Source organism: Protomyctophum bolini (assembly GCF_963924005.1).
Source record: "Protomyctophum bolini genome assembly, chromosome: 1".
In the NCBI taxonomy this organism is placed as follows: domain Eukaryota; kingdom Metazoa; phylum Chordata; class Actinopteri; order Myctophiformes; family Myctophidae; genus Protomyctophum; species Protomyctophum bolini.
Genome location: NC_137862.1, coordinates 42675546 through 42814615, shown reverse-complemented (window position 1 = coordinate 42814615; position 139070 = coordinate 42675546). Strand labels below are relative to the sequence as shown.

At 44.2% G+C, this 139070-nt stretch overlaps 2 protein-coding genes, 1 long non-coding RNA gene and 1 pseudogene across 6 annotated transcripts; 3 read left to right on the top strand and 1 right to left on the bottom strand.

Annotated features, from left to right (window-relative positions):
• Positions 1–19913: 19913 nt before the first annotated feature.
• On the top strand, positions 19914–52155 carry bnc1 (basonuclin zinc finger protein 1). Of its 2 annotated transcripts, XM_080768581.1 has the most exons (12): positions 19914–20356; positions 37110–37212; positions 39254–39489; positions 41692–42114; positions 42852–43075; positions 43344–43590; positions 44609–44904; positions 45480–45502; positions 45555–45929; positions 46880–47195; positions 48309–48662; positions 49462–52155. In XM_080768581.1, the coding sequence occupies exons 1-12, from the start codon at positions 20342–20344 to the stop codon at positions 50357–50359; spliced, it is 3510 nt and encodes a 1169-aa protein (XP_080624707.1). In that variant the 5' UTR covers positions 19914–20341; the 3' UTR covers positions 50360–52155. The 2 variants fall into 2 exon arrangements, with proteins under 2 accessions (XP_080624707.1, XP_080624708.1); XM_080768582.1 differs by lacking the exon at positions 45480–45502 and having other exon boundaries at positions 45535–45929.
• Positions 52156–59352: 7197 nt separating this feature from the next.
• On the top strand, positions 59353–92350 carry sh3gl3a (SH3-domain GRB2-like 3a). 2 transcript variants are annotated; one of them, XM_080763848.1, is made up of 11 exons: positions 59353–59505; positions 80239–80307; positions 81152–81224; positions 82293–82436; positions 84163–84296; positions 85093–85251; positions 85937–86040; positions 87317–87435; positions 88102–88134; positions 89139–89207; positions 90911–92350. In XM_080763848.1, exons 1-11 carry the CDS (start codon positions 59461–59463, stop codon positions 91114–91116), a joined length of 1155 nt encoding a protein of 384 aa, XP_080619974.1. In that variant the 5' UTR covers positions 59353–59460; the 3' UTR covers positions 91117–92350. The 2 variants fall into 2 exon arrangements, with proteins under 2 accessions (XP_080619974.1, XP_080619975.1); XM_080763849.1 differs by lacking the exon at positions 89139–89207.
• A 7827-nt stretch (positions 92351–100177) lies between these two features.
• Positions 100178–108015, bottom strand: LOC308320393 (CBY1-interacting BAR domain-containing protein 2-like; annotated as a pseudogene). Its single transcript, XR_013966260.1, has 9 exons — positions 107800–108015; positions 107216–107288; positions 106215–106312; positions 105419–105523; positions 105189–105302; positions 103978–104102; positions 103742–103823; positions 103126–103238; positions 100178–100196 (listed from the first exon to the last, which is right to left on the bottom strand). The product of XR_013966260.1 is annotated as a CBY1-interacting BAR domain-containing protein 2-like (transcript).
• A 26514-nt stretch (positions 108016–134529) lies between these two features.
• Positions 134530–136953, top strand: LOC308315740. Its single transcript, XR_013964073.1, has 3 exons — positions 134530–135328; positions 135585–135940; positions 136132–136953. It is a non-coding gene; the product is annotated as an uncharacterized lncRNA (long non-coding RNA).
• The last annotated feature ends 2117 nt before the right edge of the window (positions 136954–139070 follow it).

Genomic DNA, 139070 nt, shown 5'->3' with positions numbered 1-139070 from the left:
TCAGTTAAATCCATTAAAGATTGTCCATCTACTTCTGTTAGTTTCAATTAAGATGCATTTGTGATATATTAATAAAATGCTTTTTATATTTTACTATGCCACATACACTATATGTCTGGGACAAACAAAAGCAGGCATGGCCAATTTTATGGCCAGAAGTCATTTTTACTGAAAATGAATGGTTGGAACGGATTCAGCACCCCAAATAAAACCCTATTTACACACCTCACAAGCTGATATTGGCCAATTTTAAAATGTCCTGCTGTTAGCCTAGGCCCTCCGTGTACCCCAACTTTGATTGGCTCCCATAAAGTTTCCCAAAGGAGTTGGCTTGGAACATTGTTTTCTGTTATAGTAGACACCTTTATGAACACAAAGCTAGTGGTAAGGTAAGCATTTTTTTTTCCAGATTTTCCATAATTTAAGCTAATTTTCCCTTATTAATAGAGGAGGTAAAAAGGGGAAGAAAACATATACAGTGAGGGGGGAAAAGGGCGGGTGGGTGATTCAGATTTGAGTTCCGAATTGCAGCTGTCCGTAGGTGCCCTTAGTTTGCGAGCGGTTTTGAAGGAGTCAAGGGATTCACATGTTTTAATGACCGTTGGTAGGGCGTTCCACATTTTGGTGTTGATAAGAACATTGTAAGTGGGTGGATACAGAGTGGTCGTGCTGTTGTTTGGGTCTGAGTGAGGTATAGACCTTAGACTTAGGCACACGGAGGAAACCCTGAGGCGAAATGGACATAGTGGCCGAATTAGGTATTGCAGCTTGGGGCCAAGCCTGGTCCGTTGACTATCATTGCGCACGTTCATGATGACACGTGTATAGTCAATGATAGTCAACGGCCAGCACGTTCACCATTTGGCCCAATCCATCCCAGAATGAATCCATTAAGACCTGAGACCAGATTCTACAAAATGTCTCCTAAATCAGTTTTTTTCTGAAAAACGTATCAGTGGTGCTCAAACATTTTCATATCAAGGACCGACAGAATTTGGCCACGGACCCCCATCTGAAAACATGTTGTTCCTGCAGGGACCCCACCAGAACGCAAATATTTGAGTTCAAAAAGTTCACTGTGAAAGAATATATATTTTACATTCAAAGATTTGCACCACATTTTCACATCACCGAGTGCTCAATGAGCTCGCTAATGAGCTTGCAGATCTGCTATTTTCCAACAGTTAAAGTTTAAAATAATTAAAGTGGTTCAAAGCTATAAGGTGACACAGATGCGTGCGTCCTCAGGTCTACATGGACTAATGGGTTGTGTTTGGGTCTGGGGGGGTGAAGGGGGGGGGTCAGACAGACAGAAGGGGCGATCCACAGGAACAGAGCCCACACTCAACCCCTGAGAGGCAGAGAGGCGATGGTGTTCGTCTAATCACAGCTAAACACACTGAAGACACGATCCACACCTCCGCGCAATCTACCACACTCTCCTCTGCTGTTAACTGCACCCTCTGTTCCTATCTTGTGTCCCCCCCCCACTCCCCCCCGCTCACACCGTGTGCCCAAAAACCAACCCAAAGCCCAGGGGAGGGCATGATGTGTCACACTGTGGCAAAGCCCTGTGGCAAAGCCCCCCTCCTCCCTCCTCCCTCCTCCTCCCCACACACACACACACACACACACACACAAACACACACACACACACACACACAGTCACGCACAAGCCCCAACAGTCACTGCTCTCGCCTGAGGGCCTTTGCGCGCGCGTGTGTGTGTGTGTGTGTGTGTGTGTGTGTGACGGCTAGGGGTGTCCAGAGATCAAGCCGGGGCTTGGGCTGATGAAACGAAACGAGGTAGTTTTTTTTACACAAGCACTTTATTGAAGACTTTGAGTCCCTCTCATGATTCTCTGAATCTGTACTGATAAGCCCCCCCCCCACACCACACACACACAAATGACACACACACAAATGACACACACACTGACAAACACACAAAATGACACACACACACACACCAGCTCATTTGGCCACAGCTGGTCAGTTTGTCTCCAGCTTGAACCGTAGGTCTGCCGACCTCGAGTGACTCACACTCTTCCCACCGGTGTTGATGTTGACAGCATACATTTTAATTTAGTTTTAGTTCATATTTCAATCGTCTGAAGTCTTAGTTTTAGTCGACCAAATACCATGAGATTGTAGTCGACTAACTCTACCGCTGAATTAGACGATTTAAATGTAGGCTACTTTTCGTCGGCCGCGATGGCGTTCAATCCCGATTCATACTCACTCGGCTGTGTGCTGAAAACGGCAGATCTACAAGATCTACAACGGCTATTTTAGAAGCGTGACACCTGCACAGAACCAAACGGAATTATTATATTATTCCCTTTGTGGCTATGTGACAGGCTATCTAAGCAGTGTGCCTGGCCCGATGCTCTGCGTGCGTGTGTGTGTGTGTGTGTGTGTGTGTGTGTGTGTGTGTGTGTGTGTGTGTGTGTGTGTGTGTGTGCATGTGTGCGTGCGTGCGTCCGTAGGCTGATTTAGTTTTCACTGAGAAGATCACACATGCCTGTCAGATCTGGGACAGAGTGGCACATCGCTGCTCCTCTTATCAAAAGCCCCCCGACCACCTCTTTGAAGGCCCAACGTGTCTGTTCTTCTCCCTCTCTGATGGTTACAGCTACATCGGCCCTGCGTTGACCTATACAGCCACTCACAGCCCAGTAGACTCGCGGTTATAGACTGTCCACCCCCCCCGAAAACTGGGAGGTCGGGGTTCAATCCCCGGCCGCGTTATACCAAAGACTGTTAAAAATGAGACCCAATGCCTCCCTGCTTGAAACTCAGCATCAATGGGTTGTATTGAGGGGGAGTTAGATCAACTACAAATGATTAGCGAGTGCATCCCGGCTGCGGCTCCCCACTCCGAGAGAAGGGGTCAAATGTTGAGAACTAACTTTGCATACAGCAATGTGAGGGATAATATATGACGCGCCGGTAGTTGTTACGGACGACAGGATGATTAAACACGGAGACAGAGTTGAGGTTGTTTAATCCAACTGGCGCGGAAGCTTGCTTGCTTTGCATGTGTGCTTCCATACACGTGTGTCCGTTTTCGAGGCGTATTAACGATACAGTAACTGCATTGATTTTAATTTTCTACGATCCAAGTATATCGATATGCAAACAGCATAACATGGTTTGACTTTGTATCGTATCGCATCGTTTTACAATTAATTGTAGTGATACCAACTACTTGAATGAACCAATATTATGTCCATATATCATGATCGTCGACCATGCATCGTGATGCGTATCATATCACTGTTAACCCATTCTGACCGGGCACCCATTTTGGTGTTAGCATCATGTTATGCTTTACCTATTGAAAAATAGCAGATCTACAAGCTCATATCGCGCCACCGAGTGGCGCGATACGAGCTTGTAGGTCTGCTATTTTTGAAAAATTCGAAGAACGACTGACATTTTTAGAATCTGATCTCAGGTCAGAATGGGTTAATCAGACCAGTGTGTGTCCCAGTGGAAACCTCGTACGAATCTGATCTCAGGTCAGAATGGGTTAAAATGTGTTGTTACACCCTATAGTCCATATCGTGACATCGTTGTATCTATTGGCTACAAGACGTAATGCTGTTGGCAACTGTGGAATGCATGGTCTTATGTCTGTTGCCCCTGTCCCAATGCTAGACATCTTAAAGCAGGGGTGGGCAACTTTGATGATGGAGAGGACCACTATATTTCCAGACTCACTCCAGAGGGCCACACTACTGTCGTAGCAAAAACATTGCAGATCTACAAGCTCAAAACGCTATTTTTGCTGTATTTGAATTGAAATCCAGATTTATTTCTTTATATTTTAAGTAAAACATTTATTTCATTTCAAATGCATTTACTTATACTTATACAAATAAACATATGTTAGACATAAAATTGTAATACTAGCCTACTCATTAAGCTACTATATTGTAGACTGAAGTAATTAAAGCGGGTTATGTTTGCATGTTTGGAATTTTAACCGCGGATCGTGCCATAGCGCTGAACATATCAGTATTCCAATATTTACCTGCAGTGAAGGTGGGGCCACATGTGGCCCCCGGGCCGCCAGTTGCCCATGTATGTCTTAACCCATTTTGACCTGAGGACGATTCTACAAATGTCTTCTAAATCCTGGCAGTTTTCTGAAAAACCTCATGTTTCTATGTCAGTTCAAACATGTTCATGTCAAGGACCTCCAAAGAGTCCAAAATGATATGTACTTTACAATGACAGGTACATTAGACACAGGTACATCAGTACAATGACAGGTACATTAGACACAGGTACATCAGTACAATGACAGGTACATTAGACACAGGTACATCAGTACAATGACAGGTACATTAGACACAGGTACATCAGTACAATGACAGGTACATTAGACACAGGTACATCAGTACAATGACAGGTACATTAGACACAGGTACATCAGTACAATGACAGGTACATTAGACACAGGTACATCAGTACAATGACAGGTACATTAGACACAGGTACATCAGTACAATGACAGGTACATTAGACACAGGTACATCAGTACAATGACAGGTACATTAGACACAGGTACATCAGTACAATGACAGGTACATTAGACACAGGTACATCAGTACAATGACAGGTACATTAGACACAGGTACATCAGTACAATGACAGGTACATTAAACAGTAGACAGAGCTACATCAGTACAATGACAGGTACATTAAACAGTAGACACAGAGGTACATCAGTACAATGACAGGTACATTAGACACAGGTACATCAGTACAATGACAGGTATATTAAACAGTAGACAGAGCTACATCAGTACAATGACAGGTACATTAAACAGTAGACACAGAGGTACATCAGTACAATGACAGGTACATTATAGACACAGAGGTATATACATCAATACAATGAGGACGAGGTAGAGACGGGGAGGAAAGCAGCAGATGTCCCTGTTCCTGTGTGAGTCACTGTCCGTGAGTGAGGGTTGAGTGTCTCTGTGAAGTATGTATTTGCTTAAGTGTGTGTGTGTGTGTGTGTGTGTGTGTGTGTGTGTGTGTGTGTGTGTGTGCGTGTGTGTGTGCGTGTGCGCATGTGCGTGTGTGTGCGGGTTCATAGTTCAGGCAGGGTTGAAGGCTTCTAGTCACAGCACTGTATGACTCATATTTCCACTGTATCCTCTATTCATCTTCTCGTGAAGCCAGCCTGACTTAATGTATTGTTAACTACAGTGTATTTAAAAAAAGAAACGTTAAGCCTGTCTTAATTAATTTAGAACAGTTTTCTGAAAAACCTATATGTTTCTATGTCAGTGGTTCTCAAACTATTTCATGTCAAGGACCCCCAGAATTATCTGTATTTGGCCGCAAATCTGGAAATATGTAGTACCATGCAGGGACCCCCAAATTTTTTTAGTTAAAAATGTTCTCTCTGTAAGAATATATTCAAATATTTTTTCTGTGTAATATGTAGTTTTAGATATTTTAGATTTTAGCAGTGAGCAGTGTCTCTGATGTCATCGACATTGGGCTCACTTCCTTCCTGTTTAGGTGAAAAAGAACAGACAAAAATATAATTAATTAATAAAAATATAAATGTTGACCAAAAGTTACGCTGGGGCTTGCAGGGTTATAAAGATGCATGCAATGCATGGGGGTTAAAGGGTTAAATTCATATGAGAGACAGTGGAAAAAACCCAATAACAATGTGAAATATTAAACAGGTGTGTGTGTGTGCCAGGGTTAATGGGTTTACTGGGCAAAGAGTTAACAAGACAGTTAAGGTTTCCATTCTGATTGGTGTATGGATCAAGTGATGTGTTCTGATTGGGGATTTCTCAACGGGGAGAGTGGGGAGGATCAATGAACAGTACCCAGAGTGTGTGACCTGACACAGGTTGACAGGGAAAGAAGGACAGTGGAAGTCTGCTGATAGTTTGACGCACAGTGCCTATAATTCTTGTATTTTGTATGGTTTGAGTGAGTTATAAAAAGTCTTAAGTGAGTGGTAAAGTTAAAGTGTGTTTGGACTTGGAGCTGAGTGAGAAAAGCGTGTACTTTCTCAACAGGAGACCTTTTTGTTTGGAGATGTGTTCCTGACGAGGATTCGACGTTCCTGCAGTCTGCTTGGCTTCGTCACACCTCACTCACCATCTCACCAACTGTTCAACAGATCTGACAAAGAACTGTGAGTAGGACATTTTGCAGTTGCTCATTATCCCATCACCACGATCAGGCCTGCACCTTTATTTGTGCGCGTGCATGAGTGTGGGCCCACTGTGTGTTTAAGGTATTAGGTTTTGGATTTTGTATCTGCTATTTTTGATTTTTGATTTTTGTAAGGTAACAGGTATCCACTGTATTTTTTTAAGGGACTCTATAGAGCGTCGCAGTCCCTCCCCCTTTCAGAACGACGAGTGGCCCAGGAAATGAAATGCAATGCATTTCTCCCATAGGATTTTCTTTAAGTATTTATTTAAAGATGGTTACGCTGCGGACAAAGCCAACTCGGATCGTGGCAAATCATGACAATGAACACAATGTTTTGGGCCATTTCCTGGGCCACTCGTCGTTCTGAAAGGGGGAGGGACTGCGACGCTCTATAGGTAGAGTTAAATTAGATTTAACCGGTTCAAAGGCGTGAGCCTATTGTGATTTCATAAAAGGCATTCAGGACTATTGGTTTGATGGTTCTATTATTATATATTATTATATTGTCTACTGTAATGTCTATTTCATGTTTTTAGATTTTTCTTTAACATAAAAAAAAGGGTTCAAATACATTTGTAAAAACAAATAACCTTACAACCCTATCAGTAAATCTAATTTACATTGAAAGTGTGGTCTGATATATTACCAATTATCCAAAAGACGAAGGTTATTGATATCAAAAACCGATCGCATCGCTCCACAGCCTGGAAGCGCCATCAACTTTTGGTGTTAGCATTATGCTTTAGCTATTGAAAAATAGCAGATCTACAAGCTCATACGAGCTTGTAGGTCTGCTATTTGTTTTAAATCGAAGAACCACTGACATAGAAACATAGCTTTTTCAGAAAGCTGTCAGGATGTAGAAGACATTTTTTTAATCTGATCTCAGATCAGAATGAGTTATATTAGCCTGGGATCCTTTTAAAGTCGACCAACTCAACACTCACTATAGTGACTGACTTAAGGCCAGTAATGGTCGCTGAATGGCCAAACGCTCACGTTCAAATCGATTCAGGGAAAGCGTAGCTTGTCGGGTGTTGGCTTACAGCGAGTGGACGGATCACACCTGGTGGACAGAACCCTGTCCCACTGCCAGTTGGGTCTTATCACCAGCACCCCCACACACACACACACGCACACGCACACGCACACGCACACGCACACGCACACGCACACGCACACACACACACACACACACCCACCACATACCCACCATTCCTTTCTCATGAAATATGGTCAGTACAACAACCGACTTCCTAGTGGCGTTGCAGTGGAAACTTAGTAACATTATAGTAAGTACATTTACTGTTGGCCTACTTAAGTACATTGTTGAGGTATTTGTACTTTATTTCAAAAGTTTTTTTAATTCATTTTGAAAACTTGAAAATCTTGCATAATGAGTGCTTTCTACTTTTGGTACTTTAAGTACATTTTGATGCCAATACTTTTGTACTTTTACTCGAATTCCGGACTTGTGACTTCACCACTGGTTTAGCTGTACAAGTGTGTCTGGCTAAAATACCCTCTTCCTCTCTCTCTCTCTCTCTCCTATACCTCTCATCTGCAGGGTAATTTAGCCTCTCTCTCTCTCTCTCTCTCTCTCTCTCTCTCTCTCTCTCTCTCTCTCTCTCTCTCTCTCTCTCTCTCTCTCTCTCTCTCTCTCTCTCTCTCTCTCGCTTTCTCTCCAAGAAGAGCATTCTTCTTTTGACACTTTTAACACTTTTAAGCCTCCTTGATGGATATTATTGTCGTTTGGTGTGGAGTGGTAAAAATGTCCGTGCTGGGTGGGGGGAAACTGTGTGTGTGGGTTAGGGTTAGGGGGGGGGTGCAGGGTTGTCGCAGAATGCTTTGATAATATTTGGAATTCATCAACGTTACTTCAGTTGAACCACTTAGACCTCTCTAGACTTAGTAAAACAGACCCGAGCTGCTCTGTACTCGACACGTTATTTTTCCACACTACACCAACTTATAATAATAATAATAAATTGATAATTGATTTTAGTCAATTTATTGATAATAATTTACATTTGGGCGATATCTTTCACAATAATAAATAAAATGTTCTAGACATTCTAATGATCACAAAAACATATATATTACAGGCATTTTACTTACTTTTTTCAGGGTCAAAGGTTAAAAATTGTCCACAGATTTTGAAGACTAAACAATGAACATCAATGATGATGTTTAGGTGAAAAAAGAACAGAAAAAAAATATTTGTTTTTGATCAAATCTAAAATATGTTGTAAATGTTGACCATTTATATTTTGGCCTGAAGTATAAAGTTATGTTCAGTCTGTTCCCATGGAAACTGAGATATTGTTTTCCCTCTGTGGCATGGACTGTATCTTAGGGCAGTGGTTTTCAGTTCAATGATGGATATTTTCTAACCAAATGGACCCTTATAGATCTTTAACTCAGTTAGTAAGTTAAATTATTGTTACATCTGCATTAGTTAATTTACAAGTCTACAGTACAATTAGAGGATGTAGAATTATTGTATCCAACGACAAAACAGTCTTATCAAAATATTCAAGTCTTGGGCCTGAGAGGGTAAATGTCATCAAATGTTGGTCTGTGGCTCAAATGGCAAATATATAATGGTCCTTGATATGAAACGGGTTGAAAGCTACTGTCTTGGGGGGAAAGTTTTGCATATTTTACCCAACGTAATATGACATAAGAATGATAAGATTACAAGAAAATAATTCAGGAGTGACCTGAGTCACACAAGTTTGAGAACAACTGCTGTATATGTACATGTACAGTGGTGTAAACTAAGTACATTTACTAGTAAGTACTGTATTTAAGTACCATTTTGAGGTATTTATATACTTTATATACTTATATACTATTTATATACTACATCTCAGAGGCAATTATTTTACTTTTACTGACTTCATCACCGTACATGTCGGCCATTTGACAATAGCCGATCTACAAGCTCACAATGCGTTGCGATGCGACACATTGTGAGCTTGCAGATCTGCTATTTTCAAAGGATTTGTATACATTTTGTACATTTGAAAACTTGGAAATGGGACATTCAGAATAATTTCTACTTTTGGTACTTCAAGTACTAAACTTTCCGGACAAGTAAAACATTTGAGTATACTTTTTTCCACCACTGGTTTGTGTGCGTGCATGTTTTCATTGCAAGTGTATACAAACGTACACCTACCGTATACAGACCAAAGTTCCACCTATCAGGCCTCTGTGTCATCAAAAGCCAGTTAGCAGTGGTGGAAAGTTGGTGATGTTCTTCTAAAGACAGCCACAGGCTATATCTTGAAAGCTATGGCCCCTAAGCCCCTTTAGTGGCCAGCATGGCCCTCAGAGAGTGCTTCCTGGGCCAGTGAATGCGGTCCTGTGTCCCCCAGGCTCCCCCCTTCGTCCCCCACCCTGCGTCCCCCACCCTGTGTCCCCCCTGCGTCCCCCACCCTGTGTCCCCCCTGCGTCCCCCACCCTGTGTCCCCCCTGCGTCCCCCCGCTGAGAGATTCCAGAGGCTCCTCTCTCGGCCTCTCAGGGCTCCTGGGTCACTCGTTTGTCATCATGACCTTTGACCCCTGCAGGCCAGCGTGCCGGGTGGAATGTCGGAGATGTTTACCTTGGCTGAGACTGATGGTGTCCAGGTGTCTCTCTTTCTCTCTCTCTTTCTCTTTCTCTCTCTTCTCTCTTTTTTTCAGTTGTTTTTCCGCAGCCAGCCAGGCATCCCTGGACACCTCCTATAGTCAGCCAGCCAAGTTAACCAACCAGCCAGCTAGCCAGCCAGCCAGTCAGCCAGGCAAGTTAACCAGCCAGCCAGTCAGCCAGGCAAGTTAACCAGTCAGTCAGCCAGTCAGTCAGTCAGTCAGTCAGTCAGTCAGTCAGTCAGTGGTTGCAGAGTTTTTGTGAGACTAGCGTCTTAATACCATGCATGTTCCTGGCTGCCCTCTTTTTTTCCTTTTTTTTAAACTTTCGTCACAGATTCCTCCCTCATTCCTACTTGGGTTCTTCTGTACGTTTTCGTCGTCTTACTTTACAAAGCGTGCTGGAACAAAGGCAGACAGACATGGCATGAGGCTCATATAATCGGAAAGTATTTGGACTCTCTCTCGTGATGACTGGAAAGTATGAGGAACGGTGAGAGAGAGAGACATATAGGGAGGCAGAGAGAGAGAGAGATATTGATTGGTCATCTGGCTGGGTCCGGTCAGAAAAACCTCTCCCCTTCCCAGAGCTGGTTCGACCCGCGTGGGCCCCCCACCCTCCGCCTCCCACTGCCACCTAAACACGGTGCCTCTCGCACCGCGGACCCTCCCAGGCGCTCCCTCCTCCTCCTCGCTTAGATCTTCTTCCTCTACTGGAAACTCCTGGAAACTTTCCTGCTGGACTCACCCCATCCCACCCCCACCCCCCCACCACCCCCCTTCATGCCCCCTCCTGCGGCCCCACCCCAGCCCCTCTCTCTAAAGAGCCCATTAAACGGTGTCGTAATGCAAACGGGAGAGCCGTCCGAAGAGAGCAGCAGACAGAGCACATGGGGCCAGGTGTCGGGTTGGTGCGGAGGGGATGAGCGTCTAATGCAAGCCATTACCAGAGAGAAAGAGGGGAGGGGGGGCTGTGAGATTATCATAAAAGCACCCCCCCCCCCCTTCTCTCTCTCTCTAATGTGGACATGTGTGATCAATACCAGACTGGTGGGATGGATGGACCGCTAGATAGATAGATAGATGGATAGATAGATGGATGGATGGACCGGTACATAGATAGATAGATGGATGGATGGATGGATGGATGGGTAGATGAAGGATGAGAGGAATGGTGGATGGATGGAGCCATAGCTAGATGGATGGAGGATGAGTAGTTTTATTAATCTATCCCTCCTCTCTCCTGTGAGCTGATGATCAACACACTTTCCGGTCTGCTTTGTTTGCTGTTACCTGCCTTGTCTCACCTCCCTGTATTAGTGTTTCCCTATAGTCACCCATGTGTTCCTCATGTTAGCCTATCCTGGGTTTGATTGTATTTTGAGTTCACCTGTGTCTAGTTAGTCTTTGTCTATTTATATGGCCCATGTTTGTTCAGTTTCAGTGTGCTGCCGTTTGGTCGTACTGCTTTTATGGGTCCTCTGAACGCACCCTGACAATAGCCTGTTTATATTTTAGGAGTTTTTTAAATGTCTATAATAGACCAGGGGTGGGCAACTTTGACGATGAAGAGGGCGATTATATTTCCATACTCACTGCAAAGAGCATGCATGTCGTAGCAAAAATAGTTCATTGCGACGAGTTTTGAACTTGAGCTATTTTTATTTGGGATCCTGAAAAGTAATTTTAACTAAATACAACTAGTATATTGGACATAAAAAAGACAATACAATTATTTGTAATACTACTCAGCAAGCTACTAATTTAGACTGTAAGTAATTAAAGCGGGTCATGTTTGGAATTGTAACAGCTGAAATCAATAACAGTATCAGTAATCCGAAATTAACCTGAAGGCCACATTAAGTGAAGGTGGGGGGCGCATAGGGCCCACGAGCCGCCAGTTGCCCATGTATGATATACATTGAAACAATCTAAGCCTATACTGCTGAAAAAAACCTATTTTCTTTTACCATTTATAACCCATTTATAGACGGCCATTTAGACGCATTTTAGATGTCTAATAGCGTGAGAAACGCTCAGTGTGATATTTGTAGTGATATTAAACGGCTCTCCGTGTGAGTTGTCATACATTCTTCTCAGACAGCCGGCCACAGTCACCTTTAACGGACGCTGTGTGTCCGACTCCTCGCAGTGCTCCAGTGCTGACTGGCGTTTCACTTTTACTCTGTGTAGAGTTCTCAAATTGTGCCCAAACCCTAACCCGACCCGGCCCAACCCAACGTTTTATGGCCGGGCCAGAACTAAGATCTATAATGCTAATTAGTCGGCCGGGCCGGGCATGATCAGTTAGGGCCCGGTTAAGGCCGGGTCTTCATTTTCACGCCCGTTGAGAACTCTAAGACACAGAGAGACACACAGAAAGAGGTATTTTAGTGCACTGCTAATGCCTTCACCTGCAGGTGTGTTCCACGTGTTCTGGGGGAGAGAGGGGGGGGGGGGCAAGACATCTTCACACCATAGAACGAGTTGCCAAACAGCTGGCTTCCATCAGTCATCCTCGAAACGAGCCAGACGGGGGGGTGTCCAGAACCCTCTGATGTACCCATCACTCTGGGCCAGAACCAAGGGGGGGAGAGGTGGGAAAACTGGGAACCAACCGAGTCCTCCCAATAGTTGGCCAGAGTCCTCTTGACATTCCCCCCTCTGTGCCAGAACATTTTTGTTCTGGAGAACCCATGGTTCTTCTCACAGGGGTAAAGAACTAGAGCTCTGCACACCACGGGCCCCCAGAGTCCAGCCCTTCCTTTACTATACCATCCTTCCCTGGCCCCGTGATGTTTAAACGTCCAGCCCTGAGCCCTGGCCTTCCCTGGCCCTGTGATGTTTAAACCCGACCCGACCGACATGGGTCTGCAGTTTATCTAGTTCTGCAGTCTTTCCAATCCAGTTTCAGGCTTTTTATTTGCCTATAAAGGTCCAGGAAGTTGCCTTCCACGCAGCATAGTTATGTGATGCGTTTTTTTGTCTCATAGGAATCTCAAACAAGGTTGTTTCTTACACTAAATACACTTATTTTGTGTGTGAAATTACATATTTATTTATTTATATATACGTGTGATTTCTCTCTTCTTCTTTTTGGGCTGCGTGTGCGATAGTTTTCTTACAAATAACTTTGAGCCACCGGTAGGATAATTCAACATTTCCCATCTGGCAGCACTGCCTCCGTTAATATGCTTTGCTCCTCCTATTAACATGTGAAGTGCACTCAGTCAGTGGCAGTGAGCTACTATATATGCTTTCACTAATGCTGTTGTTTTTAATCTAAAACAGATCTCTGTTGAAGCACTGTGTCCTCACACACACACACACACACACACACACACACACACACACACACACACACACACACACAGACGGCTCTAACCCATTGTGTTGTTCTCTTTTGTATTACATAATTTATCACATTTTTGTAACCATTTTTTCTTTCACCCAGTGTCAATTGTCCAGTGTAATCCTGGGCGCTACACTCAACCTAGGTAGAGAAACGGACTGACCTCATGCTTGCTCCAATGCATGAGGAGCCGACAAGAGCTTGTAGATCGGCTATTTTTGGCTAATTAATTTGTGTAGAGTGAAATAATACCGTACCAAATACTCTACAGGGTATATAGAGGGTTTAAAATATTCACAATACGATTTTTGTGAGTGTTTCTTTTATCACGATAAACGATACTAACAATTATCCTATCCCTACTCACAGACACATAATACCTTAGGCAAACCTTGTGTGTACAGGGTTTTATGAGGGCCCAGGTAGGGCCTTAATTTCCGGGCCTGTTGAGAACTCTGAGAACCATATCTAACAACAGGTGCAGCTAAACTCTTCATGCATGCTATGCTTTTTTCACACATAACGTACTGTTTCACAACCTGGTCACAGACAAATCAGACAACTTTAAAAGCCATAGAATCACTTTACAAACACAGACATTAAAAACACTTGACCAAAAGCCCAACCGTTATCACCATTGCCATATAGTTCAAAAGTTATTTAATTTTGACAGCTTTAAACATTTTGCTTGTCTCATTCTCATTTTTAAGATCTTAAATGGACTTGCACCTGCACTGAAACAGTTCATAGATCGAAGGGACAGTGGTGATAGAACAACAAGGGCAAGTACCAGAGGAGACTGCAAAGTGCCAACCAGACATAGTGTGTTTGGTAAAACAGTCTTCTCTGTTAGAGCCTCCCATCACTGGAACAGTCTCCCTACAGAAGTGATAAAGACCTCCAACAATCTGCCCTTCAGATTCAACCTGAAGAGGTGGTTAAAAACAAATCAAATCTGTAATCATGAGAAAAATAGCTCTATTTTATCACTGGTGTCATTTCTCACTTCACTCTGCGGTTGTTCTGTTTAAATTGTTCCTGTATTGTATTGTATTGTATTTTATTGTATGTGTTTTTGTATGGATAGTTTTATCATCATTTTTAAGAGCCTGCTCAGGGACTACAGATGTAAATTAGCGTCTGGCCCATTTACATGGATGTGAACTACTGACATGTTGATTATGATTAATGAGCATTGTCCCTGTCAAATAAATACATAAATATAACGTTTCTGCCGGCTGCGGCTTTGGGACGGGCCATAGATTTGAATGGACAGGTGTCAGTCAAAAGGGAGACATCGAAGAGGAAGGACGGGTGGGGTATGATCAACATAATGGAATGTCAGAACAGGTCAGCTCCATATATGGAGATCTAAGGGTTTGAGGTTTGTGGTCAGATGTAGAGTTGCTGGCCAACTCCATATATGCAGATCTAGGTGATGATCCAGTCTTCTCCATGTATGGCTATCCGAGGTTTGATGAGGTCAGTGTCGTGATCTTCATATGGAGACGGCCATATATGGAGTGTGTTACGAGGCGTAGCGGTCTGACAGCCATATATGGGGGCGTGACGGACTGACGGCCATATACGGTGGCATGATGGATGGACTGACTGACTAACAGTTTTCATAGTCTGTTTTCATAGTAATCTGTGACCTTAATAATATTCACTACTGTACCATCGTAACACCACTTTGCAGCATTGTTATTCAACACTGCGTTTAATACTGCGATCACACAGGCAGATGCAAAGATACAGTCAACTATTCATTGTCAATGGAAGCCAGCGACATGAAGATGCAAAGATACAGTCTACTATTCATTGTCAATGGAAGCCAGTGACAGGAAGATGCAAAGATACAGTCTACTATTCATTGTCAATGGAAGCCAGTGACATGAAGATGCAAAGATACAGTCTACTATTCATTGTCAATGGAAGCCAGCGACATGAAGATGCAAAGATACAGTCTACTATTCATTGTCAATGGAAGCCAGTGACATGAAGATGCAAAGATACAGTCTACTATTCATTGTCAATGGAAGCCAGCGACATGAAGATGCAAAGATACAGTCTACTATTCATTGTCAATGGAAGCCAGTGACAGGAAGATGCAAAGATGCATTTGATGGTTGTATAGCTGCTGCAAAAGCTACAAAGCTACAAAAACATTGAGCTGGTTTCAACTTCTAATACAAAGATACAAACTAAGCTACAAATATGCTGTGTCGCTTTGCATCTTTGTATCTTTTACATCTGCCCGTGTGAACGCAGCATTAGCAGTTTCTCAGGTCTGAGAATCTTTCATCAGCTTTTCTACACACACACACACACACGCACGCGCACACACACACACACACACACACACACACACACACACACACACACACACACACACACACACACACACACACACACACACACACACACACACACACACACACACACACACACACACAGCCCCCAGATTTTCTTCTTCTGTCACCGAAATTACTCCTTAATTTCCAGGTGGGAGAACTGTGTACTGTAGCTATCTCAGCCTTTCTCCACAGTAATGTGATTTACGCCAACAACCCAGAGAGAGAGAGAGCATGCGTGTGTGTGTGTGTGTGTGTGTGTGTGTGTGTGTGTGTGTGTGTGTGTGTGTGTGCGTGTGTGTGCGTGTGTGTGCGTGCGAGAGTTGAATAATGGTCTAGAATGACAGGTATAGAACTCAGGCCATTTGGCACGGTGACGGGGAGTGTGTGTGTGCGTGTGTGTGCGTGTGTGTGTGTGTGTGTGTGTGTGTGTGTGTGTGTGTTGCATGGTGACGGGCCCTGGTACGGAGCGGGACGGCCCGGTGGGGAGGACAGGGAGGTAATGGCTCCCTGGCCTGCATGCCTTCTTTTTTTCTTATTTTTTTTTTGTACTGTCAGTTAAAGTGAAGCAAGGCAGGCGGACACATGGAGCACACACAAGATGGCAGGCATGCTCGGAGGCGCACATGCATGCACACGCACACACACACACACACACACACACACACACACACACACACACACACACACACACACACACACATGGACGCATGCACACACACACACACACGCTGATCTCTATCAGTGTCTAAATTTCAGTTTTTCGGTTTCTCTCTCGTTATCTTTCTTTGTGAATGTGTGCTTGTGCATCTCTCTTGTTCCCTCTAACTCTGGCGTTAGCACGCACAGCTCTTGATCTGTGCAGCTGTGTGAGGGTCATGGTGAAATGGGGGCCACCAAGACCAGATAACCGTATTATCTCCAACCAGTGACAATAACTTCAGTTTCACTACACAACTTGTATTTATTAAGAAACGGCTAATGATTACGGCGATGAGTGATACGAGTGTTTACGGAAAACACAATTTTAAAACATTTGTCAGTGTATTAAAAAAACGTAACTGAATCGGTGGAATAGTTTTATTGCAAATAATTGTCCCTGGGTCCCTGGCTGGGTCCCTGGGTCCCTGGCTGTGTCCCTGGCTGTGTCCCTGGCTGTGTACCTGGGTCCCTGGCTGTGTCCCTGGCTGTGTCCCTGGCTGTGTACCTGGCTGTGTACCTGGCTGTGTCCCTGGGTCCCTGGCTGTGTCCCTGGCTGTGTACCTGGGTCCCTGGCTGTGTCCCTGGGTCCCTGGCTGGGTCCCTGGGTCTGTCCCAGCACGAAAATAGTGTTTGGTTGGTTTTCACCACCAAGTGTCACTGTTTCGCAACACACACACATATTAACTGTACATATGATGATTTCAGGTTCGACAGTACATTACAGTAGAGGGACCCCCTGGGGACCCCACACCGTCATTTCTCAACCATTACGGAACGCGGGGTGGCTCGCCGGAACCCGGGCCGGCCCCCTGGGCACGTTCCTGATGTTCTGGGGACCCCCCGGGGACCCCCACACAGAGTTGCACCACTCACTTCACACGGGTGTGATTTTTTTATTTTTGGAACTGCACGTAAACACCAACGCCAACAACAAGACGACGTTTCTTCACATTCGTTTTTTTAAATATAGAAGTGTATATTTGTGGCCTGGTCCGTGGCTCAGCGGTCCAGGCACCTGACTGGTAGTCCAGCGCCACAGTGTGTCAATTGATTGATTGATTGATTGATTTATTAAGTGTAAAATAACGACGATGCAAGTACGTGCTCATGCATCTTTTCCTTCTTTCGCCAGACAAAGAATTACGACACAAGCGTAAACTACTACACTTCACTGTAAACTACTACACTTCACTGTAAACTACTACACTTCACTGCTGAAATCCACTCATCTGCTCAACTACTCACCCCCCCTCCCCCCCCCCCCCCCACTCGCCCCACCCCCCACAGACCCCTGCATCCCCTTAAACCCCCCCCCCCCCACCCCTCAAGGAAAAAGGGGTAATGACAGACGTGTAAGTAGGCAGCGTGACCTGCTTCTCCTGCACATGGACTTTATTTGCTGTGGTTTTAGCAGAGCAGAAGCCTCCATGACTGCATGGAGATCGGCCCCGGGGCAGCAGTGTATACACACACACACACACACACACACACACACACACACACCGCGGCTACTAGCAGAACAACCCCGCGTCGGCTAGCCCATGAGGGAGCGGCAATCTTTGACAAGCAAAGCTTCGCCCCAGACCTAATCCAGGCCAGGTCTGTGGGGCTGTGTTTGGTATGCATCCCTTAGGTATATGGAATAAATACAAGGCCGGTAAGCAGAGCGCGCCCCGTTACCACCGGAGGGAGGGAGGGGGGCGGGGGCACACAGAGAGAGAGAGAGAGAGCTCTTTCCATCCCCGTGTTAGTGTATGTCTCTTATCCGTTATGGAACCTCAACATGTTGGGTTTTTTCCCCCACTATAAGCATTAAGGGCTTTGATCTCCTGGTGAAAAGTAATGTCGTTTTAATGTCCAACTTCAAGGGCTTTTAGACGCATCAGTTAGTGAAGCTGCTCGCGCTCCACCAAACTTCTGCACATCCGTCAGTTTTTTTTTAAAGAAGTGCTGTTTTTTGTGCTCTGTTACGCGTTAACGTTGACTGACACTGCAGGCCCATGTTTCACTATAGTGTGTTCTCTACATACACGTGTGCGCGCACGCGCATACACACACACACACACACACACACACACACACACACACACCACCCCCACATGCCTCCCCGGAGCAGCCACAGGTATATACGGAGGAGGCCAGGTGCGCCTGTTTAAACTTGCTGTGTAATTTGTGGATTAGCAGACGCCCCTAATGGCTAAAATCATCAGAGGGCTTTCTCTCTCTCTCTCTCTCTCTCTCTGGCAGGAAGCAGATGAAAAAGACAACACAATGACTGGATAAAGACAGAGAAAACGGATAAGATTCATATTAACAAATTGTCAGTCAAATAAACCAATGAAGCCCCTGTATACTTAAAGTGTCCTAGACCATGAACAGTGAAGATAGCCAATGTGTGGCGTCATGCCCATTGGGAGCTTGTAGATCTGCTGTAGATCTGCTATTTCGGCAGGAACGCCAGGTTCCAGCGGAAGGAGGAAAGTTTTAAATTTAGATTTTGTTTTCAAATGACTTTTTTTTAAATGATTTGATACTTGAGTGCTGTTATAAATGTTGTTGGAGACACTCACACCACGCTGATTTGCGTGTGAAGGTGTTTGATCGTTACCGAAATGCTGTTTCAGGTGTGTACTCGCCGTTAAGTCAACTTTTTGTCATATGCGATACAAAGTCCAAAGCCCCCTCCACCCTTTTCTTTCTCTTTTTTTCTTGGGGGGACGGGGGACGGGACACTTAGTTATCACAGACAAGACAGCGAGCGGCACATTCCTGACGGCACAAGGCATAACTTGTTATGGAGGCTGTTCACATGGCTATGTTAAGGTGCATACACCTAGACACACACACACACACACACTCACACACACACACACACACACCGGGCTGAGCTGTGTGCACTGAGAGGGGCAGCATTGATTTAGGGCATTACTCAGGCTCAGAGAGAGAGAGAGAGAGAGAGAGAGTCTCTCCTGTGACTGCATTAGGAGAGCCTCCAGCCTTTGTGATTCCTTTTGATCAAATCTCTGTGAAAGATGAGTGTCATGCCCTCTTCCAGCCAGCTGTGAGGGGACTGCCCTGTGACTCTGTGGGGGATGTGTGTGTGTGTGTGTGTGTGTGTGTGTGTGTGTGTGTGTGTGTGTGTGTGTGTGTGTGTGTGTGTGTGTGTGTGTGTGTGTGTGTGTGTGTGTGTGTGCGTGTGCGTGAATAGGTGGCTATGCGTACATGCCTTTGGGTCTCTATAGTCTACATTAGTGTGTGTGTGTGTGTGTGTGTGTGTGTGTGTGTGTGTGTGTGTGTGTGTGTGTGTGTGTGTGTGTGTGTGTGTGTGTGTGTGTGTGTGTGCGTGTGTGTCGGGGGTGAGCACACACGTGTGCACATTGTGCACAGGCTTGGGGAGGGAGCAGTGCAGCTCCTGAGGTGAGAATGCCGAGTGGGAGGATCTCATTCCAATCCCCTGTGCCCAGTTTCAACACACACACACACACACACACACACACACACACACACACACACTGAACATCTTGAGTAGTTTAGAGCCAGTCCACTGCAACATTAGAGGAGAGAGAGGGAGAGAGAGAGAGAGAGAGAGGAGGCGTGTGTGTGTAGACTGTAGAGAGAGAGTAAAAGCAGTGTGACTTTTTTTGTACACGGAGTGAGCATTGCGTTTGTTGGCTCTGAGTGAGTGTGTGAGTGTGTGTGTGTGTGTGCGCGCGCACGGGTGTGTGTGTGTGTGTGTGTGTGTGTGTGTGTGTGTGTGTATGCGTGTGTGCGTGTGTGTCAGAGACACTGTACGTGTGTGTGTGTGTGTGTGTGTGTGTCAGAGACACTGTACAGTACGTGTGTGTGCATGTGTGTGCTGGTGTTCCTGAAGGAGACAGACACAAGAGTGCTGTGCGGTGTGTGTGTGTGTGTGTGTGTGTGTGTGTGTGTGTGTGTGTGTGTGTGTGTGTGTGTGTGTGTGTGTGTGATGATGGCTCTTTTGCGTTAGTACTTGTGCAGACAGGAGAGTTGGAGGACTCAGTTGTTTTGTGGGACTCTGTTCACAGTCACAGGGAATGGACAACTACATGGTCTCCTTGGAAACACACGACTAAATGACAATGGCCGAGGTAAGAAGAGAGACAGCTTATTTTCACCATCTTCTTTTTGTCTGTCTGTCTGTCTGTCCTCTTATTACTTACTTTTTTTAAAATAAACTCTGTGATTACATTAAAAGAAAACTGCGAATCTAGATTTAGAACAAGCTGTCACACGTTGATGGAATCTTGGTACTAAACGACAAAAGCGTATAGCCTTCCAGTTGTTTCACAGCCAGAGCTAATGATTATTAACGACGTATAACAGTTTACATAAGGGAGAGAGAGATTTGCTCCGTTGCTCCGCATGTTCACGAGTAACAAGTGGTGAAAGGTTGATGTGTATACGAGCTCAACTTTGAGGAGAGGTGTGTGACTTCACACACATACGTAGCAGAGTGGGACCGTGGGTACAAGAAGTTTGATATTGAGATTTTACTGCACTTCTGCCAAAAGGTGGTCTTCTTTCAGACGGATTGAAGAACTCGAGCAGTGGGTTTGTGTGTTTTCTTGCACACACACACACAGGGAGAGGTTGTCCTTACATGCCATAAGAATACACTGACAACTCCCTGTAAACAATAGCAGCAACTTCACCACAGACACGACCGCTCCATGCACTTTCACACAGGCCGCCTTTCTCCGCTTTAGTTCACATCCCTACATGTCGGTTGGACCCTTTCTATTCCATTCCATTCTGTCACTTTCTGTTCAAAAAATAGTCGGTACAATTATCCATAGTTGAATATAGATCCGTTTGAAAAGGGTGAAATTCCCCCAAAATATTATGGGGTATAGAATAGAACGAACATCCTTCACGGGATGTTTTCAGAAGTGATGTGATGGCTGGTTTATTTTGTCTGTCCAGTCATGGTTAGTCATGTAACTGCTGTGTCAGTATCTCTGTCTGTCATTTAACTTCATGCTGTGTGTCAGTATATCTCTGTCTGACCACCATGTCTGTGTGTCTGTCTGAGTCTGACCATGTCTGTTGCTGAGCCGTACTTTATGAGAGTCCTCTCTCTACGGCATGCTGGCTGCTGGCTGCTGGCCACTGCAGCCTATTGGAATGTAATTTAAGAGCAGAGCTAATGTTTTGTTGCAGCCATAATGTAACAATTAGCCGAGCTGTCTGTGTGTGGCGGCGCGTTGGTAGCAGGAAATTCTCCTCAACTCACTGTGTGTGTGTGTGTGTGTGTGTGTGTGTGTGTGTGTGTGTGTGTGTGTGTGTGTGTGTGTGTGTGTGTGTGTGTGTGTGTGTGTGTGTGTGTGTGAGAGAGAGAGAAAGTGTGAAAGAAGAGAGTGTATAACAAGGTTGAACACACCACAAACATCTCATTCATTGTTTGTGTGTGCGTGCGCGCGCATGTGTGTGTGTGTGTGTGTGTGTGTGTGTGTGTGTGTGTGTGTGTGTGTGTGTGTGTGTGTGTGTGCGTGCCGTAGCTCACTTGTTTGTAAACAAGTCCTAAACTGTCTGATTGGTCTGTGGTTATCCTCTGTAACTATACAGCATAAATAATCATACATAAATAAATACTACAACAGTATTGATACAAACCACAACAGGTTCTGTTTGCTTACTGAATTTAGGCTATACATTCTTTGTATCTGTGATATAGAACAGTGGTTTTCAACCCTTGTCACATCATTATGTATTCACCATTTCAGCCACGGAACCACCTTTTGATGACATTTAGCCTCTCAGACCCAAAATGTGGAATATTTTGGTGATTTTGTCCACAATTCCATGCTGTGTAGGTGGGAGATAACAGGCAAACCATCAAAATGGCAATTCTTCTACATTCTCTAATGGTGCAGTAGACTTCTTCTTTTTGTACGATCTGTTTATTCGATTTTAAAGTTTTGGTGCAGTAGACTTCTTCTTTTTGTACGATCTGTTTATTAGATTTTAAAGTTTTGGTGCAGTAGACTTTTTCTTTTTGTACGATCTGTTTATTCGATTTTAAAGTTTTGGTGCAGTAGACTTCTTCTTTTTGTACGATCTTTTTATTAGATTTTAAAGTTTTGGTGCAGTAGACTTCTTCTTTTTGTACGTTCTGTTTATTAGATTTTAAAGTTTTGGTGCAGTAGACTTCTTCTTTTTGTACGATCTGTTTATTAGATTTTAAAGTTTTGGTGCAGTAGAGTAGACTTCTTCTTTTTGTACGATCTGTTTATTAGATTTTAAAGTTTTGGTGCAGTAGACTTCTTCTTTTTGTACGATCTGTTTATTAGATTTTAAAGTTTTGGTGCAGTAGACTTCTTGTACATTAAGTAATGCAGATGTTTAACTCCTGAGAGCGTAAAAAGAGAGAGAGAGAGAGAGAGAGAGAGAGAGAGAGAGAGAGAGAGAGAGAGAGAGAGAGTTATATATATATATATATATGGGTTCAAGGTATATAAGGGTCCATTTGGTTACCAACTCATCATTTAGCTGGGTCTGGGGACCACCTGGAACCCCCTCAAGGACCACTGGTTGAAATCCACTGAACAAGAACCATTTATTTTACTTTTAACTTAAAAGCAAAGACTAGACCTGCAATTTAGAAACAGTTGCTGATTCTACTATTTGGCACAAAATAAAGAAACAAAGACATTCATGACATTGTGTTTATTTGTAATTATTTAATTCATTATATTTAATTACTAAATAATTAAATCTAGGATTTCGGCATTAAGCATAGTTTCAATGTACAAAGCGAAGTACAATTATTGTGTTTTTGAATTATAAGTAGTTTTGAAGTGATGTATTTAAAATACAAAATAATCATTGAACCATTTTGATGTCATAAAAGGTTAAATGGACACTTTTGGGACATTATTTAATGGTTACATTTGCTAGACTAGTGGAATGGTAAGACCACAATGTGTGTTTATTATATCAAATTAATTCATGGTTAATTAATTCAAGTATTGTACTTTAGTTTGTATTAATAGGACTTACTTTAGTGTTTTTTTTTAATTCAAATCAAACATTAAGTGGAAAAGAACGTGTGTGTTGGTCTCCCACACACACTGCACGAACGCACACAAACGGACATGCACATTTGCATGTCTGTGTGTGAATATGCGTGTGCATGCACGCATACAGGGCGCGAGTATGCGTGTGCACACACATGTATACAGGGCACGAGTATGCGTGTGCACGCACGCGTGCAGGGCTTGTGTAATTGAACCGTTGTGGCGTGGGCTGAAGAGGCTCCTCTATCACTCTCACTATTAAATATAATGTTGGTTTCTCTCTATATTTATACTGTCTACATCTCCCTCTTTCCAAATCTCTGTTCCTCTGTCTTTACCTCCATCCATCCCAGGCCCCTCCATGCCTCCTCTCTCCTTACCTCCATCCATCCCAGGCCCCTCCATGCCTCCTTACCTCCATCCATCCCAGGCCCCTCCATGCCTCCTCTCTCCTTACCTCCATCCATCCCAGGCCCCTCCATGCCTCCTCTTTTTACCTCCATCCATCCCAGGCCCCTCCATGCCTCCTCTCTCCTTACCTCCATCCATCCCAGGCCCCTCCATGCCTCCTCTCTCCTTACCTCCATCCATCCCAGACCCCTCCATGCCTCCTTACCTCCATCCATCCCAGGCCCCTCCATGCCTCCTCTCTCCTTACCTCCATCCATCCCAGGCCCCTCCATGCCTCCTCTCTCCTTACCTCCATCCATCCCAGGCCCCTCCATGCCTCCTCTCTCCTTACCTCCATCCATCCCAGGCCCCTCCATGCCTCCTCTTTTTACCTCCATCCATCCCAGGCCCCTCCATGCCTCCTCTCTCCTTACCTCCATCCATCCCAGGCCCCTCCATGCATCCTCTGTCCTTACCTCCATCCATCCCAGGCCCCTCCATGCATCCTCTGTCCTTACCTCCATCCATCCCAGGCCCCTCCATGCATCCTCTGTCCTTACCTCCATCCATCCCAGGCCCCTCCATGCATCCTCTGTCCTTACCTCCATCCATCCCAGGCCCCTCCATGCCTCCTCTGTCCTTACCTCCATCCATCCCAGCCCCCTCCATGCCTCCTCTCTGGGTGTGAGTATCTCAGTGTTTTTTTTAGGACTGCAGCATGCAGGGCCTCAGGGCACAACACAACACAGCAGTGCTATAGGGCCAGGCTCCGTTTGAGCTTCGTTGTGTGTGTGTGTGTGTGTGTGTGTGTGTGTGTGTGTGTGTGTGTGTGTGTGTGTGTGTGTGTGCGTGCGAGCGTGTGTGCATGCGTGCGTGCGTGCGCGAGGCAGGCCGCAGCAGCCTGCCAACCCAACAACCAGTCAGCTTCATTAGGTTCACGATACTCCCTCCGTTCCGTCCGTGAGGGGCTCGCGCTCCAGCCGAAGCCCCTCCAGCGACTCCCAGAGCGCGATTCAACCCCCTCGTAGCCCCCGCCCAACCCCCAGCCCCCCCCCCACCCCAAAGCCACAGCCCCCCCCCCCTCCGCGCTCCGCGGCGCTGGCTGCCACCGAAAGGCTTGTGAGGATTTGTCAGCCAGATGTGACAAGATTGTCAAGAGGCTGAGAGAGGCTGAGAGGGGGAGATCTGATATTAATCAGAGCGTAGCTGGGAGCCAAACTCTCTCAGACGCAGTGTACTAACATGTTCGTCTCATTTACTGCCTCTCTCTCTCTCTCTCTCTCTCTCTCTCTCTCTCTCTCTCTCTCTCTCTCTCTCTCTCTCTCTCCCACAGCACAGCTGCCCCCAGACTCGGGGCTCTGCTCTTGTTTGGGAGGACACACACACACACACACACACACACACACACACACACACACACACACACACACACACACACACACACACACACACACACACCAGAAAGCCAACTTAAAGTTTGGCATGTCCCCATCGCACCCCACCCCCAAACCTCAAGCTTATCTCTTTTTGACTTTCTATGATATTTCATGTTTTTTTTTAAGAGGCTATATTATCTTCTCACGGATGTTCAGGTAATGATTTCCTTGTTTTGGGGGGTAGGAGGTTGTGCTTAAACATCGTGCGTGCGTGCGTGCGTGTGTGCGTGCGCGCGTGCGTACGTGTGTGCGTGCGTGCGTGCGCGAGTGCGTGTGTGTGTGTGTGCACGCATGCGTGCCCGTGCCGTGCATGCATGTGCTTGCGCACACTTTGACTGACTAGCTGTATGGTTCTAAATAATGAGTTTTTCATGGTGTCTTTGGGGTGTATAGCCTCTTAATAGGCTCACACACACACACACACACACACACACACACACACACACACACACACAGTCACACACACACACACACACACACAGCCTGTTACTACATGCACAGCACTAGACTGCTCTCGTCCTTTCACCTCCTTTGTCGTGTTTAAGGCTCTCCATTTTCCACTGATGCACACAGAGGACTTGACACGCTGTTTTTACTGAAATCCCATGGCTTTATTAGCCATGGGATCCTTTTTATTATTATTATTTACTCTAGATATTACAGAGTTCAGTATTCTAAATACAACAACATAATTCATAGTCATTTTCTAAATGTTTCTTTTTAAATAGACCTGAGGACGATTCTACAAATGCCTTCTAAATCCTGACAGTTTTCTGAAAAACCTCATGTTTCTACAGTATGTCAGTGGTACTCAACCTTTTTCATGTCAAGGACCCCCAGAATTATCTGTATTTGGCTGCGGACCCCCATCTGAAAATATGTAGTTCCAGGGACCTCCCAGAAGCAAAACTTTGAGTTAAAAACTTTTACTCTGAAAGAATATTTATTCAAAGATTTGCAAGTGGTATGTGTCTTCCCTAGTCCGCGGGGGGACTTCCTTTTCGTTGTAAATCATGTCGTTACTTACTGTACGGCATGCAGATCAGCTCAACAACTTTGCTCCAACTTAAACTTGTCTTCAATTAGCATTTTTACTAGCTCCCTGTCAACACGCTGCACGTCTCCACTTTGAAAGCATAATTAATTTATGTATTTATAAGTTCTGTACTTCTCTTCTCTACATAAAGCAGTACATACATCGTGGGGCTCTTTATTAAATGTTTGTCTTTAGTTTTTATGTTATTAAATAGGCTTTATGTTTTATTTATTGAGAAACGGTATTTCATGTTCTTTATGTATGTGAGTACCAGTGTTGTTTTTGGCAGCAAATTTCTGTTTTTGTTTTAGTCATTAGTCTCTTTTATAGTTGTATTATCTTAATTTAGTTTTAGTCACATTTTACTCATCCGGAATATTTTAGTGTTAGTCTAGTTTTAGTCAAGAGTTTACATTTCGTCCCAGCGCGACCTGTTGTGAGCTTGTAGAGCTGCTATTTACAGTAAAATGGCTTGTGTAGTGTGTACAATGGCAAAGGTCTTTTCCTTATACTGTATCTCTTGTCCACTAGTCCCTACCTAACACTTTAGTCTAGTTTTCATTTGTTGACAAAATTGACAGTATATTTAGCCATATTTTAGTCATCATAGCTTAGTTTATATTTAGTGTTCAAGTGATTTACATGGGGAAAAATGACAAATACAGTGATTCTGATTCTGATTGGGAAATATGCACAGGCACAAAAACAGGCCTGCAGCAGCGGGTGATTGTTAGTGCTGCTGCTGTTGTTCTAACGATCTTCATCCATACTGAAAAATCCTGCATTTTCATTTGTATAGTGTTAAATTCCCATTCAGGAGGGGAACCCCTTTTGGTGTTTTAAGCATTGTTATACTTTAGCAAGTATAGTAGCAGATCTACATTTTCAAGAAAAATCTTGAAAATGTGGCGCAAATCTTTGAATATATATTCTTTCAGAGCGAATGTTTTTAACTCAAATCTCTGATTCTGTGGGGTCCCAGGAACAACATATTTTCCGCAGCCAAATACAGATAATTATAATTCTGGGGGTCCTTGACATGAAAAAGGTTGAGCACCACGTTTTTCAGAAAACGTTTTTCAGTTTGTTGTTTTTTTGTTTGTTTTTTTAGAATCGGCCTCAGGTCTAAAATGGTTAAAGTGTGTTAAATGAGCACTTTTACTGTATGGTGCTTTTTTTTTCTCTCTTTTTTTAATGAGTCATGAATCATGATTATGATTGTACAGTATCTTAACACATTTAGACCTGAGGCCCAACTGTCTTCAAAATCAGTTTTTATGGAAAAACCTATGATCCTGAATATCAGTGGTGCTCAAACGTTTTCATGTCAAGGACCACCAGAATTGTTATGTATTTGGCCACAGACTTTGAGTATACAGTAACATAATGGTTGAAGTGGTTAAAATCCAAAAGTGACCCAGATGCTTTCCCGATCTATACGGGTTAAGAAGGGAGGACTTTAGTTGTCGGGCCAGGCTGTTCCTGGTACCATGCTGTCTGTCTGTCTGTCTGTCTGTATGTCTGTCTGTCTGTCTGTCTGTCTGCCTGTCTGTCTGTATGTCTGTCTCTCTGTCTGTCTGTCTGTCTGTCTGTCTGTCTGTGTCTCTGGCTCTGGTCAGAGACAGACAACCGCCACAACAGCAGATAATAATAACGGTGCCTTTAAAAAATTAAAAAAGTTATCCGATGCATTTAAATTCAGGTTGCAGTCTCTACTTTCAAAGTATGATAAATGATTTATATATCTGTCCTAAAGTAGCCTATATGATGAATGATTTATATAATATCTGTCTTACTAAACTCTGAAATGGAGTAATGGAGCTCAGTGCAAAATCCATTAGCTGATTGCATTGTTATTTCATCCAAAAACAGAACTACTTACACGTCATAATTTGTCATGCATAATGACATTGTCCATATTCATTGTTCCTTTTCAATATTCCATTAATATGAATTAATAAGGGGAAGACTGGTCCAATTTGGGGCTCAGTTTTAGAATTATTCTGATATCTTTGTTTAAAGATTAAATTTAAAAGCCATGAAACAGAAAAGTGTGTCGAGACGTTTGACTTAATTCCACTTTTCATGGTTGAATGTCCTGTTAATTATTTGTGAAGCGATCAACCTGCAGTAAATAACAAGAGGACCTGTGTGTGTGCGTGCGTGCGCGCATGCGTGCGTGCTAGATTCTACACACTGTAATAATTGTGTTAATATACCATATAGAACATTATTATTGTCACTGAAAATAAGTCCTGTCCACCAATCTGAGCCCCTCGTTTATCCTTCCTGTCAGAGACACGCTCACTTCTTCTTTTCCCAGAACACTAATTAGCTCGTTAACTGAATAATGGACAACCGTTAAAATCTGATCCTCTCTTTCAGTGCTGTGGATGATACTGCATGTGATTGTTCAGTTATTCTCTCTCTCTCTCTCTCTCTCTCTCTCTCTCTCTCTCTCTCTCTCTCTCTCTCTCTCTCTCTCTCTCTTGGCAGCAGCGCAGCTTGTTTCTCATTGGGTGTCAGACAGTACCAGTCAGGCATGTTGCTAATTGATTAGCTTTCCACTGCATTAGGCCAACGCGTCCCGTCCATCCCCACTCTCTCCCTCTCGTCCGGGGCAGCTGTTGCATCCCGTTCCCGTCTCACTCTGTTGTTGAGTCTGTATAAAGCCAAGCATGTGTGGCTGTTTTGGACATATGGCGGGATTTATTTTAAGAGCCAGAGAGGACTATTTTAATTTTTTTTGTCAAGGGTGTTATGGCTGTGGCCATGCTATGCAGCGGTGGCCTGCAGTTCAACAGCCATGACGATACTACATAACTGGCATTCTGAACAATTTAACTCCATCTGTGTGCGTTCCGAATAGCTCCCCATGTGCACAATGGGAGTTTTTATGTTGAAGGCTATACAGTATACAGCCATTTCTCTTTTGTTGGCTGTTATCTGTTATACAGCGGCACTGTTGATTTCATTGACAACTCAACGACTAAATATATTTATAATTTCGTCAACAAATAATATAACTATAGACTAAAATGTTAGGTAGGGAATGGTGGAGAAGAGATCCAGTAGAAGTGCTTTTATGTTTGGTTGCATCAGCCATTATGACGCCATCAAGGCCTGCCAAAATCAACTGTAGATTTAGTCGACTAAGATCTTATATTTAGTCTATTAAACTATATAGACCAACACTAAAACCAGATTACTAAAATATGACTAAAACTAAAACTTTGTTGGCCTTTAGTGAACATGCAGTAGGCTGACAGGACATCGGGGGAGAGAGAGAGATGGGGAATGACAAGCATGCAGCAAATGAAGGTCGTCGGGATCGGGAGTCGAACCCACGACACACTGTCACGGCATCAGCAGGTGCCCCGGACCGCTAGACTTACTAGCCGCCCAGGCTAGTGAACACATTTTTAACCCATTTTGGACTGAGGTCCATAAAACAAAAAGGCTTCTAAATCCTAAAAAAATCTGGAAAATTCCAAAAAATAGCAGATCTACAAAGCTCCTAATGAGCTTGTAGATCTGCTATTTTACATAATGCTTAAAACACCAAGAGGGGTTCCCGCCCATTTAACCGTTGGATGAAGCTGCATATAGCGTTGAGGATCGTAGATGTGTTTGTTAATCTACGTCAGTCAGATCAGATAACAACAACACAAAGCCAGTGGAATACTACAGTTTACAGAGATCCACATTGGGGGGGGGGATGTTGTTTTGTTCACGCTCTTGTACAAAGGTATGATGTCTGTCCTGCCTTGGGTGTGCACGGGCACGCACGCACGCACGCACCTCCAGGCGATGTTATCGCTCAGTCGCGGGGCGTCATGGTACGCTGCATTGCATTCTTATCCTCCCTGTGCCTCCTTCTCTCCTCTCCTCTCCTCACCCCCCCTCACCTTTCTCCTCCCCTGACTCCTCTCCTCTCCTCTCCTCTCTCTCCTCTCCTCTCCTCTCCTCTCCTCTCCTCTCCTCTCCTCTCCTCTCCTCTCCTCTCTCCTCTCCTCTCCTCTCCTCTCCTGCACCCTTCTCCAGCTGTTGTCCACTCTGCCTCCCTTGGACTAGCCATGCATATCTCCTCCTCAGTGTTGGCAAGTAACTATAAGTAACTTACCTAAAGTAATGTTATTACCTTTTTTCACAGTAACTATTAATGTAATGTAACTAATTCCTTGGTGTGCGTGCTGTTGGCCTGTTGCGCGTCCCCTCACTGTAGAGCGTGCATGTGCACATCTTGTTACCCGGGGCAGACCGGGGGGTTTTCCACATCACCCTCATCACTGAAGGCTCCTTTAAAGGTGTAGGGAAACGGAAAATGGTGGACATTTTATTTTGCAGTTTCACCCTGAAACGCTGGTTCTGAAGTTTCTGAACCAATCAGAGCGTCGCATCCCTCCAGGCTATGGGGTCTCAAAGTCTGTGACTTCCTGCACGTGAATTTCGTTTGTAAACAAAGTGACAGGGAGACAAGCCAGCGGATTATTTTAACCTATACACAATATATACATATTTTAGTGTGATGATTAACTTTAAAACAAGTATAATATACACTGTCTGGATGTCATCTTGAATTTAATTATAGTATATTTATATATATATATAATATTATATATATAAGTATAGTTATTTAATCAAAACCAGCTGTGGAGGAGGAATCAAGAAGCCTGGGAATATATATAACTGGTGAGCTTAATTTTTATTGGCTTTTATCGATGTGTATCTCTACACGTCATCATGCAGCACGTTTTCGTTTTCAGGAAGTAATTAAAAAAACATTTGTATGGACCACGGATATGGTCTAAAAGTGTGAAAAACTTATTTTTCATTTCACTACGCCTTTAAATGAGATCAAACAGAGTGTGAGGAAGAAGGATGTGAGTGGAAAGAACCATGCAGGGACCGGACAAAGCAACTAACTGTAGTTGAACTGTAAGATTACAATGTAAAAATGGACCTGTAAGTGTTGTTTAGTTTTCATTATATTTTTCTTCACAGCATTGTGGTTTATCAGGAAATAAAGACACTGTTTAAAGTCCAGGAAGTAGAATGAGACTGCTCTGTCACAGCCTGGGGTTCTGGCGCAGGCCCAAGGTCGTGGGCCTGTTCTCTCCTCGTCATCAGTGCCCATACCCGTGTGTGTGTGTGTGTGTGTGTGTGTGTGTGTGTGTGTGTGTGTGTGCGTGTGTGTGTGTGTGTGTGTGTGTGTGTGTGTGTGTGTGTGTGTGTGTGTGTGGGGGCGGGCCTTGTTGGTGTCGTGACTCGTATAAATGCCAGTTGTTACACTTGATTGCATGCGGAAAATGGCAGATAATCTCCCACTGGGACGCGTTGTGAGTGTCGTAGACCAGCCTTGTTGTTAAGAGTGTCCGCCTTGAAACTGGGAGGTCGGGGGTTCGATCCCCGGCCGGGTCATACCAAAGACAAAGAGATGGGTCAAATGCGGAGAATGCGGAGAACATATTTCACTGCGGTAACGTGTGACTAATCGTACGACTTTGACTTTGAGCTTGTAGATCTGCTATTTTCAGTGTGCAACACCTGAGTGAGCGCAACCACACATAACATGACTTGTCTTTTAGTTCTACCGGATCCCTTCTCCACTTTGGATTGGTGCGTGTGCGTGCGTGTGTGTGTGTGTGTGTGTGTGTGTGTGTGTGTGATTGTGGGGGGGGGGGGTATACTTCCTTCGTTCATATAAATGAGTGGGAAGGGCTAAATGAATCATTATGTTCACTAATATGGATGGAGCTCGTTAACTTTGATTGATAAGGAGCACCTTATCGATCAGGCTTATGGAGCCGGGTTCTTTGGGTATGTCGGGTTTGGAGTTCCATCCCTAGTCAGTAGTCACTAGTGGAGTTGGAGGGGCTAAATGCAGACTAGTTGGCCTGCTCAGATCAAGCTCCTCTTCACATGTGTGACGGCCCCCTGTACTGGGCCTTTAGACTACTATGGGGTTCTCTGTGTGTATGTGTGGCTGTGCCTTTAGACTACTATGGGGTTCTCTGTGTGTATGTGTGGCTGTGCCTTTAACCTAATGCAGTGCTGGATTAGAGGGCGGAGCCAGAGATGATGAGTGGAAGGGGAGACACCTGGCCAGTGTCCTCCCCAAACACTATTTAAGAGACCTTCTCTCACAGAACTTCAGATCTGTATTTCCCCACAGGCTGCAGGGGCGGCTGCAGGAGAGCACCCTTGTTCTGTTGTTTGTTCAACTTTGTTGTTTTGGTCCTAGGTTTTGGGCAGCATGTTTCCCAATGGACTTTATTTTTTATTTGTTTCTTCACTGGGCACACTCACATGTCTTAGGAATGGGTGGACCAAAGGAGAAGTTCCCAACTTAATTAAACAATGATGAAATATTAAAGAAGTTACTTTAGCTATTGAAAAATAGCAGATCTACAAGCTCATAGCGTGGCACACAAAATGTGGCGCAAATCTTTGAATATATATTTCAGAGCGAACATCTTTAACTAAAATATTTGCTTCTGGGGGGGGGGGGGGGGGGGGGGGTGTCCCTGGAACTACATATTTTGAGATGGGGACTGGGAGTAGCTCAAGTTGCCATAGATTGATGATATGCACATGGCTGCCATCTTGCCAGCAAGGTGCTACCTAGGTGCAACTTCCCATAGACAGCCCATTCATCCAAACAGAATAGTCAGTTAATTGTATTAAATAACGTCAGACTCACCAACATTGCAGCTGTACGGAAAGCTTGAATTATCCTCTTTCTATCTGCAATGTGTTCCATGGTAGACATATTATGAGCTACTTCCTGTCAAGACATTCCTTGCAGATGATTTTTTTTCTAAGTGCTGGAGTTTGTAAGTGTTCGTTGACCATCACTCAACAGCCCATGTGAACCACCTGTTTAGAATTTGCACATAATGCAGGGGGCAGCATGAGAGCTTCCAAACTCTGACACTTAGAAAAATAATCATCTGCAAGGAATTTCTTGACAGGAAGTAGCTCATAACCAGGGACGACTCCTCCCTCTGGTGGAAGCTTAGCCCCCCCCTACGCCCCCCCTCCAAACAAGCCAAATTGACTGACTTCTATGTAAACCAAGATTATTTAGCACCCCCCCCCCCCCCCCCCCCCCCCCCTCTAAATAGCCAGCCCCTCCATAGCACCCCCAGTCACAATTTTCTGGAGCTGCTCATAACATGTCTACGGTGGATATTTATTAAACAACTTTGCACGTATAGTAAGACGATAATTCAAGCTTTTCGTACAGCTGCAATGTTGGAGAGTTTGATGTCATTTAATACAATTAAATAGGACTTTTCTGTTTGGATGAATGGGCTGTCTATGGGAAGTTGCTCCTAGGTAGCACCTTGCTGGCAAGATGGCAGCCGTGTGCATATCATCAATTGCTGTACTTCTCCTGTTCTCTATGGCTGTGAATGCTGGACACCAACACAAGCTCTACAGAAATCCCTGGGCAGGTGCTACACCAGAATGTTAACGTATGGTACTGAACATCAACCAGGACGAGCACATCACCAACAAGCGTCTGTACGGGGCATTACCAAGTGGATCAGAGAAGATACGTAGCAGTGAGGAGGATGAGACTAGCTGGCTAGCACGGTGGCACAGTGGGTAGTGCTGTCGCCTCACAGCTAGAAGGTTCAGGGATCAGGGGGCACGGTGGCACAGTTGGTAGTGCTGTCGCCTCACAGCTAGAAGGTCCTGGGATCGATACACAGTTGGTAGTGCTGTCGCCTCACAGCTAGAAGGTCCTGGCCGGGGGCACGGTGGCACAGTCAGTAGTGCTGTCGCCTCACAGCTAGAAGGTCCTGGGATCGATTCCAGCTGGGACGCTGTGGGTGCTGGCGGCGTGTTTCCTCCCCCACATCATCAGTGCTCATACCCGAGGCGGGGTTGGTGAAAGGGCCTTTCTGTGTGGAGTTTGCATGTTCTCCCTGTGTTCTCCCCGTGGCTCTACACACCCTCCGCCAACCTAGTCCCCATATATGGGGACTAGGTTGGCGGAGGGTGTGTAGAGCCCAGGATCACATTAGAAAATTGACACACTGGTGAAAAATGGGTTACAAAATTGCGAGATAAAAAATATTATAAAAAAGAAACTAGCTGCGTGGCCACTGCCACTCACATCCAAGAACTCCCGGGCCAAAAAGCTTGTACTGTGGGAATGAACACACGGGCATCGATCGACAGGACCTACCTACGTGGTCGTACTAAAGAAAGAAGCCAGTTCAACTTATTTGTAGCTTTGCATCTTTGTGTCTTTTGTACAGCTACAAACATCGGATTTGTTTTGTAGCTTCACGTCGCTGGCTTCCATTGAAATTAAAAGGTAGATGTATCTTTGTCTCTGCCTGTGTGAACACAGCCTTAGGGAGGGACTAGTCAAAGTCAAAGTCGTACGATTTGTCACACACGTTACCCAAGTGAAATTTGTTCTCCGCCTTTGATCCATCTCTTGGAGTGGTGAGCCGCAGCCGTGCCGTGCTCGGGAATCATTTGATTAGTTGAATTGAGATCCATGCAGTAGGACTAAAAGACAATTCATTTTATGCTTGGTTGCGCTCGGATGTTGCCCTGTGTGAGCTTGTAAATCTACTATTTTCAGCATGCAACAAAGTGTAAAATCTTGCTTCTGTCTATCTCTCCTCTATCTCTCCTCCTCCTTCTCCTCCTCCTTCTCCTCTATCTCTCCTCCTCCTCCTCCTCCTCCTCCTCCTCCTCCTCTATCTCTCCTCCTCATCCTCCTCCTCCTCTATCTCTCCTCCTCCTCCTCTATCTCTCCTCCTCATCCTCCTCCTCCTCTATCTCTCCTCCTCTTCTGTGTTAGCCTGATGTAGAAACCCAGTTACAGGTCTTTGCGCGCTAACTGCTAAAGCATGCCACTCATGTATTACTGAGGCTCTGCTGATCATGCATTATAGATGCAGAGGGAGAGGGAGAGAGAGAAAGAGAAAGAGGGAGAGAGAGAGTGCTAGCAAAGCGCGGCCGGCAACTCTGTGGTTTAGCATGTAGCGCTAACAACGTTGGCTTTGATCATAAATCTGATGATGCTTCTCCCCAGGCTCCATGCTTGTGTAAATGGTGGATTTGGCAGCGCAAGCTCGCTCAGAGGGGGAGAGAGAGACAGAGACAGAGAGAGAGACAGAGACAGAGGCAGAGTCGTTTTTTCCCCCCTCTATCTGTGTGTTCTCGCTCTTTTCTATATAGGGCCGCATTCAAAATGTGAGCTTGTCTCATTATTTCCATTCATTTTTATTATTAATATTAATATTAATATTATTATTATAGTATAATTTTTTTAAAGCGGGATGTACAGGCTCAAACACTGTATCATTGCCACAGACACACCCTACTGTTGTCACAGGGCAAGACAGGAGAGAAAGAAATGTATAGGCCTACTCGAGCAAAATGACTTCTTTCTTTCTTTTTTCGTTTTCTTTGATTTATTCAGGGAAGCCCATTGAGAGAAAGCTCTTTTAGTTTTTTCCTTTATTGATAGACTGAGTGGACAGAGAGAGACGGGGGGGGGGCGGACCACTAGGCCGGCCCGGGCCCATGGACGCCCTGGTCAGATAAAACACAATACGTATATTGAAAATAAACATTAACAAACATTTGAACAACATTACAATGTCACAGACGTAAATAAATAATAGCATTATGTGAACCAGGTTCGGTCACCGTGTATAGTGTGTCCTCGAGAATCACCCTACTGTAAATGTCTCTATATGGTGACCCATCGGACCAGTTTCAGAGAGTCCTGAAGTTTGTTCTGTGTGTGTGGAGCAGTGGTTTTTAACCAGTAGTCCTTGAGCAGGGGGTTCCAGGAGGTCCCCAGCTAAATGACGGAGAGTTTACCAAATGGACCATTATAGATCTTTAACTCTCGAGAGTGTAAAATGAAACCAAATGGATTTACATTTTTGTTAAACATCACAATTGAAAATAATTGTTATTTTCATCAACATCTACCAGTTATCTCTGGTACCAACATCAATACAGCATGGCATTGTGGACAAAATTGTATCCAACGATAACAAAATATTCTTTTGTTTTGGGTCTGAGAGGCTAAATGTTATCAAATGGTGGTTCCGTGGCTCAAATGCCAACTATACTATATAATGGCATAATGGAAATTCACTGGTGTGGAGCATATAGTGAATGAAAGCAGTCTTTCCTTGTTCTTCACTGTTCTCACGTGGACTGGTGTACGCGTGTCTGTGAACGTGTTCAACTAGAATCTTGCGCACCTGCGTTCACGCTCGCGTCGTATACGCCACGCGGTCCATGTTGTTGTTGTGTCTCCGTGAGTATCGTGTGTCCAAGTGAAACACACACACACACAACCTGTACATTTAGAACGAAGGCACACAGCGATGCGCGTTTCCGTGTTGTTTCTGTGGTGCCTTTTTTTCTCTCCGTGAATAAGAGAGAGAGTGGGTTTTTTAGGGTAATTGTTGTTGAATCGCAATGTTACACTAGAGAATGTGCTTTACCATCATTAATGTTGAGCCTGCCTGCGCGTTACTGCAGGTGTTATGGTACGGCCTTATATAGCTGCCTGACTCAGTGATGACACATTTACTGCAGGTGTTATGGTACAGTATGGCCCGAATTATTTTCTTGCGGGTCCCCAAATTATTATTATTATTATTATTAATATTATTAATAGTAATGAGGGTATTTATAATAATAATAATACATACAATGTTTTGTTTAGCTGAGTAACGATTTCATCGATCGATCTTACTTCGAGGCACATGGTTGAATTTTACTGCTCCGTATACCATTTGTACAACCGCTGCTACACGGTTAAATTCTAACTTTCGCCACTGGAGATTTGACAATGTGTACTGTAAAAATGCTTACCCAAGTGTGTGTGTGTGTGTGTGTGTGTGTGTGTGTGTGTGTGCGTGTGCGTGTGCGTGTGCGTGTGTGCGTGTGCGCACTCTCTCAACAGGCTATCTGCTGCACGTTGGTCAACTGTAACTGTGACAGCTTCAAGCCTGGGAAGCTGAAGAGGAGACAGTGTGAGAACTGCAAGCATGGCTGGGTAGCTCACGGTGAGAAAACTACACTCTGGGAGGCACTAACACTATAGGCTGGCACACAACACCTTGAGTAGAAAAACTATTGGAAAATATATATCTAACTGAGTACTATTGCATGTGTATAGTGCGTGCGTGCGTGCGACTGAGTGAGTGAGTAATGGGCGGCAGTGGCTCAGGAGTGACCGGATGGGAACTGTAAGGTTCCCAGTTCGAACCCGGGCTCCCCCAGAGTTAGTGTCGAAGTGTCCTTGAGCCAGACTCTGAACCCCTAATTGCTCCCGATGTGCAGGTTGGTGCCTTGCATGGTTTCCTCCACCATCGGTGTGTGGATGTGTGTATGAATGGATGAATGAATGTAATGCACAATCTAAAGGTGTACAATTGTGTGTGTGAATAGGTGAATGTAATTCACAATCTATGTAAAGCTGGATAAAGGAGCTATATAAATGCACCATTGTGTGTGTTTGAAAGTCCACCCTATATTTTCCCTTGTTCATGAAGTAACACAACTGACTACAGGCTCATGCCAAACCTATGTAACTTAGGCCTCTTAATTAACATTAATTGATTGAAAGATTTATTAACAGATTGGAGAATTACATTACATTTCAAATAAATAATGTTTTGATGGATAAATGCAAAAGGATTTTATCGTTATTATATCGTAACTCTCAGGCAGAAACTGATTTCCGATGTCCGCTTGTTATAAAGCCACGTCACACACCTGCCGTATCAATATGGTACGACAGGGTTATCGTATCCTCGATATATTAAACCATTCTGGGCAGGAACCCCTTTTGGTGTTATATAAAGCATTATGTCATACTTTAGCTATTGAAAAATAGCGACCATCTCCATATAACACGTCAAAGTCCCGTTGCTTTCTCATTTTTTCTTACCCTTTACACGAGAACGCACACGTTATGCTATAATGTGCTATTATGCTATGATGTCGCTAGGTGGCGATAACGGGCTGCCAAATAGACAGGTCACCCACGTACAAGAAGAAGAACCCCTTCACGCAAGCCTGCGCAACACGGCTCCGTCTTTTTGGCAAATCTAGAACTTCCTGTTTGAGAGCTAGCAAATTTAAGACATCCGGTTGCTTTCAGAATAAAAGTTCCGTTAATTAAATAATGATTACATTACATTATTAGTATTATTATTACATTACAGCTATTGTAAATACACACATTACGTTTCTGTGTAAAAATAAGTAATTAAATAACACAGAAACATAATGTGTGTCTTATAGCATCATTTAAATGCTTAATTTGTAGTTTTAATGTGCAAATTAAACTTTTTTTCAATACTCTAGAGGATACTCTTATTTTGAAGAGATGGTCTTAAATTTGCTAGCTTAGATTTGCCAAAAAACAGTGCCGCGCAAGCAGCGCAACACTGCTCTGCCCAGAGCATGCAGGCAAAGCGCGCCACGGGATGGTATATATTTTATAATACATTAGGCTACATAAACGCTGCTGCCGCGGCTGCCGCCTATCACAAGGCTTTTTATTTACATCATGGTTTTACATTTACCATCGCTGATGAGCAGCACTTTGTAGGCGAGGAGGGAGGCTTGTTCAGGAACTCCATTATATCATAATTATATGGCTCTGCATCAATGTAATAAACATAATGCGCTGTGAGCCAACGTGAGCCATGATGTCATAAGTTTTGCGGATTCACCGTTTTGCCTGTTTACACGGAGAAGGGATAAAACGGCGTTCTCAAAGATTTCCACTCTGGGAGGTGGTTTCACTTCGTTGCGTTTTCACCTCCTGAGAACACGGTGCTCGTCTAAATGACAGCAGCAAACCATACTTTATTTTGACGTTTTATATGAACACCATCCTCGTGTAAATAGCACCTTAGACAGCATTTTATGTTGACTTAGATGGCAGTTTATGTAGACTTATAGCATTTTATGTAAACATAGCACTATATAGTATATATGCATAATGTAAGTCTATCTGGATTAAGAGTGTCTGCGCTAAATGCCTAAATTGTAAATTATGGTGCGTTTGCCCCCCCCCCCCCCCCCCCCATGCAGCCCTGAGCAAGCTGAAGGTGCACCACATGTACCAGAGCGGCCAGGTGGAGATCGTCCACTCCAACGTGGTGTTTGACATCTGCAGCCTGATGCTGTACGGGACGCAGGCCATCCCCGTCCGCCTCAAGATCCTGCTGGACCGCCTGTTCTCCGTCCTGAAGCAGGAGGAGGTCATCCAGATCCTCAACGCTCTGGACTGGACGCTGCAGGACTACATACGAGGATACGTCCTGCAGGTGTGTGTGCGTGTGTGCGTGTGTGTGTGTGTGTGTGTGTGTGTGTGTGTGTGTGTGTGGCTGTGCATGGCTGTGTGTGCGTGCACGTGTGCGTGTGTGAGTGTGTAGGGATGGAGCTTGTTAATTTTTATTGATAACGAGCACCTTATCGAGGTGCCGGGTTCTTATCGAGCCCACTATCGAGTAAATACAGTACTTTTCTAACAGACAGAAGGCAATTCACCTTTTTACATTTGGAAAATAATATTGGAGAAACTGTCAACTGGTTAATATGTGTACCGTCACATTAAAACCCTCCTTTTTGTTTACCCGGGCAACGCTGGTTGGCAGGTATCAATACACTTTTAGACCGACATGTTTGTGCCAGCATTTCCATCGCCTCTTGTCATGATTGTTTGAACATGACGCCATGGGCCGCTATGCTTGATAACAGACTTGATAAGCCCAAATCGTATTGATACCAGGTACTTCAGGATGAGGGGGGGGTCTTGGCTTTGACTCTCAAGCTAAAGCTATAAGATTGGCCGACTGCTGCTGGCCCGGGCCCGGCCCCCCGTAACGGCCCGGGCCGTTATGGCCCATGCGTAACGTCATTCCATATGCAGCCTCTCCCTCACTTCGATTAGTAGAACATCATCAAGTATTCAGACTGGAGCTGCGTTTAATTCATTTAGACCTGAGGCTGATTCTAAAACAAATGTCTTCTAAATCCTAACAGTTTTCTGAAAAAACAATGTGTCTATGTCAAACTATGTGTCTATGTCAAACTATGTGTCTATGTCAAACTATGTGTCTATGTCAAACTATGTGTCTATGTCAAACTATGTGTCTATGTCAAACTATGTTTCTATGTCAGTGGTGCTCAACCTTTTTCATGTCAAGGACCCCCAGAAATACCTGGATTTGGCCGCCGACCCCCATCTGAAAATATGTTGTTCCAGGGACCCCCCAGAAGCAAAGATTTTAGTTAATAAATATATTTTCCAAAGATTTGTGCCACATTTTCACGTTTTTTCAAAGAATAGCAGATATACAAGCTCGTAGCGCTGCACTCGGTGCCGCACAGATAATTCTGGGGGTCCTTGATATGAAATAGGAACCACTGATATAGGAACATAGGGTTTTTTCCAGAAAAATGTGAGGATTTAGAAGACATTTAGTAGAATCTGGTCTCAGGGTCTTAATGGGTTAATTCATGTTTGCTCGTCTAATGGCCAGCGAAGAGTCTGAATACTCGACAGGCGCCTCAATGAATGCTCTGTGATGAAATATTAATCATGGTTACGGCATGCAGCCGCGAGCGCGCCCATGACTTTCAAAGATGCCCCGTTCCAACTCACATGTGATTATCCTGGGCTGGGCGGGGGGAGAGGACCCACTTGATCAATGTGCGCCCTCTGATCTCCCTTCCATCTTGTGCGTGCGTGCGTGCGTGCGTGCGTGCGTGCGTGCGTGCGTGCGTGCGTGCGTGCGTGCGTGCGTGTATACTGTATGTGCAGTGGTGGAAAGTAACATTTACTTAACTCATGTTCTGCTAAGGTCGACATTGGACGACTTTTATTTAAAGTCTCCTCACAGTGAGGAGTTTATAATGCATCCTGCCCTAACCTAACCCTATAGGACATTATCTGTGCTCAGACTAGCCTGTGTGAGTATGTTGTGTCACTGTGTACTGCATGTACATGCGTGTGCGTGCATGTACTGTATGTGTGTGTTCTCAATGTCCTGATACTGTGCTGATGGAGAGAGGGGCTAAATCCACATGATTTAAATGAAGAGAAATGAACCTGCGACATGAAACACATGGTGACTGTGTAATGAGCACTCCCTGTGTGTGTGTGTGTGTGTGTGTGTGTGTGTGTGTGTGTGTGTGTGTGCGCTCGCGTGGCTGCGTCGCGTGCTTGCGTGTGCTGCGCTGCCTGCTTGCATTAACTCTCCATGTGACTCCTCTATTTAGCCCAGCCTGTCAGTCTGTCTTTATACAGTCATCTGGCCCACACTATGAATATGAATGAGCTTAATGCTAATGACAGCCTTAAACCCCCCTTCTTTCTTTCACCGCAGTTTCAATCTACTTCACTCCGTGGCCCTTTGTCACACGGGCCACATTCTGTGGCTATACCTCTCTCTAGCCTTAATAATGGAGAAGATAATATATCATGAATGAATACTGAAAGTGAACTGAAGTGAACTGTGTTGCAGGACGTTGCCGGGAAGGTGCTGGACCGCTGGGCCATCATGACGTTCGAGGAGGAGATCGCCACGCTGCAGCAGTTCCTGCGCTTCGGCGAGACCAAGTCCATCGTGGAGCTGATGGCGCTGCAGGACAAGGAGGGCCAGGCCGTGCTGGTGCCCAGCACGCGCACCAACTCCGACATACGCACCTTCATCGAGCGCAGCGCCCCGCGCAACCCCAACCTCCTCACGCCCAAGATAGAGAAGCTCAACAACAACAACAACAACAACGTGCACCACTTTGAGAACTTCATCAACAGCATGGCGTTCATGCTGCCCTTCCAGCTGCTGGGCTCCGTCCCCGCTCCCCTCCTGGGCTCGGTGCCGGGCCCCCCGGGGGGCCCTCTGCTGCAGCACAACCCCTCCTCCCAGCACAACCCTCCGCTAGTGGTGGGTACCTCACCATAGATATGTATCACAATATTGATTGATTGAAATATTTATTCACATTAATTGATTGAAAGATTTATTAACAGATTGGAGAATTACATTACATTTCAAATAAATAATGTTTTGATGGATAAATGCAAAAGGATTTTATCGTTATTATATCGTAACTCTCAGGCAGAAACGGATTTCCGATGTCCGCTTGTTATAAAGCCACGTCACACACCTGCCGTATCAATATGGTACGACAGGGTTATCGTATCCTCGATATATTAAACCATTCTGGGCAGGAACCCCTTTTGGTGTTATATAAAGCATTATGTCATACTTTAGCTATTGAAAAATAGCAGACCTACAAGCTCGTAGCTACTACGTCTATTTCCGCCTTTTTGGGCGCATTTTCGCATTTGACCTCCAAAATTTGGAGGTCAAATGCGGAAGTGCAACCGAGCGCTCAATGTTAAAGCCCAGCTGCACAGGGTTTCCTGGTCATGAATCCACGGGTCCGCCTGCAGTCCTTCCTCTTACCACTAGGGCCCAGCGCTTCAACATTGGAGTGCCTAGCTGGCCCCTTGGGGTCGGCGGCCAATTAGGCTACATTATACTTTTTGGGGTCCTCGACATAAAATGTTGAGCACCACTGATATAAAAACATTATATTTCAGAAAACTGTCACGATTTAGAAGACGGTTTTTAAATGTCGATGTCAGGTCTAAATGGTTTAATTGAACACGCTGCAGATGGAGCCGCAGCAGGGTCCGAGACACGGGGACGAGCAGCAGGGTGGTGGACCGCGGGGGGACGTCCACGGCCCGGCGGTGTCTCTGCTCCACCCGCCCACCGAGAGCAGCCTGCTGGGCTCCAGCTCGGCCTCCTTCACCTCCGACCTGGAGCGAGAGCGGGACAACGGCATGGACGGCCTCTCCATCAGCACCAAGATGGAGGCGGAGGACTTCCCCACCAGGTCAGAACAAGAGTCTGGGGGTTGTAGTTCATCGTAGTTTAGTTTTAGTTACCGTAGTTTGGACCTTTTTTTTGTTTAGTTTTTATTGGTTTTAGTGTTAGTTTTTTCAATGTTTTTTCTTTTTTTGGGGGTTATTTGTCAGGTGCAGGATTCAAAATCATGCAAGCATTATTGTGTAATAAAAACTAAATATACCATTTAAAAATATATTGTTTTTTTTTTTTTAAGTCCATTCAATAACAACCCTTTGCTTCCCCCCTCCATGCAGTGACAACTACTCGGACGGTCCGTCCACTCCCTGCACTCCCTCCATGAGCTCCGAGGTCATGCAGATGTCGCCCGAGACCAAGCTGCGCTGCGGCCTGGACCGCAGCGGAGGCGGCGGGGCGGGGGGAGGCATGGGGAGCGGCCTGAGGAAAGGCCGCGTCTACTGCAGCGCCTGCGAGAAGACCTTCTACGACAAGGGAACGCTGAAGATCCACTACAACGCAGTGCACCTCAAGATCAAGCACAAGGTTGAGCCCAACCCCAAGGTTTAGACACAACCCCAAGGTTGAGCCCAACCCCAAGGTTTAGACACAACCCCAAGGTTTAGACACAACCCCAAGGTTTAGACATAACCCCAAGGTTTAACCCCAAGGTTTAGACACAACCCCAAGGTTTAGACACAACCCTAAGGTTTAGACACAACCCCAAGGTTTAGACACAACCCTAAGGTTTAGACACAACCCCAAGGTTGTTTAGACACAACCCTAAGGTTTAGACACAACCCCAAGGTTGTTTAGACACAACCCTAAGGTTTAGACACAACCCCAAGGTTTAGACACAACCCCAAGGTTTAGACACAACCCCAAGGTTTAGACACAACCCCAAGGTTTAGACACAACCCCAAGGTTTAGACAGACACAACCCCAAGGTTTAGACACAACCCCAAGGTTTAGACAGACACAACCCCAAGGTTGTTTAGACACAACCCCAAGGTTTAGACACAACCCCAAGGTTGTTTAGACACAACCCTAAGGTTTAGACACAACCCCAAGGTTTAGACACAACCTTTCCATATCAAGGCAAATTATTTATTCGGCATTTGAGCCACAGAACCACCATTTGACGACATTTAGCCTCGCAGACCCAAAACGAAATAATATTTTGTCGTCATTAACCCATTCTGACCTGAGATCAGATTCATACGATGTTTCCACTGGACACACACTGGTCTGATTAACCCATTCTGACCTGAGATCAGATTCTAAAAATGTCAGTTGTTCTTCGATTTTTCTAAAATAGCAGACCTACAAGCTCGTAGAGCGCCACTCGGTGGCGCACTATGAGCTTGTAGATCTGCTATTTTTCACTAGCTAAAGCATAGCATGATGCGAACACCAAAATGGGTTCCCGTTCAGAATGGGTTAAGATAAGATGTTGTCCACTATCCATTCTGCATTGATGTTAGGAGAGATAACAAGCAAACGTTTAGAATCGACCTCAGGGCTTAATAAACGTGATTTGATTAGGTTTTTATCTTTGATCCAGTGCACCATCGACGGCTGCAACATGGTGTTCAGCTCTCTGCGCAGCCGCAACCGCCACAGCGCCAACCCCAACCCGCGGCTGCACATGCCCATGAACCGCAACAACCGCGACAAGGACCTGCGCGGCGGCGGCCTGTCCGGGGACGAGGGCTCCGAGTCGGACAACAAGAGGTCGGACTACGGCGGCTGTGTCCCGGTGTCCTCCGCACTGGACAGCCACAAGGCTGTGCCCAGTTACATGGTGAGCCACGTGGACCCCGGACACAACAAGCTGCACAGCTCCTCCTCCTTCCCAAGGTGAGAATTTGATTCATTTTTTATTTAGCACAGTATAAAAACAGTACAAAAGGGAAGATACGTAGAAAGAATAATAATAAATGGCTAATACGAGGCCTCAACCTGTGGATAACAAAACAACAACAAAATATTTGAATGCAATACATATCATTTACAGATAACATGATTGCATAGTATAAAGAAAAGGTCTAGAACAAGACAAAAAGCTTGATTATCTATAACATGAATCGTCTGATCATTGGATTTTTCATTTTTAGTTTTAGTTTTGTTTTGATTATTATTATTCTTTTTAAAGGACCACTTCACCACTTTTCAACCTATCTTCATATAATAGGTCCTCACTAATAATCATGAAAAAATGGCGCAATTGTTTTCTACTCGGTCTGTGTCTCATAGGAGGGCTGTGAGCAGACGGATGTCAGGTTCTTAGCTTCCTTGTGATTCTTGATGACTATTTATTTTGTTCATGTATTTCATGTATTACCGTTTGTTCGTCTTGTTTACTGTAAATCGTTATGTATAAAGAGATTAAAAGCGTCTGCTAAACTGTAACTGGTCCTTCCCCGTGCACGCAGCATGGGCCAGAGCGGCATCCTCTAAACTGTAACTGGTCCTTCCCCGTGCACGCAGCATGGGCCAGAGCGTCCTCTTCCCCAACCTGAAGACGGTGCAGCCGGTGCTGCCGTTCTACCGCAGCCTGGTGACTCCGGCCGAGCTGGCCAACACGCCGGGCACCCTGCCCTCCCTCCCCCTCCTCTCCTCCTCCGTGCCCCTCAAGCCCGCCACCGCCGCCACCACGCCCATGATGGAGTCCTGCATGGCCAACAACAACAACACGGACCACCACCACCACCACCACCACCCCGTGCCCAAGAAGAAGTCCCGGAAGTCCAGCATGCCCATCAAGATCGAGAAGGAGGCCATGGTGGAGAGGGACGAGGGCACGGAGCGCCACCCGGGGAGCAGCTCTGAGGACGAGGGCCCGCCTCCTCTGCAGATCCTCAGGGACAGGGAGGGCTACGACGGTAAGAGGTTATTACTGTAGTCCCTCCCCCTTTCAGAACAACGAGTGGTCCAGGAAATGAATCTCAATGCATTTTGCCCATAGGCTTTTCTTAAAGTATTTATTTAAAGACGGTTACGCCGCAGACAAAGCCAACTCGGATCGTGACAAATCATGACAATGAACACAATGTTTTGGGCCGATCAAATAATTTATAAGAAGGAAAACAATAGAGTGTTGTCTCCTGCCTTTATTTTCTTCTTTCTAATGATTTGATCGGCCCAAAATATTGTGTTCATTGTCATGATTTGTCACGATCCGAGTTGGCTCTGTCTTTAAATAAATACTTTAAGAAAAGCCTATGGGCAAAATGCATTGAGATTAATTTCCTGGGCCACTCGTTGTTCTGAAAGGGGGACGGACTGCGACGCTCTATAGGGGTGTCAATTTTCTTTGATTCAAATTAGAATCGCGATTCCCGTTATGAACAATTCAAAATCGATTCATAATTTCCAAAAATCGATTCTGGTTACAGTTTTCACTACATGGTGTTTGTGATATGAAATGTAAGCTTACCCTAATCACAGTAAACATCATGTCTTCAGTCATTTTCAAGTTACTGTAGTATAGTCACTTCAGTTGGCTGGAGTAGATTGTGATGAAATCCTATGTATTGAATCGAGAATCATTTTGAATAGAGACTCGTTTTGAATCTGGAAAAAAAATGCTTTTGAATTTTTTTTTAATCGTTTTCGATGTTGAATTGAATCGTGACCCCAAGAATCGGAATTGAATCGAATTGTGGGACACCCAAAGATTCACAGCCCACGAATATATATATTTTTTTCCTTGAACTAAATAAAAAAAAAGTTTAAATGAAAATGACGTGATCGCCCCCCCGATTTCCGATCACGTGATCGTATCGGGACAACCCTTGTAATTTTCATGCGGTCCCATCTTCCCATCCCTCAGGAGGACGCGTGCGTTCCAGACAGACCCCGGGGGAGGAGGAGGAGCACGACATGAAGCCGGACCACCACCACCAGGGGGCGCTGCTGAGGGAAGAGGAGGAGGACGGAGAGACGATGGCGCAGCGGCAGCGCCGGCGTCTTGACGCGGGCGTCATCATGGCGTGCGCGCCCTCGCCGTACGTCGACGACGACAACAAACCGACGCACCACCACGACTTCAGCGACTCCCTGAAGCGCGGCAGAGAGCCCATCAACGCCGACCGGAGAGCTCTGTTCCGGGAGCCGGCCGCCGAGGAGACCGCCGAGCCAGAGTGCGAGTAAGAAGGCCCTGTCACCATTATTACATAAATATCGTCTGATCGGAATTATTTGAGATATAATCGCAATTGTTTGGCATAATCGTATCCATGTTTGAAAAATACATTTGCAAATAGTAAAAAAAAAGCTGAAAATATAAGCTTGTAAGCTATTATTGTTGTTGTTGTTGTTGTTGTTGTTATTATTATTATTATTTCGTTTTTTTAAGTTGAAAGTAATTTCTTTGAATATTTCGGTTAATCGTCATAGCTGCCCTTTGCCATTTTTGATTACGAAGCCAAAAACATTACATTACATTTTTTTATTCATGTTCCAATGTTCAATGCCATGACGACACAATTAAAATAAAGTTATGCACAATATTGAAATTATGATCGATATCCGATCTCTGATTATTTTCACGGTCATATCGGCCGATTCCGATATATTACTTTATTATTATTAGCTTTATATTGAACTTGACATTTTGTTTTGCTGGTGAACTTGGATGACACTCTTAAAGAGACAGACAGGCTGCTCTGCATAAGCCATTGGCGGTCACATTATTATTGCGTCATCTATATCGGTGAAAATAATCAGCTAATTTTTTTAGACCGATCCGATACCGATATGGCATTTTTATGTCCGATACGGCCGATTTCGATGCACCACCGATTAAATAGAGCGTCGCAGTCCCGCCCCCTTTCAGAACGACGAGGCACCAGGAAATAATTCCCCATACGTTTCAAAAAGTATTTATTTAAAGACCTTTAAAGCCTCAGACAAAGCCGACAGCCAAGTTGACAAATGATGACAATAAACAAAAGAAATAGGGCAGAACAAATAATTAGAAAGAAGAAAACAAAACAAAAAAAGTGTTGTACCCTGCCCTTTTTTTCTTCTTTCTAATTATTTGTTCGGCCCCCAAAAAATCAACTCGGCTGTTGGCTTTGTCCGAGGCTTTGTTTAAAGGTCTTTAAAAGAAATACTTTTGCTGACGTCTATGGGGAAAAATGAATGGGGAATTATTTCCTCGTTTTTGAAAGGGGCGGTGTGACTGCGACGCTCTATTGTGCATCACTAATTATCTGTATGACAATTAATCGTCAACTTAAACGTTGTAACCGTGACAGCCCTAAGGCCGTGAACTCCAACAAGACGTGCAGCGACTTGGACCGCGAGGAGGAAGAGGAGGAGGTGGAGGAGGAGGGTGCCGAGTGCAGGAACGGCGTGGCGCTGAGCCTGTCGGAGCGCGGCGCTGGCGACAGGGACGGAGGCGTCACGGAGGACCGCGGCGGGGGGCTGTCGCACCTGGAGGACCCCGAGTCAGACGAGCTCCTCCCGCACCACTGCGAGATCTGCGGCAAGACCTTCAAGAACCCGTACAGCGTGAAGATGCACTACCGCAACGTGCACCTCAAGGAGATGCACATGTGTGCGGTGGACGGCTGCAACGCAGCCTTCCCCTCGCGCAGGAGCCGAGACAGGTACACGCTCCACCCCGCTCAAAATGTATCTATTTATATTATAACACGTTTAACACGACCAGGAGCCGAGACAGGTACACGCTCCACCCCGCTCAAAATGTATCTATTTATATTATAGCACGTTTAACACGACCAGGTCAACCAAAGTTCTGTACAAGTATAAAAAAACAAAACAAAGAGCAAACAATGTAATAGAGAATTCAGAAGTCCATTCAAGTCCATCAATTACATTACGATTCACCAGGTAACGATTTGATTCAATTTGATTCTACAATGCATTGCAATGCATCACAATTTTCTATATTACTGCACAACATGGTCAGCAGTCAGATATACTGAACAACATATTTTATTTAGAATTATATATTCGCGATGCATTATTTCTGAATCGATTATCTTTGACACCACTACAATGCAATATAAACAGACGGGTAATATTGTGAGCTTGTAGATCTAGCCTTGCGAATCTGCCATTGCAAAAACAATTAGCCCCAGGCTATGCGAGGCTATTGTAGATCTGCTATATTTTCAGAGCGCAACACCCAAGCGCAAACCAAACATAAAATGACTTGTCTTTTAGTTCTACTGGATCTCTTCTCCACTAGTCCCTCCCTAACATGTTAGTCTAGTTTTTATTTGTTGACGAAATTGTCAATACATTTAGTCATATATTATATCGTATTAGAGCTTAGTTTTTAATTAGTTTTTATTTAGTTTTGGTCAGTAAAAAAAGTAGTCGACGAACACTTTTCGTCATAGTTTTAGTGACACGTTCTTTCTCCATATGCCCACGTCGCAGACACAGTGCGAACCTCAACCTTCACCACAAGCTGCTGACCAAAGACACATACAGGCCGGTCTACTCGCCCCTGTCCCACTGCAGAGGAGGGGACAGAGACAGAGACTTCCTGGGCCTGGACTTCTGTCCGGATGGACAGCGGACTGCAGGGGACGTCCTCCCACACCGAGACTCCACCACCCAGACCTCGGTCATCTTCAGGGGAGGACGCAACCGCATGGGCCTGGTGTACCCCATGAGCAAGATGACCCACAGCGCCGACACGTCTCCTCGCACCGCGGGGATGGAGGGAGGAGGAGGAGGGGAGAGAGAGGGAGGAGGAGGGGGAGAGGACGTCGGGGCTGTCCTGGACCTGAGCACCTCCTCGTCGGCGCCTCCTCTTCCTCCTCCTCCTCCCGCCCTCCGCGGTTCCTCCTGGGACTCTGACGGAGCCGGCAGCGAGGAAGGGGACGGGCTGGAGGAGGACGAGGACGAGGAGGAGATGATGGAGGCTCTCCCGATGGACGACAGTGACGATAGCTGCGACGGGCTGGGGGGAGTAGGGGGCCGGCTGCTGCCGGGGAGCCAGGGGGGGGAGCTCGGCGGGGAGGAGGGGAGGACCCTGGGCTGCGCCGGGGCGGGCGGAGGAGGGGGAGGACAGGGGGCACTTCTTCAGGGGGGCGGCGGCGGCAGCGGCTCTCCGATCACCTGCCACGTTTGCCAGAAGGTGTACAGCAACAAGGGCACGTTCAGGGCCCACTACAAGACCGTCCACCTGCGGCTGCTCCACAAGTGCAAGGTCCCCGGCTGCGACACGTCCTTCTCGTCGGTGCGGAGCAGGAACAGACACAGCCAGAACCCCAACCTCCACAGGAACCTAGCGCTCAGCAGCTCTGGGACCTCTCTGGACCACGACTAAAAGACTAAAAGAAACACCACACAGGTTCCCCTCATTGTGCTCTCCGTTCCCCCCCCCCCCCCCCCTCTATCTCTTTTATTTTCCTCTCTTTTTTCTTTGAAAACAGGATTTTCCAGATAGCACTTTTTGCATTCCATTATTGTTGTCCATACTGTTGTCATTGTTTGGGTAAAAGTGTAAAAGGGGTGTTTTAGTGTTTAGTAAAGCTTTGAATTTAGATTATGAAGAGCAAATGTTATGATTAAGGCCACTATTTTTGTTTCCTTTTTATTCATTTTATTTTATCTTTTCCTTTCTTGACACATTTTCTTAACTCAGAAATATACAATGGCGATTGTTGCTCTCCTGACCGATCAACACATGCATCCTTATGCAAGTCTTATGTACATGTCTGTGTTTACACCTCTGATACTGTAAAGAACAATCAAAAGATTTTTTACCTAAACTGGAAAATTAACCATTCCTCTGAAAAACATATATAAACATTACACCTCAGCTCAACTTACCTGAATAGATTGTTTATTTCTATGCAGTATGCATTAAGATTTATTTTCCTTACAGTTCAAACCGTACAGTGACTCAGATTCAGAGGAATAACCTTGTATTGTGTACTGTACTGTTCGGGGTGATCAGTAGCTTAGTCATCAAACTGTATCAAATTATTTTTTTTGTTCAGTGTCCTCAACGTCGACTGCCCACATTTTCCCTGTGAATTTATGCACACTTGTGTTCAGATTTTCTTTTAAAGCAGCCGTGAAGTATCTTCTTAGATGTGTGTGATTTAGTTCTTTCAGACTACGGTCTTTATTGCAAACAAACAAAAAAAAGTTTCTATTGGGTTTTTTTCTTTTCTTACAAAGCTAACGTGTTGTGAACTTGATCAATAAGTTATTGTTTTTTGGTGTCATGTGATGATCCACGTGGATTTGTTCGACTTTGTCTTTTTGCTGTTTTGGTTGTGTCGCATAAATGCTAATGTTGACCAAAGATTTCTCTCAGTCAGAAATAAAAGCCCTTCCGGTATTGCAGTATTAAAATGGCCCTGCGCTCAGCCTTTTTTCTCCTCATGGTTCTATGATCTATGAAAACAACTTCTATATTTCTGTGATGATTTTGTAAAGAACTCTGCTCATGGAAGTATAGGCGATTAAGAAGAGGTATTGTTCATGTGTGTGCGTGTGTTACATGGGCTTAAACTGACAGGCTGGCCACGCAGGAGAGAGATGTGCTAAAACCCTGTACTGTGAATGAGTCAAAACACTGAGAAAATAACACAAAACTATAAACAGCCATTTATAATAACCTGCAGGGCCCTTACAATGAAGCACACACTCGAAAGCAACTGGTGGATAAAACATTTATTGAGTTGTATATTCTGTGAATAGATTAATTTGTTATCTGAATGAAATAAAAAAAAAGGTATACTGTAAACAAAATAGGTACATTTTACCACTTGCATTTCACATCATTCAAGATGTGTTTTTTGTTTGTTTGTTTGTTAGCTTTTTTTCTTTTGTCTTTGAAACACAATGTTGAAAGTACATTTTTTGTACATGTCATTATGGTTTTATTGGTCTAGTTTTGCTCTGTATTCTGCATATACGTATATATATTTTTTTTATTTACAATCTGTATTTAAATGCAATGTTTTAGATTTAAGGTCCATTTATTTGTTTGTTTGAATTTGTAAAAAGAAAAAAGAGCAAACAATCCGACATGTTGATAGGTGTACATGTTTTCTTTGATTTATTGTTACAATATCCATTCCTATTCAATAAAAAAGCCATATCTGTTTATATGTGCTGCATGGCTGTCTCTTTATACTTTTTTTCCCCAAAACATAATACAATTTTCTTAATAATTGTTGTACTGTAATTAGTAGGAAATAAATATGAGCTTTTAAGAATCTACGCCAACAGAGATCGGCAACAAGATCTTGTGTCCGTGTGGCAAAGACTTGTCCTTGTCTGTGACAAATCATTTATTTTCTCTTATACACACCATTAGAATGTTCTTCTTTTGATAATAAGACCCAATTACTGTCATGTCAAGTCTCCAGGTTTTCTTCAGAATATGTATGACACTGATTTACTACGACACTATGGCACTATTGTGAGTCAAACTAGTACTAGTGGTTCTCAAATGTTCTATTTTCAAGGACTCTGAGAGTGTTCCATCTGTTGCACTCTCAGTTACAGACCCATTATGGTCATACAGGGCTATCTCTTATTCTCTTTATATATGTTTCTGGTAATATTATTGTCCCCTCATGTTGTGTATGTCTGTGTATGTCCGTGTATGTCCGTGGCAGAAATGGAATTTTGACAAAGATTTCCACCACAAGCCAACATGGCTTGATTGTGGAGGCGTTATTGCACGGTGCAACTCTGTAACAAAGACGAGAAAAGATCACATTAACATTTACATTGAACACACATCATTACACCACCAACGCAAACGCATGCGGACGTACAGTACAGTGCTGTATATACATACAGGACATACATGAGTCATGTGTGTGCAACGCTCTCTCACTGACCCGCTGTTCGTATACAGCCGTTATCTTATCATACAATCCAGAGGGGTTTCCCTGAGGCCTCTATAATTCCGTGCCGGGAGGAGCCGGTCACTGACATATACCGAGGAGCAGAAACAGTAGTGGAAGGAATGGGAGCTATAGGGAGGGTGGTGCAGGAACGTCATGGAGGGTGGTGCAGGAACGTTATGGAGGGTGGTGCAGGAACGTCATGCCACTGACCTGAGGTTGGTGCAGGAACGTCATGCCACTGACCTGAGGGTGGTGCAGGAACATCATGGAGGGTGGTGCAGGAACGTTATGGAGGGTGGAGCAGGAACGTTATGGAGGGTGGTGCAGGAACGTCATGGAGGGTGGTGCAGGAACGTTATGGAGGGTGGTGCAGAAACGTTATGGAGGGTGGTGCAGGAACGTCATGGAGGGTGGTGCAGGAACGTTATGCGGGTGGTGTAGGAACGTTATGGAGGAATGCCGGCTTCCCTCCGGTGTCGCTGGGCAGTGGCATGTCTCTCCAACCTCCTTTGCTGGTTGCTGTCGCTTATGTCATGTGTGAGATTGCCCTGGCCCATGTGACCCGCCAGGCTGAGCGGTCATGTGCCAGAGTTTCAAGCTGTGTGGGGTTGATGGCTCACGCACACACACACACACACGCACACGCACGCACACACACACACACACACACACACACACACACACACACACACACACACACACACACACACACACACACACATAAGAGAAGATATTTTACGGCTCTAGCAGTGATTCTCAACCCGTTTAATTTCAAGGACCCCCAGTTTGACCTGAATTATAGGCTACGGTCCCCCATTTATTAATGGCATTTCTATCTCTGGGACCCCAATGTATATTGTAAAATCAAAGTTAATTTATAACTCTGAGTGCATACAAATGGAACCAAATGGACCCGTTAGGGGGTCCATTTGGTTCTATATGTACACTCTCTGAGTGGAACTCTCTTAAGGACCCCTAGAGGTCCCCAGACCCCACTTTGGGAACCACTGACGTATACCCATAGGATACTCCAAAATGTTCCTTTTTCAGGAAATGAAAAATATACATTTTTCAGGAAATTTAAAAATCCTTCTATTTTGAAAACAAAGCAATACTGCTACATCAAAGTTGGTGTTGTGATTTTAATATTGTCAATGACTTGCATGAGAGGGGAGAGGAGTTAGCTGCTTTAGCAGACAGTTTGAGGGTCCAATGGAGTTAAGAGGTTTTGTCCAAAGCTTTATTTAGTACTTTCCAATGGTGTTCAATAGCATAGATTTTTTTTTAATCAAAAACCTCAAAAATGTAGATAGGAGGTTTCCTCCCGATAGCAACGATATTATCATTTAACTAAAACTAAAGACTATATGACCAAAACTACATCAAAATGTGCCGTCCAGATCAACAGTACTGTGGTTCTTCTTCACCTGTTGTGAGTCAGTGAGTGTTCCACACCCACACGGACAACCGCGAGGAGCACAATGTGTTACGCAACGTGCCAAAGTATATCGCTCTAAAAAGCACCGATGGCTCTGAAAGCCTTGCATAACTCACCAATTCAACCCACCCGTCACATTTACTGTACATTAGCAGGCCCTGCAGAGCTGCTCCTATCCTCCTCATCACTTAGGACTCTGAAACCCTCGGTTCTGACAAGTACGTACGTAACGGTCCGTTATCTGTGGTGCAATGCAGGCATCTATAGGCCTAGGCCTATACACTCAGAGAGGACGCGGTAGCTGGTTTCAGTCTCCACTGTGTGTACTGTGTGTAGGCGACAATATTCACTGTACCAGAACATGGATGGACTATGCATATACATGGTAGGAGATGAATCTCGAAAGATTCTTGTTTTACATTTTTTTTAATCATAAGCTATTTTTAACTATCGAGTGGGATCGCTTTCAGAGCTATTGCCTGCACGTTGGCTACAGATTGTTGGATAATGGACATGCAGGAACAAAAATTGCCTCTTTTTTTTTACTGTACATACACTCAGCCAGTCAGCCTACATGGGTGTATCGGGGGACAAAACGGTTTTGAAGACTTGTCAACGATCAAAGTCATTGGTTTGGACGTGATTATTATTATTATTTTTTCAATAAAATACAAACACCAGGCTACAATTACACACCACACTGGACACAAGTGTGTGTGTGTGTGTGTGTGTGTGTGTGTGTGTGTGTGTGTGTGTGTGTCTGTGTGTGTGTGTGTGTGTGTGTGTGTGTGTGTGTGTGTGTGTGTGTGCGTGCGTGCGCGCGCGCGTGTGCGTGCGTGCGCGCGCGTGCGTGCGTGCGTGCGTGCGTGCGTGTGTGCGTGTGTGTGTGTGTGCGTGTGTGTGTGTGTGTGTGTGTGTGTGTGTGTGTGTGTGTGTGTGTGCGTGCGTGTGTGTGTGCGTGCCGCGTGCGTGTGTGTGCATGTGCACGTGCATGCGTGAGAATAGACTGGCTGGACGTCCATCTCTCTCACACAGGCCGCAGCAGCAGCACCTGGGAAACAATGGATCTGTTGCAGGCAGCGCTCCACCATGAGCTACTGTGAGAATTCCAAACAGTGAAACTGAGCCCCTCTGAGCAACACTGCTTGGCGCGGCGCTGAGCGCCCCACATGTTCCAGAGAGAGAGAGAGAGAGAGAGAGAGAGAGAGAGAGAGAGAGAGAGAGAGAGAGAGAGAGAGAGGGGTCTTTCTGGGGCACTGACACCGGATCCCACCTCTCTAGTCCTGGGATGGGGATCAGCAGGGCCGGCAGGGGGGGAGGGGAGGGGTGGAGTGGAGTGGAGTGGGAGGGAGAATGGATTGTCCACGGGTGCTTGGGAAGCAGGAGGAATATGAGGGGGTATTACCGCTCCCGCACAGCCAGTGGCCAGATGGACCGCAGATGACTTGAGTTCCTCCACATAGGAGGGGGGTGGGGGCGAGGGGGGGGATGGGGAGATTTGAGGAGTTATTGGAGGAGCAGTGGAGGACAGGGAGAGGGGAGGAGGGGGGGATTCTTGAAATGAAAAGTTTCTCTCTGTGTTATGGATAAATGATAAACGGTGCATTTATACAGCGGTTTTATCCAAGGCACTTTACATGGTTGAGCATTATACATTCACACACACACACACACACACACACACACACACACACACACACACACACACACACACACACGCACACACACACACACACACACACACACACACGCACACACACAGTTTTCATAATCCTCATGCCCCCCCCCTCCCCACCTTCAAGTAGTGCATTACATTCACCCATTCACACACACACATTCATACATACAGCGTATGGATGGCGGAGGAAACCATGCAAGACACCAACCTGCACATCAGTAGGCCTATGGGTTCAGAGTCTCACTCTGGGGGAGCCCACAGGGATAGAACCATGGGGACCTTCCGCTTACACAATCGAACTATGGGAACCTTCCGGTTACACAAGTTTTGAAATGTATTTAAAACATCTTTTGAAATGAGCCCCTGCCCTTTCACCTGTCTGTAAAACAACTGTCCTTTCCAGACCATGGATGCAGTATTTACTATGGTGAAAGAAATGCAAATGCCCCTCCTCTCCTTTCCATGCCATGCCGGAAGGCAGCATTCAGGAGAATTGCTATTTTTACCCCCAAGTCTCCTGAAATTGAACGCAGCATTTTGCGTTGAACCAATTTGTTTCTAAATCCATATCGTACACCGCATCTCCAGTAGCTAAAGAGTGCTGTGTTGCGGCCCAAGCTCTCAACGCGCCACGCGTTGTAGATCTGCTATTTTAGCATTTTTTGTCCAAAATTGCCCTCTAACAGGATTTCAGCCCCTGCCTCTCTAACACTCTCTGCACGTGCCTGATGGTGAGCTGAAAATGGCCGAAATGTATAGGGTTAATGTGTAAGGTAATGACTATCACTTTTGTGATAATAATCGTAATAAAGTAACTATAGTAACTAAAGTTTTCAAATAATTGCAGTGAAGTGTGCCTATAGCGACTGAGATGTAGGCGTGTAGTGCGAAGTGAAATATATTGAAATTTGTAAAAACAGTAAAGTAAAAACTACAGTACTTGGGTTAATGTACGTTACTTATTACACACCACTGATGAAGAGTTGAAATTAAAGGTTTCTCACTGTGTTATGGATAACTTATATTTCCTATATGGATATTGACTTTTGCACGTTTAACACACGTTAAAGGGACACCTCACCCGTTTTGCAAAGAAATATATGTTTAGAATATGTTTACAATTCCCATAATGCATTTTCATAACAAGGACTCTCCGTTTGACCTGCATTAGGCTACGGACCCCCATTTAATGGCATTTCTATCTCCGACCCCAATGTGTATTGTAAAATCAAAGTTAATTTAACTCTGAGAGTGTACAAATTATGTACACTCATACTCTGGGTTACAGACCCATACGGGTCCACTTGGTTCCTAATTATCATTTAGCTGCATGCGGGGACCCCCTGGAACTCTCTCAAGGACCCGTAGGGGTCCCTGGACCCCACTTTGGGAACCACTGCCCTAACTAACACATTTTTACAGTGAAAATAAAGTGAAGGGAAATTACACTCTACTTTCACAGCATTTAGTATATGGTCTATGGCAGCGCTGGAATGCAAAGTGTCACAAGTCTGCCCTCTTGTGGTACATTTGAACAAAAGTCTGAATTCTACCAATATCTCATAGATAATATATTTCCCTGCATGTATACTGAGGGGAGGGCGCCCCCCTGTGGAATTATAGGTGACAGCCACCACAGTTATCATGACTAGATATTAAATAGCTATTCTGTAATATTAAAGGTAAAGGTCCATATGGGCTACTATGCTATACTTTAACCCAAAGTGTTATGCACTTAGCCTGGCTAAAGCCAGACGCGAATCAGCCGTTGGAAAAAACAAATTTCCCACACGACAGTGTGATTTGAGTCTGGCTTATTAGCCATGCAGGCTATTATGTATACTACCCAGATTTATATATTTAATTTTTAACTTAATTAAGTTCAACTACATCAGTAACATGCAGCATTCTAAGTGTCATCAGCATACAATAGCACAACACATTTTTAGTGCAGTTTGTCCATCACACCAAACAAGATAATTCATTCCATCTCATTTGCATATCTTAAATCAGTGGATCTCAAAGAGCTCCTAACCGGTTCAGTACTTTTGGGTTCTTAGTCCATGAGCCAGAGCTCCAAAAACTAGACCTATAAATTGTTTATAGGATCAATACAAGTCAATTAATACATTATAACCTTTCCACAGTAGTAGCTATTTCACAATTTCGATTATTTTGCATATTGTATCATCTGTAATCCATGTAACTGGAGAACAGTTCGCCCCACTGACTTCAAATACGACACATGCGTTCCACACCACCACAGGGGGTGCAGTGCCCGGTGTCGAGTCCGTCTCTGCCCGGGCTCTGGTCCTGATCAGCGCTATCTCCATATATGGAGCTGGCCTGTTCTGATGATGTTCTGACATCTGCATAGACTCCATTGGGCATGCCTGACAAAGGACTTCATATTATGGGCATAAATGGGACGACACAATAAAGCATTACACTTGTTTACAATAGGGTCCACCATGCTCAATTCATGTATCATATTACAAATAGCCTATACACTAGTATATAACAGTAAATAAGCCATGGCGTGCACCTCAAAGTCAAAGTCGTGGATTAGTCACACACGTTACTTACCGCAGTGAAATTTGTTCTCCGCATTTGACCCATCTCTTGGGTCTCATTTTTACAATCTTTGGTATGACCCGGCCGGGGATCGAACCCCCGACCTACCTACAAGTTTCAGGGCGGACAAGGCCGTGCACTGTGTCTCTAATATTCTATAGTGAATTGTATGCTAGAACTGTGGTTCTCAAACTTTAAGATTGCAACCATAACCATAACCACAAAATGGAACCAAATAATTCTGGTCTGACTCTGCAGGTGTTTATTGGCAGGACACCATTATATTTTCCTCACTATTGTCCAATAACAGTAGGGGGCGGCAATGTCTCATATTAGATGACTAAAACATGCACTCTACTTACTTTATCACAAGGGTTTGTGTGGAGTAGTTTAACTTCCGTTATTTTATCTCGATGGTATATTATTCATTATAATGAATTATACCAACAATGGGAGTATTTCAATGTCGATGTTGCTGGTGTGAATACATAAATTAAATAGGCTAATAATGATGATGCTATTTCGACTTGATTCAACGCACGCTCGCACACACACAAGCACGCAACGGGGGCCTATAGTCCCGCCTACCCGTGTCTCTCTCAGCCAATCACCGTGGACAGCGGGCCCTAGTCCCGCCTCCCCGTGTCGTCCTCAGCCAATCGCCGTTGACAACGGGGGCGACGTCTCTGCGATGCAGGAAAGGAAACCCTCCTGTAATGTAGTCTAGTGCCTAACAACCTGCCACTCCGCTTCGCTCCGCGCGCCCCCGGGGCCGTTACAATAATACTTTACATCTTTTAATTCCTTTTATTTAGTCCATTTCTTCCGTTTTTCTCTTGAGAAGCTTCACACAGATCTGGAGGATGTCTGTGGCCGGGCTGAAGAAACAGTTCCACAAAGCCAGTCAGGTAGGAGAGCAGAGAGCGTGTATCCATTCCGCCGTTAGGATTGTTTTTGTGTGTGTGTGTGTGTGTGTGTGTGTGTGTGTGTGTGAGTGCGCGCGCGCGCGTGTGCGTGTGCGTGTGTGATGTATCAGATACTCCGTAGAAACGTTCAAAGACAAAGTAGCCAATTGTTGTTACTTGCCACTGATGATTTCAATCAGCTGTTATTAACGCGTGCTTACACACACACACACACACACACACACACACACACACACCAGAGTCGAAAGAAGAAGTTAGAGGGATATGGCTGGCTACATAAAGGATGACTCTGACTGACACACGGAGGCCTTTGTGAGGTTATTCATCTATCGCTTGTTATTCAAATATAAACACAATGTAGTCAAAAGTAAAGTCATTCATTAATGGGCTACTATAAAGGCCAGACCCAGTGCTATTGTTCTAATGATTCAGGAAACAGGTGTTCGACTGATGTCTCACTCTCCATCCAATATGATGCATTATGGATCATATAGGCCTGCCTGTTATGGGTTTAAAACATGTATTTATTTGTTTATTTGTACATTTAACAAAGTGTTACTGAACCAAATCACTGCATTTGGCTGCATGGCCCATGCACCAACTTTGCATCTTCTTCTCCTCTGCTGTTCCATTTGCTATAGCTGTGTCAGTTCAGTTCTCATGAGGCCAGTAAAGTTAGTACAGGTCTGAACGTGTTCATGATTCACTGCTGTCACTTTTCAGGTTTCAGAAATTCGGAGTATAAGTGTATTGTTCTATTCACTCATAGTTGGTAGTTAGTGCGCCACCTGAGAATTGTCTAATTGAGAAGTCACAGACTCATTAAGTTATTCCATTGATCGTTACAGTGTGTATGGTGTATACTGTAGGTCCTCACACCTGGATTGTACAGTCAGTGTTACAGTGTGGGAGAGTCTAGTTTTTTCCAGGTCTTATTCTGTCGGACAGGGTTTTGAGGTTAGGTTTAGGCATAAATATCTGTGATGTAAACTTACACTTAAGGTTAGGGTTAGGCATAGTTTGTACAAAAGCATTATTCAACCTGTTCTGTTGTACTGTTCTGCATGTTTCTAAACTACACCATACTGTCCATGCCCAACAGGAACAAACTTTTCAGTACTTTGTTTTACTATTTTGAAAAAAAAAATGACTTTTAACTAGCATCGACACGTTGTGATCTTGTAGATTGTCTATTTTAACTATTCAAAAATGTTTTTCTAAATAGTAAAAGTTAACATTTAGACGCAATCAAGGAGGAACACCAATGAAAGGGGGAGTCCCGTTCCAGTGGGCAGGTCAGGTCAGGTCTTCACACTGGATTCAAATACAATGATGAAGAAAAACCTGCAATTTGACTGGATTCCTTACATTAATGCCACCTAGTCATCTGTCAAGAATTAACCCATAGACCTGAGGTCGATTCTACAAATGTCTTCTAAATCATGTCAGTTTTCTGAACATAACCCATGTTTTAGGTCAGTGGTTCTCATTCTCAAACTATTTCATGTCAAGCAGCCCCAGATTAATCTGTATTTGGCCATCGAACCCCATCTGAAAATATGTAGTTCCAAGGACCCCCCCAGAAGCAAAGATTTGAGTTAAAAACGTTCTCTCTGAAATAATATAAAATATATATATTCAAAGATTTGTGCCACATTTTCATGATTTTTCAAAAATAGCAGATCTACAAGCTCGTAGCGCGGCACCGAGTGCAGCACTATGAGCTTGTAGATCTGCTATCTTTCAATAGCTAAAGTATAACATAAGGCTTTAAAACACCAAAAGGGGTTCCCGGCCCGCCCAGAATGGGTTAAGGAGCATGCAGTGACGTTGGATGTGACATTAGTTAAGTGATTCAGACATGCGAGCAAACATTAGAGAAGTGTGTCATCATCATCGTGTTGCTTAGCCTTAGAGTGGGAGAAGGAGGGTTTTTGTCCATTCACAACAGAATAGAAATGTCATTTATGTTTCATCACCCAGCTGCTCGTGAATATGAATGCCAATATCTGGGATTATTCAGCTGGGCTATAAAGGTATTCCATTGTGTGTGCAGTACACACTAAATGTCAACACACTGCATCCTGTGTGTGTGTGTGTGTGTGTGTGTGTGTGTGTGTGTGTGTGTGTGTGTGTGTGTGTGTGTGTGTGTGTGTGTGTGTGTGTGTGTGTGTGTGTGTGTGTGTGTGTGTGTGTGTGCGTGCGTGCGTGCGCGCGCGCAAATCAATGTGTGCGTGTTTTTCGGAGACTCATGTTGTTCATAATTATGTGGGTTGTGGTCATTGATGCCACTGTTGGCACACAATGTGCGGATACACAATGGCAGCTTTACATTGAGTGGCATTGTGTGAGGTTCAATAGTAGTGGCATCATTGGAAATGGGTTTAAGTACGGCTTTCACTCTCATTTTTGAGGTGCGCCGCTATAGCCCCCCCAATGCATGGCTTCTGAAAATGACATCATGTGGCAGCCAAGTCTATGGGTTTTTTAATGTTTGTTTAGTGCACTAAATCAGTGGTTCTCAATGTTTTTGGCTGGGGACCCCTGGAAATGCTTTGGCCATATGTCTCGTGACCCCCGCCCCTCAACCTCAGTAAAACTATGCCTAAACCTAACCTTATACCTAAACGTAACCCCTGTAAAACTAACCCTAAACTTATTTCTAACCTTATTCTCAGTAAAACTAAATAAAGAATACAAGAACCGCGGCACCGAGCGGTCGGCGTGAGGGCGGCGGAAAAAATCGAGCGGCGAGATGGTTTAGGGGTGACCATACCTGATACTGTGGCCGATATAAATACAGTGGGAGGAGCCCCTCACTTCACACAAGTGTGATTTTGTTGTTGTTCTTGTACGCAACAGGCAAAAATCACTCCTTTTTTGCACGCAGTGAGGTGGACTGTTGTGTTCACTCTCTGAACTAAAGATTTCATTTCCTCTGGCTGTTGTGTTCACTCTGACTGTAATCTTTTGTGTGTTGTATGATGACAGAATGTTGTATATTCTTTTTTGGGCTTGTTTGCCTTTATTGATAGATCACTGTAGGTTGCCAGGAAACGGGAAGAGAGATGTGTTGTATGTTATTGACAGAAAGTGCAGGTTTGTGTTACAGTGTTAAAATAGTATCCCTCTGATACTATCTGGTATACATTGATTAGATAATGATATACCATGCTTCTCTCTCTCATTTATGACTTTGCTCTGTGTAAAGTCCAAAGTCTTGAGACTTCAACTTGTCAGTTTAAATTCATGGCTAACGCTCTGGACAAAGGTGGCATTTCTCCCGTCCTGACAACGAGGCTGTGTTTTTAATTTGTAATCAGGTCCCCAGTGCATGTCTCTGTCAGATTATCACACTATCCGGGCTGTGTTGTGTCAGCTTGCCCAACTCCAACATAAACAAATATGCTGCTGACATTTTGGAACATAACTTAAGGTCTTTGATCATTTTTACTGTGCTGTGAGGGGACTAGCAGGAGTTGTACTCTGTATTAAATGTGCTGTGGTGGCTGTTGAAATGTAATGCAAAGCCACCTTGCACTGTTGACTAGTAGTATATGTGTTTAAGTGCTACAAAATGCCTCTGTTGCTGTGAGTAAAATATGATTAGCATCACTCCTCTACTCACACAGCTATAGCTAGTGTGGGCAAAGAGCATATTTTCCAAACATATGGACCATAATCTGTCTGTCTCCTCCACACAGACGGCCCTCTGTGCCCCCCTCAACCTCAAGGTAACGGTGACATGTTTAGGGATGATGACCCTCAAGAAGATTAAAGCCGAGTAGCGTCTGGTCTGTCTTCTTCTGATTATGTTAAAGATATCATTATCATCAGCCAGCCAGCCAGGGCATTGTATTTGTAAACTGACACCAGACTGTGGTGTCAGTTCCAGTAGCTGGCTGCTTGAGCATGTAGCCAGGCACCTTATCTCAAACATACACTCTAAAAATATATGTTTTTTAGAGTGTACAGGAAAAAGTGCGGGTAATTTGCTGCCAGGACATTGTCCATTATTCTACGGACACTTCATCAACCCTATTTCCGTAGATTTACAAGAATTTGTCATTTAGTTTTTTTAATTTATGGACACATCTCATTCACAATTTCACACCATATTGTCCTTCATTTTACAGATTATGTTTACAGTGTTAGGCAGTACTGGGCCTGCTACTGTAAGTCAGTTGAGCTAAGATTGTGCCCAGGGGTCATAAATGTGTCTGCGGCAGAGACTTGGTCTTGTCTGTGGCAAATGTTTTGATTTTCTTTTTTACACAATACTATAATGTTTTTATTTTGAACATAATACCCACTTACTGAATGTCAAGTCTCCAAGTTTAATTCAGAATCATCTTTATTGTCACATAACAGTTTTTCAAGTAAATAGGTGGGTGAAATTGGTTTTTGTACATAGTTCCAAAGTTTGTTGCACAGCACAGCACACTTTCTCTCTTATTTAGCTAATTTACAAACAGCACAGCCGAAGGGTCTCTCTAAATCTTATTTCATACATATTCAGAATATGTATTATTTACCAACTAGTAGTGGTTGCATTAACTCTTGAGAGTATACAAATGTAACCAATTTATCTCGTGTCGAGTCGAGTAAAACACTACCGAGCTCAAGAACCTGATGTTAGATAGGAAATTGTGGAGGGCAGCGATCCAGGAATCCCGAGTTGGTGTTGGCTAGACCTCACTCTTGCAGTAACTATAGACTAAACCTAAATCAAAATGTTGCTGTCAAAGTCAACACTGCTGTGTCTGCTGGCATGGTGAGGCCCAGACAGAGTGTGAACTCAAATGCCATCCATCTAATCCATCAATCTTTCTTCACCCGCTCATCCCAAGTCTGGTTGCGGAGGTAGCCATTCCATCAGGGGACCTCTAGCGATCTGCTATCTGGCCGAAATACACTTTAGTCGACTGAATCAACTGTAGTAGATTCAGTCGACTAAAATCGTATGATATTCAGTCGACTAAAACTAAACTTTTCAGATGACTAACGTATACAGTATGACTAAAACTAAATAAAAATGTACTGTCAAAAAGCAACAGTGCCTTCAACAGTAGATAGTATGCTGTGAGCTGTGTCATTCCTTGGTGCATGTTGCATGTGTCTATGTGCATCTCATCTCTTGCACGCACGCCCGGGTCTCAGAACCTAAAAGAGCACGCCCGGGCCCTCTGGAGTGAGTGTGGAACTATAGTGGCCCCCTGGAGTGAGTGTGGAACTATAGTGGCCCCCTGGAGTGAGTGTGGAACTATAGTGCCCCCCTGGAGTGAGTGTGGAACTATAGTGGCCCTCTGGAGTGAGTGTGGAACTATAGTGGCCCTCTGGAGTGAGTGTGGAACTATAGTGCCCCCCTGGAGTGAGTGTGGAACTATAGTGGCCCTCTGGAGTGAGTGTGGAACTATAGTGGCCCCCTGGAGTGAGTGTGGAACTATAGTGGCCCCCTGGAGTGAGTGTGGAACTATTGTGGCCCCCTGGAGTGAGTGTGGAACTATGCCCTCTCCAGCTTCAAAGTTGTGCCCACCCCTACAACAGAGGAAGGTCGAGGAACATGTTATTGGTGTAACAACCGGCTGCATGAAATCATGTACAGTACAGGAGGATTTGGTTTCAGGGCCTCTCGCAGGACCATAGGACCTTGAAACTAGAGAGATGCTGCGGAGGACAGGAAATTTGTCTGGACAAGTCGTGAGGCTCTCCAGGTGGTTCACGCACGGCTGTCTGTCTTCTTGTAGCAAAGCAGCAGTGCATGCCCTCGAGGTACGGACGCATTAAGAGAAGAATGCAGAAAGGTTATGTCGCACAGACAAAAAGAAGCACAATGCATTTACTTTTGTTTTGTGTGCACTCTGCACTGAGTCATTGTCCATTGTATATAATCACACATTCCTGATGGACAACTTCAGGATGGAAAGTGAAGAGCAGAGGTGTAGAGTGACCGCTATGAATTGGTGTAAACGGAAGCTTCCCCTTCCAAAGTGGTTATGCACAAACACACACACACACACACACACACACACACACACACACACACACACACACACACACACACACACACATTTTCGTCAACAAATAAAAACTATAGACTAAAATGTCAGGGAGGCACTAGTGCAGAAGAGATCCAGTAGAACTAAAATAAGTAATTTCATGCATGGCTGTGTGCAGGACTGCAGGTGTCACTCCAAAAATAGCCAGTCTACAAGCTCACATGTCGCAGCATGACATGTTGTGAGCTTGTCATTTCAACAGCATCACGGCCAGCCAAATATTCATTTTAGTCAAACATTTAAATCAACTGTAGATTTAGTCATCAAAAATATTATGGTATTTACTATTTAGTCAACTAAAAAGTATTTACTATTTAGTCAGTTACAGAGTTACAACTAGACTCAAACGAGAACGTTTCAACAAAATGACCGTGAAATCAACACTGGATGCATTTCTATCTATCTATCATGTGCACATTGGCACAACAACAGGTACATAATGTTTTGAACAGAGAGGTGGGCTCGCCCAGGGTGGGACAGGGTTAGGGTCAGACACCAGAGATGTTCACTGGGTTTCCGGTCAGGACTGTCTGGTCCAAACATATACAGTATATACACTACAACAGTGTGGATATTGTCTACACTGGGAAACGGCCAGGAATAGGGGAAAAAAAGTGTAACTTTTCCAAAGCATGTGACTGCATGGCGACAACACTAGGCTGAATGTGTGAAGCATGTGTAGAGATAACAGTGCATGACGTGCAGCGACCAACCACCTCACCTCACCGCATAGTTTCTGACGAGCAGAATAAACAATCCCGGCCAGGCCACAGCCTTTCTGTCTGTCTCTGTCCCCCTGGTGGTAGGAGACATGACAAGAAGCCTTTCTGTCTGTCTCTGTCCCCCTGGTGGTAGGAGACACGACAAGAAGCCTTTATGTCTGTCTCTGTCCCCCTGGTGGTAGGAGACACGACAAGAAGCCTTTCTGTCTGTCTCTGTCCCCCTGGTGGTAGGAGACATGACAAGAAGCCTTTCTGTCTGTCTCTGTCCCCCTGGTGGTAGGAGACACGACAAGAAGCCTTTCTGTCTGTCTCTGTCCCCGAGGGTAGGAGACACGACAAGAAGCCTTTCTGTCTTCTCTGTCAAAGATTGCCTGAACTAAGTGAATTCCATTCCTGCAGACCTTGAAACAAAAATAATCAAAATCTCTCCTGCTCTTTTTTCTGAACTCGCCAGCCACGAGCAAAACGTGTGTGCGTGAGTAATATACAGCACATCTGCTAAGGACGACGTCACCAAGGCTGAAGTTATAGCGGCTCCATCGGCAGAGTGGAGCTGAGCATTGATTTAAAAACACCCGTGTGAACTGAGTGGTGCAGCTCCCCCCCCCCCCACCTCTCTCTCTCTCTCATTAGCAGGCAACATTGCACTATCCATCTCTCTGTTTCTGTCATATACTCGTGCTCTTGGCCACATAGTCACATAGGCGCATAGGCGTGCACATTGCTGGTTGTAGGAGTGGTTGCACCACTCAAAAACGGGCCAATAGAAGAGCACGCAGTGTAGTGTAGTGGGCCCACACAGCACAGCGGCTCAATAACACAGACACAGTGACGTGAGGAAAAGAGTGGGTTTGCTCGATAAGGCCATGAAAGGAGCCTTTCTTTCATCATTTACTGTAAACACACATTCTCAAACACACATGGCCTGCACTGTCTCCCCCCCCCCCCCCTCTCTCTCTCTGTGCAATTGTTTTATTTGGAACAACAGTCTCCATAGTGTGTGTGTGTGGGGTGGAACTCTCAGCTTGGCGGTCGCATGTTTGTCACTGCGTCGTGCAGGGATAGAGGATAGAGGAAGCGGTGCTGTGTCTAGCAGACAGTCAGAGAGTAAGATAAGATGACACAGTGTTCTACAGCAGCGGCCAGCCAGACTGCTGAGCTGAGTCTGCTGTAACCTCCGCTACAGAAGGACATCAGTGCTGAAATGAAACCACACACGGGTTGCTCTTCCTCAGGAAGAGACTAAAGGAGGATGAGGGGCCGAGGCGAGGGTCACCACCAAGGCCTCGAGTCTCTCTCAATGGCTGTGAAATGATCTGGTCACGAGAGACAGAACAACTTCAATAGAGCAACTCTGTTAATGAGATTACAATAGATACACTGTGTACATTCTGTACAGCATTAATTACGGACATAGACTTTGCTAATAAAAGACCATTAAAGGAATTTTCGACATTGATCGTAGATGATGAAGGCAGATCGATCTTTTCCGCGATAAATGCCATCAGGCGGCGTGACATTACTGTAATGGCCGTAACTCTTGGTGCTCGACTCGGCATCCTATCCCATCCCATCCCAGCAGGTAATTGGCTCATTACAAGAGCAGGGACACACTTGGCCAATCGGCCATTACCGTCATTTGTTTAGCTGGCTGACAAGCTGAGGGCAGAACTGATGCAATTATCATGGCGTCAGTCAGAGCACTTAGTGCGAGCAGCACAGCAGATCATTAGTGACAGCTGCAAGGGAAGGCAGAGAGAGGGTTGTACACATAGATGAACCATCTCACTGCCAACGCTGACACTTGAAACGTTAGAAGGTTAGATTGTGCCGGAATTGACCAATGTATGAATGCATAGATTTTTGAGTGGTGCAGCCACTCCAAGGTACAGCACTGTGTGTCCCTGGCTGGCTGGCTGCGTCCGTCCGAGCACGGAAATAGTGTTTTTTCATCACCAAGTGTAACTGTTGCACAGCCTCACACATAAACTTGCGCGCGTACAGTACGAGTACAGTACAAGCACAGTACAGCACCACTCAGTTCATATAAGTTTCTTCTCTGCGACTGTGGATTCCGTTCTCCTCTATGGCTGTGAATGCTATAAAAGTATCTATTCTAAAACATTTTAATAATAATTTCTCATCAATAGTTTCGTACTTCTTTAACTCAAGTACATTTTGAATTCCGGACTTTTCCCACCATCGCTGCTGAAATGTATTGTTTCTGACATGAGCTGAAAGAAAGGCTGCCCGGATGGCAGGGCTCAGCTAGCCTGGTGCTTCTGCATTATTAAAGATGAATGCATGGCTGCCTTTTCACTGCAGTGTCATGTCCGCTGCATCCCTGTTCGCTATCGAGACATTTAGCTTCTATTACAGTAACAACACACACACACACACACACACACACACACACACACACACACACACACACACACACACACACACACACGACATGCACGTCTGTATACTATTTAAATATTTAGTATTCTACAACACACAGTGCATCTTCCCTTCCTTGTTGCATGGTTTCTCCTCCTACGGTAGGAGGTTGTCTTTACCGCTGAGACTCTATTTTTCTGAATATATTCGATATAAGCTAGAACAGTGAATCTTGGTGCTGTTGGTGTGCGGCTGTTTGGCCTCACCGTGTGTATAATGAGGAGGGTCTTGTTTGGCCTCACCGTGTGTATAATGAGGAGGGTCTTGTTTGGCCTCACCGTGTGTATAATGAGGAGGGTCTTGTTTGGCCTCACCGTGTGTATAATGAGGAGGGTCTTGTTGCATAAGGAACCACACTGTCACAACATGTAGCCGGAATGTTGTCAGCATTGAAGAGAAAGCTGCATCGTTCTGTGCATACCATTTTGTTCTGATAACCATCATCTTAACATGACTAAAGACCTTTAACATTTCGAGTTATTTGCTGTATCAATAGATTTTCAAAAGAGTTTGTTATCTTGTCTAGATCTTATGGGTTTCAACCACCATCTCTTGTTTGATTGAATATTTTATTAACAGTTTGCAAGCAACAAGTAGGCCTACAGAGATGCAATAATGCTAAAAGAGGATAACACGGACATCCCAGGAGCTTGTTTTCAATTAATCAAGACATGCTATACTATACAAGAAATCATCACCAGGTGCAGTGAAGATATAATTTATTTTCAGAAAAGCAGTGAGGGAGGTGTCCTTTATTTTTGGCAAGCTAGTATAGGTCCAGTTGCAAATTGCACACAGGTGCTCTTTTATGGCGGTTTTGAAGTGGTGTGGCTGTGGGGAGATACACTTTTTGACGGCTGTTGGATGAATTCTACTATACATTCATTAGTGACTTCCTCCTGGGGGATCCCAATTCTAGCGAGCTAAAATGAGGGCATCCTTGTTCTAGAAAAATCCAATGTTCCAATCGGGATCACCGGATAATCAGCAAAGACCTCCGAACATCGGTGTTTTGTCAAAACCATGGAGAGCTCCGTAGATTTAGAGTTATTCAGCTTTTTAGTCCAGCTGTATACAAGAAGTGAACGGCACTGCGCATGCGTGAAACCAGTCGAGGATTGCTTAAGAAGGAAAGGCAGAGCAAAAAATTTAATAAAAATAAATCAGCGATCTGGTTTGATATCAATAATATTATTAAAGCTTATATATGACGGAACGTTTCGCCAGAAGCGGTTGCCGGTTGGATTCTATATGGTGGAACGTTTTGTCATGAGCAGTTTTGGTGTAAGGTATAGAAAGTATAGAAGTTTCAGAAAAGCAGTGAGGGAGGTGTAATTTATTTTTGGCAAGCTACTATAGGTCCAGTTGCAATTTGCACACAGGTGTGCTGTGGGGAGATATACACCTTTTGACGGCTGTTGGATGAATTCTACTATTACACATGCTCTGTCCTTGAAATTATGTTACATAAGTGAAGGCACCTTTGAATTGAAAGCTAAAGAAGGAGGTCCGTCTTTGTCGTTTTGTTATTGAGTTTTCAACAAATCAACCAAGGCGTGGCAACGGCATGTGGACATTGTGTGTTTTGGAGGTGTGTGTCGTCGTGGCCTGTACAGTATTATGATTACAGTACGTGCGTAAATGTTTGTCTGTGCGCTGCAGAGAGGAAGGAACCTGTGCAGCGTGTGCTGCCTCCCCTCTGCTCCCCAGCTGTGCGTGTTCTCTAAAAGCATTGTGTGTTCAGGCTTACAGGAAGCCTGTGTTCATCACAGCAACATACACCACCTACTGTATAGCTGACAGACACTCTCACACAATTATTATAATAGGACGGCACACCATGGCCATATTTCTCACCGACAGACGGTGACTTTGACACCTTCAAAGAAACACAACAAAGCAACTAGGCCTGCAATCCTGAAAGTGACGTGTTCTCATCTCATCAATCAGTGTTTCACTTTCATAGTGATAGTCCTGGCGCTCCCGCTCAGTTCACGTTCATGGTTTCATGGTGATAGTGACGGTTTCAAAGTGATTCCCTCTCAGTTCATTGCTTTGGGTAATTGCATCTCTATAAAGTGTTCAGTCTGGATTAAGAGCAGGGTACCAGCTGCAGCAGCCTTGTTCATCTGCACCAGCGCTAACGGCGGCCATTATGCTGATTCTTTCCAGCTGTCTGTCACCTGCTGCTGCTACTGATGTCCTCCGCAGGGGTGGGATTTTTCAAAAATAGCAGACCTACAAGCGACATGCACCCACGGTGCATGTCTCTGTTGCATGTCGCGTTCCACCCACGGTGCATGTCTCTGTTCCACCCACGGTGCATGTCTCTGTTGCATGTCGCGTTCCACCCACGGTGCATGTCTCTGTTGCATGTCCCGTTCCACCCACGGTGCATGTCTCTGTTGCATGTCGTGTTCCACCCACGGTGCATGTCTCTGTTGCATGTCGTGTTCCACCCACGGTGCATGTCTCTGTTGCATGTCGTGTTCCACCCACGGTGCATGTCTCTGTTGCATGTCTCTGTTGCATGTCTCATTCCACCCACGGTGCATGTCTCTGTTGCATGTCGTATTCCACCCACGGTGCATGTCTCTGTTGCATGTCTCTGTTCCACCCACGGTGCATGTCTCTGTTGCATGTCCGTTCCACCCACGGTGCATGTCTCTGTTGCATGTCCGTTCCACCCACGGTGCATGTCTCTGTTGCATGTCGTATTCCACCCACGGTGCATGTCTCTGTTGCATGTCGTGTTCCACCCACGGTGCATGTCTCTGTTGCATGTCGTGTTCCACCCACGGTGCATGTCTCTGTTGCATGTCTCTGTTGCATGTCTCATTCCACCCACGGTGCATGTCTCTGTTGCATGTCTCATTCCACCCATGGTGCATGTCTCTGTTGCGTTCCACCCACGGTGCATGTCTCTGTTGCATGTCCGTTCCACCCACGGTGCATGTCTCTGTTGCATGTCGTGTTCCACCCACGGTGCATGTCTCTGTCGCATGTCGTATTCCACCCACGGTGCATGTCTCTGTTGCATGTCTCATTCCACCCACGGTGCATGTCTCTGTCGCATGTCGCGTTCCACACAGAGCTGTTTTTCCTGTCCTCGTCTCCATGTCTCGATCATACGGTATGCTCCCTCCTCCTTTCACTCTCTCCATTATCTTGACATCTTAACCTTATCTTGTACATGTTAATGTGTGAACAACAACGTGCCATCATGATGTCATCTGGGAAAGTCTCTCTCTCTCTCTCTCTTTCTCTATCTCTCTCTCTCTCTCATTAGCGTAAATCATTAATGCAGGAAGGAAGTGACTTGCGGTCTAACACTAATGTGTTTCACCCGCTGACAGAAGACTCTCCCCCCACTCTGCTGTTCCTAGACGACACTAGTGGCAGACCGGGTGCATACGTTGGCAGGGCCGGATTAACACCTGAGGGCCCCTGGGCAATGAAGCTCGAAGGGCCCCCCTTCACATGCGCGCGTAAATCTTCACAAATTTGCTTTGGGGCGGTTTTATTCCATTATATTGGCCTATTCCCGGCCGCCTACCCCACCCCAGAGTGACAGTCAGGCAGTAACAAACACATTCTTTTTATTTGACCCACATAGTAAGCAAATGGGTCAGAGAATCAATCGCCAGTGTATTTCAGTGTTTTAACTTTTTTTTGTTGAGCCACCTGACGCTATAGCAGAATGAAAACAAAGCAATGATGGATGGTGGACGTACGTCTTTTATTCCACCAGAATCACCTCTCCACAAATTTGTTTTGGGGCGGTTTTATGCCATTATATTGGCCTATTCCCGGTCGCCTACAGAATCACCTCTCCACCTGCCCACCCACCTTGAACAACAGCCAATAACCTGACCTCACACAGCCCAGTGGGCCCACCCACCTTGAACAACAGCCAATCACCTGACCTCACACAGCCCAGTGGGCCCACCCACCTTGAACAACAGCCAATCTAGTGCATTGTTGCTGCTTTACACACAATTGCACTTTTCAGCTGCCTTCTCACCAACAATAAAACACTAATCTTTTTAGACACCATTTATTTCATTTGGATTAGCAAGAACAAATTCTGTGGAGCTAAAGAAAATCTGTCGAAGGGCCCCTGGGCACGTGCCCAAAGTGCCCTTATGGTAGATCCTGTACGTTGGTACTAACAGTCCGACAGGCATTGGTCCGACAACACCGTCGCTCCCGACATGCGTGGCCGGTTAAAACTAACCTATGGCAAGTTACAACGGTGTGGCTCCAGACATGCGTGGCAGGTTAATTACAACTAACCTATGGCCGGGTTAAAACTCACCCGTGACGGCCATGGGCCGTGGCTCAGCCGTATATAGGAGCCGCTCAAAAAATAAATGGCGAAAGCATTAAAAAAACAAAACATCTGTGACTCCCGACATGTGTGGCAGGTTACAACTAACCCGTGGCTTCCATGTGAGGTTCTAGGTTTATAGGGTTTGGGGGCGTGTTCTCTCCTCCGTGTCATCAGTGCCCATACCGAGGCGGGGTTGGCGAAAGGGCCTTTCTGTGTGTGAGTTTGCATGTTCTCCCCGTGTCCCCTACGGTAGGTACCCTCCCAAAAACATAGCTGTAATCCTGGTCTCTAAACTACCTCCCTTCTGGCCAACCGGGGCGCCTAATGGAGGGGAAAGGAACTGGTTGGAATAACGTGTTCCTTCCACGTGCTACATCCGGCTGGATAAACTCCCCACTGTCAGGTGAAAAGAAGCAGCTTGGACTCCTCATGCATAGAAGGAAGCATGGTTGGCAGAGGAAGTGTAGCGCCCAGGATTACATTAGGTAATTGACACTGGGTGAAAAAATGGGTTGAATGGCACAGACTCTGAGTGGCATAACACTCGTAGCAGAGAGCTGAGTAGTGAGAACAAAGGCTGGGTTCTGTTCCCAGGATTGGGGCAACACACACACACACACACACACACACACACACACACACACACACACACACACACACACACACACACACTGATCTGTAGGACGCCCTGCCACTCTGATTTGGGGCTGGCAGAGAATGGCATTTGCAGGGAAAGTTTTCACAACTGTATGTTGACGGTGACAGAGGGCCAACAATCTAATCTTTGAAATAGTGCTCCTAATAGACTTTTATTTTTCGAGGTACAGGGTTCAAACTAACCCAACACACGAAGGAAGACGTTTTATGACAGTACATCCCTGTGTGGAGATTCAGGTCTCATAGCAGTAACATAACTGTATGTAGCAACATAAAATATGTTGTCAATTAAAAATGTAAAAATAGAATGCTTGTCTTCCCTAATAAATGGCGGCAAACTGGCGAAAAAATTCTTGCGATTATCTCAAATACTTACTTATTATACAGTGTATTAATTGTGACAGGCCTCCCTGTAAGCCAGTGTGTGCACACTTTGTTTTGTAATTGAGTTGTGTTTTGGTTGGTTCCTGAACTAACCTACTGTACCCTCCAGTCTGGCAGTGGATTGTGCCAGTTCTGTTGTCTTTTAAAAGGATCCCTTTCTAGTTTACGCACGCACGCACGCACGCACGCATGCATACAGAGAGAGTCACTGCTGCTTCCTGACCACCCCATCATCCTTTGTCTGTGCCAGATTGTGTTATCCATCCAGTCTCAGTGCTTACATAAGGCCAGGCTGGTGGGCTGCTGGTCCTATTGAGTCCTATTGAGTCAGTGACTCCAGTAATAAGGCTGCTGGTCCTATTGAGTCCTATTGAGTCAGTGACTCCAGTAATAAGGCTGCTGGTCCTATTGAGTCCTATTGAGTCAGTGACTCCAGTAATAAGGCTGCTGGTCCTATTGAGTCCTATTGAGTCAGTGACTCCAGTAATAAGGCTGCTGGTCCTATTGAGTCAGTGACTCCAGTAATAAGGCTGCTGGTCCTATTGAGTCAGTGACTCCAGTAATAAGGCTGCTGGTCCTATTGAGTCAGTGACTCCAGTAATAAGGCTGCTGGTCCTATTGAGTCAGTAGTTGCTGAGTGTCATGTCATTGCCGTGACGATTTGCTGTGTTGGAGGTGCTGATGCATCCCCCAGACAACACGCTTCAACCAATGCGGACACACATTGTCTTAAATGTCCACTACAATTAAATTGGTGCACAATTGGATGATTCAAGTTCCAACATGCTATAATATGAGTTATTGGGTTTTACCGTACCCAGTAACACTATGCAGTTACATGCTTTTGGCCCATTGAGAGAATCTTGTGAACACAAGAATGTATTGTGTGGCTAAATACAGAGTTTCAGCTGAAACGGCTGAACCTGAGCTCTCCCGTGCTGATGAGAAGGGTCACTTATTTTTGTTCCAGTGATGTGGTCGACATATTGTTGTGAAGCAGAGACGCTGTGGAATCACTAGAGAATAGACATAGTCTGGCATTTTGGTTATTGATATTTCGTAGCTTAATAGCCTTTCCAAGAAAGAAAATGTAATAAGTATAATTATATTTTTATCGATTTTTATCTTAAAAAAGACGGTTATTAACAATCCATTATTCAGACTTAATTGGAACTCTTCTACACTAGTCCCTCCCTTTTAGTCTAGTTTGTATTTGTTGGTGAAATTGGCAATATATTTAATCTTAGTTTTACTCATCATAACTTTGTTTTCAGTTTTTTTTCTTTTTTCTTTTTAATCTGTGGAAAAAGTACCTTTTTCACATCAAGGTCCATTATCTATTGTGCATTTGAGCCACGGACCATTCTTGATGACATTATAGCCTCTCAGACCCAAGACTTATAATATTTATTCTTGTAAATTAAGTAATGCAGATGTTTAACAATAATTTAACTCTTGAGATTGTAAAATTAAACCAAATGGACTCTTATCCTTATGGGCCCATTTTGGTTTCATTTTACGCTCTCGAGAGTTAAAGATCTGTAAGTGTAAGGGTCCATTTGGTTACCAACTCTCCGTCATTTCGCTGGGGACCACCGGTGGAAAACCACTGATCTACACAGCATAATAATGGCCGATTACTGGAACAGTAAAGAGACATACATTTGCATTTCCTCCACACTAACCCTGTTATCTCCATGACAAACAGACCCCAACATGTAACGATGAATGATTGACACCACTCCGCCGAGACACTCCGCTAGATAGCGGAACACAACCCCAGTTATCTTCAGTGGTGGAAAAAAGTACTCAAATGTTGTACTTAAGTAAAAGTATCAATATGTAGATGACTTAGGCCTCACTCACACCTTCGCAACAGAATTAAGTATGCTTGTTGTATACAAAGGGTGTGATACATCTTGCCCCAATGCATTTCCAATGGGAGTCACATGGTTTGACACAGCATTTGTGTTGTGTGAGGGCGAGGGGGGGGCAGTCGACACACAGCCGAAACAGCCGAAACAGCTTGTAGTCCAAAATGTTGTATATCAAACCATGTGACTTCCATTGGAAATGCATCGGGGCTGCCATGACACTTACATCTTGCTTACATCTAGCATGCATCAATGTTGTACAGTATGCTAGATGGAAAGGTGTGAGTGAGGCCGTACTCCGTTACTTTTAGAAGTCCCGTATTCAAAATGTTCTCAAGTAAATGTACTTAAAGTACAAAAAATAAAAGTATACACAATGCGACGCATTGTGAGCTTTATAGATCTGGTACTTGTGGTTAATGTACGTTTTCTAATTATGATTAAAATCTCCAAAGTAACTATAGTAATTAATGTTTTCAAATTATTGTAGTGGAGTAAAAGTAACAGTGTTGGAAATACTGAAGTAAAGTACTAATACCTCATTATAGTTAAGTACAGTACTTGAGTACATTTACTTTACACCAGTGGTTATTTTCAGCATCTCGGTAGACCTCTCTCACGTACATGTACGCATGCATTGTTTTATGTTCACGTTGTCTTGGGAACTGTGAGTTGAAAATAACGCTATAGTTCACTTCTGACCTCTTCTTCTGAGTGAATTACTGTAACTGATAGGAACGTCTGAAATGAATGGACGACAGGCTACAGCTGATGACTCAGAGGTCTATTTCAGGGAAGAGACCAGTCCACTAATCCACTGTTCATGACGCAAGCTACTGTAGTGACACATTAATTTAAAAAACATTATCTATCATCTTCAGAGAGTGCTTCTGATGCTGACGTCATAGTCCAGTGGAATTCACATCCAGACTCCTGTTTTAAATCAGTATTTCCCAAAGTGGGGTCCGGGGACCCCCAGGGGTCCTTGAGGGAGTTCCAGGGGGTCCCCAGCTAAAAGATAGTTAGGAACCAAATGGACCCTTTGGGGTCTGTAACTCTTGAGAGTGTACAAATGGAACCAAATGGACCTGTTAGGGTCGCATAAATTGGGGGACCCAGAGACTGATATGACATGAGCAGAGCCACACCGCCATACGCCAAAGGGTTTATGGTCAATCTGAGCTGAACTGTCTCAATGAACCATTGAATGGAACCAAATTAATCAATTGGGTCGACTTGCGTCTACATGCGTCTGCATGGGTCTACTCGCAACAGGACATATCACACCACTGCATGAATACTAAAATGTTTTGTTGGGTCTTGAACAATTGGTGTGGTTTGGGCTTAAAGGAGAAGAAGTCCTTAGAGCTTTGGACCAGAGCTATGTTGATGACAATAAAAACAATTATTACTAAAGCTACAATACAGGACTATTACTTTCTTGTGCAATTATCTGCCAATAATATCGGGAGGCCGATACTATCGGACATCCCTATAGTATACTAGATACAAAAGGAAAGTATAGCTTTAACTTGCCTCTATTAGTTAATGTATTCCGAGCCAGCGACTTGCGCTATAGCATGGCTAATGAAATATCCTTTGTGGATAACATACACAATGCTGATAACACCAGACATTGATGGTGTAAAAATCATTCTGCTTCTATTCTGGTGTGATTTCCGTGATTGCTGTCACCTCCCAGCTCCCAACACTATGTACTCTATATTTAGAGTCACTGCTAAGATTATTATAGTTTTGTTGTATTTATGGATTCAAGTTTTCATTAGCTACGACTGATTTCAGTCTCTTCGATTCCATAGAAGCCAGCATCATGTGTCCTTTGGAGGCATGTTGCACGGCGGAAAAACCAAGCTCTCAATGCGTCGCAACATGTTACATGTTGTGTTGATTGTTTAGGAATCTGTGTGTGTGTGGTTAGTTTTTCCTCAGTTTTATCTCTCAATTATGTTTAGTTTAATGTAGATTCATGAGGGTTTGTTATAGTTTTGATTAAAAATGCATTCATTTTTTATTATTTTTTATTAATTCATAATTTATTTCTCTTGACTTTTTATATCATGGAGTTACTTTGTCAGGTGCAAGACTTAACACGTTCATAAGGTAGGCTATTGTGTAATACAAACACGTATTTTGTGAAAACAGTTGACTCACAGTCATTATTGTGTAGACATGCCAGTCTCATGTAGTCTCATGTAGCGTCATGCACCATTTGCTGCAGTCCTCATATGTTCTGTTGACAAATGTGACCAGTCTAAATTAAACCAAAGATGTTGTCTATATATCTCTGTTATTTTATTAATTTAGTTATTTAGCACATTTAGACCTGAGGCCGATTCTAAAAACGTCTTCTAATTCCTGGCGCGCGCATGTGCGTGCGTGCATGTGTTTGTTTATTCTCAGCAAAGAATTTCCCTAAAAGCTGTTCATAAGTCATTAGTTGCCAAATGAATACGGATCTGTACAGTGTTACAGGATGAGTTGGTAAGAGTTTGTAGATATGTATCCTTGGCAAGACTCCCATACTACATACTACAAGGGGGGGGCAAGGCCACGTTGCTTCCTTGACATTTCCTTGTCATTGTGTTGAGGAAAGGTAACGGCTACCGTCATTTCCTCCGTTCCGCGGTCTTTTATAGTTCCTACTGTAATCATATTACGATTGCATGGTTCAATGCGTTTCCTGTTAGACTTTATTACACTGTACTGTACACACAAGCCAGTGTTGATTACATAATCATACCACGATACTTGCCGATGGCCACTTCTTATTTTCTAATGCAGGGGTTTTCAGCCAGTGGTCAACACAGCATGGAATTGTGGGCAAACTCTTATCCAACGGCAACAAAATATTCTACGTTTTGCGTCTGAGAGGCTGAATCTCATCTAATGGTGGTTCTGGGGCTCAGATGCTGAATAAATAATGGGCCTTGATATGAAAAGGGTTGAAAACCACTGTTAGATGAAGCATTCAGACCGGTATGAGTTTAATGAGATATCATTTCTAGATGTAAGCTATAGCCCCCGTCCAACAAGGCTAGTGGTCTAGTCCAGGGGTTCTCAACCCGTGGGTCGTGACCCCTCGGGGGGTCCCCAAATTATTTTCCAAAAAAGAAATGGCTGGGAAATGGATATGAAGAGTTTGCATAGTATGTGGTGCATGCATACACTTTCCTTAATGATTACATCTGGTTTCAGTATTCATTCTCGCCTTGAACCCCGCTTGAGTTCCTTCGGTCCTTGTATATGTTTTGTCTCACTGTGATGCTGTTGCTTTTCTGTTGTTTTTCTGTAATGTGTCTCAGCTGTTTTCACTGTTTGTACTTTGTTTTCTCGCTGTTGTTATTCTGTGTGGTAGATTGTTGCATTTGTTTTTATTTTTCTCCTGTACAGCACTTTGTAAAATCTATTATTAAAGGACCACTTTTCAACCTATCTTCATATAATAGGTCCTCACTAATAATCATGAAAAAATGGCACAATTATTTTCTACTCAGTCTGTGTCTCATAGGAGGGCTGTGGGCAGTTCAGAAACCGTCTGTGACATCATCGATGGGGAATACAAGCTAATAAAAACTGCAGGCTTTCTAGTCCTGAAAAGTTGCAATGCGAAAATGGAATCCATCGTTCTCACGATAATGAAAATCTAAGCATTTTTGCAAAAAAAGAATCTGCCTAATGATGATGTCACTGGAAGACGCTTTCTAAACTGCCCACAGCTCTCCTATGACTATGAGAGTTTGGATTGGGTGTGGGGAGGGGGAGCATGGCCTAAGCATTTCCGGGGGTCCCCCCAGCCAAAAATGTTGAGAACCCCTGGTCTAGTCGTTAGTTCCATGGAGCAGCTGGACTAGTTTCTTAGAACTAAGTTTCTTAGAATGTTATAGTATATGCCAGCATGCATAGAAGAATCTTAATCCTTGTTAAAGCTATCAAAGAATGGCCTTGTTTGACACACTTTTACAAGCAGTCAGTGGTTTTGCCTTTTGGACTAACGGTTGTTTTGCAGACTGCCTTTAAGGGTTCCATGAACACGTGTCGTGGGGGATGAGATTTTTATGGAGAGCGTTTTTTTACTCATTGCTGGCTGTCTGAATACCATTATTGCTTATAGCTACTTTAAGTGGGCCACGAACGATTTGAAGATTTTCAAGTGGGCCCTGAATAACTAAAATGTTGTGAAGCGGTGCTCTAAGACCCCCCCCCCCCCTCCCTCTGTTGTCCAGATGTGGAGTGAGAAGATCAGTGGGACTGAAGGGACCAAGCAGGATGAAGACTTCTTGGAGATGGAGAGGGTGAGATGTCTTTGAGCGGTGCACACCGCTTCTTTAAATGGCTGTGTGTGTCCCTGTGTCCGTCTGTCTGTCCGTTTAGAACTAGGACCTGTTGACCACTTACGACCTATTGACCCCTGCAGATGCTGGGCCATTCACACTGCAGTGCACACACACACACACACACACACACACACACACACACACACACACTGCACCTCTCAGTTCTCACAGGCATGTTCTTTTTAGATATGTGGCAAAGCTCTTGTACATTTAGTTCCAACTAGGGACAAACATAAGGTCTTATATATTTAGTTCTAGCCAGAGACAAACACATTCCCAAGAGTGTCTGGTATGTTCATATTCCTTGTTCAGGAGAAGAATGATGAGTGTGAAAACATCATGTGGTATTTAAACACTGACAATGGCAGGGCCACAGTGTGTCGTTAAATGTATGACAACAATGTTTGTCGACTATTTTCACTGACAAAAACTAAATAAAAACTGAATAAAAACGAACTTCATGATGACTAAATATACTGACAATTTCGTCAACAAATAAAAACTAGAGTAAAAGGAGAGAGGGACTAGTGGAGAAGAGAACTAAAAGACAAGTCATCTTATGTTTGGTTGTGTGTAGGTGTCACTCTCAAAATGTCCCATCTACAATCAACGTGTCACAAGCTTGTAGATATGCTGTCAGCACACAGCTGAGTATATAAATCAGGCATTTTAAAATATGACTCAAACTAAATGGTGTTTTATTCAATAGACTATGACCGAAACTAAATCAAAATGTCCTGTCAAAATCAACACGGCAGTGCCACTGTGTTTCCTGACTTGTCTTGTCCCTGTTTTCTGCCAGAAAATTGAGGTGACCAACAAGTCGGTGTTTGAACTCCTGTCCAAAACAACAGAATACCTCCAGCCTAACCCAGGTAAGGCACTCCTACACATCCTCATAGATCCTGTGAGGCTTTTCTTTTTGAGGGGTGCCAGCCCCTCCTACAGTATATACAGCTTTACTGTTTGTGTTGTTTGAACAAACGTTAAAAATGCCATTGACAATGAACAGAGAATTTACGTCATATGTGTCTGAGTAAATCGGCATATGTATGTTGGTGGGAACCCTTGGCCAATAAGGGACCACCATTCTTGGTCTTTTTCACAACCTTGCAAAATAAATGTAAATTGACTGTTTCTAGTGCTAGTATTCTCTTCTACGATTGTGCAATAGTTTTGGCATGTTTTGTCAGCAAGCTATTCTGCAAGTTTTTTGTTGAATTGGCAGCTTTTTCTACATGGTGTGTGTGTGTGTGTGTGTGTGTGTGTGTGTGTGTGGGGGGGGGGGTCGGTGCAATATCTATACAGGTAAACACTGTAGTGTAAGCCATTGTTTCCCTTTTTTTTTAGAGGTCACAAGTAAATTCCTCTTACCGTTGCATTTTTTTGTTTCCTACATTTAGTTTTTAATTATTATTTCAAAAGATTTACAAATGCATCTGGGCATACTAAACACAGTGTCTAAGATGTTACCCTATTATTATGAAATTGTGCATTTCCCGTCAGTTGGTCACATTTCCCGTCAGTTGGTCAATGGTCATGCCTCGTTACATCACGTGATGTCATCAATATTAATCCCACATATGGAGACCCCTGACGTCATCAATATTGGCCAGCAACTCTACATCTCACCTCAAACCCTGTTCCTACATTCCATTATGTTGATCCTTCCCCATCCATCCTTCCTCTTCGATGTCTCCCTTTTGACTGATACCTGTCCATTTAAACTCTAGACGGCCTGCTTTTATTGGTGCGGTCGCGCCCGGCAGCCGGCGAAAACTAGAGTTCGACTCATCAGACCCGAACCCTAACAATATGTTGATCTGACCCCGCCATGCCAAAACGCCAGCACTCACCCAGCAGTCTGCTGTCTCCCAGGCGGATGCGTGCACGAACTCGCCCTCAGGCGTCTTACTCGTTATTGTTGTGTTTTGGATCTACAGCCTCCAGAGCCAGGTTGGGCATGCTGAACACAGTGTCTAAGATGCGAGGGCAGGTGAAGACCACGGGCTACCCCCAGCCAGAAGGCCTCCTGGGGGACTGCATGCTGCGCTACGGCCACGAGCTGGGAGAGGACTCGGCCTTCGGTAACCACCCACAACACCACCCTCTTCACCCACAGTACCACACCCACAACACCACCCTCTCACCAGACAATGGTCTTGTGGTTAGAGTGCCCACCCTGAAACTGGGAGGCCGGGTCATACCAAAGACTGTAAAAATGGGACCCAATGCCTCCCTTCTTGGCACTCAGCATCAATGGGTTGGATTGGGGGGTCAAATCAATTAATCAAATGATTCCCGAGCGTGGCACACACTGCGGCTCACCGCTCCTTGGCTGCGGCTCACCGCTCCAAGAGATGGGTCAAATGCGGAGAACAAATTTCACTGCAAATTGTACGACTTTGACTCTCACATACAGTACCACACCCACAACACCACCCTCTCACATACAGTGCAGTGTGATGATGTTTAGGGGTTGTTAATTGTGTTTATGGAAGGAATTGTTACTGTCAAAGTTGTATAATAACCAAATATCATCCCTATTCTTCCAGGGCAAACGTTAGGTGAAAATAGCAGATCTACGAGCTGGTAGATTATATATTTTTGCCCAAAGGAATTTGGTATAGACTCTAGTAGAGTAAAAAAAGAAGGGAGGGGACCTAGTACTGTTTAAATATACTGCATCTGTATTCTGTATATGGTCAGTGGTTCATGCCACGAAACACCATGAGATTTAGCCTCTCAGGCCCAACACACAACGTGATAAAATAAACACATAATATCTGTTTAACACTAGCTAGTGACATCTTGATGCAGATTGGCTCACTAAGCTCTGCAGTTGTAGCTCGACTATGACACCTAGTGGACAGATGACATAACATCAACATGAACATTAATTCAAAGTAACACATTCTCAAGTACACAAATACAACACTAGACAGGCTACTCATCTTCATACTCCCCTGTATCGTACCAGTCCTAGTCCGTTTTACATCAAATACAGACGTACAACACTACACAACAAATACTCCACTGGTCAGCATTCAGCAACTGTCTTCTCTTAACCCATTTTGGGCGGGAACCCTTTTTGGTGTTTTAAGCATTCTGTTCTACTTTAGCTATTGAAAAATAGCAGATCTACAAGCTCATAGCGCACCACCGAGTGGCGCGCTATGAGCTTGTAGGTCTGCTATTTTTTAAATGTATTTTTTAAATGTGGCGCAAATCTTTCAATATATATTTCAGAGCGAACATTTTGAACTAAAATATTTGCTTCTGGGGGGTCCCTGCAGGAACTACATATTTTGAGATGAGGGTCCATGGCCCAATAGAGATAATTCTGGGGGGTCCTTGACATGAAAAATGTTGAGCACCACTTTTTTTTTAATCGACCTCAGTCCAAAGTGGGTTGATTTATAAAATATACAAATTGATGTTCTCATTAACCAGGTGACTTAATAATTATTTTTCTAAGCATTATCTATCTGCCATGTATCTAGCCTCCTCCTAGCACTTTATTTATTTTTATTTTCTACGTATCCTCCCTTTTTGTACTGTTTTTATACTGTTCTAAATAAAATAAAATCAACTCAAATCAAGTTCAAAAGATTTTCTTACTCGTCAATCTAATGCCAAACTGAAAGTTTCCTCATATGATGTGGGAGTCCTCAGTTCAAATATGATTATTTTTGGAGGGAACGCAGCCGAGAAAAGGTTGAGAACCACCGTTCACATAAATACTGTAGCTCAGGGGAAATGGTGAGCGCTGACTGAGCTGTGTGCTCGGCGCTCTCTTCTCTTTCCCACTAGGTGGCGCCCTGGTGGATATGGGCGAGGCCATGAGGCACATGGGCGACGTGAAGGACTCGCTGGACATCAGTGTGAAACAGAACTTCATTGACCCTCTGCAGACCCTGCAGGACAAGGACCTCAAGGAGATCACGGTACAACAACCTGACAAGTCATATGTATTAGCCCCTCCTATATTCAGCTATTGGTGTAGAATTTTGTCCTAGCACAAACATAAAATGCCATTGACAATGCATGGAGAATTTACGTCATATGTACATAAAGGAGCAAATGGGCTATTTTGTCCAAACGCAAAGATACTAGATAAGAGCACCTGTCACATCACACGGGTGTGATTATTAATTATATTTTTATATATGTATGTGTTTTTTAATGTGTTAACGGGTCGCTTATCGCTTGTATGTCACGGACTAAACTAGGAATATTGTTTTGGTAGTGATTTCTATTCCATTGTTGCCTCTTTTTATTTCATTGTTCTAATTTGATTATAATATGTGTTTAAGACCCACAGTTGTAAAATTGCAACATTTGTAAATTAAGTTTATATGTACACACTACACTACAGTACCAGCTAAGTAGAGTACCAGTAACCAGCTCAGTGGCCTTGTGGTTTGAGTGTCCGCCCTGAGACTGGGAGGTCGGGGGTTCGATCCCCGGCCGGGTCATACCAAAGACCCAGTGCTTGGCACCAGCATCAAGGGTTGGATACAAGTCCCTGCAACATACTAGCGTCATGTCCAGGGGGTGTACTTGTACATCAAAGCTGCCTCACGCTACATGAACAGGAGATAGGCTTCTGCCCTATAGGCCTCATGGCTCGCCATAGGCTGTACCTACAGTACAGCCTATCAATAATCAATATATGAATTAATGTCTGTCAACTGTCAATGAATGAACACATTTGTTTGGTTGTCTTCCCTCTCTCTGCAGCACCACCTGAAGAAGCTGGAGGGCCGTCGGTTAGACTTCGACTATAAGAAGAGGCGGCAGGGGAAAGTCCCCGAGGAGGACATCCGTCAGGCGGTGGAGAAGTTTGAGGAGAGCAAAGACCTGGCAGAGAGGAGCATGTTCCACTTCCTGGAGAATGATGTGAGTTGACATGTTTTCAACTATGGTTACTGTTGTTAACCACTGTGCCAAGACTGTACAACATACATTCAGACCAGTGTTGATTTAGACAGCAAATTTAGATTGTAGTTTTAGTCATAGTCTCTTGAAAACATTTCATTTAGTTCTAGTCACATTTTAGCCACCTGGAATGTTTTAGTGTTAAGTCTAGTTTAAACAATAAACGTTTTTTTGGGCCGAACAGATCATTAGAAAGACGGGGGGGAAAGGGCAGGGTACAACACTTTTATAGAGGGTGTGCACATGCATGAATAAAGTGAAAGGCAACTCCAGTGAGTTTAACATTGTTTAATGTTTAATTTCAAGGACCCTTGGGAACCACTGCATTAGACGGCACTCATAGAATAGCATACAGTGCCAGGCTGTTGTAAAGGACAGTTCTTATTCAATGTAGATCTGTTTTGGTCTATATATAGCCAGATATTATCCCACTTCATCATCATCATGATCGATTTCACAATATCACGCTAGACTTGACATGAAATATTGAGCACCACTGATACAGAAACATACAGTTTTTCTGGAAAAAAAAATGGGTTAAAAATAAAAATCCTGCCATAGGGCACCAAATTGCTCAGGGCCGGCACTGAGTGGGTAAATGTACAATGCGTACATTTACTCTTGACGTGTGTGGATGATCCTGCAGGTGGAGCAAGTTAGTCAGCTGTCAGCGTTGATCGATGCAGCGTTGGAGTATCACCGACAATCCTCTGAGATCCTGGATGACCTCAGCACCAAACTACACAAGAGGTAGTTCACACGCACCCACGCATACACACACACACACACACACACACACACACACACACACACACACACACACACGCACACACACACACACACACACACACACACACACACACACACACCTCAGCACCAAACTACACAAGAGGTTGTTTACACTATTTACTATACACTATACCATACACTAAAACTATAGTACACACACACACCTCAGCACCAAACTACACAAGAGGTTTGGGACACTATAGTAAACACACACCAGAGCCTATTAGAGAGAACTTTGCATCAACTCTGTTAACTTCACGGGGCCAAGTCTTCTACAATCTAGTACATAGACTTCCACTGGCGAATAGTGACAAAGCCCTGAACCGGAAGTTTACGGGATGCATTGCATGGAGTCTATGAGCGTATTTTGAGTTACATGGACCATGTGAGTCAAGTGATCGGCACTGTTTTCTGCCCCCTCATTGACACGTGACTAGAGTTCTCAAATTGTGAAAAACATATGCTGATTAGTCGCGGCCGAGCTTCGGGTTCTGTGAAAGAATAAAAAAACGGTAAGGTTGACAGAAATGGAAGTGGATGTGTTGGATGCAGCTTAAAATGAACTATACTCGGGTATCTAGTTTGGCTAGAAAATTGGCGACAGTGGCCGTTTTCAAGATGTTTCGGCCATTATCTCTGGAACGGAAGGTCCAATCTGCTCAGTTCAAAGCTTGTTGGTGATGTGTGAGCACATCACCAAGTGTATCAGAGAAGATAGCAGTAAGGAGGATGAGACTAGCTGGCCACCGCCACAGACACCAAGAACTCCCGGCCAAAAAGCTTGTACAACACACGGGCATCGATCAAGAGGACGTCCCACACCTACCTATACGTGGAGGTACTAAATAAAGATGCTGGTACAGAAAGCACAAATGAGCTGGCCAGATATATGGAGAACCGAGATGACTGGAGACGCTGATGGAGGGCTTGTCTGAGGACGACGTAGAGAGAGGTCTGGGCCCAGTAGGGCCCAGTTAGGGCAGGGACTTTTCAGGCCCGTTGAAAACTCAAATTGACACAACTCTCTAATGGAAGGCTCTGACACCTGACCAAACATCCTCATGTCCATCCATAGATATTTTATTTATGGCACTTTGTTTTCCAAACAGTGGGTTCGGAGTTGGAACCCATTTTTCTGGGTATATCCTAAGATTTTTGTATTTTTTGTTTCCTAGACTAGAACCCTGTTAAATGAAGCATTTAACCAAATAATGGTGTTAATCCCGTGATCTCCCAGGATATCCACAGCCAGCAGCAGACCCAAGAGAGAGTTTCAACCAAAGTCCATCATGTCCAGCCTTGAAAACATCAACAGTCAACACAACGGACTGTCCTACACTTCACTCAAATCAACAGGTATACAGCAGAGCTACACTCTACTCACGGGTCACTGATGTGAAGTGTACAGTTGTATAAGGGTCCATTGGTTCACTAAGGATTTCACACAGTGCTTCTCAACCTGTGAGTTGGGCAGATCTACAAGCTCACAACGCCTCTGAATTAATGAGCTTGTAGATTTATCTGTGGAACCGAGTCAAACTAAATGTAATGCCTCAACTCCTACGATTCCAGGTGCTTCTCAGGAGTGCAACGGGGGGGGGGGGGGGGTCTCCCCAGTTCACAATGATTATTTTGGGGGATTGCGGCCTGAAAATGTTGAGAACCACTGCAATTGACCTTATGCAGACCGCGGCCATCTTGCTAGTAAGGTGCCAACTGGGTGCAACTTCCCATTGACGCATTCATCCAACACGGAATTTCTTGGCAGGAAGTAACTCATAACATGTCTACGGTGGATTTTTATGAAACAAAAACTTTACAGATTGAAAGAGGATAATTCAAGCTTTTCGTACAGCTGCAATGTTGGTGAGTTTGACGTTGTTTAATACAATCAGATGGGACTTTTCTGTTTGGATGTATGGGCTGTCTATGGGAAGTTGCACCTTAGTTAGCACCTTGCTGGCAAGATGGTGTTCAGTTTGAGTTCTATATTTATTTTTGTTTCCTTTCATTCCTTCCCAGATATCCAGATTAACAACACAGTCAATGGCAAAAGTAGGTATACATTTTTAACATGTAGCTGCCTGTCAGGCTCGCCTCTTAAAGGGATAGTTCCGCATATTCACCTATTTCTACCATATAGTGCAACTTCCGTTCATTTTGGACCCCTCTATCACACAGAACAATGGTTTTTGTGTCCATATCACTATGCCCAAAAGATTGTTCCATGTGATAGAGGGGTCAAAATTGAATGAAAGTTGTGCTAATATTTTAGAAATAGGTCAACAATACAAATGACGTTAGTTTTGTGAATTCACTTTTAATGCGTGGCCCCAGTGACCCCAACAAAATGACCGGAGCTACTTAATATTCACCAAAACCAGAGCAGAACTCCCACCACGGAACTCGAGCAATCAATTAATACATCTATAGAATAAAGCTGAGATCCGGGCACACTTAATAGTTAAAAGGAAATTAAACCGACATGTTAACGACCTATACCGGTCTTCATCAGGGTGGATGAAGACTGATTAATTAATCAATTAATACCACCAAACCCTCTTGCCAAAAACAGCCAATCTACAACAATGGAATCTACTATTCTCTCACGTTTCCCTTGTGACACATACTGTATCTTAGGGGGAGATGTACATGTTTATGACATAAATGTAAGGGTCTGTGAAGTAACGATGTAATTCATGGGTGCCTTGGATGAAAAGGTTATTTAAAGCCTGTAAATAAATAAATGATGAGTGTGACAGTTTGAAAAACAACTCCAGCTATAGGAAATCACTGTGCCTTTTGTTGACTTTGTGAAACACCTCTACTGCCCTTTAGTGGTCCAAGTGTGAACTGCAAATCCCAAAAGCTCATTTATTTGTGGCATTTGTGGCTGGTTACAATAATGCTTTGTGCCACAACTCATTTTTCAGCTTTGTGAAGATATATTTTTTGCTTCAGCCTTATCTGTCTTTGTTCGCGTGCGTGTGTGTGCGTGTGCGTGCGTGTGTGCTGCACGCCTCATCATCAATGTGCATGTGTCATGGTGTCTGGTCCAGCCGATCACTTCACCTCTGTTCCACTAGCATGGCCTGACCCTCCTACTACCAATGGCACTGTCGTTCACCGTGAGTAACATGTAACAGCACATGCAGACAGACACACATGTTCAGTAGTAGCCTACACACACACACACACACACACACACACATCAGTGAAGTGATCCGGTTAAAAGTATATATCGTATATATGTATATATCGTAAATGGATTAAAATCTATTCACACTGGTGACAATTTAAGTCTGAATTAGATCACAATTTGAATCGTGATGCAAACATCAGAGTGCAAGAGAATTGATTAAAAACAATCTGTCATTTGCTACTGTATTTAAAAGAGAAAGAATATACTGGATTCGAGAAATAATAGAACAAAATATGTGTTTTTTTCTGGAAAGGTATTTTGTGTTTAAAAAAAATCTCGAACCTATAGCGTCGTGATTGTAATCGTATCGTGAGTTGAGTGAATTGTTAATAGTGAGCAAAACCTTCATCCAGGGGTCATCCGTTGGCATGCTTTACCTGACCTCACCCGTTGGCATGCTTTACCTGACCTCACCCGTTGGCATGCTTTACCTGACCTCACCCATCATAGATTATACCTGAAAGATCACATCTCTGATCACACTCATTTTTAATTCATCATTATTTGGCTGCATTGGCTTTGCATCTATCTTGTGTTTGTTAGCTTCATTTACACTGTATGGTTATTGCATAGAACTATATATATACTGTGTATATATATATAATTATATATATATATATATATATATATATATCCAGGTCGAATAAAGGCTTTTAATACTGCAGATCTTGTGCACACTGCTTCGTCAGCATTATTAGATGCAGGGTCTGGGTCCTCTCTTCAGCCTCCTTCTCAGGGGTGCACACATAACTGGTGCACATGCACCAGTTATGCGCTCTTCAACGTTTCCATGCTCTGGTGTCACGTACTCCAAATGTCTATCTACTTCCTGTAAGTGGACTTACGGCCGGGCTACACTGGGCGCGGAGCGGAGTCCGCAACAGTACGCTGCCACTCTAATCAATGGAACCCGGGCTACACTGAGCGTGGGTGCAATGCGTAGGTTGTGCGTAAGCTCCGTGCGTGAAGTATATTTTTCCGCGTATCCCCACGGGTTCCACAGCCCTTCGCCTCTCCTTCAGAGTAAAAAAGAAAAGAAAAACAGTAAATACGGAACCTCACGCGGGACGGACGAATTGTCGATGGAGCCACATAGCTGCTTCCGTTCCGCCCACGGTATGGTTCCGGTCTGCCCCCAGGGTTTTCACTGACCAAAACTAAATGGAAACTAAATAAAAACTAAGCCATGATGACTAAAACTAAGACTAAATATATTGACAATTTCGTCAACAAATAAAAACTAGACTCAAATGTTAGGAAGGGACTAGGAATGTATAGTGGACAAGAGATCCATTATAAGTATATATAAGGACACAAGTCACTTTACACTTGGTTGCATGCCGAAAATAGCAGATCTACATGCTCACAATGCATTGCGCTGCGACGCGTGTGCTTGTAGATCTGCGATTTTCAGCATGTGATCATGTTTTTTTATTGTATTGGAGGCTTTGGAGCTTCCGAGCGTACGTTTTTCCACATGTACTGTATGTAGTACCTAAACCGTGCATCTAAGTGACAATGAGTCAGTGAATCTGAATGTGAGACCTAACCCAAAAAAGTGACGTGCAGTTGTCTGTCTGTCTGTCTGTCTCTCTCTCTCTCTATCTCTCTCTCTCTCTGCCGACGCAGAGTCGACGGAGCTGCCGGACCAGCCCTGCTGCCGCTCGCTCTACGACTTCGACCCGGAGAACGAGGGCGAGCTGGGCTTCAAGGAGGGCGACGTCATCATCCTGACCAACCAGATCGACGAGAACTGGTACGAGGGCATGATCAACGGCGAGTCCGGCTTCTTCCCCATCAACTACGTGGTCATCATCGTCCCCCTGCCCCAGTGAGACAGAGTTCACCACCGCCTCCCCCTGACGTGCGCGGCCAAGTTTTAAACTCCTCGGCAAACTCCAACGAACACACCAGTGCCATGTCTGGTGTCAGAGGTTGTGTGTTCTCTCCACCATGAGCCCCACGATCAGAAATGTTGCTAATGATAACAGTATTTTTTCAATGATATTTTTTTAACTTTTGAAGCCTGATCCGACACCCTGAAGCCATTATAAAGTGAAGTCTGTCTTCACCTCAACGCACCCTGAGACCATTTGGTCGGGCCGTGTTCTGTTTGGAATGGAAGTTATGGGGGTGAAAATGTCCAGCTCTGCTGCACCCGTATATCCTTAGATACAGTTCCACTGGTCAAACAATTCTGTCTGCTGATCCTGCTCTGAACCAAACTCCCAATCTCTGCCTGAGCCTTATTGCGTCTCACATCGAAAATAGACAACCTATAAGTTGTACATCGGCTACTTTTGGTGTGAGGTTTCGGCGCACAATTCCATATAAATCAGGCATTACTGTAGAAATCACATCAGAAACATATACACTTTAAGGCCTTTGATCTATTTTGCAGTATTACTTTGCGGATCCGTTACAAAACACATGTTATGAATTCGCTATTGGCAATGTAACCCTTTTTTGCACCCTTTAGGTATTATTTAAACTGTGATGCCCGTAAAGCTGTGGTAGATTGGGATTCTGTCGCGGTTATGAGTGTTGTTAAAATGGTCGTAGCCGTGATCTAATACGATGGGGCCATCCTTGTGCATTGTTGTTGCTGTTGTAACTTCAGCCATTATTAGCAGATATAACCGAACGCGTTGGTGTTACGTATGTCGCTAACCAAAACACAGCGTAGGAGTGGGTGAGTGCGTTATTTCTTTCTTTCCCATGTTCGTATATATACGGACCCCGACACTATGGGACGTCATATCCCAGGTCCGTATATGTATACTCTGTCTATATAATGGTTGAGTCCCACGGTAGCTTTTAACATTGGTCCGGTTGGTATGTCAACGCCCCACCGCTCCAGCTATGGGATTGAACATATAATCACTGTGTAAAGCAGTTGAAAGGAGGATTTTCAAACGTCCATAAATCGTAATCCAGGAGAGCTATCCTTCGTGGATCTTCTGCCATCCAAATTTCGGATTTCATTTGTGCCTTTGTACTCCGACGCTCCTGCCATGTAAAAGCTTCTGACGAAAGGTAAACGGTGTGTGCGTGCTTGTGCCATTGATACTCGAGTGTGTGTAGTGAGTGTGTGTGGGGGGCGGGAGGGCGGGCAAACTCCGACTCTTAAAGTGAACGCGTATGGTGGCACCTGGAACTGGGATTTATGCTAACTCTAACAGCTAGCTGCAATAAAAGAGTTAACATCGAACAATGTAGAATTTCAACGTGTTCAGACGTCCAATTTGACTGTTATTTATGTATTACGTATACATATTACAATACAGTCATCCTGATCTTCTTCCAGCAACAACTCAAGGGACGTGTTACCAAAAGGTGAAATGCTAAATTGAGTTACACTTTGTCTACCCGTTGGGTAGTACATGTGTGCATTATACTGTGAACGTCAGCATTAGACCTGGAGCTTGTCTCAAAGCTCTTAACACTGACATTCATAGATCCTAAAAAAGTAGATGTGGGCAATATTTTAAACAAATAACCACGTGGCTACTGTATAATATACAGTATACATGGCAATTGTCCTGTTTTTTGAACAGTGATTATATTGAGCTCTCAACTGTGTTTGAATTCTACATTGAATTAGGAGACATACAGAAGACAATACAGTAGTTGTGTGTGTGTGTGTGTGTGTGTGTGTGGTGTGGTGTGGTGTGGTGTGTGCGCGTGCGCAGGGGTTAAGTGTGTGTGCACACACTTAACACTTAACTCAATACACAAGACAGATGAACTCCTATCAATTCTAGGGCTTAATTATAGATCGGGCACACATTTGGATGGATACAGTAACCCCACTAGGCTGTTATGGACAAAAGGAAATAAGGAATTCCGGTACTTAAATCTTTACCCGGGCATCATCGGACAGCTCCATTGTTGTTGTTGTTGTCACCCGTGGCAGCTTTTTCTGTCTCACCGTCCGTTCAACTCACTTTTGTTTTGGAGCCAGCTACTCCAAAAAGCATCCAACACATTTTAAAGTATGTACAGGTGACACTCAAAGGAGGGATTACCACACCCCCTTCTTTAGCCAACCAATCACACAGTATGAACGATATTATTATTATTATTATAAGTATCACCTACATGTCTGTGACTTGTAACCGATACCAGGACCTCTTGTTTTTGTAACTCCCTACTTTTTTGTAAATGCCTGCAAAATTACCTTTTGCCTGGCCTGCTGATGTGCTCTTACTGTAAGCGTTGCCTAAAACATTTCTTAAAGTTGTTTAAAGACTGTGAGAAACTGAGCTTCTCTTCTCCTTCTCTGCTCTCTCTTTCTGTGTTTACATGGTCTGGACGTTTTGTGACATGCTGTGTGGTCTCTCATAGTTCTAGGACCACCACGCCACTGACGACACCCACTCCGTGTCCTTTTAACACACCACCTCTATTTTCAATGGACCTATCCCACACCGGCGCCGGCGGCAGACCCGCCGGCGCTCCGATGCACCACTGTTCTATTTCCAGGCGTTGCCGCGTGGTGACAGTGTTTTTTTTACTACAACTGTACAAAGTTGGCAGACGTGTCCTGTTTATTGGTGCTTATGGGGCGTCTTGCTGCTACGCCCGTGTGTGTGTTGCCCTTAAAGAAGGATCAATGCCTTGTTTCACTTAAAGGAGCATTCAGTGATTTGGGAAAAAAACCTGGTCAGCACCTTGGCCGGCCCCCACTCGATCATGATTGGAGGAAGGTCCCTCTCATCCTGATTGGATGAAGGCTGGGCCCTCTAAGGTTTTTTGACCCCAAGGGTTAATTGGGGACAGGGAGGAACTCCTTATGGTCAGCACACTGAATTAAGTGAAATCACTGAATATACCTTTTAAAGCCGTTTTATTTTAAGTGCTTTTTGACTTATTGTCTGTAATGCACTGAAGCTTTAGATCCTACTGGACGTATGCGACACATGTTCTTTGGCTTCGTCCACTCTCTTTTGCCTGTTTCTATATTAGGGATGGGAGATCATGGGACGATGTGAAAGTCATGAAATGTGTCCGTTATTGTGGCAAAAATAATTGCGATAAACGATATTATGGCGATAAAACTTAAAAGGCCACTTCGGTTTATCCACCTAAACCCCCCCCCATGGCATCCCTATTCTGGGCAGGAACGTTTTGCCAAACGCAGCCGATCTACAAGCTCACACAAAGCACTGCACGCATTGTGAGCTTCTAAATTGATCTACAAGCTCACCTCACAAAGCACTGCACGCATTGTGAGCTTCTAAATAGATCTACAAGCTCACCTCACAAAGCACTGCACGCATTGTGAGCTTCTAAATTGATCTACAAGCTCACACAAAGCACTGCACGCATTGTGTGCTAAATAGATCTACAAGCTCACAAAGCACTGTATGCATTGTGCTTCTAAATAGATCTACAAGATCACACAAAGCACTGCACACATTGTGTGCAGATCGGCAAATCGATTTGTGTGCATGCAGAGTGAAACTTAAAAGTCTTCACGATTCGATCATTGTGAGCATTTCGTTATCTCGATAAAACGCTAATAGTAAATATCGTCCCATCCCTGTTCTATGTACAATATTCACCACATGGGGTTGACATGTCTCTACTGTATCAACGCTCGGTGTGTGTGTGTGTGTGGGGGGGGGTAGACATAGAGTCATCCCATGTGACCTCAGATGTACGACACTTCTACTACAATACCTGTACAGTAATGGAACTGTTAAATCCACAGTGTGACTTTAATACCCTGGTGTTGGGGAAGGCGTCATACTGTACAATAACTGTTAAATCCACAGTGTCTTTAATATCCTGATGTTGGGGGGTACGTGTCGTACTGTACAATAATGGAACTGTGACTTTATCCTGGTGTTGGTGGAGAGGCATGGAATCAGACTCTAGAACAGTGGTTCTCAACCAGTGGTCCTTGAGGGGGTTCTAGGTGGTGTGCAGCTTAATGACCAACCAAATGGACCCTCATTTAGATCTCTAACTCTTGAGGGTGTAACATGAAACCAAATGGACCCATAAGGGTCTCAAGAGTTGCGTTATTGTTAAACACTTGCAGTACTTAATTTATGAGAAGTCTACACAATTAGAGAATGTAGAAGAATTGTTATTTTGATCAATGTTTTGCGTCTGAGAGGTGGTTCCGTGGCTCAAATACCGAATAAATAATGGGCCTTGATATGATAAGGGTTGAAAACCACTGAACTAGAATAATTATTTTGACGGTAGACTGTATTAGAACTTAGGACAAACACAAAACAAAGACTTGTCACTTTGGCTTGTAAATGTGATGAGTACCAGCCGTTTTACACTCTGTAAACCTGCATTGTTTATTTTACAAGAAGTCTACACAATTAGAGAATGTATAGAATAATTGTTATTTTGATCACCATTTGCCTGTCATCTCTCACAATGGTACCAAAATCAATACAGCACGGAATTGTGGACCAAATCCATCGACGACAAAATATTCTATTTTGTGTCTGAGAGGCTAAATGTCATCAAATGGTGGTCCGTGGCTCAAATGCTGAATAAATACTTTACCTTGATATTAAGAAAGGTTGAAAACCACTGAGTAGGAAGACAGTAGAGTAAAAGAGGTTAGTTGAGAGCAATGCCATAAAGACTATTTTTGCATTAGTGTGCATTTTATTTTATTTTTATTTTTTGTATACAAAGAGTTGCTATTTTTGTGTACAGACTTAAGTCAGACTCTTGGCCCATTACTCAGGTCTGGGTGTTGCTACCAAAATGTACTCTACATTCTTAAATTTGTTTTAATAGTTTTTGTTACATGGACCAAATACAGTATATGAACATTAGGGCGAAAATACACACAATGTAATTTTAACTATTATTACGCCTGCAATTTCTGTACATGTATAAGGTGTTGCATGAACATCTTTCTTTTTTTTTATGTATATACATTTGTTAAAGACGGCAACATAATTAAAATGATATTATATTTGACCCCATTTAAATTAAAGAGAAAAAATGTGTGTTTAATGCACAAATGGACAAACCCGTTCACATCATGACACCACGTTGCTTTCATTGTGTTTTGTATTCTTTTTTAATCTAAACAGCACAAGGAACTGTTCAAAATAATTATCTATTTGATTCTCAGTTACTGGAGGGCGGGGGTCCAAGTGATTTATTCATGCATTATTTAATTCAATCTGTTTATTTGTTTGTTTTTCTTAGAGTCAGTGAAAGAAATTGATATTGAGATATGATAACACAGCTAGTTTTGTTGTGGTTATTGAAATTGGTGAGAGACAAATTTGGTTATTCTGAGAAAATCTTAAGAGAAATATGAGTGGAATGATGACCCTTGACAATAAATCAACATTTCTTTCCCCAGTTTGTATATTTATATTCAAATCACAGGCTATTTTTAGAACACTAAAATCCTATACCCCTCTAGTCTGTATCTATTTATGTTAAATCTTCCTGTGCCGAAATCTCAGTATTCGTTTTACAACAAACTAAAGAGTCGTTGGAAACTGGCTGCGCGTTGAACCTGTTTTTCTGTGTAATATTTCTTTTCTGTAGCATAATTTATACAAAAGGTGTTTTATAGATGTTGTAAATGAATATATTAAGACATATATTGCGTAAATAAATGATGAGCAAATACTGAGCCATCTTTTGTGTGCACTTTCATGTGTTCTTGATCTTTGGCGTTTGAAAAGAAAAATGAACGGATGCATAGTTTTATGACCAGGAGCAGAGGTCTGAATTCAAATCAGACCGTTCCAAATTACCAGTTGTGGAAAAAGTACTCAGAATGTTTTACTTAAGTAAAAGTTTCAATAGGCCTACGGCAATGTAGAAATACTCTGTTACAAGTAAAAAAGTCCGGAATTAACGTTTACTTGAGTGAAAATACAAAAGTATTGGTATGAAGACTTGAAGACTTAAAGTACCACAAGTGTAAAGTACTGTTTTGAAATAGCTTTGTCATGTTTTGTCATCATGAAAAGTGATTATACTACTTATTTTTCATGGTTTTCATAATTTTTGCATGCAGTGGTCATCGCCATGCTGCCTTGTGGTGGACATTTTTGTCAAAATGATTGTTTTTGCAACTGCAGAAGGACGTTGTGGAGTGGGCTACTCAGTGTACCCTGCAGGTCATTCAGCTGAGTAGAATAGATGATAGAATACATATATTTGTATTCTGTACGTTGTATCATGTATTTCTATGATACTGTAACATGGTATATGTTTGGTATACTAATACTATACTGTATGTTGTATCATGTATTTATATGAGACATGATCAGATGTGCAGTGATGGAAGCTGTGATGGATGGATGGCTGCCTGCAACTATACATATTAGACATTCACAACACACAACAACACACCAATGCAACCCCTTGCAACTGCCATTGGGAATAATGTTTGCAAGTATAGTTGCATGTCGCAAGGTGTTGCATGGCTTCCCTCTGGTGTGATTAGGGCTTTATACTGAGTTGTATAAGACTTGTGAAAATAGCTGATCTACAAGCTCAAAGCACATGTCTCACTGTGTTGTGTTGTGAGCTTGTAGATCTGCTATTTTCAACAGAATCTTAGATCGCCTCATATAAGATGTAGTGGTACCGACATCTCATTCGGCCCAAGGACTATATAGCTGAATATAGGAGGGGCCCTCAAAAATAGCAAAAAAAATCTAGGGGTAAGGGGTGGCACAAGATATATAGCACCTATAGTGTAGAGGGGGGAGGAAATTAAGGAACCCCTGTACTGACACACACACACACACACACGTCATGCAAATAATATGCTCATTAACTTGAGTAAGTGCTGTCTCTCTTCTCTCATCTGTTGGCAACAGTCCCCATGCTGTGCTTATCTGTCCTCTCTCCCTCTCGTCTCTCCCAGGGATGCAACTGTTGCTATGGTTACCCTCTTCATGCTAGGCGAAACAATGGTTTTGTGTCTCTCTGGTCATTTACCATGTTGTCATATCACAGGTTTTATTCCTACACATGGGTTAACCGAGCAGACACATTTACACTTCTGATTCATACAGCCTGTACTTTGAACAAGAAGAATGCGATACAGATGTAAACATAACTGTCATATGAATATACACTGTAAAGCGGTTCGTCCATTCATTCAAGAAAAGGGCAGCAGCGGGATAGGGCAACTGGGTTTTGGTCTGCCAGATCAAGCAAAAATATGACCCCCCCAGTCAAAAAACACTTTGTTTGAAATAGACACTCATGCTTTCCAAGGTGTGATTTGGGGTCCTAAGGATGAATACAAAATGTATATCAACATCGTGAAACCAAAATGTTCAATTGTGGCTGATGAATGAATATCAACATCCTAATAAATCCTGATACTGTGGGGTCAAATCGTGATAGGCAATTCCTGCTGTTAAAATATGACCCCCAGTCAAAAAACTGGGAGAGGTCCTTCTTTAAACTATTTAAGTTTTATAAATAACTAATTAAAAAGTGTAAAGTGTACTTTGAATTTTATAGTAATGTGATGGCTAAATATTTTTTTTGTTTAGATTCAAATGAACTTGTATTAGTTTGTCAAGAAACGCCGCAATGCCTTATGGGAATAAGAAGAAGGGAGGGAAGGAAGAGTGGCACCCATTAGGCATAAGAAGTTTTAGCAACAGTAGTTTGTTTTAAACATTTGCATATCTTAGCCAGGTGCTAGACTATTAAACAATTGCATATCTTATGCCAGGTGCTAGATGTCACAGGGCAGCCCGTGCCCTATACACACACACACACACACACACACACACACACACACACACACACACACAGTCACACACACACACACACACACACACACATGCACACACACACACACACACACACACACACACACTGATTAAGGACATTGCACGCATGCACACACCACACAGACAGGTCCTATCATATAATGTCAATACTGTTGATGAATGCATTCACAATTATTCAGGTTTCATAAGGATGTAAAGGAAATGACACGTTCAGTTTATTGTAACCTGTGGTTAGCTCAGTGTTTGTATGGCCTCTCCAGTGCTGGCGCTTTAAGAAGTGGGGAAGGTGCCAAGTACTGTTGAGGAGTAGGGGTGTTTCACAATGTCAATTATCAAAGTATGTCTATTATCTGGGGAAATGAATGTAACCCCATATGATGATTAATCTAAAATAGAACATTTAGGTAGGGGGTTACTTATTCATGTTCAGCTGATATCTGTGAGCTTGTAGATAAGCTGTATATGGTTAATTGCTTCTCTGTGGGTGGTAGGATCCTCTCCTATAAAGGGTAGACTGCAGGCAGAGCTAGTCAGTTATGCTCGGGCAGGCATCATGCTGACAGCCCAGTGAGAGAGCTGCTAGGGCCCATGTCATGGGCATCCACCAGTCCACCAAAAAGCATCGCTGACTGTTTTTGGAGCCTTGGCCCTCGAGCAACTTTACACTAGACTATATCCTTTCTAACTCGCGGGAGGATAAGTTTGCAGCCGGGAGCTGTTTACCCCGTCCGGCTCACTGCAGAGCATTCCGGACTGAAGCTGCAGCAGCATCTGCATTCTGGTGAGTACTCATTTGAAACAGGGTGACACTAAATGGTTAATCAAATAGTGTACTGGTAACTGGTCTACAGTAAGTTCTGACGATATGTAAACGCCATCAGAAGTCTAGAACTGATTTAGGTAAAACTAGTTTCGCTGGACTGTGACAGAAGATTATGTAGCCTACTAGGCTAACCTTTTCACTTAGCCAGTGCATTTCAGACATAACACTCACCAGAAGCCACCTCTTAATGTCATGCGACAATTTGAGAGTTAAAACTTGAGTGGTGGTCTGTGGAGGATGGAGGAGGAGCTACAGACAGTGGTTTGTAGGCTAAATAAAGCATGAACCCCCGCAGCTCGTCGCATCTCAGACGAACGTCTGCTGCCTGAAAGACAAACAAATAGACCACGACCACGAGGTATATTCTGAGGTGGTAGCTTTGTTTATATGTAATGTAATGTTCAATAATTCATTTATGCATGGCACAAAAATGACAATTTATTAGCAAATCAAATGTAAATAATAGTAAATAAACGTTTGCTTTTTGTTTCAGATTTGGTGGAGACCATTACTGACCAATTATTCTCAAATCTGATTGACCTTGAAGAAAGGTGTAACTGGACAACGTCTTACTTCAGACCAAGGTGAGTTGACTACACTACTCTACTTCCCTCGATCTCTTTACCTTTCTTATGCAAACTTCTTTCTTATGTAATTTATTCTCATATTTACTCTATTCTTCCGATCATTCCACCTTTAATTTCTTTTGATTCATCTTTATCCTTTCCACTTCTGTCTATGAAAAATGATGCTCACATGTCCATATGTTCAGACTCTGACAAAGCCCTCGACATATGGGTCAGATCAACTATATAACGTGAGGGCTGCAATGTGCCCCGAATTTTAAGATGTGAACTCTTGTGTTCATCTCTATCGAGTAGTGCCTTTGAGCATATTAACCCCTTTCATCCACTCGGACATCCCTTTCTTATAGTATTTTATTCTCTCTGTGTCTCTTACTTTCAAAGTTATCTTCATGGTTGTCCACAATTTTTTTTTACATTATATTATATTATACTAGCCCTTACCCGTTGTGAGATATTTCCCCCGTGGGGGGTACTGCGCCCTGGGTGCGTTTTCTTACAACTTTCTATGTTTCTGTGGCACGTCATATTTCACCCTTTCAGCTCATTAAATGACATTATCTCTTCCATTACTTTAATGATACCCTTACTTAACCTTGATTTAAATCCCCATGCCGACAGGCTGAAGTGTTCATTGCCCAAAACTGCTGAAAAACAAGCCAACACTGGGGAGTTGCCCAGATATGCATGTACTTAATACTTCATGGATTATCTGTTTTTTATTTATTTTTTATAAAGGAGTAGAGCATAAAAAGCTATCCAGTGTCAAATCCCTTAGGACAACAATTGAGCTTGTATTGTAATATGGGCAGATCAAGCTGGCTGAGATTTTTTGCTCAATAAAGCACAGACCTTGACAGTAGCTCTAATTAGCCAACAAAAAAGTCTCATATTATGTCGTCTGCAGTATATCCTACAGTGACGTACGAAACAACTAATCTGTGAACAACAGGTACTTTTTTAGTGGGTTATATCTTAAAAAGTTAAAATTGATCTGTAGTGCCAGTTGCGGTCTCAATCTGCACATATAGTTTGGCTATATGCACATTGTCATGTTTTTACTGTGTGTACAGGCCCAGGTTATATATATATTTTTATATTAGTATTACTGCGTGTGTTTCTATTCTAAGTAGTGAAACCCTTTTCCGGTGGTCTTGAGACCTGTACCAATTTTGTGTTTTAATGTTTATATTTAGTTATTATTTTCTATATTAGCGTGTGCATGTGTTCATATCCCGTTATGAACATAACTTGTGGATTTAAGAGGAGTGTTTACAGCTAGGCTCCAATGCACATGCGCGAACTGCGTGGAACAAGGGTCAGTACCGTCAGTGGTCAGTTTCCGAGTGTACTTCGTCTGATCTGGATGCCTTTTGTTTTAATTACCTGCTTTAACTGCTGCTACAACTGCTTTTACTGCTTTTTATACTGCTGCTAACGGGTTTGGTTTATTTACGATCACTATACAAAGTTAGTCTTAGTTCGTGTGTTTATGTTGTGAATGTGGGTGTGCAAAATAAATATAACAAATCTAGTAACTGAGTTGGCTTCGTGGTGTCGCCTGCTAGCCTGCTGTGTAGAGCTTTTGCCGAGTAGTTAACATTGTCCCAGACATATGATCGCCTCGACGGAGGGCTAAAATTATTAGATTACGATTGAGTCTAGTGATTTCCGTACACACATCCCCGGGTATGGAAGAAGATGTATGGCGGCCATTGGGGGGTCACAAGAAGGTTTATTGCAAATATAACACGTACAACACAAGTTAGCGTTGAGATGGAGGATGGGTGTTTTCAGTTTACATTCTAGCATTGAGCAATTTTATCTGAAGTAGGCCTAAACATTACTTTAATGTGTTACTAAAACATTTCAGACACATTCCAGAGAGACAGTTCGCACCCCACTGTATAACTATCTGATCGAGTGGTTTTATTTGTCTTAAAAATAAATCAACTTTGTTGATTAAAAATAATGGTTTTGTTGTGCATTTCCCTGAGCGTGTGGACAGTGAACAGTAGGGATGGAGCTTGATAACCAATACCAAAAAAATATGATAGCAAGCTTGTGCAGGGTAACCGTTATCAATAAGCTTTGGGCTTATCAAGCCTGTTATCGAGCAAACAATCAAGACAAGAGGCGATATAGAAATAAATAAGTAATCCTCCATGCTGGCACAAACATGTCGGTCTAAAAGTGTATTGATACCTGCCAACCAGCACTGACCGGGTAAACAACATTACACTTTTAATGTGACGGTACACATATTAACCAGTTAACAGTTTCTTTATATTATTTTATTGGTAAAAAGGTAAATTAGAAAAATACTGTATTTGAAGGCCCTAGTAAAAGATACTGGTTCTGTTCAGAATGTATTGTCTCCCGTCTTTCCACGAAATAATATAAAATGCTAGTGGGCTGGATAAGAACCCGCTTTGATAAGCCTGATCGATAGGTGCTCGTTATCAATAAAACTTAACGAGCTCCATCACTATTGAACAGATCCTTCATACGACTCACGACAACATCTATAACTTCACAGTTCAAAGTCTGCATGAGAAATGGTAATTTAAGCAGTGGCTAATGATGCGTGTGTGTGTGTGTGTGTGTGTGTGTGTGCCATGTCACTTGTGAAGTCTGTTCTTTTGGACATATTGAGCAGAGTGTGATTGCCTGGCGGGGTATTGAGCCTCCTCTGACTCCGACTCGAACATGTCTTCGTCTACATCTTCCTCCTCGTCCTCCTCTTCATCAACATCACTCTGCTGCAAGGTGCTCGTACGAGACTGTGAATGAATACGGTCACCTCTAAAGCTGTGGTTCCCAATAAAGTGGGTTCCGGGGACCCCCAGGGGTCCTTGAGGGAGTCCCAGGGGGTCCCCAGCTAAATGATAGTTTGTAACCAAATGGACCCTTATGGGTTTGTAACTCTGAGAGTGTACAAATTTGTTAAAGTGTACAAAAACAGTTAAATTAACATTGATTTTACAATATAAATTGTGGGTCCTAGAGATAGAAATGCCATTAAATGGGGGTCCGTAGACTAATGCACGTCAAACTGGGGGTCCTTGAAATTAAACGGGTTGAGAATCACGGTTAGGACCGTAAAAATCTTCTCTTATGGGGGTCCCTGGCATTGTCTCTTCAAATGGTGGTCTGTAATTAATTAAGTACTGTCACCTCATAAACATGGGGGGGAAACCATAGCACTCCATCTTTAAGTAAAATATTGGAGTCATTTTTCTCCCACCTCGGCCAATAAGAAAAACAGAGTAGATTGTGAACTCACCCTACTGGAGGCCTCTGCAGGGTGCTTGCTGTGGCGCCCCCTAGTGGTGGTATTGATGGTGGAGGCCAACGTTGACCTGAGGCTGTGGCCCAGGAGGCAAGGTTATTGAGTACTACAGACGAAAAAAAATTAAGTCCAAGTCCAAAAAGTAGCTAAAATAAACTGAAATTATATAGACAAAATGCCCTTAGTTTTTTTTTATAAGCTTAATCTGTAATATTATTTCTTGTTCTAACCTCGTAGAGGCTGCCGCCACGGGGCTAGCTTGGAGCTGCTCCATGGATGAGTGGCCGCTGGTCAGCAGTGTGTCCAGCGGACGGCCAGGCAGAGACTCGGACATCCTGATCCTCCTGCCGAACATCTGTGATGAATATATCGTCCTCAGGTCAGAGTCTCTTTGACCACTTTGTCCCGATCCGATCGCGTGATCGGAAATCGGGGGCCAGGCGATAACGTCATTTTTCAAATGATTGTAATCGGATCGGGAGCAAAGAAATAATAATAATAAAACGCGCTCGGGACATTACATCCCTAGTATATCAATATTATTCTCATATGACATTAGACTGGATATTGTCTGTGATTTGGGATATTGTGCTAGTGTTCTATAAAAATATAAATATCTGATCGGGAAAAATCGGTATCGGCAGATACTCAAAATCAAATGATCGGAATCGGATCGGAGGCAAAGAAAACGTTATCGGGACATTATAGGCAAACACGCGGCAGAAATAGATGATGTTGTACAAGCTCACAACGTGTCGCAATGCAATGCACACATCAAATAATAAATAAACGGTCCGATATGCATGCACCCTGCGTGCGTGTGTGTGTGTATATGGGCGCACCGTGTGTGCCTGCATGTTTGTGTGCACATGTGTGTGTTAGCGTGTACACGTGCGTCCTTTCTTTTTTTTTGTCAGGTGAAACTAATTTAATGACGACTTTGGCTCCTAGTCGGGACCAGAGTAATCTAGTAAGGCACTGAGTAAGTAAAAGTGGAAAATGGGTCTCTGTCGTGCCTGCCAAGCTGTCATTCTCTTGTATTATTTCCCACCACGGAGTAACTAAACCTCACACCTCGGAGGACAGTCAAGACGGGCAGTGTCGGTAGGCCAATCAGAGGCAGGCAGGGCGTTACCATGTCTATGCTCGGACGCAAACTCGCAAACGCTTGAGAGGAGCGTTCGTTACCAAATGAAGAAACCAGTGCTCCTTTCACCTGACAAATATCACTATGTGATCATTTCTTGTTTTAAAGATTTGTTTTTGGCTTTTGTGCCTTTAAGGATACAGTGAAGATTGACAGGAAAGGGAGAGAGAGAGATGGGGAGAGACATGCAGCGAAAGTGGTCATGAATGGGACTCGAACACGCGACACGCTGTCAGGCCAGAGCCTATATGTGGCATGATGTGCCTGGACCGCTAGGCCAGCGGGCGCCCCTACCTCCAGGTCCTTGTCTATGTCCATGACCTCCAGGTTCTGGAACATGACCCCGTAGACTTCCAGAGCTTTGCAATGGAAGATCATCTCCACCGTGATGAACTCTTTGAAAATCCTCTGGCAAAAAAGCATTAGCAAGCAGCATTAATGAGCATTTCAAATGAACACATTATGGCTGAGATGAATGCATGCACGTGTCCACAGAGGAGCGTTCATTATATGACGAGGCTAACTTTGATGTCTTCTAGTTTGTGCCTCTGGAAGTCGGTGATGGTCTCCTCCATCTGTCGGGTGCTGCGCTGGGCATTGTTGGTGGCCTTCTGGACACTGACCTCTGCCTGTCAGCCACACACATCTAAATCAGTGGTTTTTCAATCCTTTTCATATAAAGGCTCATCATTTTGAACCACGATTTGATGAGATTTAGCTTCTCGCACCCAAAACTAAAGAATATGTTGTTGTCGTTGAATAAGATTTTGTCCGCTGTATTGATGTGGTTATACCATAAGGAGAGATAGCAGGCAAACAATGGTCAAAATAACAATTATTTTACATTCTCTAATTGTGTAGACTTTTAAATTAACTTGGTAATACAGATGTTTAACAAAAATGTGACTCTTGAGAGCGTAAAATGAAACCAAATGGGGCCGTAAGGGTCCATTTGCTTTCATTTTATGCTCTCAAGACGAGTTAATGATCTATAGGAGTCCATTTGGTTACAAACTCTCCCTCATTTACCTGGGTGGTCCCCCCCAGACCACTGTTTGAAAAACACTGATCAAAATAAACACCCTTACCAGTTGCCATAGCGTTACCCAACACAGTGTGGCACAGTCCTATTACCTGAGACTGGGGGGGGGGGGGGGGGGGGTATTGTCAAGAAATTTAAGTTCAAGTGTTGAATTCAAGAAGCGTTATCCACCATTTAGAAATGAAATTTAGAAAAATAATAATAATAATAATAATAAAATATATATATACGCAATATATAATTATACTAAATATTTCATTGGGGCACTTGTAGGATACAATGCTCTGCCTGTCTGCCGGGTTCTGCTGGCGAATCTTCTCCAGTTTCTGCAGCTCCTTCAGCTCTCTGGTCCGATCAGCGCTGAACTTCTTGAGTTCTGCCTTGAATGGACAGAAAACACTGTCAGCTTCAAACACGCAAAAGTGAGTCTGTCTTTATCATGCTGAGATGAGAGGTTATGAGGCATGGTGTATACACTGTGTTTATCATGCTGAGATGAGAGGTTATGAGGCATGGTGTATACACTGAGATGAGAGGTTATGAGGCATGGTGTATACACTGAGATGAGAGGTTATGAGGCATGGTGTATACACTGAGATGAGAGGTTATGAGGCATGGTGTATACACTGAGATGAGAGGTTATGAGGCATGGTGTATACACTGTGATGAGAGGTTATGAGGCATGGTGTATACACTGAGATGAGAGGTTATGAGGCATGGTGTATACACTGAGATGAGAGGTTATGAGGCATGGTGTATACACTGAGATGAGAGGTTATGAGGCATGGTGTATACACTGTGATGAGAGGTTATGAGGCATGGTGTATACACTACACTGTGATGAGAGGTTATGAGGCATGGTGTATACACTGAGATGAGAGGTTATGAGGCATGGTGTATACACTGAGATGAGAGGTTATGAGGCATGGTGTATACACTACACTGTGATGAGAGGTTATGAGGCATGGTGTATACACTGTGTTTATCATGCTGAGATGAGAGGTTATGAGGCATGGTGTATACACTGTGATGAGAGGTTGAGGCATGGTGTATACACTGCGAGCCACGCACTTGCATGTAGATTCACTCAAATATCGCGATGTTTTAATGCTACAATTTTAAAATCGTTCGAATTATGATTTTCTATTTTTAAGTTTTTCTGATTTTTATATTGAGTTTTAAGTGAATCGTTCAAACCCGTGTGTGTGTGTGTGTGTGTGTGTGTGTGTGTGTGTGTGTGTGTGTGTGTGTGTGTGTGTGCACATGCGCATGTTGATACACACCCTTTTATTTTTCACAGTATCTCTGTACGCTTTGAGAGGAGCTACAACATTAGCATCCAGCCTTTCAACCTGTGAAAAAAGGGTAATTATTAGCACAGTAGATTGCTTTCTATCACTCACACACACACACACACACACACACACACACACACACACACACACACACACACACACACACACACACACATGGTACCCCAAGGCAGTGATTCCCAAAGTGGGGTCCTTGAGGGAGTTCCAGGGGGTCCCCAGCTAAATGATATTTTGGACCCAAATTGACCCTTATGGGTCTGCAACTCGGAGTTAAATTAATATAAATTGGGGGTCCCAGATATATAAATGCTATTAAATGGGGAGTCCGTAGACTAATGCATGTCAAACTGGGGGTCCTTGAAATTAAACGGGTTGAGAATCACTGTTGGAGCCGTAAAAATCTTCTCTTATGGGGAACCCTGGCATATCTTTTCAAATGGGGGTCTGCAGGCTAATTAGTGTCAATTTGGGGGTCCTTGACATGAAAAGGTTTGGTAACCACTCCCCTATAGGCTAGAATGCCACCTTCTCCCTCTTCCTCCCTCCTGACCTGAGCGTGTCTGTAGTCCTGCACAGTGGCCAGGTCTTCGGCCAGGACCTTCAGGGCGAGGCTGGCCTCGGGGTCCTCCGTGTTGGAGAATTGGGCGAGCTGAGCCACCAGCCGGTCGGCCGTGTCTCTCAGCTTGGCGGTCTTCCTGGTGTAAGAGCCCAGCAGCGAGCAGCACTGGCCCAGGTGCTTCTCTGCATGGCCCACGGCCTGCTCCATGCTCTGGAGCTGAGCATCCCTGAATACAGTGTCGTTTTTATTAAGTGGTGCAACCACTTCATTAACCCGTAAATAATGTTTTCTAAATACTGACAGTTTTCTGAACTATACCTATATGTTTCTATATCAGCAAAGATTTTAGTTGAAAGCTCGCTCTGTAACTATATATATTCAAAGATTTCAGGCACATTTTCACGATTTAGCAGACCTTCCCGGCCCCCCATGGGTGCGTTCCTGGGGGTCTGGATGTACAGATGCAGAATGATGTACAGTCCAACACCTGCACATGTTTGGATATGTATAGGCTATACTATAGCCTCTGTTCACGCCTATATATTTATTATTTCTGTTTATATTGTGTACATTATGTATGTGCCCTGCAAGGATTAGCACTTTGGTGATTTGTTGTATTTATTTCATAGGTGCTTTGAGGTGCATCATGGATGTTTTATTTGCTGTTCTATAAGTGTAATTTTATTTCTGCCTCTTGGCCAGTTCCCACTTGTGAAAGAGACGCAGTCTCAATGTGTTTTTACTAGTTAAAGAAAGGTTAAAAAAACATTGAGAGCTAAGTTTGATTTAGTTTGGGGCTCTATTTTCATCCATGCTAAACCTCTTATGCCTTTACTTTGCTTTTTTTTCTTTCTTTTTCTTTTTTTACTATTTTGAAAGACATTTTTGAATAGTTAAAATAACCAATCTACAAGCTCACAACGTGTCGATGTAGATCGGCTATTTTTACTATTCAAAAATGTTTTGCAAAAGAGTAAAAGAAAAAAGTCAAAGGGATTTAGTATAGATCCCATAGTCTTTTGAAAAAATGTTAATTTAGTTTTAGTCACATTTTAGTCACAAAAAAAACACGTTGTTCAATTCGTCACAACACGTCCCAGCACAACCAAGCCTAAAATGACTTGTGTTTTTGTTATACTGCATGGAACTCTCCACTTTTTAGTTTTTTATGTGCTGACGATATATTTATTATTTAGTCTTAGTTTTAGTCGTCATAGCTTAGTTTTTATTTAGTTTTCCTCTGTGAAAAAAGGTCATGTTTGGTCATAGTGTTAGTCGACACTACCTGTAGGCTATGCACACGGAAAGATCATGGTCACCCATTAAGACTTGAGACCAGACTCTACAACATGTCTTCTTACTGTAAATCCTAACCGTTTTCTCAATCTATATCAGTGGTTCTTAAAGGATTTCATGTCAAGGACCCCAAATTGTATGTAGCCCTCCCACCTGAAAATGTTTTGTACTATACAGGGACCCCCCAGAAGTCAAAAGTGATTTTCATTTATAAGGATCTGTGTGTTTGTCTATATACTCATTTTGTATGTCCATGGCAAAAACATAATTCAACTCTGAGAGTGTACATAATACATACACAATGGAAACAAGCATCCGGGGCCTTTTGTGTTATCTCTTTAGCATAATTGTATAATAACGGTATAGATCTACTTTCTGTACCTTTTGCAAGCTGTTAATACCTATTCAAATAATCAATCAATTCATAAATCCATTGGGCTTACCTGGAGAAAAAGGCAACACTATTCATGTTATGATGTTTGTTTCCCGTCGAGTCTCAGGTCTTTACCTGTAGGCTACCTTATACAGGAAGACTGTTGCTATGGACTCCACAGCAACAACAGAGATGTCGTGTGACAGATACAGCAGCGCCGTAGTTGATGTCTCTGGCCACGAGGTGGCAGTAGAGGAACACGAAAGAAAGATGTCGTCCACTATTGCATGGAGAAGGAGATACAAATGTAACGCCATCCCTGATTCCCTCATGACCATTATGGAGAAGTCTGGTAAAAATCTGATATATAAAATTCTTACTTGTCTTTACTTGTTCTCGCCATCTCTCTCTCTCTCTCTCTCTCTCTCCCTCTCTCCTCTCTAGCTCTCTCTAGCTCTCTCTCTGTCTGTCTCTGTCTCTCTCTGTCTCTCCCTCTGTCTCTCTCTCATAGGACCGCAGCCAGTTCACAACAGCCTGTGAGAGATGTGTTGAAGTGAGGCCAACCCAGCTCTCTCACTGTGAAGAATGTGTTGGCATATACAAGGGGCGCCACTCAAATGGAACTTTAATTCATTTACACACAAAACCCTGACAACTGTAAAAACAGATCTCGCTGCCTGTGGCTAACAGCTTGTGTAATAAAGAAAGGAATATGACTTCCTTTAACCTGGGAATTGGCATTTTATAGCATTTTCCTTTTCACTTATTGTAGCCTATCGACTAACGTGTAGTAGCCTATTGTGTGTGTGTGTGTGTGTGTGTGTGTGTGTGTGTGTGTGTGTGCGCGCCCCCCCCCTGCATGTCAGATGGTAGAGGTGGGCTGTGAATGGAGCTTTGATGTAGCCTGCCAGGTTTCCCCTGTGGACAGCAGCTGTTATGATAAACATGCTGTCTAGTAGCACTAGCAACAGATCCACCCAAGATGGTTCCCCTCTCCTTTGCTCCCCTATAGCTCCCCTCTCCTCTCCTCTCCTCCCCTCCCCTCCCCTATAGCTCTCCTCTCCCCCTAGCTCCCCCCTCTCCTCTCTTCTCCCCCTAGCTCCCCTCTCTCCTCTCCTCCCCTCCCCTAGCTCTCCTCTCCCCCCTCTCCTCTCTTCTCCCCCTAGCTCCCCTCTCTCCTCTCCTCCCCTCCCCTAGCTCTCCTCTCCCCCTAGCTCCCCCCTCTCCTCTCTTCTCCCCCCTCTCCTCTCTTCTCCCCCTAGCTCCCCTCTCTCCTCTCCAGTCCTCCCCTATCTCCCCTCTCCTCCCCTATCTCCCCTCTCCTTCCCTAGGTCTCCTCTCCTCCCCTACCTTCCCTCCCCTATCTCTCCTCTCCCCCTATAGCTCCCCTCTCCTCTCCTAGCCCCCCCCCTCTCTCTCTTCTACCCATGAGTGTTTATTGAAGGGAAATGCAAACAATGGCCCCCGATACGTAGTCTCCAGTCCAGCAGTGACTGGCCTGCCAACCAGACGCTAAGCAGAGGAAGTCAGAGCGACAGAGACAGTGGAGAGAAGGATTGTGACATCCCAGATCCATCCCCAAACGGAATAACTCAGTCTGCTACTAAATATCCTGTAGACGTGCTACAAAGGGACCCCCCCCCCCCCCCGACACACACACACACACACACACACACACACACACACACACTGGTCAGTCAGAACACATTGGATGTTATCTACAGTGCTGTGTGTGCGCGTGTGCGTGTGAGTGTGTGTGTGTGTGTGCAGTGATGTAGAGTCTGTGGGGGCCAGGGGTCTCGTCCCCCATGAGGAATTGGAACTGAATATAATATATATTCGCCTCGGTTTGTCCCGTTTGTACCGCACCAGGTATCGCCGTGCCCGTTCTCGTCTTGCATTGCCTTTGTATGTAATCACGCCGCTCTAACCATCCAACTACTTTTTTTCAGCGGGGGGAGGGGGGGCCCCATGACGATTATAAAAACATTTCGTGTGTGTGTGTGTGTGTGTGTGTGTGTGTGTGTGTGTGTGTGTGTGTGTGTGTGTGTGTGTGTGTGTGTGTGTGTGTGTGTGTGTGTGTGTGTGTGTGTGTGTGTGTGTGTGTGTGTGAGAAATACTACGACCACAAGGTTGCACTCCATTCTCTTCGCCCCTCACACAGTTTTATTTGACCATATATGACTGTCACCTCCTTTAGGAAATGATGTCATGCTTTCTGTTTCTAGAGGCCTGCTGCGTGATGGTGGGGGAGGTGAGACTGCACAAACATATACACACATGCGTGCACACACACACACACACACACACATGTGTGCACGCACACACGCACACATTGTGGTCACGACAGGCCCAAACCGCAGGCAGCCATGTGGAATGAGTCAGTGAACAGACCTTTATGCCTGCTTTCCACTTGGTTGCACGCCGTGTCGTGCACCGGAAATTGCAAGATCTGCAAGCCCACAGCGCGTTGCAGAGGGACACGTTTGTGAGCTTGTAGATCGGGTGTTTTTCTTTTTTTGGGGTCGCGACACCCCGGCGCAACTAAAATACAAATCACCCTTTTCCGTGTGCACTGAGCCCCTCTGTGAATGAAGTGTGCGTGCGTGGATGAACCAGCTCACTCACAGTTATGAGTGAGCCTTTTGACTGGGAATTCTTTCTAACTGGCTCATTTGGTTAACCCATTAAAACCGAGAGAGCATGTGTCATTGGGACAAAGTATTTTGAGATGGGGCTCCGCGCCCAAATACATATCATTCTGGGGGTCCTTGACATGAAAACGGTTTGAGCAGAAGCGGTGCTCAGCCACTGATATAAGCAACATACGTTTCCGAAGACTGTTAGGATTTAGAACACTAGAATCGGCCTCATGTTCTTAATGGCTTAAAACATGCAACGCCACCGTTCTAATGTCCAGACACATGGGCAGCCCGGCCGGCCGGTGCTGCATGCTGTTAAAGGCCATGAGCACACTGACCTCATTACCTGGAGCCTGGAGGGTTTGGTTGGCTGTCTCCCTGACCTCCCAGTGAACTGGATCTGGCCTGGCCTGGCCGGCGCCTGCGTGTTGAGGAGGATGTGAGGGAGTGAGGGGCAGCGGGCCCTCTCTACCTGTTTGACACCTATAGATCAGCTTACTGAGTGTGTGTTGTGTTAGGGGGGGGGGGGACAACAGGTACTTCCCTATACCTAACCGGGGAGCCCTGGTGAGGCACGGACTGCATGCATGCGCGCAGGGATTACACAAAGATCCTTTTACCTTTTCCACTTGCCTACCTGAGAGTGTATAAAGCCCAGGGTGTGTGTGTGTGTGTGTGTGTGTGTGTGTGTGTGTGTGTGTGTGTTATATTTCATGTCAAGGACCCCAAAAATGTTATGTTATACATTGTTGTTATGTTATACATTAAAGGTGTAGGGAAACGTAAATGGTGGACATTTGATTTTGAAGTTTCAGCCTGAAGTTTCTGAACCAATCAGAGCGTTGCATCCCTCCAGGCTATAGAGTCTCAAAGTCTGTGACTTCCTGTTTGTAAACAAAGTGACAGGGAGACATGAGGAAAAGACAGCAGATTATTTCTAACCTATACACAACCTATATACATGTTTTAGCGTGTTTAAGTTCTTTAATCAAAACCAGCTGTGCATGGTGGAGGACTCAGGACGGGAATCAAACTGAGCTTCATTTTTTTTGGTTTTTATTGATGTGTATCTCTACACGTCATCACGATTTATCTTTTATCGATGTGTATCTCTACACGTCATCACGCAGCACGCAGCGTCGCAGTCCCTCCCCCTTTCAGAACAAGGAGTGGCCCAGGAAATGAATCGCAATGCATTTTGACCATATAGGCATTTCTTAAATTATTAATTTAAAGACCTTTTAAGCGTCGTACGAAGCCAACTCTTGTCGTGACAAATCATAACAACACACACAATATTTTGGACCAAACAAATAATTATAGAAAGTAGAAAATAACGGCAGGTTACAACACTTTTTGTTTTTGTTTTTCTTCTTTGTAATTATTTGTTTGGTCCAAAATATTGTGTGTGTTGTCATGATTTGTCACGACAAGAGTTGGCTTCGTACGACGCTTAAAAGGTCTTTAAATGAATAATTTAAGAAATGCCTATATGGTCAAAATGCATTGCGATTCATTTCCTGGGCCACTCCTTGTTCTGAAAGGCAGGACCAAGTCTCATGGGATTTGGGATTTGTTTATAAACATTTTGGTATTTGTTTATAAACATTTGTGATTTGTTTATAAACATCTATGATTTGTTTATAAACATTTGTGATTTGTTTATAAACATTTGGGATTTGTTTACAAACATTTGGGATTTGTTTATAAACATTTGGGATTTGTAAGTCTCATGGGGGGGGTAGGACCACTTCCAGTTGACCTGTAGTAAGTCTCATGGTCGGGGGGGTAGGACCAAGTCTCATGGGATTTGGGATTTGTTTATAAACATTTTGGTATTTGTTTATAAACATTTGTGATTTGTTTATAAACATTTGTGATTTGTTTATAAACATTTGTGATTTGTTTATAAACATTTTGGGATTTGTTTATAAACATTTGGGATTTGTTTACAAACATTTGGGATTTGTTTATAAACATTTGGGATTTGTAAGTCTCATGGGATTTGGGATTTGTTTATAAACATTTTGGTATTTGTTTATAAACATTTGGGATTTGTTTATAAACATTTTGGGATTTGTTTATAAACATTTGGGATTTGTTTATAAACATTTGGGATTTGTAAGTCTCATGGGGGGGGGGGTAGGACCACTTCCAGTTGACCTGTAGTAAGTCTCATGGTCGGGGGGGTAGGACCACAGTCCCGGGGGGCCTCTGTATAATATGTTGCCTAGAGCCTCAAAAGGCCTAGAACCGGCACTGCTGAAAGGGGGAGGGACTGCGACGCTCTATTAGATGGCTCTGGTGAGACTGTGATGGGTGTTTGGTCTGCGACCTGGTCTGTGAGTCATGTGGCCTATAATGACTCACAGTCATGGGCCTGAGTCAGAGGAAAATATTCATAGAACACTATATTAATGCTTTGGAGACACGCAGAGCACAAGAAGAAAAATCTAAGAAATGAACAAGATGATCTTTGGGGGAGTACGTGGGTCTTTATCTCCCGCTGAATAAGTGTGGATGTGTGTTTTTATGGACGACGTGTGGATAGGTATATTAGTACTCACTGTACAGTACATGGTAGATGCATGCGAGTGTGCACGCACACACACACACACACACGCACACACACACACACACACACACACACACGTGCACGCACACGCACACACACACACACACACACACACACACACACACACACACACACACACACATTGTTTGTGCGTGCGTATAGTGCATTTATGTGTTAAGATGGCTCATTTCCAGATGTGCTGCATGCTGAGCAGGTGGCCACATTGCTCAGCATGTATAACTGTGGCCATAATATACAGACTGATTCTAACAAAGCCTGCGTGTACTCGACGACAGCAGGAGAGCAAGATAAAAAAGGAGTTTAGACACATTTAATTGAACACACCCCATTGTGTGTGTGTGTGTGTGTGTGTGGGACGTGTGTGCGACCGTGCGCGTGTGTGTATTTATCATGGTGCCTCACCTCAGCTCTCCCACAGCTTCCCGTTAGCTTTTCCGAGGATGAAAGTGAGTGAAACCCCAGACTGGTGGGGCTCCACAGCCAATTAGGAGTGTTTATTTAGCCAGCCACGGCCGCCCAGCAGCACACAGAGGCACGCAGCCAACCGGAGCCCTGCAGAGAAAACCCTCTTCTCTACTGCTACTTTCTCCCCTCTCTCTCTCTCTCTCTCTCTCTCTCTCTCTCTCTCTCTCTCTCTCTCTGACTCTCTCTCTCTCTCTCTCTCTGTCTCTCGCTCTGAGCCATACCTCCCATGCATCTCGCTCTTTTTCCACTCAAGCTCGTTAGGCTGAGTTGGATTTATATACCGATGTGTGCGCTGGACGCACGGTGTTGCACACAGAAAGATTATCAGATCTACTACGTTGCTCACAACGCGTCAGTCAATGTGGCTCCACCTGCATGGCTCTTATGGTCCTCTCAGGAGATTAACTTCTCCTTCCTTTGCTCTCCTCCTCCTCCTCCTCCTCCCCCTCCCCGTCCCCCCCTACCCCTCCTCCTCCTCCTCCTCCTCCCCCTCCCCGTCCCCCCCTACCCCTCCTCCTCCTCCACTGTTTCAACCACAGTCAGTACGTCGTCGGCTGAAAACCTTCCCAGGATGCTCCAGGGTATTGTTGTTGGCCAGACGTGAAGTGATGAAAGGTAACGTGGCGTCACCATGCAGGCTTTCCACCTCGGAGGAAAGCCTGCATGGTCTGTGTTCCAAAATCGCCGCGTGAACCGGTCTGGAGCGGATGGTAATTGACACCATGCTGTAGTCCAGTTTTGTAGTCATCAGGCAGGAAGCCACAATAAGAAATAATACTGATTCCGCCTTGTGGTTTCCTGCCAGAGGACTACAAATCATTGACTACAACATGACCAAGACCCTCTCAAAAACCAGATACTATGGGCTGTATTTTGCGTGTCTTAAGTACCAGGTCTTATTCCCTAACTTGAGTAAACTAAAGACCTGGAGGCGTGATCAATGCCATTTGGCTATTCTGAGTGGCCAAAGAGCATTGATCACGCCTCCAGGTCTTTAGTTTACTCAAGTTAGGGAATAAGACCTGGTACTTAAGACACGCAAAATACATCCCTATATCTCAATGGGGTATTCCTAAATAAGAATTTCAAACAACATGACGAAAGTTACCATCCGCTCCGAACCGGATCATAGACCCGAAATGGAATGCTGCCCAGGCTAGATGAAAGGGGCCAGGCAGGGCAGTGCAGGCGTTGATTTGTTTTACACGACAGGCAGTTCACTCAGCTGTTTGTTTGTTTTGTCGTTATGTGGCTGTTGTTGTTGTTATTGTTGCACCAAGTGGTGACGTCCCTGGAAGAAACAAACTAAAGTACCAACATCATGCTTATGAAGTCAACGGGCCGTCCCAGATTCCCAACACACACACACACACACACACACACACACACACACACACACACACACACTCACACTCACACTCACACTCACACTCACACTCACACTCACACTCACGATCACAGTCACGAACACAAGCTGTCACAAACACACGCGCGCATGCACGCATGCACACGCACACACACAGCGTCAGATAATGCGCTCTCTGTCTGACTCTCTCCCATGGTAATGTAATAGTCTAGTTGTGGCCAGGCCTGTCATATATCGTTGCATTTTCCAACACGGACCAGCATCTGCCGTGGTCCTGCAGTCTCCCCTCCATTGTTGGGCCTAAACTCATGACAGGGCTGTGGTTCTATGCTCTGTGTCTGTGTGTCTGAAGTCCTGCATGCATGCACTCTTTATTCTGCTGGGTATCTCAATGGGGTTTTTACGTATGTATTTATTTTTTGGTTTTACAGCAGAACGCTGACATGCTGAGTTATGATGACTGTACTGTGTATATAGTGTATAACTGGTTCTCACGCATGCTGGAGATCACCCATACAGCCAGGGTGACCTTTAACACACTTTTATTCACGCACGCACGTGTGTATATTTGTGTGTGTGTGTGTGTGTGTGTGTGTGTGTGTGTGTGTGTGATGGTGATGGTGGTCTCCTTCCTTACATATTGTATGGTCCAGGGCCAGGCTGGAATCCTCTCCATCACTCATATTAGACCCCCCCAGCCCTCCCAATCCCCCCCCCCCCCCCCCCAAACACACACACACACACACACACACACACACACACACACACACACACACACACACACACACACACACACACACACACACACACACACACACACACACTACGACCTTCTGCACCCTCCACATCTCTCTCCATGTTTCTGTTTTTTCATTTCTTATCCCGTTGGGGTTTTGTGAGACCGGGGGAGAGTTACCATCATCCAGCAGCCCTGCTCTCATTCATCATCCCCTTTACCTCTCTCTCCCCTTCCCTTCTACACTCTACCTCTACCTCTCTCTCCCCTTCCCTTCTATATACTATAGTCTGCCCTGTCTGTCGCACCTCGCTCTCTCACTCTTTCTCTTCCTCACCTCTTTCCCCCCGAGGCACACACAGTCTCTCACACAGACGCACACACACATGCACACACGCACGCATGCACGCACACACACGCATATGCGCACACACGCACACGTATGATGGATTGACTTCCTGTCTGATGCCTGGAGGGCAACGGGAGGCACTGGGGAGGTCAACTTGTCGGGTAGAGAGAGAGAGAGGGTCAGTGTGTGGAGGAAACAGGGAGGTGAGGTAATGGAGGGGACATGATATGATATGATATGATATGATATGATATGGTATGGTATGGTATGATATGGTATGGTATGGTATGATATGACATGATATGGTATGGTATGATATGATATGATATGATATGGTATGGTATGATATGGTATGGTATGGTATGGTATGGTATGGTATGGTATGGTATGATATGGTATGGTATGGTATGGTATGATATGGTATGGTATGGTATGGTATGGTATGATATGGTATGATATGATATGGTATGGTATGATATGACATGATATGGTATGGTATGGTATGATATGATATGATATGATATGATATGGTATGGTATGGTATGGTATGGTATGGTATGGTATGATATGACATGACGACCAATGCAGACATGTGTACCTCGGTCGTTTTGTTCTCGTGTTTGTTACTTGGGCGTGTGTTGTTGTTTGGGTTTTTTCAACCCGTTTAGACCAGTGGTTCCCAAAGAGGGGTCCCGGGACCCCCAGTGCGAGTTCCAGGGGGTCCCCGCAGCTAAATGATAGTTTGGAACCAAATGGACCATTATGGGTCTGTAACTCAGAGAGTTAATTTGAGTTAAAACGTTTGCTCTGAAAGAATATATATATATATATATATATATATATATATTCCAAGATTTCCGACACATTTTCACGATTAAAAAGAAATAGCAGATCTACAAGCCCGTAGCGAGGCACCGTGCTACGAGCTTGTATAATGAGGCATCTTGCACAATCAGTACTTTTACTTGTGTTACTGGACAGTGGATACCGTCTGTCCCAAGTGTCTGTGCTTAAAATAGCCCATGTATAGTTGTGACACGCGGTGAGCTTATAGATCGTCTATTTTTGCAGAATGTTTGCCTATGACTGTCACATGCCCAGATATTACAGGGTTAATCCATTAATCCAAGACTATGGTGTGTGTCATCAACCAGGAAAAGACTGATTGTTCTTTACATATCCACCTTTACCTGTGGCAGATGGTGCCTATAGAACCCAATGGGGTCATCCCCATGTTCCCCAGGTTCTATGTTCCACAGGTTCTATGTTCCCCAGGTTCTATGTTTCTCAGGTTCTATGTTCCCCATGTTCTATGTTCCTCAGGTTCTATGTTCCCCAGGTTCTATGTTCCCCATGTTCTATGTTCCTCAGGTTCTATGTTCCCCATGTTCTATGTTCCTCAGGTTCTATGTTCCCCAGGTTCTATGTTCCCCATGTTCTATGTTCCTCAGGTTCTATGTTCCCCATGTTCTATGTTCCTCAGGTTCTATGTTCCCCATGTTCTATGTTCCTCAGGTTCTGTTCCCCATGTTCTATGTTCCTCAGGTTCTATGTTCCCCATGTTCTATGTTCCTCAGGTTCTATGTTCCTCAGGTTCTATGTTCCCCATGTTCTATGTTCCTCAGGTTCTATGTTCCCCAGGTTCTATGTTCCCCATGTTCTATGTTCCTCAGGTTCTATGTTCCCCAGGTTCTATGTTCCTCAGGTTCTATGTTCCTCAGGTTATATGTTCCCCAGGTTCTATGTGGGGGTGTGAGGGTGTGACTACAACCATTAGACAAGGACTACAACAGGTGGGTGTGACTACAACCAGCACGGACTATACAACAGGTGGGTGTGACTACAACCATTAGACAGCTAGGGACTACAACAGGTGGGTGTGACTACAACCATTAGACACGGACTACAACAGGTGGGTGTGACTACAACCAGCACGGACTACAACAGGTGGGTGTGACTACAACCATTAGACACGGACTACAACAGGTGGGTGTGACTACAACCATTAGACACGGACTACAACAGGTGGGTGTGACTACAACCATTAGACACGGACTACAACAGGTGGGTGTGATAGCGCCCCTCAAAATATAGCTACGTACAGCTTTTCGTCACAACACAACAAAGTCACATTTGCCATTGGCAATGTAAGGAGAATTTACGTCATATGTGGACGAGCAAATCGACTTTTGTAAACACAGTGCAACTGTGTTTACTTGGGTTATATATATATATATAAAATCAGTTGTCATCTTCATTTCATGTATACTTTAAATATATGACTGATAAGAGCGCCCCTCAAGTCACACGGGTGTGATTTGGGTTTTTTTCAGTGACCTCTCCGAAGATGTCATGTCATCAGCATTTCCCCCGGCAGCTCAACGCAGGGAGAGCGAGAGAGCGAGACAGAGGGAGGGAAAGGAAGGAGAGGTCTGTGCACACGTGTGTGTGTGTGTGTGTGTGTGGGGGGGGGTTCTTCCGAAGGCGGCAGGCAGCCAACAACAACAGCCGACTCCAGTAGGTCGGCACAGGAAAGAGGAGGGGGTGGGGGTGGTGGGGCCTTAGAGGCTGCCCCCCCCCCCCCCCCCCGCCCCCCCAGTGGTGGAAAGCAAAATTTTTCTTACTGTACTTAAGTAAAATTTTGAGGTGTTTATAAGGCCTACTTTTGAGTTAGCTCTGTCCTTATTTACAAACTTCAGTCATTTAGTTTACTCTATATTTGTAGATTTATAACAAAACATAGACCACTTCAACCACCTCAACCCCGGGCTACATTTCCATCAATTGAAAATAGCCGATCTACAAAGCTCACAAATGAGACATTCTGCACAATGAGTATACTTTATACTTTTGGTACTTTAAGCACATTTTGATAACAACGCACGCACATGCACGCACGCACGCACGCATGCATGCACGCACGCACGCACGCACGCACGCACGCCACACACACACACACACTGCTTGTTGTTGGTGAGCCAGAGGGTCGTTCCCGGGGGAGTCTTTACACTGCATTCCTTTCCCATTATTCCAGCCGTCCCTTTACGACCAGCGCCATCCCTGGATTTAGCCAGCCTTTCTTACACACACACACACACACACACACACACACACACACACACACACAGCCTCTGTTTTCATCCTCATCATCATTATTCTGTGTTTTCTGAGGATGGTGGTGTGAGGGAGGGCCAAGGGTTTGTTTGATCGGCTACTGCTGCTGCTGTAAGCCTCAATGATCCCACCCTCTGTACGTGCATGTGTGTGTGCGCGTCCATGTGTGAGGTGCGTGTGTGCAACTGTGCACACGTGCAGGTCCACATGTGCGTGCAGGTCCATATTGCGTGCATGCGTGTCTCCAGTCCCAGGTTTTAAACAACTTTCTCTAGGTTTTTTGCTTGTAAAGACAACAAAAAGTAATTAGTCCGGTTTCCACCTGAGCCCCATGCACGGCCTTTGCCGTGTGTCACTCCCCATCGCTTCCCCCCTTTCCTGTCTGTCTACTGCACTATCAATATTTTTTTTTAATAAAAAGCCCCAAAACAAATCTTAAAAAAGTAATTTGTCTAATTGTAAATCGTGCTGTAAAGAAGAAATGCATTAACCATGCAGCCACCGCAGTGCATTTTATGAGTGCAGTGTTTGAAGATTATTTCCTGCCCTCAAGAGACAAAAGGCCTTCTGAGAGAGAGAGAGAGAGAGAGAGAGAGAGAGAGAGAAAGAGAAAGAACACAGGTGTTCAAGCCTCTCCGCAGTGCCGTTTCTACGGGGGGGCACTAGGGGGCGCTGCCCCCCCAGATAGACTTTGTGCCCCCCCAGTCCAGAACCCTACCCCACCATTATTTTTAATGTTTTACAGGTTTAAAATATATATAATGTGTTATTTTCATGTTCTTTGTGTTTATAATAAATTTACATTTTCTAATGAATTCATAGTAATAAAAATGCAATAATAAAAAGTAGCCTACACTGGCACCTAGTCGGTGCACCTAGTCGGATTCGTTTTGATGCAGCGCACCAAAAGCTACGTCATTACCAGTTTTGCCACGCAGGGCGGGTCAATTCAAATATTTTCAGACTTCAGTCACAGTGAAAACAAACCCAAACCGGTAAAATTGAATCATGGATATTAGGAACTGGCTCAAAGGCTAAACACCAAACTCTATAAACCCACCAGCGCCTTCAGAAAGGTAGACTGATGACGATACTGAAACCACCGCCATGTCGCCTGTTGTTGTTAATATTGCGGGGAGTCGTTCGAGCACCGAGCACAACTAAATGCACAACGAAATTCGGTCGTCGGATCACATTACTGGGGGTTCGCGAGTGTCGGATAGCATTATTTCAGTGAGGCAGAGGGCTGCTGTAGCAACTTCCACAGCAGCAGCTCAACTTTCGGACCTCCACCACCACCGCATGCTTCTCCACCAGAGGTTCTTGGTTCTGGCACACCGAATCAGGTAAAACGGGACAAATACCCAAGTAGTCATAATGGCAAAAAACGCTCGTTTATGAGTACATGGTTTCAGGGCAGGGACTGGCTGGAGACAGCACGGAACAGAATCAAACAAAGGCTTAAATAAGCATGCGCTCTCTAAAGAGCATTTGACGTGTGCCGACATTTGGAGGGAGGGAGACAGACGCGCAGATCCCCCCCCCCCCCTTTGCCTCCCGACATAAATACACTAAATAGACTTGTTGTTTTTGGTTGGTGCATAAACTTTTACTCATATTCCCCTACCGTGGAGATGGCGACATATAAAAGTCACTATAGGCCTAAATGCTCAACTATTTGTTGGTGATTAATGGTTGGTGCATATAGGCTATAGTCTTTTTTTTTCTACTTTCCTCCCGCCGTGGAGATGCTCATTGTGTTCATTGTGTTGTTGGTGCGATGCGATCGTGTTTCCACATGACAGTATATAGGCTATGTTTGTTTGTTTGTTCTGTTGGCTACAATAATTAGGTTATATCATTTGTTTTGGTGTATAATTGGAACCTATACTTGTAGCCCTTCTCCAAGCCTTTTGTGTTGTTTTATTGTATAGGCCTATGTGAGAGCTTAATTGCTATATATGGATGTGAACTTGAAAAATCAACTGCCCCCCTTAGAAATATGAATGCCCCCCTGCTGATTATTCCCTGGATACGGCACTGCCTCTCCGGTTCCCCAGGCTCCATGTGGTTGTCTAATGACCCAGCAGGGAAACACCTTCAGGACTGCTGATTGGTTGTCTTCCATTTCTACAAATTATTCTCATCTCATCCTCTCCTCTCCTCTCCTCTCCTCTCCTCTCCTCTCCTCTCCTCTCCTCTCCTCTCCTCCCCTCCCCTATATCCTCTCGCTGGCTGCATTCGCTCCCCATGTGGATTGTTCCGTTCTTTATTCCTGCTGAGCGGTCGGTCGCTGTGACCCGACAGAGGAGAGGAATGTTCTTCACAAGTATGTGAGGGTTTCTCAAGGCCTCTGGTTAGGGAGGGGCTCAGGGCCCTGGGGGGGGGGAGGGGCCTGGGAGGGAGGGGCCCTGGGGGGGAGGGGCCTGGGAGGGAGGGGCCTGCATGGTGACTGACAGGTACAGGTGGAGGTGGACTGGGGTCAATCTTGTGTCAGCGTGACACACACTGACACAAGATTGACCCCACACACACGCACACGCATGGACGCACGCACGCACGCACAGTCACATACAGACACACACACACACACACACACACACGTATGTATAATATGTATGCACAAACTGAGGCTCCAACAGGGCTAGGCTTCCGTGGCGCGAGGTGAGAGGTTAACCTCATCCAGAGGGGGGGGGGGACCATATGGTAAAGTATAGTAGACCCTCGCTGCCGCTTAAACGCTACGTGCTAATAACAGCGGGCCCCCCAAGTATTGACTTCAAAGTGGACTTTAAGCACCAAAAGTAGAAATATATACTCATTATGAGGAAGATTCCCATTTCAAGTGTTAAAAAAAAATCTTTAGAAAATAGCAGATCTACAAGCTCACAATGTGTCGCATCACGACACATTGTGAGCTTGTAGATCTGCCATTTTCAAGGCATGGGGAGAGAGTATGTTTTGTGTGTGTGCGTCCGTCCGTCCATCTGTGAACAGCTAATCTCCGGCACCCGGTCGATGCCAAATTTTGCACACACACTCCCTGGATGCCAACAATGAACCTCTGCCCCAAATTTTCCAGAACGGCCTGTTATAGCACCACCAGAAGGCCCAATTGTGTAAAACACACTTTGATATTACTCCTGTAGATTCTGTCCAAAAATCCCGAAAATCGTTACACAGTATATCTCTATAGTCATGTATTCAAGACGGATCTGTCATATTCCATCCTAATTGGCTAACATTCGGTCTCTCAAAGTTTGAGCCGTTTTGAACAAAAAGCCTCAAATCATGAACGCAGCATGCAATTTATGTGAAATATTTCACAGACTTTCCTACTAGGACTTTACATTGGACTCAAATAAAGTCCCAAATCCAAATATCTCAAAATTGTGTAAGTATCGCCTAAATGTACTTGTTTACTTTCCACCACTGCTGGTTTGAGATGGTTTCCACACACGCTGCATGCTGGTCCCCGCTCGCAGGTGGAACCTTTGACCATAGATGGCGTCCGGCGATTATGTTTCCATGTCAAGTGACATGACGGCCAGCTTGTATTTATTAGCGGTCATCTGTTCAAAGCCTCCCTAAGCAGTGGATGAGTGATGTGGACATGGAGTGAACTCTGACCCCCTCCCGAGCAGACTGCACCATCAGCGTGGTCAGTGTGTCTTTATTTGGATACGAACACATTCCTCAGAGCACGCACGTGACGTCTGACCTCCAAGGGAGGGAAGACATCCTGGTGGAGAAATAAACAAACAAATAATAACATGATATGGAAGGAACAGTCCAGGCCGCTTGGCTCTCTCTCTCTATCTCTCTCTCTCTCTCTCTCTCTCTCTCTCTCTCTCTCTCTCTGTCTCTCTCTCTCTGTCTCTCTGTCTCTCTCTCTCTCTCTCTCTCTCTCTCTCTCTCTCTCTCTCTCTCTCTCTCTCTCCCTCCGTGTGATTCCAGGGCCTATGGTGACAGTTGTGCTGAAAAGAACAAATTGTTGTCACGTAAGAGAAGAATTTCTCTCCCTGCAAATTGCTCAATTTCAGTAAGGTCACAAGATGACCACGCACGCATGCATTGCACGCACGCACGCATGCACGCACACACACGCACACACACCCTCTTGGCCCGTGGTGTGACGACTCTCCACCAGGAAACTCGTCGCGGCACATGGTTCACTTCCTGTGTCACCGCCCTGCAATGGCATGTACAACCTGACTTCCTGCCTGGCAGGATGCAGAGGTTGGAGCCAGGCTGGCAGAGTGTAACTGTTGCCACTATGAGTAATATAATTAGCTTATTTCTCCAAGTTCATAATAATTGTTTATTATTTTTATAAAAGTCCACATTAAGAAGTTCATAGTTTAAGTCAATTTCATGTTAAAATATTATTTCATGTCTTTTTAAGTTGTTGTTGTTATGCTTTTATTTTGAAGGGTCAAAGTCACATTCTGTGTCTCGTTTGGTCTGCTCTCTTTTGTATAAGCAATCAAGCCACAGAAGCAGCAAGGTGCAGAAGCTCCGTTTTTATGCTGGTCACAAGAGACTGTCTAAAGTTGATAAAAGAGGTTATATAAGGACCTGATTAGAAAAGGTTATATTGACCTGAAGACTGGAGAGTATTCCCTCTTTGTGTAGCACGCAGCCAACAAGGTATTTGTTGTTTGTTTTATGTCTGTATTTTACTTGTGTAAAACTGTTGCATCTACATGCTGTGCATGTCATCTTGTGTTTATAGAGCGTCGCCCCCTTTCATGACGCCAGGCCCAGGAAATACTTCCCAATGCATTTTCCTCATAGACTTTCAAAACTTATTTAATTAAAGACCTTATATAAGCGTCGTACAAACCCAACTCGAGTTGTGACAAATCATGACAACAAACACAATATTTTGGATCAAACAAATAATTACAATGAAGAAAAACAACAAGTGTTGTAACCACCCGTTTTCTTTTTCTTTCTAATTATTTAAATTTGTGTTTGTTGTCATGATTTGTCACAACTCGAGTTGGCTTTGTACGAGGCTTAAAAGGTCTTTAAATAAATACTTTTTGAAATGTCTATGAGGAAAATGAACGGGGAATCATTTCCTGGGCCCTGGTAGAGGGCGGGACTGCGACGCTCTATTGTTTTATTCTTTATGTTTAGTTTTCTTTTCACGGTGCAGGATTTGATTTCAGTATGAGGAAACCACTTGTGTCTGTCTGTGCTTGGAGTGTGTGTGTGTGTGTGTGTGTGTGTGTGTGTGTGTGTGTGTGTGTGTGTGTGTGTGTGTGTGTGTGTGTGTGTGTGTGTGTGTGTGTGTGTGTGTGTGTGTGTGTGTGTGTGTGTGTGTGTGTGTGTGTGTGTGTGTGTCATCAGTTTGGAGCTGAGTGAACAACAACAACAAAATATTCTTTAGTTTTGGGTCTGAGAGGCTAAATGTTATCAAATGGTGACTTGGCTCAAATGCAGAATAAATAATGGGCCTTGATATGAAAATGAACCACTGAATAATATAGTATAACAGTAATTAGTAGTCTCTCTCTCTCTGCTATATAATATAACAGTAATTAGTAGTCTCTCTCTCTCTGCTATATAATATAACAGTATAGTCTCTCTCTCTCTCTCTGCTATATAATATAACAGTAATTAGTAGTCTCTCTCTCTCTGCTATATAATATAACAGTATAGTCTCTCTCTCTCTCTCTGCTATATAATATAACAGTAATTAGTAGTCTCTCTCTCTCTGCTATATAATATAACAGTATAGTCTCTCTCTCTCTCTCTGCTATATAATATAACAGTAATTAGTAGTCTCTCTCTCTCTCTGCTATCCTGCTACCCTAATAGAAAGGGGTGCATGAGCACCTGGCCGCTCATTCGTGCTCTATCTCCGACCAAGCCACACTTCCACCACACATCTCTCTATGCAAAATAAAACCTGCACACTCCCACAAAAGACATAGACTACATAGCATTCGCCAAAAATGCCTTATTTACTGCTTAAATATTACTTTTCTGAAACACGCTATTCTTGCTCAACCTCAACAGCCTACGTCAGAATCGTCATGTTGGCGTCTACTACGCCAACTACGTTCACTTAATGGGGCCAGTCCTTCACAGTGACACACGCGTTAGATGAACCACGCGACCGGGATGGTTTCTACCCCTCAATGTCGTGCCTACTCTACACTGCCATCCCAAGTCCCCTCCCCCTTTCACTGCTCCTGTGTGTGACCTGTGAACTACACTCTGACTGCACTGTAGGCTACTCACTCCACCAACAACAAAGACACAAACAACAACGACTCATGCTTGCCACCGCCAACTGGACTGGAATATACTCTGCCATCACCCCCCCACAAACACAATATGCCACGAAGAAAACGCAGCGCACTTTCTAAATACACGCGTGCCTCCAAACTTTTGCGAGCCAGTCGCGCAAAACAAACCCAAACAGGTAAATCACACAGCATGTTGCATCCTTCTCAATGTTTCTTGCTTAATCGTTCGTTTGATTTATCCATACATCGCCCTGTGTGTGTGTGTGTGTGTGTGTGTGTGTGTGTGTGTGTGTGTGTGTGTCGCGAACCGAAACAGGTAATCACACAGCATGTTGCATGCTTCTCAATGTTGCGTGCTTAATAATTTCATTTATCCATACATCGCAATTGCGCCTGTGCGCTAAGGCTGCAACAACGAATCGATTAAATCGATTAAAATCGATAATTGAATTCGTTGCCAACGAATTATCTTAGCGATTATTATCGCGGGTGTTTTCCAACATTAAAATGCAACATAAAGCTGCTTTCTTTTTACCGTTCAGTAACGGCACTAGGCTGAACGAACAATATGCAACGGGTCGTATAAACACAACACAAGATTGTCTTGAACGTGACCAGAGTGCTCCGCATCTATTCTACCCCTCTCTCTCTGAGTCTCTCACAACTTCAGTCTCCCCCCCCCCCACACACACCGCAACGATCCTGTTGCAACGTTAGCTTGCTAGCCTAGCAAGGTTGTGTTTACTGTTGATAGCTTTAGCAGCTATCGCTAACATGAGGAACAGCAACAACAAGTCCTCTTTGGCTCTCCGTGTTCATCGGATTCTTTATCTTACATAAAGAAATACGAGCGACCTGTTAAAGAAGTTAAGAACACAGCGTCGGGACAGAAGTCACAGTGACAGACAAAAATGGAACCAAATGGACTCAAAATTGATTTTACAATAGAAATTAAAATATAAAAATTGGGGTCCCAGAGATAGAAATGGAAAGAAAGACAGTCAGCTATACACGGTCAACATTACAGATTACAGTATCATTACAAGTAGGAGTGGCAATGAAATCAAATTGGATAAAAAAGGGGGTAACATATTAATTTTGAAGGAGTATTCATTTTTATTATCTTTATTGTTAGTTACAACATGCCTAAAATAACTTGAAGCTAATTTTTTTAAGTAATTGCAAAAAGGTGCCATAATCCGATGAATCGATTCATCGTTTAAATAATCGGCCGATGAACCGATTATGAAATTAATCGTTAGTTGCAGCCTCACATATATATTTACTACAGTACACTATGCCTACACGCTGGCCCCAGTGTGTGTGTGTGTGTGTGTGTGTGCCCCTCCTCCCTCCCCCATGGCGCTGGCGCTGTGGAATGTCTAAAAAGTTACAGTGAACCTCACCACAGCCATTCACACAAAGCACGCCAATTGTTGCAGCCTACACAGATCTATTCAGGCCCATTCAATTAATCTATCACTACATTAGTTGCCTGTTCAATCTATCATCTTTTGTTTTACTGCCCATTATATGAAGCATTAACACATTTGCAGACTTTTTCTGGTTGGAGGACTATGAAAAACTGGAATTTTGTTTTAGGAAAGGTACTTTTGCTTTGCCAGACTTTTTATGCAGGGCGTGGGAAATAAGGCAGAATGTTTTGTTTGTGTAACCAAAAAAAAAGGGAATATCAACAAAACATATCTGTTTATTGTACACAATGCAATATTGAATGCAATGACATGGTGTGTCCTGTAAGCCCATGTGGGCTGGACGCCTTTGGTGCATGACACAAAAATCAAGAAATCTATCTATCTATCTATTCAGGCCCATTCAATTAATCTATCACTACATTAGTTGCCTGTTCAAAACTATTTTAAACTACGCTTTATGAAATCATTGTTGCAGCCTACACAGATATATTCAGGCCCATTCAATTAATCTATCACTACATTAGTTGCCAATCACTCAGCAACTCCATAACGACTCATCAATTAATTGGAGCAGCCTTACCACAGAAACACAGATTACATGGACATTCAGAATTTCTACACAACAGACATTTGATGCATGGGGATGCCATTATTTCACCTTCAGCTTTGCCAATGTCAATGTATGCTTATTGCTTTCTCATTCCTATACAGCCCATTGCATTGCTCTGTGTGTGTGTGTGACACACAGAGAGTGACACCTCCCCCCTGCTCAGTGTGCGCGTGTGTGTGTGTGTGTGTACACATCTATGTTACATTATGTATGCACTACTGACATTCTGCAATAACACATTTTACTGACATACAGTTTATCATTACTTCTCATAACCCAATATCTACATTTTTCATCTACCATCTCAGCACAGCAGCATGACGACAGCCACCAAACACGGACACATACCTGTTCATTGGAAACGCCTCTGGCCACAGGTAACTACACACTAATATCATTACCCACATGGTAGTACCAACTTCACAAATATTTACATTGACTGCATTAATGCAACAGCAGCATTATTACATAACTATTGCACCACAGATGATAACATTAGCTATCATAACAACATACAATTTACGTTTCTCCCCTACCATCTCAGCTCCCAGCCATGAGGACAGGACAACTACCACATCACCCCCAGAAACACACATCAGACCACAAAGAAAACGCACATCACTTTCAGCAGATACACGCAACGCCAAACGGAAGCGTTCCACTCACGCAACAGCACCAGAAACAGGTAATCACACGTTCATAACATGTTGCATGTGTGTGCTTCTGACAACTTCTGTCTGTGTTTAATAGTTTTCAAGCCCGTGCATTGTTATCTTTCTGTGCTTGCATGCACTTTCCTATTCTCCATTTTATCAACATACGTGTGTGTGTGTGTGTGTGTGTGTGTGTGTGTGTGTGTGTGTGTGTGTGTCACTTTAATGCAACAACACCATCATTAAATAACACTTCTTCCATTGATGACCTACACTTGCAGTTTATCATTACTTCTAACAACACAATATTTACATTTCACCACTACCTTTACAGCTCAGCATCATGAGGCCAGCCACCACACAACGACACACACCCGCTCATTGGAAACGCCTCTGGCCACAGGTAACTAACTACTCATCTTCTCCCATTACCCCTGTACTGCACTTTTGCTGATAACCATTCACTCCATGACCTAACATGCATACATTTCACAACTCTCATCACTTCTAATAACTCATTAATACTCTCCTATCTACCTTCACAGAACCACAATCACGCATGACCAGACAAAAGACAACACACTTCCGAAAAGCCTGGACACCACCTCAACTACTTACACACAGCAATCCATTACAGACACCTAGGATGGACTCGGTCTGCATTTCATGCCATGCTCTCATGTTCCCCTGGGAGACGTCAAAAGGTCCTGTTGGAAAAAAAACCTTCAGTGCCTGTTGCCGTTATGGCCAAATTCAACTCAAACCATTCATGGACCCACCTCCTGCACTAACATCTCTGTTTGCCAGAACGTCACCACAGTCAAGGGAGTTCTTTGACAACATCAGACAGTACAATGGCTTGGTTTCTATGGCTTCTAAGTCTGTGTCTGGCACGAAAATGAACTTCAGAGGACGTGGCCCACAACCATTCAAGATGAGTGGCCAGATGTACCACCTCACTCCCTCAGCAGTCTTTCCTGACAACACACACAAACCCAAATACTCACAAATCCCAGAACTACCTCCTTCAACACTCTACTGAGGTCGGGGAGACTTGGCCAAGAGTACTTTTGCGATCAGTACAGCAAGATAGAAAGCTGCCGGATGATCTTCTACAGGAGGAAGGAACTGCAAGACAAATACAGGGTACATCAGTATTCAGGTCTGTCTGACATCCTGGCTACTCAACAAACCCAGCCAGGACAGACTGAGGCTGCCCACATTGGTCAACGCATCATTCTTCCAGCTAGCCACACTGGGAGCCCCAGATACCTGTACAAGCACTATCTTGATGCCCTTGCAATAGCAGCCAGATACAAGAACTTTGACTTATTCATCACCATGACTGCAAACCCACGGAGTGACGGTGTTCTGCAAAACCTCTTTCCAGGACAGCAGCCCAATGACAGACCAGACATTGTTAACAAAGTTTTCAAATGGTTCTTGGATAACCTCCTCAAAGACATTAAGTTGGGTGTCTTTGGGAACATGAAGGCTAGAGTACACACCATTGAGGGACAGTTGAGAGGACTGAAACACGCTCACATCCTCCTACTCCTACATGAGACCTTGAGTGTTGATGACATCGATCACATCATTAGGGCAGACATACCCAACCCACAGACAGAGCCACAGCTGTATGAGCTGGTGTCTCAAACAATGCTGCATGGACCCTGTGGAACAGTCAACCCCAACAGCCCCTGCATGGTCAATGGCATCTGTACCAAGAAATTCCCTAAAGCATACTGTGATGAAACTCGCCTACCTCACAATGGCCATGGCTACCCAGAGTACAGAAGACCCATCAACGGTCACACTGCTAGCAAGCACGGCTTTACCTTCGACAGCAGATGGGTCGTGCCTTACAACCCCTGGGTCCTTCTGAAGTACAAGTGCCACATTAATGTTGAATTTGTCGGCTCCTTTCACACCATCAAGTACCTCTACAAGTACATCCATAAGGGAGTTGATGTTGGCACTGTCACCATTGAAGATAAGGATGAGATTTCCAGATTCATCAATGCCAGGACAATTGATGCTCATGACGCACACTGGAGAACAATGGAGTACAAAATCCAGCACAGAGTCCCTGCTGTCTTCAGTCTCGCTATCCACACAGAAGGCCAACAAAATGTCATCTTCACAGAAGGCCATGCACAGGAGGCCCTGACAGCAGCCAAACCCACTACATTACTGGCCTTCTTCCAGCTAAATGTCAGTGACCATCACGCAAGGCAACATCTGTACATGGACATCCCAGAACACTACACTTGGAATTCAAACAGCCACATGTGGAAGGAAAGATCTCCAACATCCACGCACACGCACACTCCAACGACAATAGGAAGGATGTCCAATGTATCAGTACTCCAGGGAGAAAGATTCTACTTAAAAATGCTCCTGGCTCATATCAGGGGACCAACAAGCTATGACGACCTTAAAGTGTATGAGGGCAACCACTACACAACTTTCAAAGACACAGCACGAGCCATGGGCTTGCTGGAGGACGATGGAGAATGGATCACTGCCATGCATGAAGTCTCAAGTTATGCATCCTCAAGAAAACTCAGAGAAACCTTTGCTATCATCCTCCAATACTGTCACCCATCACAGCCCAAACACCTCTTTGAAGAATTCTTCGAAAAGCTCAGTGATGACTTCCTCCATGCAGAAGCCACTGCACAGATGTGCCCTACAGATGCAGTAGACAAGGCATTTATCCACAACCAGGTACTACTTGCACTGGATGATGAGCTCTCACAAATGGGAAATCGTCTATCCAACTACACGGACATGCCACAGCCAACACCACTAACTGAGCAGGAAAAGCTGACACAAATTTTCACATCAGAAAGATTCAACAACACAGAACAAGAAGAAATTGTACAGCTGCTTAGTCCTCTACTGAATGTGGAACAGATGGCACTCTGCCAGGCGGTTTATCAGGCAGTGAATGCACCAAAAGAGGACACCATCACAAGACAATTCATTCTCAACTCCCCAGCAGGCTATGGCAAAACCTTTACATTTAAGGTCATTGCAGCCAACATTAGAGCACAGAATGGCATTGTGCTGTGTGTTGGCAGCACAGGCTTAGCTGCTCAGAACCTTGAGGGTGGCAGGACAGCTCATTCAAGATTTAAAATACCAATCCCTATCTTTGAAGACTCCGTCTGTGCCATAAAAGCTGAGTCCTCCCTGGCTAAGCTAATCAAAGAAAGCAGCATAATCATTTGGGACGAGATCTTCAGTGTTAACCGCTTCAATGTAGAGTGCGTGGAAAGAACACTGAGGGACCTGATGCATTCTGACCAACCTTGGGGTGGCAAAACTGTCCTGTTAGGTGGAGACCCTAGGCAGACACTCCCCGTTATCAAGAGAGCAAGCAGAGCCCAAATTGTTAGAGCTTGCATCCAAATGTCTCCACTCTATCCTCTCATGAAAGAACACAAACTACACTTCAACATGAGGACTGACATAGCTGAGAGGGAGTTTGCCAACTACCTCCTGGACTTGGGGGAAGACAAAATCACACATGGAGATACTGCCATTCAAGTCCACATTCCACCACAGCACTTGGTAAAGGATATGGATACTCTCATTTCAAACACCTTTCCTGACCTGCACAATGGCTGTGTCCACAAAGACAACCTTCTTAAAGGCACTGTATACACTCCATTAAACAAGGACATACGCGAAATCAACAACAGGTGCTTAGCTGAGTTCCCTGGACAAGAGAAAATCTACTTTTCAGCTGACTCAGTTAAAGAGGACAACTACAAGGATTCTCTGCCTATAGAATTCCTCAACTCACTAACACCCTCTGGAATCCCTGACCATAACCTGAAGCTCAAACTAGGAGCTCCTGTCATGCTGCTAAGAAACTTGCAATCAGGTCGCGACCGCACTCTCAAGAACGGCACCAGAATGGTGCTGGTGCAGATGATGGACAAAGTACTTGAGTGTGAAATTGCACTAGGGACAAACAGAGGTGAAAGAATCTTCCTTCCAAGGATCCCGCACTATGACAGAGGTGAGGAGTTTCCCTTTACCTTCATCAGACGACAATTCCCTGTCAGGTTAGCTTTCGCCGTTACCATAAATAAAGGTCAGGGCCAGGAAAATGACAGAGTTGGCATCTACTTGCCTCAGCCTGTGTTCGCACATGGCCAACTGTACACAGCCTTCTCTAGGGGAAAGAAAGCCAGTGCTGTCAAAGTTTTAATAGACAATAATGATGAGGGCAAAACTGACAACATTGTTTACACTGAACTCCTTTAATTGTCTATAAATCACACTTCAGACTCTGCAATGGCACCAAACTGTTTTTCCTGAGAACCCTCAACAACAAACTGCTGCTGTGCAAAATTGCAGCCACACAAAAGGAAGTCCTGATCCCTAGAATCAAGTTCATTTCTGATACTCAACATTCCTACTTTGAGTGGGCCAGACGGCAGTTTCCAGTCCGCACCGTTTTTGCCACCACCATCAACAAATCCCAAGGACAGACACTTACAAGAGTGGGGGTCTGGCTTTCGTCCCCTGTCTTCACTCACGGACAGCTTTATGTTGCCAGCTCAAGGACGGGTAACCCAGAAGCTCTCACCTATGCCATAAAGCAAAAAGAAGGACAGCCAGAACATCATACTACCAATGTGGTTTTTCAAGCCTTGCTTTGCGCTGTGCTTCCTGGCCCTACAATCCCCATTGAGGTAAGGCTGTTGCATTGCTACATATGTCATTTCTACACATAATATAAAACTGCTGCTAACCTGAAGATCATTATGATCAAACAAATCACTATCCTTTGTTTCACGTCTGCCCTGGTGGACATGTTTCTCCCATTATGCAGGCTCTACTGACCAAAACTTTTCTGTGTCTCCTTTTCTACAGGCTCAACCATGACAATCTCTGGAACCAGAAACACCCCTTCCACATCACCCCACTCCTCCACGCCCTCCTCTGGATCAGCTGCCCAATATAATTGTTCCTTTACTAAGTTGGCCTTTCCACAACAACTGTGTTCACTGTTGGGGGGGGAGGAGGGTCCACGTGTTGCAAGGCCAGGGCTCTAAGGGTGTTTTACACTTTGAAGTATTGTAGTAGTGTATCTAACATGTTAAAAATGACATAGTGCACTTGATTGTAAAATGTAAAATATTTTGGTTAGTAGAACAGTTTCGTTAATTAACCTCAGGTATACATTTGATGAATATAGTGCACTTAATTGTACAATTTAACATGTTGATTACAAACTGCTGCTATGCAAAATTGCAGCCACACAAAAGGAAGTCCTGATCCCTAGAATCAAGTTCATTGCTGATCCTCAACATTAACATTCCTACTTTGTGTGGGCCAGACGGCAGTTTCCAGTCCGCACCGCTTTTGCCACCACCATCAACAAATCCCAAGGACACACACTTACAAGAGTGGGGGTCTGGCTTTCGTCCCCTGTCTTCACTCACGGACAGCTTTATGTTGCCAGCTCAAGGACGGGTAACCCAGAAACTCTCACGTATGCCATAAAGCAGAAAGAAGGACAGCCAGAACATCATACTACCAATGTGGTTTTTCAAGCCTTGCTTCGCGCTGTGCTTCCTGGCCCTACAATCCCCATTGAGGTAAGGCTGTTGCATTGCTACATATGTCATTTCTACACATGTCATTTCTGAATAATATAAAACTGCTGCTAACCTGAAGATCATTAGGATCAAACAAATCACTATCCTTTGTTTCACGTCTGCCCTGGTGGACATGTTTCTCCCATTATGCAGGCTCTACTGACCAAAACTGCAGCTTCTTTTACTATTCACTGTTAACATTAACACTCACATTTTGTGCTTGAGTCATCCCTTATCTGTGTCTCCTTTTCTACAGGCTCAACCATGACAATCTCTGGAACCAGAAACACCCCTTCCACATCACCCCACTCCTCCACGCCCTCCTCTGGATCAGCTGGCCAATATAAGTGTTCCTTTACTAAGTTGGCCTTTCCACAACAACTGCGTTCACTGTTAACATTAACATTCTTTCCTACAAATACACTCAGACTCCATTAAAAATACACTGAGACCAACATTTTACATGTTTTGACTTTGTCAACCTTTGCTCCCACAGAAGCTCTCACCTATGCCATAAAGCAGAAAGAAAGACAGCCGGAACATCATACTACCAATGTGGTTTTTCAAGCCTTGCTTCGCGCTGTGCTTCCTGGCCCTACAATCCCCATTCACGTAAGGCTGTTGCATTGCTACATATGTCATTTCTACACATGTCATTTCTGAATAATATAAAACTGATGCTAACCTGAACATGATTATGATCAAACAAATCACTATCCTTTGTTTCACGTCTGCCCTGGTGGACATGTTTCTCCCATTATGCAGGCTCTACTGACAAACTTTTCTGTCTCCTTTTCTACAAGCTCAACCATGACAATCTCTGGAACCAGAAACACCCCTTCCACATCACCCCACTCCTCCACGCCCTCCTCTGGATCAGCTGCCCAATATAATTGTTCCTTTAACAACATGTTAAAAATGATATAGTGCACTTCATTGTAAAATGTAAAATCTTTTGATTAGTGGGACATTTTCGTTAATTAACCGTAGGTATACATTTGATGAATATAGTGCACTTAATTGTAAAATGTAACATGTTAATTCATTTCATGTATAGTAAATGTATGTAGGATAAATGGACAGTCATGGTTCCTATTGGGACCACGACTTTAAGGGGGGGGGGGGGGAGTGTGATACCCCACACACATACTGAGTAGTGGATGTGCCTGCCTATTGCCTAACTTTCATCCTGTAGGTGAGCCTGGGTAGGGCATTGGCCCGATGGCTGATGGGAGAGCACCTGGGCCCGGTGTCTCCCAGAGGCCATAAATACCACACTCATCCCAGTTGAGAAGAGAGATCCAGAGGAGCCACACCTGCTGCCTCCACTCCCTTCATTAGCCTCCATGCCTCCGTTCCTTTATGTTTGATTGTTCTTTCCATCCACACATGCACCACACCATGTATCACACATCCATACACTACACCTACACCACTGACTCACTGACTACACATTCCATATAATTTGTTATGTTAAGTACTGCAGTTCTTTTTAGTTCCTTATATAGGCCTATTATTTAATAAATCATATATTGTTCATCTTTCGCACGTCTCCTGCTCCGAATGTTTGTCAAGGCAAGAACCAGCCATGACAATTCTTTCCTACAAATACACTCAGACTCCATAAAAAATACACTGAGACCAACATTTTAAATGTTGTGACTTTGTCTACCTCTCACAATTTCCTTCCTCCAATTTGCGCTGCGCGCCGCTAGGATGAGCGGGCCGAAGGCCCGCGAAATTCTAGTATAATATAACAGTAATTAGTAGTCTCTCTCTCTGCTATATAGTATAACAGTAATTCCTCCCATATGGCCCCTGCAGAAACAATATACAACATATGCATACAAACAAGATGCAGTAAGTAGTATTCTCAAACATACTCGTGTATGGCGCAAACCACGCACACGCGCACGCACGTGCATGCGCACACGCGTCTTTGACTGAAGAGAATCCAGTGACCATATATCACCTGAATCAGACATATTTATGGGAATAAGTTTTGCCTGATGCATAAATCTCTCACGCCCCACTGAGGATCACGTACGTATAGGGAAAATCTTTAAACATTGTAGGCACACACGCACACATGCACACACACGTTTGCACACACATATGCACACATACAGTTACGCAGTATGCACACGCGCAGAGTACAGCAAGAGGGATTTGGGGGGGGAGGGGGGGGGGGGGGACCGAATAGTCTTTTATGTGCTTGAGCACCAAAGACAAGTGCTGCATTGTGTGCGTGTGTGTGTGTGCGTGCATGCGTGCGTGTGCGTGCGTGTGGCATATGGAATGCTGCTGGCCACGGGTTGTGATTGGACCAGGGCCAGGTAACAGCCACAGACAGAGACAGAACTGACGGACAGCACGGCATCTGTGAGAGTTTGTGTGTGTGTGTGTGTGTGTGTGTGTGTGTGTGTGTGTGTGTGTGTGTGTTTGTGTGTGTGTGTGTGTGTGTGTATACTAGGTGCGTGTGTATTATAGGTGCGTGTGTATATTTGGGTTTTTGGATATTTCTCATGCAGTTCCATCGCCATCAAAACAGATGGCCTTGTCATATCACTACAAAGGCTCTTTAATGAACTGAACCACACACACAGACACACGCACGCACGCACGCACGCACGCAGAGCAGTGTGTGTGCCCCTGCTGTCATCACCTCCCCCTAGTCAACTCCTGGAGGGCCTAACATACTCAACACGAGGATTTTATTCAGACTTCCTGCCCACGTACTCTGTCTCCCCATCCAAGAACCATCCATCCTTCTCGTGGTCTCTCCCCCCCGTCTCTTTTTCATCTGTCGCTATCTCTTTTTTTCCCTCGCAACTCTCTCTATTGCTTCTACAGTTAGGCATTCTCTCTCTCTCTCTCTCTCTCTGTCTCTCTCTCTGTCTCTCTGCCATCTGGCTAAGCCGAAGAAATCGGGCTCAAGAGGAGGGTTGTGTGAACCCCGTGCTCATACTGACGGGACTGGTAAAGGCACGGCTCAGAGTCCAACATGCCTATTATAAGATGGTGGATGAACTGGAGGGTTTCAGTGCAAATTTGGGCAATAGGGGGAGTATTGTGTACAGTGGGGGACGAGGAGGGGGCAATAGGGGCAGTATTGTGTACAGTGGGGGACGAGGAGGGGGCAATAGGGGGAGTATTGTGTACAGTGCGGGGACGAGGAGGGGGCAATAGGGGCAGTATTGTGTACAGTGGGGGACGAGGAGGGGGCAATAGGGGCAGTATTGTGTACAGTGGGGGACGAGGAGAGGGCAATAGGGGCAGTATTGTGTAGTTGTGTACAGTGGGGGACGAGGAGGGGGCAATAGGGGCAGTATTGTGTACAGTGGGGGACGAGGAGGGGGCAATAGGGGCAGTATTGTGTACAGTGGGGGACGATGATGAACTGCTCTTCACCTTTTGATCCTTTTTTTAAGGCTGGTGTTACTCCTGTGATTTCGTTTTCTTGTCTACATCGGCATGTAGATCCTGGTTTGGGTCTGTATCACCCGGCAGTTACTTAATAAAGGACCTTTTAAAATAATAAATCTCTCTCTCTGTGTCTCTCTGTGTGTCTCTGTGTCTCTCTCTGTCTGTCTCTGTCTCTCTCTGTCTCTGTCTCTCTCTCTCAGTGGAGCCCAGACTCCCACTCAGACCAGTGGGATGGTTTTTTCCCACAGACCACAACAGACTATATGACAGACAGACCTCCGCGTGCATTGGAGTGATCTACTGCAGCGGAGCGCCA

What these genes read in the sequence shown, in the direction of transcription:
- bnc1 (XM_080768581.1), top strand. An exon ending in ACCGCCGAGCCAGAGTGCGA is followed by an intron (nt 47,196 to 48,308) that starts GTAAGAAGGCCC and finishes TAACCGTGACAG; the next exon opens with CCCTAAGGCCGTGAACTCCA. An exon ending in TCGCGCAGGAGCCGAGACAG is followed by an intron (nt 48,663 to 49,461) that starts GTACACGCTCCA and finishes CCCACGTCGCAG; the next exon opens with ACACAGTGCGAACCTCAACC.
- sh3gl3a (XM_080763848.1), top strand. Translation starts at nt 59,461, where the DNA reads ATGTCTGTGGCCGGGCTGAAGAAACAGTTCCACAAAGCCAGTCAG. An exon ending in GGGAGAGGACTCGGCCTTCG is followed by an intron (nt 82,437 to 84,162) that starts GTAACCACCCAC and finishes CTTTCCCACTAG; the next exon opens with GTGGCGCCCTGGTGGATATG. An exon ending in CAACACAGTCAATGGCAAAA is followed by an intron (nt 88,135 to 89,138) that starts GTAGGTATACAT and finishes TGTCTGGTCCAG; the next exon opens with CCGATCACTTCACCTCTGTT.